The following is a 144,179-nucleotide window of genomic DNA, read 5'->3' as shown; positions in this document are numbered from 1 at the left end:
CTTCTACAAGACTTCTGTCACAGGACACTAATCTACTTTCAATCACAGACGAGCATGCACATATGCACAAACATACACAAACACATATAATCACACACGTGCACACAAGGGAAATTACGGCCAATTAAGTGCTTGACTGTGACAGTTGGATAACAGTGTTAGAGTGTTGTCATCAGTGTTTCACTTCCTGCAACCTCCTCTCCCAGTCCGGTAAGCTGTGTCAAATCAAAGGTGGATCTATGTTTTCCTGCTGGTTTTTCCTCTGAACTCTGAACTGGACGCCAACATCTAACTCAACAGAATAAGCTCACTGCTCACGCTCAGTCTAACATTCAAACAGCGGTTGGTTTGAAGCTTCGCATTTTTGGGTTGTCTTCTTCTAATTAGTGTCTGAGTGAAACAAAGCAGAGGACGAGTCATTTCTTTTGCATAGACAGGTTCTTTGCAGCAGGAAGCAGTGAAGCAGAAACTCTGAAGCACCATCTGTTTACCCACCAAGTTTGATTGTTTTAACTAAACTGTTACACAAAGTTTGATTTTAAAAAGCCACAAAAAATAAACTCAGTGTCTACAGTGTAAAATTCAAACTGAATGTCAAACATCTGCATCAGTGCTTCTGCAGCTGTTAAAGCCCAAAGTGGAGATGTTCCTGGATCTTCATTCCTCAAGCAGCTCAGATGCAGAGGAGACCAGAGACATGATAAAGTAGCAGCTGGATAACAGTTTACTTTGTAATACAATACAGATATTATTTTTTAGATAAAAAGAAACATGGCAACTGAGAGACATTTCCAGAATAAAACTGCAGTAGAATCTTTGCGGCTGTGGTGCAGAGTTAGACCAGTCAACCTCTGATCAGAAGATTGTAGGCTCGGTTCCCACATGCCTTGTCTGGACACCATCTTGTTTTCTGCAGCCAGATGCCTTTGGCCATAATTGACAATGAGATTTAGAGTTTTGTTAGGGAGTGACTGACAGGAGTGATTAACCTAAAGAAAACAGGGTTGCAGATCAGAAGGCAAAAACATCAAGACAACGAGGTGAAGAAAGTCTGGAAATCAATGCCTTATTAACAGGAGTCACAAAAAAGAGGCATGAGCTGTCTCAACAGCAGCAGAAATTCAAGTTCCTTACGGCGGTATTACAAAAGCAGCTGAAAATCTGAAACAACTAACAAAATTAAAACAAAGACAAAACAAAAACATTCATCATCTTTCCAGTTAAAAATGCGTCAAAGCTTAGACTGCCCCCCCCCCAGCATGCCTATGAAACGGGTAGCGGGCACATCTGGAAAAGAGTTTGAGAGCAGCTCGTGCTCTCCTCAAGTCTCTTTCTGGGAGGGCTTGTACCTCTCACTGAGACACATAAATCCCTTTGGACGAGTCCTCCATCTCAGGTTTTCCTGTTCAAATCTTACTGTTGGCGTTCCAGCTATCCTAATCCTGCAGCTCTGCCCAACTTCAGTCAGCTCAAAGATGGACACCAGCCTGCCTGAAACACGTCCGCTTCTAACTGGTCGTGAATGGTAGCTCAAGCTAATTGACCAGTGTTTAATGCGCAAACACAACGGTTAATGCAGTCATAGATGTTCATGCAGAGAAAAATAGAAAAGATGTGGACTTTTACACAAACCTTGGATGGAGAACCACATAATTTTCTAGACAAATCTGTAACATCTTATACAAGAAAGCAAAAGAAAAGTAAAACATATAAACTCACGTTCAGGAGCAAATGTCCAATGAATAAAAATACAACGCACTTGCAGAGTAATGCAATACAATGAGATGAGAGAAAGATGTTTTTAGAAACTGTATTAATGTTAGGGTTAAAAGTCAAGTTTTCATCAAAAAGGACTCTAAGGTTCTCACATGAGAACAGGAAACCAAATGAATGTCATCCAGAGTGATAAAACTGTTATCAAGCTAATCCCTGAAGCGCTCGGGTCCAAGAGCAACAACCTCAGTTTTATCTGAGCTCAGGGAAAGAAAAACTGATGTCATCCAAGTCTATGTCGTTCAGCTTTGATACAAAAGAAGCCTCCTTCTCATGACATTATTGTTTATTATTACAGTATCACTGTCTTTTTTTTGAAGGTCCCAATCTTCTGCTGTTGTACTTTTATTAATGCTTCAGGGACAGACTCTCCTGTCCACCACAATCTGAAGGTGATAAACGGAGAGTGATGATATGACAAAGCAGTAATAATGATAAAGATGTGATGGTCAGAAAACCAAAGGGATCTCTGAATAATTGTTCTCATCAGCACTTCAGCAGTTATCATCCGTCATCACATTCTTTAAAATCTGAGATTACATTATACTTAGCCAAGTAAAGAATAAACCAAAGATAAACATCATTCTAAGTCAAACTACGGACCTCCTACTTGTTTTCCATCTGACCTGCCTTTGTAGCGTCTCATTGGCAAAACACACCTGATGTAATTAGCAGCGTGTAGGGCAGGGTTTTTGAAAATACAGCAGGATCCTGGGCCTCCAGGCCTGAAATCCCAAACCCAGTTCTTATAGTGTGTTCTCACCAAAAGCAATTCACCTCTGTTTTGATGAACAATCAGCCTCTGTTTAGATATGACTTAACGTGTTGCTGGACGTTTGTCCAACTAGACGCTCCTACCACTTGTCGGAGGAGCTACTGTCCAAAGTTTTCAGCCTCATCGCTCCATGGAAGCATTGACTGTTTATCTGTATATACACTCAGTGCATGGAAGACATGGTTGATGTTGAGAGATCAGGTTAATGCATTGTGAAGATTTCTACAAAAGTATCAGTAATCATGTCTCCGTGTTTGGATTCATGAGATTATTCAGAGATTCTTTCAGTACGGTGAGGTTCACCATATACTGCAGGACTTGCGTCTGCATAACGGTAGATCATCAACATATCCTGGGGCCACAACTGAGTTCCTGATTGGTGAATGCCATGCAAATTCTTTGCCAAAGTTATAATATTTGTCAAAATTTTAGCGTTGATGTTCCGCCCAAACCACACTACTACACTCGAACCTCTGATTCTGTCTGAACATGGGCCTTATATTGAAACCCTGACACGCAAATCCTGTTTGGTGTGTATTCAGCTTAAAAGGTCAGCTAGTCAGGTAATCTGAAGAAAGCATGTCACTAGGTAACTCTCTGGTCCTGTCATGGCTGCCCTGTGTGGGTGGATTCTGCTCAAATGAGGTTATCAGGACTGTTTGAATCAACCTTCCTGATGGTCTTTTACAGATATTGACATATATAACTTGGTTTGGATTGACCATGTTTTCCACATCAACAGCCAGAATTAGTAGTCCTCAACCGGAACCATAGGTCCTCACCATATTTATAATCCAATGTGCCCAACAGTGCGGAAAATACTGTATCAAAAAAAGGCAACTGTCAGAGCTTGGCACTTGAGTGAACAAAACAAAATATGTTTCTGTGGTACTCTATTCAGCTCAAAGCTGAAGCAGTAGAGCTAACACTTAGTCTTTATGGGAAGGTTTGGTTCCACAGTTTGGATGAAGAGGTCACCTGTGCATGTCTCATCCTTGTTCTGACAGCAGATCCTCAAGGATCATCCTCAATCCTGCTCTGTCTGGATCTGCCTGCGGTCGGCAGTAAAACTCTTGTTGCATATGTGAGTGTGCCACTGGAACCTTACTAACATGGTTTAACGGGTTAGAAAAAAGACTGGTACCAAATGTTCTTCTAAATAAAATCGGTTTCATACCCGACCCGTGTGATTGGCTGCTTCAAAACAGCATTCATGGATCCCGTTGCAGTTAAATATAGCCTGTAAAGCTTTGTCCGTCTGCCAAGCTCCCAAACCACATGAAATCCTTTTTCCTTTTCATTCCTGCAGTCCCGTCTCAGCATCAGCATTTACTATATTAAATCTCAAAGAGCTGAAATCAAATCAGACCGACATGCAGCGACCAAAGAAAGCAGATTGTGTGGATGGAAAACAGACCAGGTGCAGACTGTGGAGTCTCTTCACGAGATGAACTTAATTGCCTGAAAGTATGCAGGCGAAGCCTCTTCTCAGCTGACATGCTGCACTCTCACACAGTCTCTCATTCTCAGAGCGTTCCCGCTGTACAACAGGCCCGAAACGCTCCGTCGCTGTCGGTTCTGCTCTATGTGTGCGATGGAAAACCACTCAACCTGAACGTTCATCTGCTGAAAGAAAAACAGTAACATAATATCTGCTACTCATCAGCTCTGCAGATGATTTTACTTTTAGCGTTGCAGATGTGACACTGCTCATTTACCGTCTCTGTCTTTATACTTTTTCCTTTAGTAGACACTTTTTATCCAAATTGACTTACAAATAGGGCTTCACAGTAGTGTAGTGGTTAGCAATCACCTCACAGCGGGAAGTCCCTGGTTCCTAGCTAGGTCTTTTCTGTGTGGAGTTTGTATGTCCCCTTCATGCATGGATGGGCCTTCTCCAGATACTTCAGCTTCCTCCCACAGTCCAACAATATGATTCATAGGTAGATTGGTGACTCTAATTTGTATGTGCGGTTGTGTGGATCTGCAACTGCCAACCTGCTCAGGGTGAACTTCACCTTCACCCAAAAGTTACCCCATGACCCCAAAATATTAGAGGATCTTTTCTGTGACAGGTATCACCTGAAAAAACTAAGTTGTAGTCTAAGGTTCTAAGCCTCTCAGATCTGAGATCCACATCAGATCTGTGAAAGGTTCTGTTGGTTCTAGGCATGGTTGGGACGTCTCATAAAAAAACACCACCCCTTCCTCACAGATAATTCATTAAAAAGAAGTCTGAAGACAACTGCTATTGAAATTAGTTTTATGACTGATTTGGTTTGCTTTTGAGTTGGTTGCTTTCATTATATGTAACGATAAAAACTAGGCAGTACTTGGACTTGATGTAAGGGATAATGGGAGACGAAGTGTGCATTATCCGATATTAACGCACGCCGTGGAAGCCTGAACTGTACGACGCAACGAGGATAAAGCACACTTCAAAGGTCACTAACCCGCTTATACCATAGTCAAAAGAAAGAAATATTCAATCAGTTTTTAGTACTTATCTCTGGTTACCGTAATTTTTTTGGTTTAGATTGTTATCTTTTTTTTCCACAAAAAGCAGATTATTTGTTACCTGGTGAGCGTAGGTTCCCCAGTCGTGGCACAACTTTTGGCATTGTAGAAACTCATATTTTGCCGCAAAAAGAAGGTGAATGTTTACGATAAACTTTATTCTGGGGCTTGTAGGAGTTTACTGTCATATTTTCATTTTTCCCCCAAACATTTTATGTTAAACAACAACAGGGGCACAGATTTTGTCAGGCCGCTGCTCCAGCCAGCCAGAATCTGTGCCCCCCAGTTGTTAGCAGTAAATCAACAACTACTTATAAATTATCCAGTGTTAAATACTTCAATAACAAAGTCCCTTTCATAAACAGTGTTTCTTATTGTATTTTAGCCAAACAAAAGCTATTTCTAGTTTTTGTTTTTTTTTTACACAAAAAGTTGTCATTATTTTACTCAGAATAAATGTAATACAATGCAAGTATGGGGCAAAGCGCTACGAAACAAATCAATTGACCAGAGACAGGGGAAACCAATTCTTTCAGGGGAAACATCTTGGCACAACACCGACTTCGACTGCAGCAGCAAAGGAAAACCATATCCACGCTGATCGTCACGATGGGTTAAATAAAGCATCAGTTCACAGAGAAAGTTCACCTCTTACCGCTTCTTTTTGTCCAGATGTTGAAGCAAAAATTTGTTTTAAAGAAGCCAGCGCAGTGATATAAAACATTTGAGCTGTGACCGGAACTACTTTTTTGGGCGTACATTATCACTGTGGATTATCACTTAATCCACACCCAGCAGCCAATCAGACGTGAGTATTCACCTGGGCCATGGTATTACGGATCTCTGGTGGTTTGTGTTTGCTGTTGCTAAAAACAGTTCTGGATTTAGTCAAAGGAACCTGTCCAGCCTGTTCTGCAGAAGAAAAGGTTTTTGAAAAATTCAGCAACAAATGAACAATATATGAGGGTAAAACCTTAAGCACTGGTCAAGGTCAAAGTTCCTTAAAGATGGTCTTGGATCATGTTATTGGTTTCTGCTGCAAAAAAGATCTCTGTGTCCCTCCATTCACAGAGGTTCACTGTGGAATTTTGTTTTCTGAATGATGATAAGCAGCTCATTGGTTTCAGCTTCCAGCGTTCTAGATATGGATCTTTAAAAAAACACTGCAAAAAAAGGAATAAACATCAATAATGAGCTTTAATAGGCTTCTTATCGGTTTTGGGCTTCGTCTGGCGGAGGCCTTTCGGCAAGTTGTTAAGGTTCGGCAGGGCTTTCTTTAAATGATCCCAGCCCACCGTGCACTTGCAAATGTCAATGTCGAGACACCTGCAGGGGCAGATGTTGCAGCAGGAGTCCAATATCGACACTGGCAGAGCTGTGTCCTTCAAGGTTTGGAGAAGGGTCTTCCTCACGCAACAGCTTGTGCTCCTGCATGTGTGCAGGAAGAGCAGATGATCATGTACGCATCTTTATGGGGTTTCACAGCAAGATGCCGCCAAATGTCAGAGGTCTTTCACTCACTAAACAGTGCCTTTGGTTTCTGCTTTCTCTTCATCCAGGCTCTCTGTTCTGGTTTACCTGCGAGTTTACTCGAAAAACAACAAATAATTTTAAACTCAGCTCCGTGTACAGACAGGCAGAAACATTGAGGGAGGATTTCTTTCCTGATTCTATCTCATACCTCTCTCTAAACTCTCCCCCCTCAGTATTTAGCAGACTGAGCTGCCCCAGCTGGAGCTTTAAGGACCAATTTTAGCAGAAGCAGCAGTAAGCGGACGAAAGCTGCTGCTGCAAACTGTGTGGGCTCCGAGGAGGAGTTTCACTAAAAGAGAGGGGAGTGTCGGTTTAACATGGACTCCATTCGTTATGGACCCCCCCCCTCAAAAAAGAAAAGGTATTACATGCAGGATAATACTTTCACTGCAAACGTAAAAAAGAGAGCAAGGAGAGGCATCTGTTTACTTTGGCAGGAACTGCTGGGAGAAGCTGAGTTCAGAGGCCGGTCACAGGAGCTTCTAGTTCAAAATTCTCCTTCTTCTCTCTACAGGACTCACTGTTCATCTCTTTTGGTTTTCTCCACTGATCAGCTGTGATAAGACTCTTACACAAACATTTGAGAGTCATACACATTCATAATGAACCCCTTTTTTCACACTGATAGGGAAGAGGTTGTCTTTAAGTTCTGCTGGGATAATTTTTCTGTCAGTCGTCTTTGGGGTTTACCGCTTAAGAATCTGGTGTAGAGGTCATGCTCGCTTCCCTATAAACTGGTATATAATGTGTACCTATGTAGTACTTCCCTACTTTGTTTTAAAGCCCAAAGTGTTTTGCAGTAAAGAGTCCCATTCACCCATACACACACAGAGTCACACAATACCACTTTATGAATTATTCTTAAAGCTCATTCTTTTGCACTATGCACAGAGACTGTAGTGTGGTTCTGTAGGCCTTTTTTCTATTCCTCAATTCCTTAATGCCCTTTCTTCACAAGAGTGTCCAAGACACACCTGTCTTTGACACATTTTGCCTGAAACAACTACAAAGTTGATCCTCTGTTGCCTGCCAAGGGTGTCCAAATGCCACATGTTTTGATGGACACCTTTGTGCTCAAACATGTTGTTTGTCATGGACAAACTTTAATGAGCACATATGTCCAACATCAAAACACTGCTCAGATCAGGGAGGTCATTCCTACCAATCATGCCTCTCCAGATGTCGTTGCCCGTGTTGGTGTAGAAGTCCCCCAGAAGGAATGGAGTCCACCGTTAGGGGGGGATGCCAGTATCCCTTTAAGAGACAGCAAGAAGGCCAGGTACTCCAAACTGCTGTTCAGGCCAAAATCAGTCAGTGACCTGTCCCCCACTCAAAGGTGAAGAGACACGACACGAAGGTGAAGAGAACTCCAACACTTGATGGCTGAGCTGGGATCTCACAACTAAGCCCACCCCAGTACCTTTCAACCTCCCGCTTAGGCTTAGGGTAAAGCTCAGGCTCCTTCCCTCCCAGAGAGGTCCCATTGCATGTTCCCAAGCCAAGTTCCATGTCCAGGGATTGGGTTTGTCCTCCGAGCCACCCGCTTTCAACTGCTACCCAAACTACATCGCATAGAGCCCTTCTGAGCTCTCTAGCAGGTGGTGAACCCGCAGGATAGTGATTCCACATTGTTTCTTTGAGCTGGACCCGACCAGTTCCTGCGGGAGCAGCCCACTGGGCGCTTGCATGCGAATCACAACCCCAGGCCAGTCTCCGGGGCAGGGTCCCGGTGATGCCAATCTGGGCAATGTAATGATGTCTAGATTATTGTGGCTCATAAAGGAGGTTGTGAACCGCTCTGGCTCTTCACCCAGGACCCATCTGCCAGGGTTTCCCATGGCAAAAGCCCCAGACAGCTTAGCCTCTGGGATAACTTGAAATCTCAAACCTCTCCACCACGATCAGGTAGCGGTTCAGTCTTTGGACACCACAACAATCAAATCATCACAACAATCAAGTTTCTCAAACTAAGATTATTTTACTATTTAAAAACTTTTTTGATATTATTATTTCTCTTGCAAGACAGAATATAAGGCAATTTTTCTTGAAACAAGGTTCTTTTTACATCCTTAACATTCAGTTGTTGTAGTGCACCTTTTACCAAGTTTAAGGTAACAAAAAAAGTTAGTTCAGTTACTCAGAGCGTTAGACCAAGAGTCTCAGAGTAAATGCTTCAGGAAGCAGTATACCTCTCACCCGATCCACACCTCCAAAAAAAGACTTAAACTGCTCAATCTGAGTCCTCTTGAAATGTTGACAAGAGTGACAATTTATATACCAGGACCAGATATGGTCACATGGTGCAGTTCAAGTCTGGTTCCATTTATATTATACAGAATTTATCGAGCAAATAATGACTTTTCACATTTGGAAAGGTTAGAGTGCTGGACTTTTTATCGTATATACTAAAAGTCCCGTCCCCACCCAGCCCCACCCATCAATAGGTGCACAGTCTCAGTTGGATGACATGTGCGGTTAAAGCAAGACATTCAATAAATATTCAACACAGCAGCAGAAGGGGCTCTACACTTTACTATATGAAGCAGTCATGAAAACACGAAACCAATGTGAGGATGGCAGCAATGATCTGCCGCAGTCTTTGGTCACCACAAAAGTTCTGATCTGTATCCTGGATATAGTAACCTTTCTTTTATTTTGTTAATTTCTTTTTGCAGCCTCATCTTTTTTTTATTTTTCAGCCATTTCCTGCATGAATTTGTTGTCTGTAAAAGCTCCACGTGATCACAGAAGATAACTCAAGGTAAAACAACCACTTTCAACGAAAAGTCAATGCAAACGTGGCACTGTGTGATTGACACATGTATTAAAATAGTTGCCCCCCATTTAATTTTATGCTAAGTTCTGAAACAATGAGTACAATTACTGTTATGCCTATCTAAACTGTCATAGTTTCCCAGCCGGCAAGGCCAAGTGGGCCCATATGGTTTAAAAGTGGACAAAAAATGTGGGCCCCGCAGTGGTTTCTCCGCAGTTTCCGTGGTTGCCCCACATGTGTTTGGCTCAAGTGGGCACTCAGCTATGCTAGTCAGCCACCCGATGGACAGTGGACCTCGCTATGTTAAATAGGATCCAAGATGAGGCATTTGCCGTCAACATGACGCAACCTGCTTTTCTTTTTTCAAACAAGCGCACATGTCGATGGTGCACAAAAACAAAATATTTTGCTCCAGTTTTAATGAGCACAGCAGTTCCAAAATGAAATGAAGCATCGCCATCATAACTTTAAGACTTGGAAACAGAAGCCTGTGCACAGAAGGAAAAAAACATGAAACCCCCCAGAAAATTAGCAGAAATGATGTAAAAATAGCAGCAATGTGGAAGCAATTCATGCTAATTAGGCCTTTATTTGTGGTCCAATAATTGGGTGCATTTGAATTGGAGATGCTTTTTCCCCCTCTGTGCTCCACATTTGCCCTCCTTTAGAGAGAAGATCAAAGAGTGTGTACTAGAACAAATGGAAATGGTGCATAGCTGTCATCTCAGTCCTGAGTGACTGAGCTCCCTCCAGTGTGAGAAAAACAGCCAGCAAGGCTGTTTGTGGACATGATTTAAGTTCATGTGCACCATTCACAACAGCTCTCCCCGTTTAACACACGTGGGGGTTGTCTTCTGGGGGTTTCCATTTCACTTCTCCTCAGCGTTTAAGACACGAAAGTTCACATTAAACTGTTCTCAGAAGAAACACGAGGAATTCAAATTAATTATAGTTGAAAAACTTGCAGCTTAACTATCTTTGCTAAGATCTTCCCCTGCTTGGAAATGCTCATAGCTCCCTAAAGTGTCTGAGAGTCAAGCCTCTCATCCAAATGTAAACTTCTGCTTCAAGTTCCTCCTGGATTGATGCACTTCCTTCTTGATGTTTAGACTCCACCCCCAATTTTATTTTATTTTTTCTGTTTTGAGTGATGGAGGGGCTAAATGGTTGAACACTACGGCGGTAGTACATATGGTAGACCAGTGGTTCACACATTTGGATGATAAAAAATATGTGGGTGTGGTACTTTTAGATTTCACAGCTGCTTTTGATGTAATCCACCATGATATTCTGTTGGCAAAGCTCAAATGTTATGGATTTTCACAGTTGTCTCTTTCACTGATAAGTGTTTGTAAATGATATGTCCCAGGAGGTGAGAAATGCAGAAGTGGTGTTATATGCAGATGACGCAACTTTATTCTGTGCATCTGCTACTGTCCCAGAGCTCAAAACAGCCCTACAGAATCCACCTTAATTTAGTTACCAATTGGGTTAAGTTGAATAAGTTCTTAATACATGTAAAACAAAATGCATCGTTTTAGGTACAAAATATTTATTGAATGCACCATGTTACCTGAATTTGAGTATTGACAATAGTTTGGTTGAACAAGTGACTAAAACCAAGCTTCTGGGCATCAAATTAGATGATCAGCTCTCTTGGACAGATCAGATAAATCATATAGTATCCAAGATGGGCAGAGGAATCGCCTTGGCTCGGAGGTGTGTGCAATGTTGGCCACCAAAATCGAGCTGCCAGGGTGGCTCTTGGTTGCTCTTTTTGGACCAATGTGAATGAGATGCACACCATTTTAGGTTGGTTGATGGTAAAAGACAAAGTACAACTCAGTCTTCAATGCTCAATTTCATTTTTAAAAAATGTACACAATATTTGGTAAATAAAGTTTTATACAGTGGGAATTGTCATCAATATCAGATTCGTCAGGTCAGCTCTGGTGATTTGATGGTTCTTTTTTCAAGATCCAACTGTATGAGACGAACAGTGCTGGTTAGATTTTCTGTTCCATAGAATCAAGTGTCTGGAAGGACAAGGCTTATTAGTAACAAATATTATTTCAAAAAGATTTAAAAACTAAGATACATGGACTACTTACAATAACTAACGATTTGCATGATTTGCTGTTATGAAATGGATTGTTGTTGATGTTGATATGTTGCTACGTGTGTCATGACGTCGTAGACGTAGCAGACCCAGATGCTGAAACCCGGAAGAAAACTCACAGCAAGGATGACTTTAAATAGATTTATTTTACCAAGGGTAAATAAGGTGAGGCGTGGACGCCGAGGACGGCGGGATCAGCTTGGTGCGAAGAGTGGATGCCGAGGACGGCGGGACTGGCGTGGAGCGGGGGAACCAGCGTGACCAAGGTAGGAACCTGAAGGTGAGCAAAAGACGTGGTAAGTATAGAGGCGAGATAAACTTAGCTGAGACTAAAAGGCCAGGCATAAGCACCGGAGTGAGTATAACAAACTGGCGCTGGATACTGGTGAGGAGCTCCCATATGAAGACCGGCAGGATGATGAGAAGATGAGCGTCAGCTGGTTCCAATCAGCCAGGTGGTGAGAGCTGTAGGAGGGGGAGGTGAACTGACAGGCACCGTGACAACGTGTTTTGATATGCTGGTACAAAAATGAATTTTTTTTTTAAAACTTATTTTAACGTGTGAAGCTTTTAAGGTAAATATGATGAATTAGTCACTGTATTTTGTGAAATCATTTTCGGTTTTTGTGAAATTGGTAAAATGTATGTATTTTTTGCGTATGGACTCCAGGAAGACTAGCAACCAATTTGTGGAAGCTAATTGGCCTCCAAATAAATAAACAAATAAACAGACAACCATGCTTGATCAAACTAATTCGCAGTTTTTACCTGTGCATGTTAGTGTGCAGTTAACTACAATCTCATCTTTATTATAACTTCATGGGAGGATTTACTAGAGGGGGGGTGTGTGTGAGTGAGACATAAAAAAAGCTGGACAAGCAAGACACAATGTAAGCACTTTGAGTGTTTTGAAAAGCGCAGATAAATCCAATCCATTATTATTATTATTTTTGTTCTCTCCTCAAACTTCAGCCAGCCATCAATATCAGGATTCAGATCCTGTGCAGAAACATATTTACTGTCATTCAAGTGTGCAAAACTACGGAGCCCGTGTCCTGACATTAAGATATAAAAATATATCTTGTTCCCACAGATTAATATCTTGTTCCCACAGGTTATTATGTCGTTTGCACGAAATACTATTCCGTTCCCACAAGATACTATTTCGTTCCCACAAGATACTATTGCGTTCCCTCAAAATACTATTCCGTTCCCTCGAAATGATTAACTCGTGCGAACGCAATAATTATGTCGTTCGAACGCAATAATTAATCCGTTCGAACGCAGTAATTATTCACGTCATAAGTCATTCACGCGGATATGCTCTCTGTACGCCGGCAAAACTAAGCCGCTTTCAGCGGTGACTTCCGTGTCTCTGTGACCCATATTCGTTCAAAAAAGGAACATGAAAAACAAAAATGATCACTTTATTACTGTCTCAATGAATATAAGAAAAATATCAAAAGATTTATGATAACTAGGCTGCTTTGTCATACGATAGCTCCTGCTATGCTACTACTAGCGCCGCCGCAGAGCTCTTTGATGTATGCCGGCATTTGGGCAACTGGCTGGTCGGTTGACAGACAGCTGATATGGTAGTTTAGGGTCGAACAGGAATAATAATATTCAGGACTTGTCTTTTATTAACTTTAGCAGTCAGTCGCTTTACATTCGAAGGCTATTATGCTACATGATAACTGACTAGCCGATCATTTCCTGTTATTAATTTACGTCATAGATTTACAGCAGATACCTTCACATTTCTGTCTGTGTGTCTCATTACATTGCATTGAAGACACGCAGGATGTTTAGAGAACAGATTTATTTGCGGCCAATCATTGGTCTTGTTGTTAGACCTTGGTCACAGGGACACGGTGATTGGCCAATGATTGGCAGCAAAGCATTCTGGGAAACGTGACGTACTGCTATTGTTGTTATGCTACAAGCTAAAGGTAAGTGCTTTAGGCGAAGTAGCCAGCTTAATATGATATTTTTCAGATTTTCATCCAGACAATCACAGATCGACCATTCTTGCTTTTATTTTTACCCCTATTGAATGCTCACAGAGACACGGAAGTAGCGGCAGGAAGCGGCTTTTGCAGCAAGATGACTGAGGGCCCCAGATCATCATCATGTGAATGAACGTGAATACGATGGATGCTTTTGTGCTTTTTGAAATAAATAAATCTGTTCTCTAAACATCCTCCGTGTCTTCAATGCAATGTAATGAGACACACACAGACAGAAATGTGAAGGTATCTGCTGTAAATCTATGACGTAAATGAATAACAGGATCAATGATCGGCTAGTCAGTTAGCATGTATCCTTATAGCCTTCAAATGTAAAGCGACTGACTGCTAAAGTTAATAAAAGACAAGTCCTGAATATTATTATTCCTGTTCGACCCTAAACTACCATATCAGCTGTCTGTCAACCGACCAGCCAGTTGCCCAAATGCCGGCATACATCAAAGAGCTCTGCGGCGGCGCTAGTAGTAGCATAGCAGGAGCTATCGTATGACAAAGCAGCCTAGTTATCATAAATCTATTGATATTTTTCTTATATTCATTGAGACAGTAATAAAGTGATCATTTTTGTTTTTCATGTTCCTTTTTTGAACAAATATGGGTCACAGAGACACGGAAGTTACCGCTGAAAGCGGCTTAGTTTTGCCGGCGTACAGAGAGAGCATATCCGCGTGAATGACTTATGACGTGAATAATTATTGCGTTCGAACGGATTAATTATTGCGTTCGAACGACATAATTATTGCGTTCGCACGAGTTAATCATTTCGAGGGAACGGAATAGTATTTTGAGGGAACGCAATAGTATCTTGTGGGAACGGAATAGTATCTTGTGGGAACGGAATAGTATTTCGTGCGAACGACATAATAACCTGTGGGAACAAGATATTAATCTGTGGGAACAAGATATATTTTTATATCTTAATGTCAGGACACGGGCTCAGTACAAAACCCAATGAAATGTCCAAGAATCTTTTCCTGGTTTCTGCATCAATTTTGTGGCAACACCTGCCTTCTTCCTGACCTTTGATTGGTGCCATCAATGACCAAACTCATGTCGAGTGACCAGTTCACTCCAACATAGTCCAGCACAGTAACTAGAGAGCTGACTATCTCATCAGCTGTTGTTGTGTCCATCAACTCAAGAAACTCTGCTATGACGGTCTCTTCAGCATTTTTCTAAGAAATATGCACAGTTGTGCAATATTTGTATCTGTACTTTCATTAATAGTGTCCAAAAATACAATAAATGACTGGATTCCTTAATATGGTGCCCAAGTCTCCTCATAGATGTTGTATCTGTAATCATAATCCTTGACAGACTCATGTTGGCAAAGGTTGACTGCTTTTTGGGAAGAAGACTTCTGTAGCCTTCAGCATTTTTCTATAGGTTCACCATCTGAAAATGGTTTGGATTTTTGCACCAACTTGTCTGCAATCAGGTGTCTGTCACTGCTCCATCACTGACGTCATGGCTGCAGCAAATGCAGACGGTTGTTTTTTCAGTCCAGCTTTTAGTTGGTAAATCCTCTCTTTTCTTAACTGCAAATGGTGAAACTTTCCTCATTGTCTCATTGTCTCATAGTGGTGCTGAATGTTATGTTCTTTGCGCACTGCCACCAGCCAACAAGCATGCAGGTTTTGCATTCAACTCGGTAAACAAATAAAACTTTGTCCATTTTCCTGGAAAGCTCAGCACTTCACTTCAACCTTTTTTTTCTTTTTGACAACATTTTGGTCATTATTGTGTCACTACTGATCATTCTTATAACAATGTAACAGCAGTGGGGCTTGTGGGGAACCAAACTACATCTTATTCAGACACAGAGCCGTTAGGTTTCACTTTTGGCAGGTGCAAAGACATGCATTTTCACCTGTTTTGCTTATCCTTTGCTCCCCGTGGCGGAATTGCGTATTTCGGTTATTTCTTTAAAAAATCATAACTCGCTACAGGAATTGACTTGAAACGTGCTTGTTTTTTTAAACATTCTTATAATTTTTACTCTTCATGACTGGGCCAGATTGAACCATCTGGCGGGCCGGATACGGCCCGCGGGCCGTATGTTTGACACCCCTGATGTAGAGAGTAGTTAGGGAATTCAGACACAACCTTAGTGTTTTTGTTTTGCGGGTGGGGGCTCAGGACTCCTGGGCGGTGCCGTGCCTCTCGTCTGAGTGCCGGCGTAGGTCTAGAGCGGTCGGGGCATTGGGTACAGGCCCGGTGCGCCTTGGGGTGGGGCGGGTCCCTGCCGGGGCTCCAGCTCTGCTTGTTCTCTGTTCCTCCTACTCCTCAGCCGGGGGGCTGCTGGGTCCTAACCTCTGTCCCCGTTTCTGTGGTGGGGGTCCGGTGCACGGGAGGGTGGTTGCTCCTGGATCTTTGTCTGACGGTGAGGCTCTTGGATGCCTGGATGGGCTGGGTTGCTGCGATGTCTGCCCCTAGTTCTGGGGTGTGGGGGGTCGGGCCTCCTGCCTCTGCTGGAGCATTCAATGTAATCAAAGTACACTCTAAGAGGCACACATTCATTCAACCCTCCTGCTTATTCACCTTTGCACAAATATGGGCATGGGTATTGTTTTTTTTTCTCTATTTCTACACCCCTCTTCATGAATATTGGTAATGCGAATACTGTGTGTACCTGTCTATGTGCAGAAATCCTGGGAGATAAATCTTTAATCATTAATGAATGGTTATACTTCTAACATTTAAATAATTGTATGCAGACTATTTTTTCTTGTTTTTGTTGCTGTGTGAACTAAATTATGTAATTTGATTTACTTACGACACTTTTATGTTTTAACTTTGTGATATCGACTACCCCCTACTCTCGACCGTTTTCCCCCCATCTCTGACATCCCACTCTGTTTCTTTCTCTCCTCTTTTGTTTCTTTTTTCCGTCCGGTCCAACAAAGAATGCATCCAAATATAATTTTCCTAAATAAAGCTTAGCCTCAAATACAAAAGGGGTTTATACAAATATACACTCAGTCTGTCTGAAGATCCATAAACCCCAATTGTAATAATAAAATCTGTCCAATAGAAGAGGCACTCAGCTCTGATCTGCTTGCTCAGCTTTTGGACAGGACAAGTAAAAAAACAAAAACAAAAAAAAGGTGTCCCATTCTCCTAGAGCACCTCACAAGATGTATAGATGGACAAAATGGAATGTTAGCCCACAATACACATGAAGGTGAAACTCCCAGAATGGCATGGGTCCATCCCATCCGGTTTTCCATAATCTGAGCTTCAACTGTTGCTTCAACCAGGCACCTTCCCCAATCTCCAGCATAGACCTCACTGGGGAGGTTGAGAGGTGGGATATTCAATTTTAAAAAAAACAAACACAGTCCATGACATCCAAAGACTTTAGACTCTCAGGACAGACCTCTTCCACCCCCCAACCCTCTCCACCCCCCAGGGGCTGCAAAATTCTGTAGAAACTTCAGGGAGCTCAGCTCAGATAAAGGCTGACCCCAGCACCAACACAATTTCATTGCAACCATGGAACTTGTGGAAGTGTGTAAGGAACAAGTAAATATGATAAGAACTTTTGGTTGTTTTGGTGCATTTGTTTTCCGGTGATCCTTCAGTGGAAAAACAAAAAATGGTTAACCATGAGGGGGGGGGGGGGGGGGGGGGGCAAACAAGGTGGAGTCTGTAGGTGGGAGGCAACTGTGCCACTGAGAGACAATTAGCATGAAAGGCAGACTTTTGGAAAGGCTGCTGAGAGCGGTTGGATAAAAAGAGAAGATTAAAACTTGAGAAAGATGGGGGGGCATGGGAAAATGCAAAGGAAAACAGCCGAGTGAAATGGCCAAAGGGCCGAGAGGGACAATCAGCATTTTCTTTGTTTAGCAGCAAACGAATGTTCTTCCATCAGCTGCCCAGTGTGTGCACATTCCTCCTCACCAACAATGTGCCACTTGCTTGATTCCTGTTTACAAAGAGCCTGTCAGGAGAGGGAAAGACGGGTGAAGTGCAAGTTCTTGAACACCATTCAACAACAAGCTCCTAACAGGTGTTAGCAAAACTGAGGATCTGTCACTGCAGCGCAGCTGAATGGCCTTCATGTGGCAGTGCTAATGTGGTAATGGTTTAATGAGCCAGGCTGTCACACGGCTGCTGCTTCCTCCCTACAACTCCAGCTTGTAAGGCTGATCCACTTCATTCGCACTGTTTATCATGAATTATCGGGCGGCACTTCATTAAAATTCTGCTAACAGCCCAGGTTAGCCCATGTTGCCTGTAGGGAACAGAATCTGCTGTGGTGGCTTAGCCACTTCCTACAGTCCCAGTTAGGGTTTTGGTGTTTGGAGTAGCAGAGCAGGGGGGTATTCCAGAAAGCAGGTTATGCTAGCTCCCACGATAAGTTTGAGGCTAAGGAAGTTGATAACCTCAGCTTTCGGTTCCAGAAATGGAGGTATGTTTCAGGGTAGGTCAAGTTACCATAGCCATTCATGCTCTGAACATAACCTGGTCTGGAGCAGGTTTAGTTGAAGATTAGTTTGTTTACAGAGAGGTGAAACAGCATGGCGTGTCCATTTGAAGATGATTTAGTGGATGAAAAAGCTCAGATAATACTTTTTCCACCATGAGAGGGTGATAAGACCACATATGGATGTTGGAAAGATAAACTTTTTTACTTTGATCTAACTTAATTATTTGCTTCAGATAAGATAAATCATTTTTTTGTTAGGTCACCTTAAAAATAACACATAGTTTTCAGACAATTATTTTCCTTTCGTTCAAATTAATTCAATTAAGTAGATGTAACTTTGGTGCTGCCGTTAGATCGGCACCGCAAGGGATTCTGGGATATCATTCCCTTTGCCTGTCTGGACGGATTTGGGTTTAAGTGTGGGTTTTTTACAAAATGTGTTTAGTTGTATAGCTGTTTTACCGTGTTTCACTGTGTTTTGCCGAGCTAGTTTGTCCTACTATGCTTAAGTTTCTGCACCATGAGTGAGAGTAAAGTAGAGGATGATGAGTTTATAAAGCACCTCTACCACCCAAACTTGTTATGACAGTGATGGAATATTCTGTGATGAATTTTTGCACTCCGTGCATTTTTTTTTCCGTTCTTTTTATTGTCATAAAAATGAGCATATCTGCCGGCTCAAACTTAGACATATGAAAGTTCAAGAAATATAAGTAATTAAGATGGAAAAAAGATTAATGAAGTAATGTGACATTTAGTTAGATAAATACGTAAATTTGAGTTGTATAAACAATTATTGAGTTTGAATAAATTTAACTAAATTATCTTTCAGCCGTGTTACTTTTTTGATGGACTTATAATTTCTATCCGCCGTCATTAAAATCTCAGACTCCGTCTCACTTCCGTCTCAAGTGTCGCGCTTTCTTTTTTTTTTTTTTCTCCACGCGTTTCCATGGTGACTCCAGAAATCGGCGATCTATTGAGAATGTCTTTATGTACCGTGCGTTAACCCAGGGTTACCAAGTCGAACGTAATTACGCCAACTCATATCCGGTCTTTTGGAACCGACATACCCAGAGTAAGCAAGTTCAGGCGGATTTCAGCCAGAGTTCAGGCTTAAAGTCAGGCTAGTTTAAACATTCTTCCTGGAATACCCCCCAGAGCCAGCAGAGGTCAGAGGGAGCTGGAGCTTAAAAGACCCAAATCTTTTTTTTCCCAACTTGTCCTGTCCAACTGCTGAGCAGACAAGAGAGCTGAAGGCATCTTGCTTCTGACAGATTTTACTGTTACAACAGGGGTTTAGAACCTTCTGACACACAAGGTGTATATTAGTATACATAAATTAAAAAAAAGTTTCATTAGACCAGTCCTTCTCGGGCGCGATGCGATGCCAGTTTGTAACAGCCTGAAACTGTTACAAACAAATGCGCACTTCCGTCTTTAAGAAGGAGCCGCGTGCGTGAAGGAACAGGGGAGGGGTAGTGGGCGCAGGCAGCGAGGTGAAGCGGCGCATTGATTAGAACACGCTGCCCGTCACATACCACACATTGCAGCGTGTGAGTATTGCTGTACTGGCTCCACGTATGCATGTGAGAAGTCTCTCTTACATCTAAAGAACATTCAGACCAACCTACGATCATGTTTAACGGATGGAAGTCTGAACGCCTGCATGAAGCTTAAACTCACCACCTATCAACCAGACTAGACCATCAGCAAAATCACCATGCAGCACCAGAAGTCACATTATTGGTAAGAAATCATTATTTATTAGCAACAGCGTAATGTAGTGTCCCTTTCCCACACTTTCCCCTGGCATGAGAAAAACTATATCATGATATCAAAAATTCCATATCGCCCAGCCAATGCTATACCACATGTAAAATGGACACTAGCAGGATGAGAAACACAGTTTACTGAGAAAGAAAGAAAGAAACTGTGTCCTGTACAGTATAAGTAAATAGTTTGAGCGCTGGTTCAAAAAACAAACAGACGAAAAGAAAAGGGCTTGGAACCTTGGTCAAACAAAATAAGTCAAGGAGACAGCTGACCTAGCCACGTTGACCGTCAGAGTCAGCAGCTCCCTGCTGAGGCTGCCTAACCAAAATCTAACTATTCAAAGAAACAAACAAAGCCTGCAAATCAGGGCTACCAAGGCCCAACCCCAAACAAAAATTACAAACCTCAACAGTATAAAACTGCTGAAGACAAAGAGGAGAAAAAAGAAAAACAGACCTCCAACTCAAGTCAAATGCTCCTTAGCCTTATGCTCTGCTCTCTCTGCCTGCCTGCCTGCCTCCTGGTGAGGCCTCCTCTGTCTTAAATAGCCGGCAGGCGCCAATCAGGAACAGTGGCCCACATCTGCCAGGTGAGCAGAATGACAGGGCAGCAACAAGAGGTAACAAATACGTCACAACCACGTGCACAACAATGGTAGGTTCCATTTTTTCTCCCAAGATGGCCACAGCAGCCTAAAGGGAACTGCAAGACACAAGACGCTTTAGCCAAAAACTCGGAGCACCGGTATGAGGTCAACCACCATGTGAGTGCACAAGGTTAACACATGAACTGGTGGTTTTCAGAAGTAAAGACACCCTCTGACACTAAGGTTTCACAGATAAAACGACTTTAATATTATCTACAGAAGAATATAGCCCCCTGTTATCTTTTGGGTTATCCACTTCTTTGTTCACAGACTCAAAATTATTTCACAGTACAGATGAGATGTTATCAAGCTCACACAGTGATCACAGAGTAAACGTGCACCTCACTCTACAGCTTCTCATAACCCATGCGTTCCTGTTACCATGCATGTGACATATTTTGAAGAAGACAACCACTCTTTTGATAAACAGTGATTTCAACAGTACTTGGGATAAATGCCTAGAAATATACTGTAAAACCATTAATAAAACACAAAAAACCTAATCTGTTCAAGCTGCAGTGTGCTGGACAACATTGTTACAGGTCTTATCGGGCCAAATGGTAGCCATCTGAAACATACTTGCCAGGTCATTTCAGGGGCATTCCATGTTGAAGCAGTTCAGAAAATGTTTGGCACTTTTATTTACACTTAGGAGATTTCTTCATGTGAAAAAAATAGTTTGTAAGCTATACATACTCAGGTCAATGTAAATGAGTTCTGTTGTAGATGTGGTCCAAACCCAGGCTCTGAAGGAGAACAAAACGGGAAGCTGCTGAGGCAGCATTGTGACAGCAGATTCAACATGCCTCTGCCTGAGCTCGGCTCCAGAAACGACTGTTTGACATCCATCATATCTGTGCACAAGCGGGTGGCATCCAGTGTCGTTCCATCTTTCCCAAAGACCAGACTGTCGTCTTCTTCTTCACATCTCTCTCTTTTTCATTTCTTCTAGTTCTCTGCTGATGCTTTCATGTTGGCTGGCAGGAGTACACACAACATCTTAAAACATTTAGTGGAAACGCAGCTTTATTGCAGATGTGAGATGAAGAGGTCCTCCAAGACAAAGTGCCTCTGAGCTTATATGATTTTAGAAGTTCAGAAGCTGTCAGAGGAAGACGCTGCGGCTCATTTGTGTGGAGCGCAGGTGAACACGAGAACATGAATGAGACCTGGTGAGATAGTGGTGAGTCGTTTTTAGGTGTGACTGAGTAGTTGGAGGTGGAGGTGGGACTGCGTGAAGAAGCTAAGCCCCTTCTCCTTTCTGAATTCTGTCTCTATTTTGTTTGTTTGCAGATGACACTGACATCTAAAGTGGGAACTAAATACAATTCCAAAGCAGTTTCTGAAAGGGTGGGCTTTGGTTAACATTGCACATTGACCGACCTGTTGCATGAAGGAACTTCTTCAAACATTTAAATTCCTGTACAGTATTTTCAACACTTGTCAGTGTTTACTTGTATTGGTGCTCGCAGCCCACCTGTCAACCAAATACCCTGGCCCTCCCAAAAATGACCTGCATATCTAACATGCAATTTAAAATATGGGGGAAATTTCAGATAGACAGGTTGCATGATGGGGTAGTGGTTAGCACTCTCGCATCACAGTGAGAATGCCATGGTTAAAATCCCAGCTGGGACGTTTCTACGTGGAGCATACCTACACTCTAGCTTCCTCCCACAGTCCAAAAGTAAGCTACATATTTAATTTGTGTCTCTAAATTGCCCCTAGAAATTCATGTGAGTTAGCATGTATTTGTGTGGCCCCGCAGCAGACCTGGTCAGGGTTTACCCCACCTTCAATCAACAGTAGCTGAGTGGGCCCCAGCAACGCTGTGACCCTGAAGGGGATTCAACGGGTTCAGAAAATGAATTAATAAATGGATAGATGGATGTATTTTGGAAAAGGCTTGATGGACAGGTGGTCCAACCCCCAAGAAAGTGTTAAGTGAGGTTCAGCTTCTAAATTTTTCAAAATTCCATGTCAGACAGATTCTAAGAATGAGTAGTAGAGGAACTGAATTGTTATTCTTTTACACGCTCATTTGGGATGAAATGTGGATCACATTGACAATTGAAAACTTCTTACGAAAGCATGACCTACTTAGACATGGTGCCATCCATCCTACTTCAGATGGTACAGTTCTCATTTCTAGAAACGTAGAACATTTTGTTAATACCGTAACCCTTGTGCTATCCTAGCCACTTTAACATTGGGAGTTGGGTCATCTAGACCCACTAGACCGTGCTCTGAACCTTTTTTCTTCAATGATTTGTGATCTTCACTGGTGTCCATGGATTACATGAAATCTTTCCACCTTTATCCACCTTTGTCATGGTAGGGAGAACACGTCAATGTAAAGGTGGGGCAAATAAACCAGGTTGGGTGGTTTTAACCCAACTTAAAAAGGGACTATTTTTTTTCTAGGTTACTTTAACTCAGGAAAAAACATAATTTGGGTTCAAATGATACAATAATAACCCAACAAATTAGTATTGCTCCAAAACGTGACACAAAAAATATCCCTACATTAATAACACAAGAATTAGATGTGTCTAAGAGTGTGTCACTTTATGTTCAAATAGGGGAAAGAAAAAAAACTCTTATCTTACTGGACTAGGCCCTGTCACTGTGGCCTCAAATGATTATGGGTGGGGGGAGGGGGGTTAGCATTTGTTGTGGCTCGATATTTGAGAAATTTAATTTAAATATGTGATTTAAGTCATAATTTCATCTGAGTCTAGGTTAGACTACCTTAGGTTTTTTTTAACATTTGTTGAGGTTTTGTGTAAAGGACGTCCTGCTTTTTTAAGAAAGAAAGACAATTAAATAAATACTTTTTAATTGTTATTGGCTTTTTATAGGTACAAAGTAGACAGCATGTTACAGTTTTATCAAAAGTGGAAAATACTAATATTACATGTAGCAAATGTAAAAATAAGTCATCCTTCTTACTTTCCTTAAAAGGAAGAACAAACATTTTATCATAAGAAAATATCCGTAAAAACATAGCATAGGTAATTAAGTTAATAAACAATACAAAAATGTAAAAATCAAACATGTCAAAATAAAGACGTTAACAGGATGAAAAAGAACTCCATGATTTCTCATGACAAAACATGTACTCAAGCTCATTGTGTTTCAGTCATCAACACTTGTAGTTGCTCCAAAGACACTTGACTGTTCAGACTGTTATCATTTTTATTTTTATTCTTACACTTTTTTTTTTACAAATAACACTCAAAAAGATTCCTTTGTTCCGCCCAAAAAACAGAAGGGCAAAGTTTTTCCCCCAATCCTCAAATGTCTGTAAGGCAGTAGACCAAATTACATCTCATTTCTGTGTATTTAGCCAGTTTTTAAGGAGAGGGCTCTCCATTGAAGACAGAAAGAGGTTTTGGATCTGTCTCCTGCCAGGTGGAGTCACATCCAGGACATGTGCAACAGTTTCAGAAAATTAAAAAAAAGACTATATGAGAATGGAAAGATTAACCGTGTTTAACCGGGACAATGTGAATGGAGCTTTGTAGTTTTGAACTGAATTTGGACTTGGCTCTGTTTCAGAGCTTCTCTGTGTCACATGATGAGACAAGTACAAATAGATGTTCAGCCTGAACCCAGAAAAGATAGCAAACTAATCTGAGGTGGAACTAAAATCTTTTCAATTTACAAAAATTGTTTTTCAGCCTTACTGCATTGAAAGTTGTCATTTTATACTGAATAATATATAAAAAAACGGATGATCTTTCAAAATGTACAACCTTCATTTTTGAATGGAGAATGTAACCTCCATGCAACATCTACATCTACTATCTACAGATAGTAATAAATAGTCTCATACATATTGCTCAGCTTCTCCTTCATTTAGAATAGTCACAGAGCCATCCCCACTGTTCATCTCAATGTCTTTTGCTGCCGCATTCTCAGGAAGCAAAGCTAAATCCTTGAACACATCTACATAGTGTTCAAAGCCGGGGCCCCAGTTTAACAGATTGTCCCAGTTGAAGCCTCCAGCTTGATGCCCCAGTTTGTGGGAAAGAGTGTAATGTTGCTCAGTAGGGGGCATTTGAACAACAGCAGGGCCTCCTTCAGCCCGTCGACTTGAATACCGCCTCTGCTTGAGTCTCCCACCATAGTCCTCATCATCAGCATCTGACTCATTGACTTGAGACAGCTTAGGGACGCGGGAGCTGTAGGAAACAGGTTTTTCCCGGTCATACTCCATCTCTGAGCAGGTGAAGGAGTCATGTGAGTCGCTCTCTGAAGACGACTCTGGGGCAGGGATGCCGTCAGCTGGGTTGCGAACCCTAGACAAAGGCCTGCGACAGTCTTCCTCAGAACTGGAGCGCCCATGGTCTGCGCTGCATATGCTGGGGTTTCTTGGTCGTGGAGTGTTCAGCCGCTCCACCTCCTCAATAGATAGTCCAACAGGTGGCCCAGTTTCCAAGGGGATCTGCTCAATTGGCTGCTTCAGACGGCTTCCAGGCCTGGACGAATGACCATGGCCACTCATGGTCTGTGGACTCTTACTGCGCCTTCCCAACCTTGTGGCATAGTTAAACATGGGGGGTGGTTGGCACATGTCATTGTGCATGTCCATTGGGCTGCCCTCACGGCGAGACAGGTTGAGTTCTCTGGTAGAAGTGTTGTGGTAGAAGGAGGAAGGCTTGGTGAAGGGGGCTGGAGAGTGTCTGGACAGATGGTTTGGGGTAGGGCAAGCTGAATGAGAGTGGCTGAGTGGAGTGGATCTCAGAGCTTGAGTAAACTGAGGCTGGTAGGTATAGCTTGTTGCTCCAAGTGGTAACGGAGACTGTCTGGCAAAGCCCAGGGGGCTGTGTCTTTGGATGGAGAACTTGGGTGTGTGGCTACGGAACTGCTTATAATGTTGGATGATGTCAGCATCTGAAGGGGCAATACTGCTGGCATTGTCTATGTCATAATGCTCAATATCTGCATCTGGGCCATTACAGGGGGCACATGGAGCACTTGGGACGGTCTCATTATTGTGAGGAATATCAGTTTCATCATAAATCAGATAAGGGTTTTCCCGTTCAATGATATCTGGCTTTGGGTTTCCTTCTGGTTGCTTTCGTACCGTCATGTCATCTCCATATGGAGGGATGTTGTCTGGATCGTCAAAGGCTACATTTTCACTACCCTTCTTCTTTTTCTTCTTCTTCTCCTTGGGTTTCTTGTCCCTGGGCTCATTTGGCACTTTTGTCTTGTTTCGGCCTTTACAGTGATTGCACAAGATCAGGCTAAGTACCACTAAGGCAAGAACAGTGGCACAGCTGCCAACAATTGCTGGCACTGCCCAGATGGGAAGGACCATTGACTCGATTGTGGGGCTTGGGCTGCAGATAAATCCACCATTGCTGCCTGTGCTGCAAATAGTACCTTGAGGACACTGCACACCCAGACAGGCCACCAATGTCTCACAGGTCTTGCCAGCATAGAACTCAGAGCAGACACAGGTAAAACCAGAGCTGGGGCCCGGCACACAGCTGCCATGATTCTGGCAGGGATTGGAGCTGCAGTCACCAGGTGGGACGCACTGGTATGTGTACCACTCATTTACACACATGAGCCCATCCCAACATGGGCTACTCTCACACAAGTTAGGGCCTCTGCAGCCAATTTTGACAGATGAACTGCTCTTGGTTGAGGTAACAAGGTTGTGCTCCCCAGTAAATGGTAGGTTCTCCCCATTGTACTTCACGTATGCCATGCAGCCGTCAAAGCCTGTAATGGAACAGTAGAAAAAGCCAGTTAACAGAGAAAGACTGTAGGAGGAGCAGCCATCCCGAATTATCTTAATATCGATGAGTCCTCCAATGCTGATGATCTTTTGCTACAACCAGTAGAATCTGGAAGTTGCAGGAATAAAATAAAAAATTAATATTTTTTTAACATGCAAAAATTGTCAAACAAAGCAAATGTTTTACTGTAAAAATGTATCAATCATTGTGCAATTTCAGAGAAAATATGACATCCTTTAGAAGAGAAACCCTTGACAAAGCCATTGTACAAGATGGATCAAATGAAAGTTTTTAACTGTTTCCGTTGCTTTGACTATTCTATTTTACAGCTAGTGCCTAAAAGCACCACACTACCCATGTCAAATTCCAGTGCACATTAATTCCTGTTATTTTTTTCTGTAAAAACAAGTTCATAAAAGTGAGTAAAACCTAAGCAAAACTCTTGAGTAAACCACTGAAGTACAGATTGGTTAGCCTGCATTGTGCTGCAGGTTTGCATACTGAGAGATGATTTGTTTCAGTGTTTGAAACGGACTAACAAATCTTCCCAACAGTCCATTTTTACCATATTAGTACATAGTAAAACCTTTTTTCTCCCTCCTTTGAAATGCTAGTTTCACTTTTTTTTGTTACCTTCTCTCTTTCAATCATCTCCAGACTTAAACTAAAGAACTTTGATGGTTCCTGGCTTGTTTGTTTTTCTAGTCTAGCTATATTTTTACTCTACAAGCCTATATGAAAATTGATTTTCCTAATCCAAACATGAATTTTCTGTTAGCCCATAAAGTGCATACCCCAACTCAAACACAATCACATTGCAGAGGATGCAAGTTTGGAATCTTTTTACAGAAATAAATGTAGGACACAAACAACACCAGTGTTTCCAAACCCTGGTTCTAAGAGCACGTCTTCTATCAGATTGACATGCCTGACTTTAATTACTGTCAGTCTAAAGTCTGCAAAAGTTAGTGATGAGCTGAATCAGGTGTATTTAAGCGGAGAATCATTTAAAACTTACAGGAATATGTGTTCTAAGTACCATGATTGGAAATCACTTTTATGAACACGAGGACAACCAAACTACGGCCTTCATGAGCACACCACCCATCTACAGCCAAGATAAATATCTGGTGACAACTGATGTGTCATCTATATTGAGTCTGGTTCTGATGGCAGTTTCTTTTTATTCTTAAATTTAAAAGGAGTTTTTTCTCCACTGTTGTTGATGGTCCGATGATTCGTCCAGGGTGCAACTCGCATTCACCCAACAGTATACTACTACTGATTATACTGAATAACCCTTTGGTGTCTACAAAGGATTTTCCCCCACCCCAATCCCACCCTATATGTTTTTCTCTGGGAGCCAGGAGGTTATAATGATCTACAATGTTGGAAAATTGAGTAGACTATAACAGTGGAGGATAGTTTAGATCAGTTTGATGATTCTGACCTATTGGATCTTGCTTTTAGACAACGGCAGATCAGAGTTTTCAGAAAAAAACTTAACTTACTTGAATTTGCAAAATGTTATTTTCGATGCATTGGAGACAGCACTGACAAAATGTGAATATAACAAATATATATATATATATATATATATATATATATATATATATATATATATATATATATATATATATATATATATATATATATATATATATATATATATATACATATATCTGAGGAAACTGTTAATAAAAGTTGGATTAAGTCTTCCCTTTTAACCCTTGTGCTATCCTAGGCACTTTAACATTGGGAGTTGGGTCATCTAGACCCACTAGACAGTGCTCTGAATCTTTTTTCTTCAATGATTTGTGATCTTCACTGGTGTCCATGGATTACATGAAATCTTTCCACCTTTATCCACCTTAGTCATGGTAGGGAGAACATGCCAATGCAAGGGTGGGGGTCATCTAAGATAGCACAAGGGTTAACGTGGTGAAGGGAGTAAGAAAAGCTTCATTTCCAAATGCTGCTTGAATCTTGCTGCCTTTCATGATCCCAATCTTCAGATACTAACAGTATAATTCATTCAGGTGACCTGTTCTGACTCGTGTCCTGAACAAAGACTCATTTCTGTCAGGATTCGGCTGAATTAGTCTGAAAGGGAAGCATGCACTGAAGATAATGAAATGGACAGAAAAAAAAGAAATAAAACATGGAGGAAGAGTGTCTCACCTGCTCCTGTTTTCTGAGGAAGTGCTCCTGGTGGAATCCCCCCCAACGAAATGGTCAGAACGTTGAGACCTCCAAAGTCTTGAGTGGGGTGCTGGATGACTCTTGAAAGGCTGCTGTCCACCAGGATCTCAGTGGATGAGCCATTCTTCACCAGCCGGAGTGTGTGCCACTGACCGTCTGAGAGCGCCATATCACTCACGGTGCGCTCTACCTTCCCACCAACGCCAGCATCTGAGATGTAGAGGATGCTACCGCTCTTCAGCTGAGAAAAACAATAACAAAAAAGAGCTTTGAGAAGAGTTGTGGCTTTGTTGGCTAACTGTAAGGATGAAGAAAAGGACCCGAGTTATTCAGGGTCAGAGCATTTGTGCTTAACACATTGCATGTCATCTTAACTAAACCAAATACAGGCAAATTACATTTCAGGAGCTCCTGCTCATCTCAGTCCAAAGCTATGAGAATGTAATTGAGGAAACATTACCATCTCTAACATTAATCCACAGAGCGCCACCCTTCTAACACTGCAGCCATAACACTTCTGCAGTGGTTTGGCAGAACCTTCAGACCACAGCCGGACTCTGACTGTACCTGAACCTGTATCTGTGACCTGATGGTTGTAGGTCTCACACTGCACTAGCCTCTGCTGGCTTAACAAACTAAAGTGCCTAAATTCTCAAATGTTTGTCCTTTTAAGTGACGTGCATGAAGCATTTTCCATCTTTTGGTTGTGTGAAGGAGAAACATCAGACTCTCAGATTATACCAGGTGCAAAAAAAAGAGGTGCCCATTTTTGTTTTCGAACAAAAGCCTTTCTTTTGGTCAAAAACATTTTGTCAGTGATTAAATGCTGACACATTTTTTTGTTGACTGCCAAGAGAGTAGAATAATCTGTCTGGCAACTCATTTCTCTACTGGCTCCACCTCCTCTGGCTGCCAGTCATGTCTTTGTTTCAGCAGCTGAGCCAGTGCTGGTGTGCAGTTTTCCATGCTTTGATGGCAGCTCGCTGATTCTAAGCGTGTCGCCGTCTGCAGGAGCACAGAAAAACTACAAAAGGGGAATTTAAGAAAGTTCCATCCAGAATGTGAACAACATCAAAACACCTGCATTGAAAAATGCAAATAACGCAGATAATTAGCTTTGACAGGAAGGGTTGGATTCCTTTTGTCTTTAGTAAAGCTTCTGAATTTATTTAAGTTTGTGAGGCACTTTGTATTAGAGAAGTGATGACCCCAAAGCACAACATTTCTTTAAAGAAATCATAGCGAGGCTCCTTCTTTCTGAGTGTATGGTAATGTCATAATCTCCCTATTTTGATGGAAAACTAATCGTGTTCCTAAACTTTTTAAAGACTCCAGAGCAATGAGAAGTAGCTTCCGGATGCTTTAAATTGGAAAAGCAGAAAGCGTCCACGGCCAAAGAAGACGGAGGACTCCAAGGATGGAAAAACAATTATGGCTTTATCGGTTCCACATCCTGCTTTCTTTCTAAAGTTTATATAGTTCCTCCAACATGGACACATGTTGGAGGAACTATAGCATTTCTGCATTGCTCCTGTCAGACTTTCTACACCCTTTAAGAAGTTGTGATGATGATGATTTGATGAGGACCAGAAGCTGCTCAGAGCCAGAAAAGAAAATCCTGTAAGGAAGGTTGTTGCTGCAGCGAGACGGCTTCACTGGAGTGAAAAGGAGGGAGGGAGGGGGGTGTCTGACAGGAAAATTGAAGAGGATGAATGAAAGTTTGGGCCTCTTTGGGTAACTGCCCAGCGTCAGTCAGAGGAAGAGGGCTCTGAGGCTAAAGAGGGGCGGAGTCTTAGAAAGAGTTTTCTTGCTGTTTAAAGCGTGTAGTGATGACTGGCGTGCACGAGGTCAGGAACATGCACACGCAGGTGCCGGGAATCCAAGTTTGAAAGGATTATGGACACTTTTTGATTACAAAATACATGCTGTGCAGTAAAAGTGCAGCATCACCAGGCAGCCATGTTGGAGGTTTGATGGTGATTAGAAGCGGCTTCTTCTGATCCATGTCAGCACCCACCCATCTGGAGGGAGCTGTTAAAATCGGTGCAGTAAACCTTAACCCCCCCCCCCCCCCCTGCAGAGGGAGCCTAATTATTATCCAGCTGACATAACCTCCACTGGGTCCAAACGCAACTTTAGGGTCTGCACTGTGAGCTTCATTTAAAGGCTGCAGGAGATGCCAAAGACTGTGATGTCATGGTGCTTCGTGCCTCTAAACAATTCACTGGACCACAGACTTTCTGATCCAGGATGCAAAAAACAAAAAAACTCAACATTATTGTGGAATGGCTAAACTAAAAAGCACAAAATAATCCGCCAGGATTAAGGTTGGTATGATTTTCTCCCACAGTTTCCCAACCAGTCGTGCCATTTATGTTGGTTAATGTTAATGCAGAATAAATGAAAATAGGCTGGAGGAAGCAAAAAACATTTAACATATATGTGTCAGTCTTTGTTCACTCCACACACCATTATTACTAGCATCCATCCGTCTGTCCATCCATAAATCCATCCATTTATCCATTCATCCATCCATGCATCCATCCATCCATCCGTGCATCCATCCATGCATCCATCATCCATCCATGCATCCATCATCCATCCATGCATCCATCATCCATGCATCCATGCATCCATCCATCCATCCATGCATCCATGCATCCATCCATCCATCCATCCATCCATCCATCCATCCATCCATCCATCCATCCATCCATCCATCCATCCATTCATCCATCCATGCATCCATCCATCCATCCGTGCATCCATCCATGCATCCATCATCCATCCATGCATCCATCATCCATCCATGCATCCATCCATCCATCCGTGCATCCATCCATGCATCCATCATCCATCCATGCATCCATCATCCATCCATGCATCCATCCATCCATCCGTGCATCCATCCATGCATCCATCATCCATCCATGCATCCATCATCCATCCATGCATCCATCATCCATGCATCCATGCATCCATCCATCCATCCATGCATCCATGCATCCATCCATCCATCCATCCATCCATCCATCCATCCATCCATTCATCCATCCATGCATCCATCCATCCATCCATCCATCCATCCATCCATTGATAGAATCCACTATATTCCTTTACAACCAACAATAATTACCATCAGGGTCCAAAACTTCCTTTTGGCCTCAATAGCTAGATAAAATAACTTCTACCTATATTTTGGATCTTAACATTGTGCTTAAAAAGAGGGTTTGGGGGGGGGGGGGGGTCCTCGGCTCTAGAACAGATTGACTGAGTGTTCTCCAATGGTCAGCTGCCTCTTTGTTCATGTTCAGAGACACCTGGCTTGGTGATGTCACAACCAGTCAAAATGCTCCAGAGCAGCAATTTGCTGCAGGTTCAGTCATGCTGCATTTCATGTAAACCCCTTTTCAGGATATTACTTTAACCAGAATATTACCTCATATTACCCAGCTTTGCTGGGCTTAACATATTTACAAAAGTGTATTTCTTCTTCATATTCTGTTCTGTTCATGTAGTACAATGTCTACTTGGTCGAGGGGATGACATTACTTTATAGTTGAGATTTGGTTCAATCGTATCTCAGCTGTCTTGTGTTGTGAGGTTCTATGAAATCTGTTCAGACCTTCAGAATCCACAGAGCAGGCTGCAGTGGGCTGTAAGCAGCAGAGACAGAGAGCTGCAATCACCAATCACATCTGGAGTCTGTGACACCAAGGCCAGCTAGAAGGCCTTACGCCATGTCTGTGCTTTACACTGACGGGACATGTATGCGTCCTGGGATTGGATGATAAGTCATGACAGAGACAGAATGCAACTAACCTGATCAATGTTCTTCAGAGCAGAAATCTGACTGATGTCTATATCTTTGTTCAGAATATAATATTATCCAAGATGCAATCTAATCCACAAAGGTACATATCCTAAACATGACCTCAGTCAGAATGTTACACTATTCAGCATAAAACTTCAGAACTTCTGCCTCACTGAACCTTTTTTTCCAAGCCATAGCAGACACCTGAAGCCCTCACCTTCACAGTGGTGTAGTTGCTGTTCTCGCGGACGTGCAGCACAACGCCGGTTTTGCTACGGGTTCTGAACTTGACCTCCAAGCTGCTGGGCTGGGAGTTGTCAGGGGCCACGCCCCTGTGCGTCTGCCTTAGCAGGGCGTCACGTTTGGGGCCCTGCTTTAGTGAGTAATCCAGGCGACCGGTACCGTCCAGAGTCAAGGCGGTGTCTGCCGACATGTCTGGATCAGAGACAGGAAAAGATCACAAGAGTTGTGTTAAAAATTTCTGCCTCCACTTCAATTCATACTGTTCAAGTCTAAAGTTTCATGTCCAACAACACAGCAGGTAAACATAACCCAACCGTTAACCCAGAAAGCCACCATGACACCGAAATTTGACAACGTTTTTGATCTTATCATGTGATGTGTGACAGCCAGAATCTGACATCATAGTAATAATGCTGTTTGTGTAAATATACTGTCCCAGGATCCAGAAGAAAAGCTCCTTCAGTCCAGACGTGTTGGCACATTTATGAATCTGTGCTCTGTTATTTCACCAAACAAACCAGAGGATTGTTTTGATATGTCATTTTCTGAATAACACACACTTCCCAGATTTTGATTAAGTCTCACATGTTAATTTTGTTTTTGGCACTGGACTGTTGTAAAGTCTCAGTAAGTAGAAGCTGCTGCTTATCTATTTTAAGTAAAAGGAAGTCAACCCTGAGGATTTATGAAATAAGGAGCTTTTAAAATAAAGCTGTCAGGCACAAATGCACTTCATTCTGAGCCTCATGCTACAGTTTAGTGACTCCTGAGGATCAATGATAAATATTTATTATTTCCTGTGTGCAGCAGAGTCAACATAAAAGGCCATTCAGAGGCAAACACTCACATTTCTCACAGAAGCTGCCGGTGAAACCCTCCGTGCACTGACACTGCTGCCAGGACCAGCGGTCCACGCAGGTGCCTCCATGTCTGCAGGGGCTGCCTGTGCAGGCTCCTTCCAGTCTCGGACATCTGCAGACACAATGGTCCAAAACTGACAGTCAGAGTGACCGTGTGACAAGCGAGCACAGCAGTGTGCTGCCCCAAAAAGAAACTCCAAATGATGAGCAGAGCTGCGGTTCCTCTCCCAGGGCGATAAACAAAAACCTACAAAGAAGCCTCCAACATTAGCATCTTAAAAGATCTGCTTTTGCTTCACGTTTCACAAAGAAACAGAAAGGAAGAAATTCTCTGGGATTCACTCTTTCCCATCAAAAATCCACTATCTGTGTCTAAAAAAATCCTTCCATGGACAGTCTCAGATCTCCACACAGAGAGTCAAGGAGGTTGGAAATGAGAAGGGGGGGTTGGGTGCAAACCTTTCAGTGATGCCACGGGACGCCAGCGCCTGACTGGGCTCCAGCGGCCGGCCGTTCACCGCCAGCTCCATGATGCAGCCCACAAAGTCGTGGGTGCCGACCTGTCCACGCCGATGAAGCAGTGGCTCAATGGAGCCAACGCCTCCAACCGAGAGCCTGTTGGGCTGCACATCAAGAATCCTGCAGGAGCACAAACACACCTGAGTGCACTTGAACACACAAGGACTCATTCAAACACACATGCAAAACATGACAACACAAGACATGGAGAGGGTCCAACTTCTCCAGCAACTGTTACTGAGGAGTAGAGAAAGTCTGTTCTTCCACGCTGACTAAATTGTGTTATTATTTCATGTTTCCTCTTTTCAGCTCTGTCTTCTATAAGGGAAGGTTGGGGACTAAGATGTGAATTAGATTAAAGTTTTAATGGTTTCTGTGTCTTTTGTCAGATGTGAGAGGATCAAACACATTCTGCCTGAAGTCACATTAAATTACTCTTTGATTTTCTCACCAGTCAGTGTGAACCGCCACGTTGCTCACAGCACAGTAACCGGGCTCCTGGTCATCGCCACACAGGTCCACCGTCAGAGACGCAGCCTTCACAGAACACACGCAATGCACACACATGATTACGTCATGTGACCTCCTTTACTCAGCAAACGGTTTATCAGAAAATTAGCATCTTAGAATCCTCAAACCAGGGCCTTCAGAATGCACTGGAGCGTCTGGAAGGAGAATTAGCACCCACAAGTCGGAGGCCATCATTCTCAACTGGAAAAAGGTGGATTTCCCTCACAGGGCAGGTGGGGAGCTTCTGCCCCAAGAGGAGCAGTTTACAGACTAATTTTGCTGAAAATGCTGCTTTTGGTGTTTTTTACTTGTTATTTTCTGAGCTGGAATCTGGCTCACAACTTTACAGCAGGTGCAACACAACTTTGTTGCACCAGTAATGTTAGGTTGGGGTTGTGAGGGGCTGTAAGCTAGTGGGAAAGCACGTAAGCAGATGGATGATGGGAAGTGGGCAGGTTTACTTCACAGCAACAGTCCCACCCACAACCTCAAAGGTGAATTTCTAATGAATTCCTGCTGCTCTGAAGAAACTTTGTCCTAGAAAAAAACACCGGTTTTTGATTTTGACTAATAATCCTAATTAAAACACCACTGGGAACACTTTGAAAATCGATCAAAAGATGGACGGAATGGGTCTTTAGGTATCTAGTTTATGAGTGAGGGGAGGATGGAGTGAGATTGACAGCTGCATTAATGCAGTCGCTGCACTGATCTCCTAAAGTAAAGAAGTATCTGAGTCAAAAGGCAAAGCTCAGGATTTCCTGGTTAATCTGTGTTCCTGCCCTCATCTGTGTTCATGAGCTTTGGGTCATGACCAAAAGGAGAAGATCCCAGATCCAAGCAGCTGAAATGAGTGCTCCTTGGAGGACTCAGCCACCTTGACAATGAAACCACATGATTTCAGACTACAGAAACTTTTTCAGTCTGTCTGTCGTGTGCAGCCCTGCTGTGTCCACAGTTATGCTGTCGAGTTTCTGTGCCAGCTGAGGTTTCTTAGACCAGTTTTATGGATTTTGCTGAGGAACTTTGATGTGACTTATGAAGAAGGTATTTCAATTGTTTTGTGTACTTTTCATTTTTTTTCTTTTTTAAAGTTTAAAGTTAAAATTGTTTAAAAAAATGACTTGTATTTATTTAAAAAAATGTGAGAAAAGCATTTGAGAAAATATTCTCCTGCATTGCTGTAAGAAGTCCGATTCCAGGCATCCGAGTTAGAAGCTGTTCAAAATAAAAGGGCAGACTTCGTCTTTACCTCTACAGTTCAGACCCTTGTAGTATTATTATCTGATCGGGACAGCCGTTTCTCCTTCTTTCTCCATGTTCAACAGAGGAGTGATGCTGCAGGGAGCAGACAAATGTTCTGAGGAGGAAACCGTCCGGAAAAGTGTGTGAAAGTGTTGAAAAGCCCTGACAGCCACGTTCCACCTCAGCTGGGACTCAAGTCAACCAGAACCACAACGGTCCGAGTCCCCCAGGACAGTATGACCCTGCTGAACCATAATATATGCAGGCGAGTACTGGTGTGTTCAGTTTCTCTGCTTTCGTACTTTGTTTTTGTCAACAGCTATGAAAGTTAAACAGCTGAACTTCAGATTTTTGTCAAACCTGTTCCTGAATGTCTGAAGCTGCACAATGTGATTCTTTTCCAGAATTCTCATTCAGAAGTTTGCCGCTCTGAAATTACAGATTTATCAGCTGTGATGTTATCGGACTGTACGGAACGATACCACCTAACCATGGAAACAGAGAACATGAGCACTCTGATGAGGCTCCAAAAAAAGGGCGGGGGGTCCTGTCTTACAATAAATCTGTGAGTATTTTCCACTATGGAATGGTCATGGAACAAAGCCAAAGAATAAATCACATCCCTGGGGAAAGGGAGGTCAAGGACTGACCGGAGCCCCAGCCTGAAATCTTAGATTATACTGGCAGCTCTACCATTCAGGCGAAGAGCCTCATCGGCCTTGAGCATGCACACACACACACACACACACACACACACACACACCCACACACACACACACAGCAGACATCGGGAAAAAGGAAAATTAACACAACTTTCTCAAAAACCACAATTTCACAACAGATTTACACCACTCTGGAAGACCTTTGGTCTTTTCTGGATGACCCAGAAAACCTTTCCCCCTTATAACACAGGCTAAGAAATGCCCCAGGGGGAGCAATCATCTGGACCTCAGCCTTTCCCTGCGGGTGATTTTACTGTTAAATGTGAACCCAGACTATATGCTTTGCTAAATACATGGTTTCTGAGAAACAACTGCAAACCTCTGGATAAACAGCTGACTGTCGGAGACATTGCCGATGGACTTTACCAAGCAACAGTCAGAGGTCTGGAGAAGGATTTCACTGATCTTCTGGAGACGCTTCACTCCCTAAAAGCTGACGGGTCCATCAGTGGCCCTCCTCCAGCACCGAAACCCCGAAAGGGATACAGCGGGTTAAAATATGGAGGGATGGACAATTTTTGATTGTTTTATGTTTTACTGAGACTGGGGGCATTTTTTCAGGTCAGATAGAGATCAGCAGTACATCTCCAACCTTCCTTGTCTTCCATGTACTAAGGACATGAGATAAGAAAAAGGCAAACTTCTTCAAAAACCAGGTCAAGATGAGGAGAACAACACTCCCTTCTGAAACTAACCAAACAGGCACTCCAGCACTGGAGACTGCTCGTTCTCCTCTTTCTGGATTAGTTCCTCTCTTAGCTCAGGCCTTTTAAAAGTCGTGCTCATAAACCACTCAGAAAGCCAATACTTGTTATGTCTCCTAGATGTTCACAAAGCCTCTGAGATCTGCTAACCCTCAGGTCAGAACCAAGCAGGATGAGGCTGTCTTTAGAAGGAGCTGAAATAAATACTAATTCAAATTCAAACCTCAAACTTTGTTCCTCCCTTTGACGTGGTGCACCTCTGTTTTACGGCTGTCAGACACTTTCAGTTAATAATGCTGTCAACTCTCTGTGCATCTCTGTTAAGCACACATGCATGCCTACATACATGCGTGTGTATGTTCTGTTAGCCACATTGGAGTCAGCAGATGTCGGGTAAAACTCAAAAATTAGAACCCATTAATTTATCCATTTGTACCTTTTCAAGTAAATAATTTTTTTAAACTGAGTTGACGATCACAGGATTTTTGCTCCTCAGAGAAACTGCATTTCAGAGGTTGATCTAGAACCGAATGGGTAACTCAATCATGGCATTAACTAACTAGTCGCCTGAGGAAGTAACTCTTCTGCTATGCCAAAAGATCTTACCATGCCGGCCCTCCTGGCGATGACGGTGTGGAACTGTCCGTCTGAAACCTTGATGGTGGTCATCAGTTTGTAGGTTCCACTGCCTAAGTTGAAGGAGAACCGCATCTGGCCTTCAAAGATCTCCAAAGCCAAGAACTCAGCTTTGTCTCCAGTCTGGTTGTCGTGGTTGTACATTAGCAGCGCGTTGCTCTTCAAGGTTGCAAACTTGATGTATATGTAGTTGTTGTTGGGATCCAGCGATGGAAACTCCATGTATGAGAGCTCCTCAAAACCGTAGCTGTTCAGTTCACAGTGTTTGCCGAAAACCCCTGAAGAAAAGACCACAGAGGCGTCACATTCAGGCTCTGCTGTAAAAAACGCTTTCACAAACAGTTTCAGATGGATTTCTTCCTAATTTGCTTTTGATTTCCAGCCAAAAACCTTCTTTCATCACAAATTAAAAATCACAAAAAATGGAGAGAAATGTTGACATTTATTAAAATCAGAGAACTAATTATTCTTTCTCGCAGTATATTGATTGTGTACATTTTTTAAGGGAATTTGCTTCTTTAACGCTGTAGGCGCCACTTGTTTTTACTTACCAAATGGACAGTGGCAATAATATCCGTCGACCCGATTTCGACAGGAGCCGCCATTAAAACAAGGGTTACACTCACAGTGGTTGACGATGGAGTCACAAGATTTTCCTGGATTCACAGGACAAGACAAATGAAAGATGGCAGACAAACACAGAACATCCTGCATGACTGTCATGACAGCTGAGAAACACATCAAAAAGACTGAAAGCATTACTCTGACAGCATGCTTCACATGTCCATGCAACCATGATGAATACAACATAAAAAGGCGTAAGGGTAACATTATGTGTTTTAGTTCAATGTTTTTATATGAAGAACAATATTTTGCAATGAACAACACTTTCCCAAAATTACATCATTTTATTCACATGACTTCTTGAAACTTAATGATCTAATTTAATACTTCTCACTAGGAACAATCAGGTTTCCTAATGACTGCAAAATCAAATCCCATTTGAGTTTTTCTTGTGGAAGCAAACAGCTGAAATGTATGTGAACAGCTGCCACACATGCAGACAATTGTAATGAGCGGAGAGGTTAAACATCATGGTCAGGAATGTGGCACTGACAGTAAAAATAACATGCATCAATAATAGGTGACACATGGTGCAACAGCAAGAGCCTGACAGTGAACTCTGAAAACATATTTGATGCTATAAATCCCTAGAACAATTTACTGATGGAGATGGAATCTGCTGCCAAAAATCAGCCAGGGAAAACAGGAAGAGGTTCAGAGTTCACACCGAGGGCGCACAAACTACTGTAAGTCAATAAGTGCATTTGGAGCGGGAGGATCATCCATCTTTGCAAAACTCAAAGATCTGCGGCCATTTTTTATCCTCATAATAAAAAAGGACAGTAATGAGGCTAATTGCTTTCTACAGCTCACTTTGAAAATGTCTTTCAGATGCTGCAGTCAGAACCTGGACATTATACAGAATCCAATTTACTGTGCAGTGTTTTCCACTTAAAATGCACTCTTTTACCACGGCCAATGATGGAGTGCATTCATTACAGTTCCAAATGAAAATACCTTATTGGACATTTCGTGATGCTGGTCATTTGTCAAACAGTAAGCTAGATCTGAAGTGCTTGATTAAGAAATCTGTGAGTGCAGTCTGTGTGTGGTCAATGCTGCACGTGCACCGAGGCACAAAATGAAATGTGAAACCCACGAACTCTGTCTGGAGCCCAGACTCAACACTGGACTACACCGTGCTGTGAGTTGTCCTTTTTGTCAAAACAAGCATGACAAGCTGATACGCATTAAGCTTATAAGAAAAAAGCCAAACTGTTTTCACAGCCTTGCCATAATGCTGCAAATGTGACACCTTTGGAAACGTTCAAAGCAAATATTTCTTTTGGACCAAAGACAGTGTGCGACTGCTGTACATTACTGCCTGCATGTGAGCGGCTGCTGCAGGCATTACCAGAAAACCAAAAATAAAATGCTACTCGTGCGAGTGTGTGTATATGTATGGGTGTGTGCATGTGCGCGTATGTCTGTGAATGTACATGTGCCTGTGTACGTTACCTCTAAATCCGGATTTGCAGACACAGTTGAAGCTGCCGGGGAAGTTCTGGCACAGTGCCCCATTCTTACAGGGATTGGAAAGGCATTCATTGACGTCCCTCTCACAGGCCATTCCAGTGAAACCCTCTGGACAGGTGCAGGAGAATCCCCCCACCAGATTGTGGCAAGTGCCACCATTGTGGCAAGGCAATGGCTTGCACTCATCGATGTCTGTCTCACAGTGAGCTCCTGCATATCCTGGCCTACAACTGCAGGCGTAGGGCTCCAGAGGGAAGTTGGAAACAAGGATAACAGGGACACTTTCTTCTGTCTTCATTTCAGCTCCAACACTAAGGCGCCTCTTGCAGCTGCCTCCATTCTGGCATGGGTTACTTGTGCATGGATCATGGTCCACTGCATCTATTTGGACCCCACTGTGTCTGTTTAAAATGTCTTTGATACTCTGAAAGAATGTGGCTACACCACTGGGGTTCACATACTGACCATGGCCCCTTTTCACAGCAGCCATTAGGAAGGTCTGATTATTGAGCTCATAGGCTCCATAGAGTAGTACTCCTGTCCCTAGTCCTGCTAGCTGGGAGTTGGCAACGCGAACGAAGCTGAGGTAGTGGTTGGTAAGAAAGCTTTTGACTCCTTCAGAGCGAAGCTTGATGAGAATACTGTTGTCCACTGTGGCATTGTTGAAGCCCATAAAAACAACTGTGGCTGTATTACTGACTGAACCATGGACACCATCACTGCTGTGAATGTTCAGTTCAAAGGTTCCATCTGTTGAGCGCGCTTTCGAGTTAAGGTCACATGTTCCTGGGGGAATGCTGAAGAGGCTGGACGATGGGGGGGAAAGGGAACAGTGGAACTTGTCTTGAATATCAGGGTCTTGTGGTTTGACACTTCCTAAAAAGCCTCCAGGAAACAAGCTCCCAAAGTAGTGGACAAAAATTTCCAAAGAACGTGGCTCTGAAGGGTTGTCATTCTGATCGTTTACTTTGACATGAACAGTTCCTGTAGAAGACATTTGAGGCACCCCAGAGTCTTTGATCATAACATGGAGGTAGAAGTCACTAATCTGCTCCCTGTCTATTTCCTGACTAGTGGTCAGCACCCCAGTGGAGCTGAGGCTAAAACAGTTGTTTGCAGGGCCAGAGTTCATCAGGCTGTACAGGAATGGACCTTGGTTGGGTGGTAGATCTGGGTCAGAAGCAGTTAGTGTTGCTACTGCAGTGCCAGCTCTCTGGTTCTCCATTACTTCTGCGTAAGTGGTTGTCAAGGTTGGACCATTGTCATTAATATCTTCCAGATTCACTATAACTGTAGCAATGCCTGTGGCAGGAGGTGTACCAGTGTCCACAGCAAGGACTGTGAGATTATACACAGGGGTGGTTTCTCTGTCCAGCTCTGCAGCTACAGACACCTGGCCAGTTTTGGGGTTGATAGTAAACATGTTTTTAGTAAGTTCAGGGTCAATAAAGTAAGAAAACCTGCTCCAGCTTGGTACAGAGTCTGAGTCATCCGCCTTCACAAAAGTAACAAGATCACCAGGTGATAGACCTTCACTAACTTGGACATCATACAAATCTTGGGTGAAGACAGGCGGATCGTTGGCATCAAGGATAGTAATATTCACAAACACTTCATCAATATCTGCCCCACGAATGCTTCCTGCATTTTTTGCCAACACTTTTAGTGAAATCTTTTCTTCTTTCTCACGGTCGAGCATACCTGTGACATAAATCTGTCCAGTTTTCTTGTTGATGCTAAAGCCCTTATTTCTGCTCTTTCCAAAAATAAGGTAGTAAACCACTCCATCCTCCCCCTGGTCTCGATCACTGGCAAAAACCTCTCCAACCACAGTGCCTTTTGGAGCAGCTTCAGAGACTTCAAAGTAGTACTGTTTGGAAACAAAGCGGGGAACATATTCATTGGCTCCCTTAAGCTGAATGTTGACATTGGCAAAACTGCAACGGTCTTCGTCGGGGATGTTAAAGGCCTTTACTGTTAGATGGTAGACCTGCTTAGCTTCATAATCTAAGAATCCCTGGGTGGTGATGATGCCGGTGTTTGGGTCAATTACAAAGAGGTCACTGTCTGATGACTGTATCACATATGCCATGACAGCATTTGGCCCTGAATCCCGATCAGTGGCATTCATTCTGACCACCGTAGTGCCACTGGGAACATTTTCCTGAACAGTGGGAAAGTACTCGTCTGGATCAAATATGGGAGGGTTATCATTCACATCAGTCACTTGTATTGTAACAGAGACGTAGCTTGTTTTTGCAATCCAACCGCCATCTATGGCTGAAACTCTAAGCTCATGCTGTTGCTTCTCTTCAAAGTCCAAAGGGTTAGCTAAGGAAAGCACTCCAGTTTTACTATTAAGCATAAACACACCATTATCGTTGCCTGAAGTAATATTATACGTGATAAGGCCATTCATTTCTTTGTCTTTGTCTTTGGCAGACACGGTCCTTATTGCAGTTCCCACAGCAAGACTTTCAGGCACAGTAGCGGAAATTTGGCTTTGAGAGAACTCTGGGGTGTGGTGGTTTTCTTCTGTGACTGCAATTCTCACTGCCGTATTAGCAGACAAAGGGGGATTTCCTTTGTCTTTTGCAGTGACGTTCATGAGGAAAATTTTATTCACTTCAGATACAAGAGAAGAAAAAACAGTGATCCATCCACTTGTTTTATCTAGCACAAATTTACTAGAGCTATTCCCGCCTGTTATTAGGTACTCAATCTCAGAATTAAGACCAAAGTCTTTTTCGTCATGGGCTACAACTCTCATCAGTCTGGTGCCCACCTTAACACTTTTAGTGACAGGAGTGAAATAGCTCAGTGACTCAAACACGGGAGGATTATCGTTGCTGTCTACAATGTTTAGAATCACGGTGGTCTCACTTATCAAAGGCTTGACCGCTCGGTCAGAGGCTGTCACAATGAAGCTGTGACGATTTATATTCAAACTACTGGCACCTGTGGAGTTCTGGTATTTTAGCTGCTGTTTCACAAAAACCTCCCCTGTGCTGGCATTGATTCTGAAATACTCTGACTGGGATCGAATGAAGTAGAAAATCTTGCCGTTAAAACCCTCGTCAGGATCAACAGCAGAAACTTGTGTGACCAGGGAGCCTATCTCTGTCAGCTCAGGGTACTCCAAGTAGTAAGAAGGCCGGGTAAATCTGGGTACATTGTCATTGACGTCTGTTATAAATATGGTGACATCTGTGCTGACTGTCCAGCCAGAGTCGTGTGCAGACACTTTAACAATGTAGTGATCAGTTTCTTCTCTGTTCAGAGGTCTGTTGATTGTTATGTCTCCTGTGTTTGGATTAATGCTAAATGGAAGACCACTATCTGTAAGTGAGTATCTGCTAATGGCATTTGAACCAGCATCCTCATCTGTGGTGGTGACTCTGGTGACGGTGTAACCCACAGGTGCATTCTCTGCCACAGTAGCACTAAAAATTTTGGAAAACCGGGGAGCGTTATCGTTCACATCCAACACCCTCACCAGCACTTTGACAGACGTGCTTTTGGGTGGAGAACCTCGATCTGTGGCTTTCACTTTTAAACTGTATAGTGCCACCTTCTCCCGGTCTAGAGGCCTGTTGGTTCGTATTTCACCAGTAGCTCGATGAATACTAAAAATGTTATCTTTGTTACCATCTATAATGGCATATTCCAGCTGTCCATTGGATCCTTTGTCGAGATCAACAGCAGAGACCAGCAGCACTTGCTGAGGTGGAAGGTTTTCAAGTATTTCCGCATTGAAGGGATCTTTATCAAACACCGGCAGATTGTCGTTCACATCTAAGACCGTTATTTCCACTTTTTCATAGGAGGAGTAGGGCGGGAAGCCTTGATCTCGGGCCTCAATCCACAGGACGTATTTCTGAATGCACTCATAGTCCAGAGGGTGTCTGATTGACAATTCTCCTGAGAGCTGGTCTATATGAAAGGCGTTGTCCAGGTTGCCACTAGCAATGTAAAAGGAAAGAGGTCCGCCCCTCAAAGATGACCCAGTAACAGTTGTAACAACATGATTGTTTGGCTGATTCTCAGGGAAAGAAAAAAGTCGCTCCTTCACCTTGATGATGGGAAAGTTTCCTCCAGGAACAAAGCGCACTGTTACAGTGGTTGAATCTGTTCTAGGATTAGTTCCGCCATCTTTCACCCGAACTGCTAAAGTAACCTCTGAACTTCCAGTCAGCCTTTCACTGGCAGTGATGGCACCTCTTACTGGGTCGATCTTGAATTTCTCAGCATTCCTCCCCATCAGTGAATACTGCAGCTGGGCATTGGAACCAGCATCCTCATCAGTGACAGTGACAGCAAAAACCAAGGCCCCTGAAGAAATATCAAGAAAAGAGCTTTTATTGGTTCAATTGCTTAATTTGACCTGGTAGTAATTATTCAAATAAACATTTCCCTGGAACTGCCAGAAGGTTAAAGTTCAAGAGACCAGAAGCAGGTTGGTGGAAATGTACATTCTTGAATGACTGAAAAGGGTGAACTAAGAAGAAAAACTAAAACTGAGAAATAGATGACAGCGTGACGCATGATGAGCATCTCAAGGCAGGGTCATCGAACAATGATAAACACTGAAAAAAAGCTTTTCTTTTCTAACTTTTCTGATTGAAGTACAAATAAGAAAACACTACTATCTTTTCAGCACAGTAAAATCCTGCATGCTTATCATTAAGACAGTCCAACCTGCTGCAGTGGAGGCAGGGATGTGGGTCACGTAAGGGTGGTGATGGAAGCGTGGAGGATTGTCATTGATGTCAGCCACCGTCACGGACACAGTGGCGGAGCTGGACAAGCCCTTGGGCTGCCCTCCATCTGTCGCCACAACCAGCAGCTGGTAATTGGCTCGTTCTTCTCGGTCCAGCAGGGCGCTGCTGATAATCTGTCCTGTGGCAGGGTTTATGGAAAACTGGCCATGTCCTCCACTTAGTCGGTAGCTTGTGAAAAAATTAAAGGACATTTTTTAGAGAAGGACATAAGGCTTTACATATAAACAAACTCAATAGCTTTGTTTTTAGAACTGTGTTTCGAATAAGTTTATAGCAACAAAAAGACCCTCAAACCTACGTAGCTTTTGCCTTAACTTTTGCAACAGTCATTTCAAACTAGATCTAGGTGGGAGATTTGAAATCAGACATCCTGCTGCAATGGTGTACTATCCATCCATCCATCATAAGGAACCAGCTGAATTCATTTCAGGGTAACGTGGCTGCTGGAGCCTATGGAGTCCTATACTGTTCATAATTAAATAAATAAATATTTAATTCAATAAATAAATATGACGTCATGCAAATACACAATCAACCAATAAATCTCTCATAAATATATAAAAAGATCATGAAATTGTGAAAAACCAGCACACTGATTTTAAATTAGCCATTGTATTATTCAATATATTTCATTTTGCTTTAAAAACATGTTCATTATTTTAAAACAGCATTTTAAAATATTCATTTTTAATCATGTTGAATTTTACTATAATTCTGTCTTTTTTCAGAAGCTCCGATTTCAAAATCGAATATTTTCCAAAGTAGCTTTGTTTTTATTTCATGTTGCTGTTTTTCACAATGGCGTATTTATTTCATGAAGAGCTTTTTCAGCAGAATGGGTCTTTCTGTCAATCAGTGAAAGTGGGCGGGATCTAAACGCTCATTGGCTGATCCACGGAAATCGACTCATATTCCTGGATACCCGTTCAGCGGTGTGCCAGTCAGAGAGATTACATGTTTCAGCGATATCTGCGCGGCTTTGCTGACATTAGAGATCAAATAGAGACAAACTATCTGTCTGCTGCAGAAGATGCAAACATCCACAACTCTGTTTTTGTAGTTTGAGGGTTTGTGTGGACCAAACCACAAAGGAGCTCCGGTCGTCAACATCTTTCACACTCCTCATTCTTACGCCATTCACTCACAGCTCACATCGTGACATATGTCGGCTCGCAGGAGGATCGACAGAGTGAGACCAGGCAGCTGTGCAAAGCGGGACAAGCCTGCTCGGGCCTCCTGAACCTTATGATATTTTTCTATTTTCAATGAGACAATGATTATAATCAGGTCCTCTGGTTTTATTTTTCCCTCTCAAGAAAAATGTTGAACCTTTCCTGCGATGACGTTTCTGACATCTTAACACTCTCCATGTACATTGTGCATCCATGCATTGTTACTGAGATAAGCACAAGCAACCGCTCCATGTGGCTATAAGGCTAAAAACATTAGCTTGTTGCCCCTCCCACACGCGGCATGGTGCGTTCATGAAAACTCCAGTTCATAGAAGCTTAGTGGAACTCCAACAACCACCCAGCCTAACTTAGACCACTACTATACGTTCATGAGAAAATGAAAATTGCCAAACCGACCACAAAATCACCTGAATTATGCACACTCGCCCAAAGCCACTTTTATCTGCAAATTTAGAACCAAAACTGCCCAATTTCTTGTAACACTGTGGATGTGTTGAGGTGCATACTCCCCCTAGTGTTGAGGGGTGTGCATTGCGCCGTCATGTTTGCTGAAGCATCTTCGATCGATATAGTCAGGGGAGTCAGGGTGCTGCTGCTCATGTCTGGGTAAAGGAATAGCCAATCACAAAAGTGTCTCCGCCTTGTCTAGTTTGATTGACAGACAGACCCATTCTCCTGAAAAAGCTCTTCATGAAATAAATCAGCCATTGTCAAAAAACAGCAACATTAAATAAAAACAAAGCTACTTTGGAAAATATTGATTTTGAAATCCGAGGTTCTGAAAAAAGACGTAAAATTATAATATATTCCACATGATTAAAATGAATATTTTTAAAATGCTGTTTTAAAATAATGAACATGTTTTTAAAGCAAAATGAAATATATTGAATAATACAATGGCTAATTTAAAATCAGTGTGCTGGTTTTTCACAATTTCATGATCTTTTTATATATTTATGAGAGATTTATTGGTTGATTGTGTATTTGCATGACGTCATATTTATTTATTGAATTAAATATTTATTTATTTAATTATGAACAGTATAGGACTCCATAGGAGCCAACCCAGACACGGTAGGACGAAGGCAGGATACACCCAGAATAGGTCACCAGTCTAGGTGGTGTAGAGTAAACCCTTGTTTTTCGTGGGGGTTACGTTCCAAAAAGAACCCGTGATAGGAAAAATCTGTGAAGTAGAAACCTTTTTTTTTTAACAATTATTATACAATCAAAAACTCTATTTTACATTGAAAAGAAAGAACAAACCATTTTACAGGCTCAGGCATTTGTTTCACAAATAAAAGTACTTTAGAAACGTCTTTTTCAACAAATAACTTCTGTATTGTCAAATAATAATTTTAATCATCGATGTGAACAGAAGTCTTCAAATTGCGGAGATTAGCCCCGCCCACCACGACCCCAGTATTTGGATTAAATGGGAGAAAATTTTAATTCATTATGAAAAAAATACAAAGTACAGTGGGACAAATAGGGCGTCAGGTGTATTTCACTGCTTTTCAGACTGAGCCGCTGCATCCTGACTCCGCTCTGCAGTGTTTTCTTCTTTTGAAGCCGCGGTGCAGCTGTGTTTGTTCTGGAGAAGAACATAGTGATAGGCAGTTGTTGCTCTTTTTCTATGGGTTTTAGAGAAACTCGAAATTGCAAGAGAATTTGCACGTACGTGTTGTAAATTTGGAAAGCTGTTTTACGTACGTGTACACCTTAAACTGCAACGTTAGTGACGCACAGGTAGAGAAGAAGCGGAGGGACTTTTTAGCCAATCAGAATGCTAAACACATTGCACGATGCAAATCCGTGAAGTAGCGAAACCGTGAAAAGTAAACCGCGTTATAGCGAGGGATCACTGTACTGTTTATTCAGACTAAACATGACATAAAAATGAAAACTGAATTTCCAGTCCAATCCTGGTGTCCTGTAGTGGCACAAGTACAACTTCAAAGGAGGAGCGTTCAAAAAAGTCAGTTCACACAAATTCACACAAAAATAAATGCTGCTCTAAATGAATGAAAGATTGTGTACTGCACAAGGATTTCATGTGTAAAGTTTTTGTAAATGACTGTCACTGTCTGCAGGGGGCGCTGTTTTAGCTGTGTAAAAGAGAAAATAATGTTGACAATGCTTTACTGGTGGAACATTAATTCAGTGAGTTCTGTGTTTTATCAAACGCCTCATACTTACTGGAGGCTGCCAACTGCAGGAGTTGGAGGATTAAAATAAGTTTTACGCTGTTTCTGATAAAATAATGGCATATTTTTGAAACATGATTTATGCTTCACTTTGTGAATGTTAAAGAGAACTGGAGAACCCTCTTCTTTGAGTCTTCAGCAGGATAAGACATGAATGTGATGTAGCTCATACATCCACAAGGCTTTGTGTAGATTTTTCAGGATTCCTGAATGCCATTCAAGAAATGGGAAGACAAACCACAGAACGCTGAAAACACTTCGACTGGTTTGGCGGATACACAGATGGCTGCACTCAGAACAGAGTCCAGATACGAGTAGACATGCAGCTGATGGGATGTGAGACTAAAAACAAAAACTGAGGACCAGCAGTTCTGGTTCCACGAAGAGCCCGAAACCCCTGGTGGGCACATGTTGTCATGGACAATTAACATCTTCATTATTGTGTTTTGGGAAACTGGAGCACACTGCGTTTACAATCAGCGGGGTCACTAAGAAAAGGGGGGCTTTACTTGGGGTAACCATCTACCAGAGAGAAACCATCCAGAAGAGGGAGTGACAGAAATTTGCTGTTCGTGGACTCCAACTCTAAACGCTTGTTTTTGTCAGCAGACATCCACAAAGCAAAGTAGAGTTCAGTAGAACTAACGTTTAAATGACTCCTTGAACAGTTAATCAGAAAGGTGACAGGAATGTACCTGACAGCGCCGTTGATGCCCACGTCTGCATCTGAGCTGTTGACCAGCAGCACATCTGTGCCAGTTGGAGCGTCCTCTGCGATGGTGGTGTGAAAGGTGGAGGAGCTGAAAACCGGGACGTTATCGTTGACGTCGTCCACAAGAACTGTGACCGTCCCTGTTCCACTCAGAGCCGGGGAGCCTGTGGGGGCAACAAAAACAGGAGGAGAAGTTAGGTTATGTCAATCCCAAAGACAGAAGCAGTTCTTCCCACGAATGCCAGCATTTAACCGTATGATCCTGGTTATGGGAATAAATATGAAGACCATCAAACACATCTTTGCATTAGTGTTGATGTGTTGAGCATAAACTCACTGACTGCAGCCAGCACTGGGGTTTTTACTGCACACGTCAGCACTGATGGACTCAATTTCTATGAAACCAAATCTCTTAGACGTACTTCCTGGGTTTAACCTCCACAATGAAATATCTATTTTAAGGTATACTCTACTGAGCCGGCTGGTCTGTGGAACCTGAGTGAGGAGAAGTGCTATTTTCAGCAAAAATCTGACCGTTTTTTTCTCCGGCTGACGAAACAGGCCTGGTGGGGCCTGCTGGGGTTGGGTTTTAATCAATAGCAGATGAACGTGAGCTGCAATGCAGAAAAACCAGAGGGGAAAAAAGGGACGTCACACGTGATCGGGCTGCCCTTTGTAATCCTTCCTTAAATGGTTAGCGGCCTTACCCACATTTCAAACATAAGCACATTTAGCTTGGTTGCTAAAAGCCACTCTGGGCTTCGACGGCACCTTTGAAGGCTTCCAGGTATTTAGAGTACTTCATGATGCTGGTATGTTTCACACAGAAAGTACCACATCTATGCAGAGCAGCTGAAGAGAGACCAGTCCGTATGAGGCCACTCCACCTCCCATAATCCTGCAGCTCTCCTCAGGAATCTGTGTTAGTATATCAATTATCATACCCTCATAAAAACAGCCCTGAACGTGTGTCCCTAGCCAGTGTGGACACAGCTGCTGAAAACGACAGACCCTTGAAACCACTAGGGGCTTCGGATTAAAAAGTGATGATAAAAATCATTTGGATGGTGGGCACTAAGATGACGGGGAGTCCTGCAAAACGAATGTAAGAAAAAATAGTGCGGGGGGCAATAGGGTCAGAGAGAAAGCTCTGTGTTGTTATTACTCAGCCAGCATGGATTACCTCATAAATATGAGAAACTCTGTCAATAGTCTTATTATGCTGCACACTAATTCTTCTCATTTTGGAGTTGGATAATGAATCATCCTCATATGTTGATGCAATGATTCCTGCTGGACCCTGTAGGGTATGAAAAGGAAGATTTACCAAACTCTTTGTAACCTGGAAGTACACAAGCACAATGCAGATCCTGTGTTTGGTGGACAGTGAAGTGAAATGCCAACTCCAGATTCATTGGAATGTCCAATGTAATGTTAGGAATGGGACGTTCATGACCACAGCTCACTCACTTCCCCATCTTAGCTACAGCTAAAAAGACAGTGTAACAGGACAAGACCCCAATCCTTAAGACCCACCAACGTGGATAAAATGGGCTAAATGGTCAGGACAAGGTAAAGTGAAAGTCCACCCACCTGCCAATCAAAAAAGGTGCTCCTAAAAATGAAAAACGTTGAGCTTAATAACTTTAAACAACTGACTCCTTAAATAATTCTTTTTTTTGGTGTAAAACATAAGTCTAAGGCAACTGCTCTCTGGAAAAAAAACCTGCAGTGGTCATTTGATGAAATGCATCATGGAACATTCGTCTGGTTTGAGTTTCTCTTTAGCGTTTCACATCCTCCATCTGTTTGGGTTATTGATTTTTGTCTCAGAGTTTGTTTTGGTGACTTTTAAACTCATCCATCCACTGGCTGTTTCATCTGTCTGTTTGTCCTTCCATCCATCCATCCATCCATCCATCCATCCATCCATCCATCCATCCATCCATCCATAAATCCATCCATCCATCCATCCATCATCCATCCATCCATCCATCCATCATCCATCCATCCATCCATCCATCCATCCATCCATCATCCATCCATCCATCCATCCATCCATCCATCCATCCATAAATCCATCCATCCATCCATAAATCCATCCATCCATCCATCCATCATCCATCCATCCATCCATCCATCATCCATCCATCCATCCATCCATCCATCCATCCATCCATCCATCATCCATCCATCCATCCATCCATCCATCCATCCATCCATAAATCCATCCATCCATCCATCATCCATCCATCCATCATCCATCCATCCATCCATCCATCCATCATCCATCCATCCATCCATCCATCCATAAATCCATCCATCCATCCATCCATCATCCATCCATCCATCCATCCATCCATCCATCATCCATCCATCCATCCATCCATCCATCCATAAATCCATCCATCATCCATCCATCCATCATCCATCCATCCATCCATCCATCCATCCATCCATCCATCATCCATCCATCCATCCATCATCCATCCATCCATCATCCATCCATCCATCATCCATCCATCCATCCATCCATCCATCATCCATCCATCCATCCATCCATCATCCATCCATCCATCATCCATCCATCCATCCATCCATCCATCATCCATCCATCCATCCATCCATCATCCATCCATCCATCCATCCATCAATCCATCATCCATCCATCCATCCATCCATCCATCCATCCATCCATCCATCATCCATCCATCCATCCATCATCCATCCATCCATCCATCCATCCATAAATCCATCCATCCATCCATCATCCATCCATCCATCCATCATCCATCCATCCATCCATCCATCCATCCATCCATCATCCATCCATCCATCATCCATCCATCCATCCATCCATCCATCATCCATCCATCCATCCATCCATCATCCATCCATCCATCCATCCATCAATCCATCCATCCATCCATCCATCCATCCATCCATCCATAAATCCATCCATCATCCATCCATCCATCCATCCATCCATCCATCCATCCATCCATCCATCCATCCATCAATCCATCCATCCATCCATCCATCCATCCATAAATCCATCCATCATCCATCCATCCATCCATCCATCCATCCATCCATCCATCCATCCATAAATCCATCCATCCATCCATCCATAAATCCATCCATCCATCCATCCATCCATCCATCCATCCATCCATCCATCCATCCATCCATCATCCATCATCCATCCATCCATCCAATTGCATACGCTATCTTAGATTACTTCCATTTTGTTTGTTTTTTTCTGATACTGAAGGACGTTTTACTTTGGAAAACTACCAGATTCTGTTCACCAGATCTGTCTGTTTTGACACGTCACTTGCTTAAAAACTAAAAAAAAAAAAAAAGAAATGACTTGGAAAGTTTTTGTGGAGAAAAGAGCCAGGGAGGAAACCAAAGAACAGCCTTCAACTTCAAAGAAAAATAAAAGCTGCTATTTGCAGACAAAACCAGGAGATTTATCGAGACAGTTGTACCAGCTTTCCTAATATGTGGCGACTGACTTTTAAAAGTTTCGCACACAAAGATAATAAGGTTACAGACACCGTGGATTCATTTTTATGATTATATTTAAAAAATACCAGTTTAACAGCGGTTTTGTCATTTTATTTTGCTTTATTTATCCATCATTAAAACTTGGACACGGCTAACGTTAGCATCTGGTTTTTATCATCCAAAGGGAAAATCTTCATCACAAAGTTCAAGTTTAAACCAGCTGCAAACATTTTACACAGAATAAAGACTCAATCAAATAAAGTTGTTGCTGATTGGTGTAAACTAGTAAAAAGGACATTTAAGAATCTTCCAACAGCAACAGTGAATTAGGCCGGCATCTGTTAAGAAATACAGCACACAAAATGTTCCTCTGCATTAAAAAATAAATGTATTTTTGCCCTGAAAGATGATCTGAGACGATGACAAGAAACTGTAATGTTGATTTTTTTTTTAATAAGAAACAACTTCTAAAAATCAACAACTTTGTTTTATTCAATCTTCGTTATCTGAAAAAAAAATCAACAAATGTTTTCAGATTTTTTTTAAACAAAATTTCTTGTAGTAGAATTTTAATGTAAAAATGTTCTTTTCAGGACCTCAAAAATATTGAACGTAATCTTCAGCCCTGTTCAGACTGGTCCGTGGAAATATTGTCTGACATTAAGGAGGTCCGTGGCCTAAAAAACACCACTGCTTTCATAATAGATGAAGTACATATTGAATAGATCCCGAGCCAATCCCAGTCCCCGTAAACAGAAACTTGGAACAGGCTGCCAGTCTCTGGCTCATAAATGCACCAACAGCCACACTGAAGGGCAATTCAGATGTGTTTCCTTACAAAACATGTTCTTAGACTGTGGGAAGATTAAAGATTGGACACAAAATTATGTATTGATTTTTGTATTAAATAACAATTCTTTTATGAATGAACTCAACTGAAATTGAAAGATAAAAACATTAAAATGAGTGAAAAGGTTACATCTTTCAAATGCTCACTTCTGGAGGGGGCAAAAACACACCAGAAACTACACAGGGGAAAAATCCATTCCTTAGAACGACATGGTTCAAATAAGTCAGCACTCCTTCCTATTAAAAGGGGTGAAGGCTTCAGAGCTCAAACAAAACCCCAAACTCCTGCAACTGTCAGGCTGCTGTCGCTGACCTGCTGCTGGGAGCTCTCAGGGGCTGCAGGCAGCAGCTTCTGTGGGGGCCACAGTTTACAGGAACATCACAGCTGCGCTCAGAGAAAACAAACAGAAATTTGACTTGAAGGTTGAATCGCACGCCGCGTTTCTGGTCAGAGCAGAAGTGTCTGATGTGCACGCTCGGTGTAAACACGGCTGACGTTCAGAAGCAGGACAAATGAACAAACGAGAGGCTTCATCGAAGCGCACAAACACAAACTACGATCTGCCGGTGACTCTGACCAATTTTAGTCCGGAGGCTCCTGTGTTTATAAGCTCGTGCAGTCAGTGTTGAAACTGAGACGATTATGTAGTTCCATTTTTAAAAATATTTGTGATTCAGAAGATCCTGCTCATAAACAGTCTGTCCTGAAACCACAGAGACTTCTGCAGAAACTCTTCAGAACAGGAGGTGTGTGTATGTGTGTCTGTGTGTGTGTGGGGGGGGGGGGTGAACCGGAAGAAAAATGAATCCAACTCACAGACAGACATCAGCAGACTTTCATTAAGAAGAACACCTTTATGAATGTAATACTGTGAGGATGAGCAGATGAAGGGGACCCCCCCACATGTAGGCACACACAGAACTCAGCACACTACGCTGTGTGTCGGGGGGGGGGGGGGGGGGGGGGGGGTTATTATTTGCAGGGAAGCATTTGGTCAGAGAAGGGGCGCTGTGGCTGCCCTCCTATTGTTTGCACACTCAAAGCAGACCCCCCCCCCCTCCGCTCTATGTTTGACGCCACTTTCAGGCATTTTACTGCTGTACAGGATGTGACATCAGAACCTGTTTACGACCATGAGAGTTTGCCCCCACCTCCTCACACACTGAATTCGGAACAATTGGTTTCCACCACTGCCGCTGAACACATCAGGGCCACAGCACGGCCCCCCCAGGGCCCTGAAGATGCCTGCCTGCTGCTGAAACAGAGCAGATACACCCCCGCCCTGCGCAGCCACAGGACGTGCCCCCCCCCCCATGCCTCCTGCACGGCTGGGATCACGTATCGGCAGCAGCTGCAGAGCTGAAACACTTCAGATGGATCTGTTACCGTTTCTATGTGCAAGAATGTAAATTTATGAAAACCACGCTGGGGTTTTATGATAGCGTCACACGCCTAAATATACCCCCCACTGTTTTTTTTATGTTAGGGGTGACTCAGAGTTCTTCGGAGAGAGGCTTGAGGATGAGGGATGGCTGTCTCAGGGAAATACGCCATTTGTCCACGCTGCGGTACATGAGATGACTTACCGCGTGTCCTTTGCACTGCAGACTCGGATTCTGATGTAAAAAAAAAAAGCTTTTTCCCTAATCCCAACAGAATGACCCCTCCAGCCCCCCCCCCCCCCCCCCCAGTTGCTGTGAAATAATGTGCTTGGTTTGGTCGCTGGTCATGTGGCTTATTGTGACAGACCAGCTAGAAAATCAGACAAAAGTAAATGTTAGTTAATAAAGCAAGATTTCTTTTCCTTTTTTCAAAGAAAATGAAAAGTGACAAACAAGGAAGCACAGTAATAGAATACTATAAGGACCACATAAAAAGTTTATGAAGCTGTTATTCCTGATCACAGATGTTAACGCCTACAATGACTCGGAAGAGTCTGACAAGATTACTTACTAGACCTACTGACCACCATGGAGTCTGAGCGCCACCATAATCTGAGCAGAGTTCACACTGGGGTCAGCAGACCCTGCTGTCCTGATCATCCTGGAGGATTTCTTTCCAGAAATAATTTGGATCCATCTATTATTTTCACCCGTCTCATCCTGAATGAGGTCACAGTTGGAGCTGCAGCCTCAATGAGACGCTAATGCTGCTCACGTGAATGAGCCTCAGTGCTCATACTGTCTGATGAGGTCACAGCAGAATCCACAGAGCCTCAGAAAAGTTCTGGACCTTTAATGAATTTGCTTCCTGTTTTTCTTTTTGGGAGGAGCCAGATATAATCCAGCAGTTAATCTGTGAGGTCTTTGTTTGGGACCAGATCCACTTTAAATGTTAGAAGAAGAACCAAGAAACCTCTGACCTGAGATGAAGGCCGACCATCTGCTGCCTCATCTTCTTCTCTGTAGGCCAATCAGGAGGCAGTCCCCAGCACAGACATATGGCTGAGTCTGAGCACCTTATGAGTGTCCGTTACCATCCCTCAATCACATTAACCTCTCCTAAGGTGATGAAGCCATGCTCTCTGAGCCGCAGGGGGTGCACGAGTGTGTGTGTCCTGACAGCGGGCGTGCACGTCGCTGTGAGCACCCACAGGGGGTTGATCCACAGCAAACAGCACAGCCCCCACCTGCTGGGAAAAGCTGTGAGTCTGTGCTAAGAAGCATGTTTGAGTGTCTGCAGATAAGCTTCAACACTTCCAGGTTTGCTGCTTCATTAAGTGCAGCCGTGCACGACAGACGTGCACGTTAGAGACAGCCCAGCTTAATTACTCTTTATGGACTGCAGCTCCAAGAGAACGGAGAAAATAAAACACAGCATCACGGGGGGGGGGCTTGAGTGCCAACAGGCAGAATTGACATTTTCTGCCTCTGAGAACCTGTTGCTCTGCAACAAAGCTGCTTTTAATGCGTCCCGTCCGGCCGAGTGCAGCCAGGTTCAGTGACCGTCCCACTGCAGCCTGCCAAACATGGAGAGCAAACAGGGGGGAGGGGGCAACATAAATATAAAGATGTGCAAATCTATCAATCCACAGTGACATTGGAGACATTTCTGGATGTTTACGCACTGTTTCTTCTGTGTGTGCGGCAGAAAGACCAAGCTCTGCCTCACAGGAATTTCTCAAATATGAATCTTTGGAAATTCACAGCAGCTTTAGGAGGACAGCAAAAGCAGCGTGACAGGTGAGGAGTCCATACTGCTTCATCGTTTTTCCTCTATTATTTCTGTCTATTTTTTTTTATTAATCCATCAAAGGAAGATCTAAAGGGCTTTGGCAATGGAGGGAAGTCTTTACGAGAAGACAGAGTTCTTAATGAGAGAACTGGAGGCCTCTATCAATGGAAAGAGGCCTTGTTAAGGGGGGGGAGGTCTTCATTGATGGAGGGAGGTCTTTATCGATGACTAGGGAGGAAAAATGTCATGAAGCCTATATTTGCAGTTAGCGCAGACGCTGGAGCTGCTGAAGGAGGACACATGCAGGTTTCAGGAGCAGATCTGGATCCTACTCGCTCTGAAAGCTCAACCTAAAGTCTGATCAGGTTTGCATCTGTTGAACTGTCAATCGCTGTCTCCAAATTTGAAGACATCCTTTTCAGGAATGCTTTTGGTTGGTGTATGCCGGCTTCAGAGTACAACGTATAGCAGGCGCCCTGCTAATGGCGAGGTGGGGGGTGGGCGTGGGGGGTGTTGAGGGACAGCTAGGAGACGGAGAGATTGTTAATCCGCTCATCAAGTCACCGGGACAAACTAAAGCTTTCCACGGCAGGATCATGGGAGCCAGCGAGGAAAAGAAAAGATCCCGCTTTGAAAACCGGACGGTCATTAAACTTCTTTATCTAGCCTCCCCACCTCCCACCCTCCCCCACCACCCAAAGAGCCATATACTGTGAGGAGGGGGGGGGGCGTGCTGGAAAGAAGTGAAAGACACGGATTTCTATGCAAGCAAATCAACCATAAAAGGCATGGAGCAGATTTACTGTTTCTCTCACAAGCACACTCATGAGCGCGCACAAAAACGCATCTGTAAGAGTGGGACAGCATGACCCCCCCTCACAAAAATCACAGATGTGTCATCAGTTGACACTTGTCTGAATCCTTCCGTAAAGCTCTCTGTGGCAAACCTTGTAGCTTCATGTCTTCATGCAGACTTTGGCTCAGATGTTTACAGATTCCTGCTGGTAAAAAATGAGTAGAAGGTTTTCTGGGTCTTCATTCAAGCTTCTTTCATAAGTAAAACATGTCAATCCTCCTGAATAAAACTGCAGAAGACATGAAAGTAGATCCGGCATCTTCCTAAACCTCACGAGACAAAGGCTGGTGTCTGTTGATGGTGAGGCCTTCTTCAGGGCTGAATGAAAACATGTTTCCTTCAGCTGCTTGAAGCCAAACTGATGAAAACATTTCATGACTCTGCTGGAGATCCAACGCTTTTACATTCCAGCAGACCGGAGCGGCACATTACTCAGCAGTGACTCAAAGCTGTTTTCTGCAGCTGATTCCAGATGTTGGCTGAAGTCTGTCAGAGTTCTTCTCATCCAGATGTGCTGTAAACCTTCACTGCTGTGCAGATGCCACTCTGGGGGGGCTGAAATTACAAACTCATGACAGTTTTTGCTGCTAAGATTCAGAGCGTGCTCATAAATCACTGCATGATTCTTGGTCAGAAAGGCTTCAGTCTGAGTCTTTTCCTTTTCTTTTTTGTGGCTGCAGAGGCAGAACGCAGCCCACTGCAACCCTCGGACTGAGGACCTGGTCTTTGTGGATGATGGCCTCTGCTCTATCCAGCACGGTGGTTCAGAAAGAGCAGATCAAGTATTACTGGAAGAACACGAGAAGATGAATGTCTGCGGTTCAGATCAGGTCACATGCACCTCTGTCCAACTTCAACGTTTCCTGCCTGAAACTCGCATTTCCTTTTCACCGCCGAGGCCACAAAAATGTCAGAAAAATGCTACTGGGTGACTTGGCCGGTTCTGTGATTTTGTTTGTTTTTTTGATATTTTGATATTGGAGACTGAAACCCTGCGAATGCCCCAACACTAAAATACCCCGTCGAACTGTTTTGGAAGTCCTGTCGGGACTCTAAAAGCAGATTTCTTGAGGAGTGCATAAAAGGGATCGAACCCTAATTGGTACGTTCGTTTGTCAGAAAGCTTCAGCTCATGTGGGAGCGTGCACGAGGAACAGAGCCGAAAAATGCATGTGAACGTTTGTGGCCGGATGAGTTCATTTTTAATCTTTGGGAAAGTTTGCTCTCTGATTATTGGAGACTTCCAGAAGCTGAGTGATGGTCACAGACTTGGAACAGCTTCATCACTAGAGTCTTCCTCAACACTTCTGCATGCAGTCGCCGGTTCTCACAGAGCGCTGCACTCAGTCAAAAATACACAGGGTTGAGCACGCTCACATACTCAGTCCAGCAGTGAAACAGAAGCAGCCTCAGACAAACATATACTTAACCGTGAAACATGTGATTTGGATGCAGCACGCTCCTTCAACTGCACATTAACTGGCCTCCACGCAATAACAAGTTAACCTTTTATCTGCTATAACCAGCTCTACCACCAAATCCAAATAAACACAAGATGCTGCAGGACAAAACCCACCGAGGAGAAAAAAGCCACACTGCCTGCGTTTCTGCAGCACACTGAAGACTATGTACCACAGTGACAGAAGTGCACAAACGCTACAAACAGCTTTCGTTTGTGTTGTTAGGAAGTTTTTCTCTTCTTGTCTTTCGTTTGTGGACAACTCACTTTCACCACTCATACCTGAGTCTGTGGCCGTGATCAGCAGAGTGTATTCCGCTCCAAACTCCCGGTCCAGAGTCTTCGTCACGCTTAGCTGACCAGCAGACGACAGCGTGAAAGCCCCCTCTTCATCCCCCCCACTCAGCATGTAGCTCAGCTGACTGTTGGCTCCTTGGTCGTCATCTCTCGCAACAACCTGAAAAACAGAGGAGATTGAAATGAAGAGCTCTTGATTTCAGAGAAGAAGGGAAGGTCAGAAGAATCTTTCAATGCCACATTTTAAAACCTGAACTGGACTACACCTTTTCCTTTCTTTCTGCTCTTTTCTTTTGTGTTGTAATATCAGATTTTCGTAAAGTTTTCCATTCTTGCTGACCTTTTATGTAGATTTTTATGAATTTACGACTCAGTCAAGTGTCTCTGCGTCTTAGTTTACATCACCCCATTCATCTACTGTGACACGGCAGTGAGCTGAGTGTGAGAAGATGTTACACTGACCAGTAAATGACTTGTGGGTTTGCAGCTGCATCACAAACTTATGAAGAGAAGAAGGATGTGTCTGTCTTTTTTAATCAGACTTTTCTAGGAAATCTACATAAAATATATTCAGCTAGCTGCTGACATTCATGACTTGTGGACTTCTCTGCTGGAATCCTCAGAAACGTCTCATCCTAGATGTTTTCTTTTCCATTTTAGTAAAGTATTTGACAAGTTTGAGAGAACATCAAAGAGACACTTAGACTACAGTCAAGTCTCAGTCTATTGAATGAGTATCACTACAGTTCACGAAGTACAATGTTTCAAGGAGTGTAAGAAGAACAAAACCCCAGTACTGACCTGGAGAATGTCTTTGGGAAGGTTCTCAAGGTTTTCCTGAACATTGATGGTGTACGGAGAGAGCTCAAATAAAGGGGAACAGTCATTAACGTCCAGCAAGACAATGTTGACAGTTGCATGGTCTACTCTGGGGCTGCTGCCGCGGTCTGCGGCTTGGACCACCAGCGAATAAGCTGATCGAGTCTCACGGTCGAGCCGCTTGGCCACCGAGATCACCCCTGTGACCGAATCTATCCGGAAATCAGAGTTGGTGTTACCGCTAGAGATGGAAAACCTTATCTGCCCGTTGCTTCCGTCATCAGCATCGCTGGCAAACACCTGGATGACATCAGTACCAGTCAGGATGTTCTCCTCAACTTCAATGTCATAGATGTTCTGTGAGAAGCTTGGCGTGTTGTCGTTGACATCCAGAACTATCATGGTCACATCCATGGAGGAAGACAGAGGTGGGACCCCTTTGTCTGTAGCCACAACTGTAACTGTGTAGTTGGAAAGTTCCTCTCTGTCAAGTTCCCCAATCAACCTGACATCTCCATCAACTGTACCAATGATGAACTTGTTCTGGTGCTGCCCTCTGAGGGAGTACTCCACATAGCTGTTGGGCCCGCTGTCAGCATCTGTGGCTTGGGCAGTGAACACCACCGTGTCCACCGGCGTGTTCTCCTGGATGTAAGTGGTCTTTTGAGAGGTGAAGATGGGGGGGCAGTCATTGACATCCAGCAGAATGATTGACACCTGGGCTGTGCTGGTGAAGCGGGCTGCAGGAGGCGGGGCCAGATCATTGACAGTGATGACAAGGTTATAGAAGGACTGGCTTTCCCGATCCAACGCCTTCTGAGTTTGGAGGACCCCCTCCTTGGTGATAACAAAGTGGCCTTGGGGATCCCCAGAGGCGATTTTGTACAACAGCTGGGCATTGGCACCTGAGAGAAACAGCAGCAAAAAGGGACACGCTAAGTCTTCTGATTACAGAAACATCAGCAGAAGTTTCATTGAAAGTGACCTTGAACCAGGAAAAGGAAAATCATAATTATAACAATAATAATAATCAACATCGGTTATTTCTAAAATCGATTTCCTCATTTAGTGAGCAGCAGCAGTGGACACCCCCCTCCTTCCATCTCTCAAAAATGAAAATCATCACAAAAAAAACTCTAGGAATCAGAACACTAAGTAAATGTGAATGTGTCCAAGTAAAAGGAACAAAGAAAGTCTGTGTTCAAGGTCTGAAACACTAAAAATCTTTAAAACAATAATCTAAAATAAGATAACATCTCATTCTAAGAGCAGATGTTGAATTCTGCTCAAAACGTCTTTCCAAGGTTCACTTCATAAAAACATACGGGGGTCTCAAATGTTTTTTGACTGGTGAATAATGATATTTTTTTAATAAGGAAGGAGAGCTAAGTTTAGGTTGACTCATACTTTTCCAGCAGATTGACTGAAACATCAAATATTCGTTCTGTCTTGTTGGAATCAGCTGGTATGCTGATGATGGTGTACGTGACCAGAGCGTTGGGACCCTGAGATGAAAGGTTAAAAATAAAACAAGAATAAAGACTTCAGACCAGAACATTAACACGCTGCGTCTAATCTCAGTAAAGGCTGAGTTGTTTGACCTGCAGAGCTGGGCTTATGGGGGAGCAGCGGTCTAACCAGTTTTTCCTCGTTCAAATCCAGAAACCTCCAGTATGTATGAGCCACAAAGCTGAATAACACTGTCAAGTGAACTTTTTGGGGTTAGACAGGTTCCTCAGTCACCTACCATCATCTCCATCGCTGGCCTCAACAGTGACAATACTGGAACCAGGAGGAAGACTCTCAGACACAGAGGTGCTGTACGCACTGCTGCTGAAGACGGGAGGGTTGTCATTAATATCCAGCACATTGAAGTAAACTCGCACTGTGCTGGCCAAGCCGCCGCCATCATGAGCCTTTGCTGTTAAGATGTAGTATCGCTGAGTCTCATAGTCCAGGGCCCGTGTCACGTTGAAGACTCCAGTAACAGGGTTCAAGAGGAAAGTCCCATCTTCATCGTCTTCCTCCAGTGAGTAGTTGACTTCTCCATTAAGCTCTGAGTCAGAGTCGCTGGCCAGGATCACCTCCACAATGGAGCCTGTAGGGTGTGACAGACATGTGATCCAAAGTTTTACTACTTCATGCTCTACAGAGTAAAACAACTCGCAGTTGAGCCAACCGCAGACTTCTTTCTTTCAGGTTCCCTTCCTGTTTGGAGTCAAAGCGTGGATTTGCACTTAATGCTTAATCCACCAGATGTTGATACTCCAAGAGAGCTAATAGCAAAGGGTTTGATCAGACGTTTAGTCCTGATTGCATTATGAGTACACATTATGATGACATGGTGGAGCAACGTCAGCAAGTTGTCTGTTGCAAGTCCATGTATTTGTTCATACGTCTAATCTAATTGGTTGAATGCTATAACGCATATAAAGCATGCTATAAAGCATTCATCCCATTGTTTTCCTGTTTCTTTTTATTTCTTTATTATAGTATCTTCCGCCATTTTTTTACCGTTTAACTCCTTCTAAACATAAAAAACTATTAAAATGTTCAGCTGTTTCAGCTTTTTCCTGTTATGACTTTTGGTTTCTTCAAATGCTTGAACTTTTCAAGATATTCCAAGATTTCCAGGATTTGTGCCTCCATTGAAAAAAATGGGGAAACCTTGAAAACCTTTGCTTCTTTCTGTGGTGCAGAAGCTCGCTGGTTCGATACCCAGCGCTGGCATTTTTCACAAAAATATATTTTTTGTTATTGTGCTGTTTTTCATTTATGGTCAACTTTGATCATTTCTTTTTAAAAATTTTTTAGTGCCAATTATTACCCTCATTTTGATTCAGCAATACAGCATTCAACCCTGCATTTTCTACTGGAAATGCAGCTCCTTCTAGTATTAATTTGGATTTTCTTGTCCGTAGGAAAAGGCAAAGGGAGCTGCAAAGCAAAACTAAAAGCTTTAAACCTGTTTTCTGTTTGATTTAAGGCTGTGCTTTCCATTCTGAAGATGACTTATTTTCCTCCCTTAACTCATCCAAGGCATCAGCTCTGCAGAGACACGATAAGGAAGCTGTTCACCAGGTTGGTAAGGGGAAATGAATAAAGCTTGCAAGGTAGATGCAACTATGGAGTAAAGTCAGAAACGCTGGTCTAACAAGATGTGTCTCTTAAGTTTGCCTTTTGTTTGGTTCTCAGTGAACTCACCTGGTGTTACGTCCTCGGGGATGTCAAATGAGTATGTTGGACGGGAGAACTTGGGTGTGTGGTCATTGACGTCTTTGACGGTGATGTTTAGCCTCATGTCAGATGACTGTTTTCCATCATCTGCTCGAACCAAAAGGGAATACTTTGATCTTCGCTCTCTGTCCAGCTTCTTGGTTGCGATCAGATCTCCAGACTCTGGGTCGATGCGAAAGCTGTCATCTGCACCGCTGATGATGGTGTACGTGACCAGAGCGTTGGGACCCTGAGATGAAAGGTTCAAAATAAAACAAGAAAAAAGACTTTAATTTACAAAATAAACATTTCCTAGAGATGTGTTCCTATCTTAATAGGGAATCCATCAAAATGAGGTTTGAACCTCAGAGAAACCCCCAAACCACACTTGGAACAGCTGAATGAACACGTGCAAAAACAGCAGGTGAGCTGAACAGGAAGTCTCCAGACAGCTCGACTCTTTTCAGGCTGAGAGTAGAAATGAGGAAGGGTAACATGAATGTGTAGAGCCACCGTTTCAACAGTCTCATTATTATTTGACTGTTTCCAAAGATGATTTGTGGAGTTTTCTGGGATGAATAAGACAAGAATGTGGGTAAGACCACTTCTTTCACATATGGCGATTTCTAAAACGTGCCACACAAGTCAGGCAGATATGGGGTTTAAAGGAGTTTAGTTATTTTCAACAGCAGTGGTCCCCAATCCAATGCAGTGGGTACCTGGGACAGTTGGTTCTGGTACTCTGGGAAAAAAAAACATGACCCATTTTATCAATAATCTGATTCTGAAGGAAGTTTTCTTTTGAAAAACTATGCAATTCTCCCAACATCCGACTCATTCTTGATGCATGTCAAGTCACTTGGTCACGTGTCAAAGATCTATCTTCTCAAAGTCGATGCTCTGACCGCTAAATTGAAACCTCAAGCTAGCAAAGTTAGCAAAAAACAAACGTCTTTGGAAAGTTTGTTTTAGTAAAAACGATCCAGTGAGGAAACGGAAAAAGAGCCTTCAACTTCAAAATAAAAGAAATTTACATTAAGAAGAAAAAAACCAGAAGTCTTTACTCCAAATGTGGATTTTTTTGCTACAGTCGTTCCCACATCCCATAATAATAATGCAGAATATTTAGTTACCACCTGTATAATGTTTCAGGGATGCTGCTAATAAAGTTCTTCAAACGGTGGTTCACTTCTATGATTGTACTTAGAATATACCAGTTTTAGTGACCTTTTTTTGTTTGTTTGTGAGTGTTTATCAGACATTGGCGGCTGATTTTTTTTAGCTTCCACATTGACCCCAGAAAACCAAAACCACAACTCTCTATTCCAACTTTGAACTTTCATTTCTTGAGCTTGGCTGGAGTCTTGTGTTGTGCCCTTTTCAAAATACAATACAAAGTAGAAAACCGTTTTTGAAAATGATTAAGCAGCCTTCTTCACTGAGGTTATGCTGAAGTCTGACTCTCTTCTTATTGCTGGTGATTTTAAAATTCATGATGGTTACACAGACAAACCTCTGTCTAATGAAATGTTTAAACCTTAGCTTAGTGCAGTCCAAGGGTAGACACACTTTGGATTTGGTTTTATCCTATTTGGTCATGCAGACCATATGTAGGTGAAGTTTTGCTCTATAAAGTTGTCAAAGGTTCTGATCAACCCTCTCATGTGGGGCCTGAACCAAGTGATCCAATCATCTGTTTCCTCTGTGTAACTGATCCCAAACGCTGCAGCACAGCATGTGCGTTCATGCTGAACCAGTTTTCCACTTTGGTCAAGTCAGTTACTGTATAAGTGGCATTTAACATTCTGACTGAGGCCTGCAGAGTCTGAGATGCAGCTCCCAGGCTCTCTGAAGGTCTGACCTTGTGATGAACTTTCTGATACACTCGCTCCTGCAGAGCCTGATTGTCATTTAGCTTTCTTCATAGGAATTACCTTTAGTTTAATGATTCTTTCCAAAACTGATGTGCAGCCAGCTACTTCTTTTCAATCACTGCTGACGTCTTTGTGTTCTGTCCTGTTAGAAAACCTGAATGCTGTAGAAATCAGAGACTCTGTTTCTGTTGATGATCGGTTAGTGAAGTGGTCCTTTCATCAGAAACGTTTACCATTCTGTGAGCAGAATGAATAACTTGTTTTTCACAAGTTATTTTTGATTTGTTTTTTTCCTAATTTATAGTAAACAAATTCTGACACACTAAAATAATTCATTCATTCTTTTGGAGAGGAATTTGTCCTATTGGATTTAACGATTCATGAAAAATAATTCAATTAATCATATTCATAGTTTGTGGTAGCCAATAGTAAATTTTGGTTAATTTTGAACGATCTGATCTTTATCCTAAACTTCCACTAGTGTGACTCACAGAGAAATAGCTGCTTCCTAACAGTGAAGTTTTCCAGATTCTTGGATTTCTTCCAGATCATCAAGTGGAAATGAAATATGTGCCCAAACAAACAAGTAAACTTGAATGAATGTCAAATCCATTCACATTCTAGTTTCCTAAAGTTCACCACTGTTGTTTTTCTACATCCAAAGAATCCAAAGAGAACATTCTAAGAATATTCTAGACACTGGACGGTCACACTACTTTGCCAAATTCATAGTGTGTGTTATCTGCTGTGATGTACTTGGTCATTTTACATTATAGTAAAATAAAAACCTAATGTACATCAATCCAAATGGTATTTTCCAATATCAATTATTGATTTATTTCATTTTTAAACGATTTTATAACGGTATTGATCGAATTGGTTGGATAAATCAATTAATTGATTAATTGATTAATTGTTATACCCCTATTTTGTAAAGATTAAAGTATCATTTTAGGCATCAAGGCTCTACTAAAGGAGTAACCTTTTTTTCTCAAGACAGCACTCTCAGAAAACACAAAGACAAAGAGTCTCATGATCACAAACATCAAAGAAACTCAAGCAGAAAATTTGATTGTCCACTTCATGTCAGCCTATCTTGTTTCCAGATCAACCAACCAACTTGTTTCACATGAACAAAACCTCTTCCAGTCCATCAGGGGAAAATGTGTGACACAAAGTGCAGGAAAACATGAAGCTGATCACAGCTGAGGACAGCAAAACAAAAAATGACAAGAGGCTAATTTCAATTAATCCGACTGTCACAAAGAGCAGACAGGAGGCTGCTCCTGTCCAATTAGACTCTTTAGTAAATACTGAAAGTCTTAAGAACAAAAACTAAAATGTTTAAGTGAAGAGGATTTTTTTTTAAACTTGCTTATTTTCAGTAAACAAAACCAAAAAGTTTAATAAAAAAGACCCAAGAAAGTTATGGAAAGAAAACAACTGTATGTTTAAAGGCCTGTATCATACAAAATCAAATTTTTGAGCTTTTAAGTGTTATATAATGTTCATTCCTCATTCCGTTCACGCATTTCTGAGTATTCCTCTAAACCTGCTCTTTGACAACCAGCCCCTCCAATCCATGAAAAAGAGTGGGTCCTCACATTGTGACATCACAAAGTGGAGGAACAGCCCCTTCCAATAAGAGTCTGTGCTGCAAGCACCGCCCCCAAGTTAACACACCCACTTTCTCTGAGGAGCTAGCAGTGATCGGCAAAAACTCTTTTTTATTTTATATGGACAATATGGAAGTCCATCTTTGAATAAGTTTGGATGTTGTTTGTTTTCGTGGGTGAAACACAGACACGCTGCCGAGGTCGGCTCTAGGAGGACGTCATGGAATGGGCGGCGCCCACAAGGAGCAAAGGCAGAGCCTCAGAGATCAAGTCGTCTTAATTCCCGGTTGCAAAAGAACTCAGGAAAATAACTCAGATTGAATTAAAAATCATTCTTTAGTGTGCCAAAGATAATATATTATAATATATTTGGATATGGTTTACGAGGCTTATGAATAGCATGGTATACGCCCTTTAAAGGGTGTAAATGTCATGGTTTGGGTTTGTTTTGTCTTGGTTTTTGATTTATTTCTTGTTCTGTTATGTTTGGTTCTGTTTCCTGTTTTATTTTGTAAGGTGTTCTGTTTGGTCATGTTCCTGAGTTTTACTTCCTGGTCCCTATCTGTCCTGATCATGTTCACTTGTGTCTTGTCTGCCCTGCCTGTATTTAAGTCTCGTCTCTCCCTTCCTCTTGTGCTGGTCCATTAACGTCTTTAACGTCTCTAACGTCCTAGTGTCTTATGTATTTCACGTCTCTTCGTCCCTACTGCCATGTCCATGTTTCTTGCCACGCCACAGTAAGTTTAGTTTTGTTTAGTTATCCTGCTCTGCAGCGCCTTTTGTTTGCAATTAAACCCTTTTGCCTTGGAACCGTGTGCCTCCTGCCTCTGCGTCTGGGTCCTACCTGTTCTCCAGCCCCCCTCACCCTGACAGTAAAAGGAGATTGCTTTAGTGAAAGGGCAGTAAGATATTTGTGTGTAACTTCTACCAAAGAAAATAAGCGTTCAACTTACCTGGTTCCTCTTTTTTGTAACTCATACTTATGTGAGTCACTACTGAGAGACTGATCTGTCTCTTTTTTGTCCTGTCAGACACCAATTGGTCACAGTAGATGTTTGTCTCTACTGACCCTGCTTCTGCTGGACATTTCTTCCTAATAATTACACTCACAGAGAGTATTCTGCTCCACTGTCACAGTTTGTTTGCTCAATACTTTTGATATACTCTGCTTGCCACTTACAGACCACTATTACTCAGTGACAATAATCTGGCCTTAAAAGAGGATCTGAGCTCATTTGTAACCTAACATTTTAATTGTGTTTAAAGTGTACTGCTTTAAGACAAACTGGGGATTTTTAAATAAACTGTTTCACCGTTTTTCAGATCTGAAAAACTCCACTGTGAGACTCCACTGTAGTCTGGTTTCCAGGTCAGTGCAAACAGCGGTCTTTTTCTCCTTGTTTCATAGTTTTGTTAAATTCTGTTTTTTATTTTTATTTTTTTCATTTTTTTAAATGTTTTGAGCCCAATGCTGTAGTGATTCACAACAGTCATTTATGGTTTAACTTCAAAGTCCCACTCAGATCAACTTTTTCAACGTGTTCCCCCTGGTCTTTTATTTATGATGATGCCGTTTTTAGCTAAAATCCAAAAAACGGTGTCGTTTTCTAGCACGTGGTTTCTGCAGAGCAGCAGGAGTTCATTAGAAATTCACCTCTGAGTTGCGAGCAGGTAAATGGCACCGAGTAAGCCTGCCCTCATTTCCCATCATCCCTTTGCTTACGCTCCAGCTTACAGACCAGGAAAACAAAGACGTTCATGGAACAAGTTGTCTGCAAGTGGATGAATTAGAACGGAGCAGAGCAGAGAGATTGTGGCCCACCAATTGTATTTTGTATGTAACAACTACAAGGTTTTTTACAACATTCTGTCATCTGCTGATTTACAACTATTTTTATCAAGAAATACTCAGAAATTAAGTTCTAATCTTATTTTTCCTCATATATGTTCTCCATCATAAGAAAAATGCCAGAAGAACATGATAAAAACTCCCCAAAACAACATTTTCATTGGAGTAGTTCTTTCATTAAAAAAAAAAAAACTGGATTAGATAGCAATGCAGTCACAGACTAGAGGATCTTCTGTTGCTCTGGGCTGAAGCAGCTTTGGGGGATTGAATGTGATTTGATAGTGAAAAGTTTGATGGGTTTTTTTGTTCTGGGGGACAATGAGGGATCAGACAAGCACTCCTCTGTGGTTTGGGTCAAAAAGCTAAAGCAACTTCAAAAAGGTTTTTGTATCCAGTGGGATATAGTAAAGGCTCAAATTCAACTGAAAGAGACAACCTAAGCCCCGCCCACTTCTCTGATCCATACCATCAGCAGATAAAGAGATAGCACATGTACCACATGTGTACTGGGCATCTTTCAGTGCTCGACACAGAATCTGCATCTTTGATGCTTTTGCTGTGTCTCTGCTTCCTGAAGGTCCTCTGAGGCGGCACAGAGCAAAAGAGGAAAGCATCACAGCCAAACTACTGAATCCTTTCGATTTCACCTCAGAAGTTCTTTTTATGTACCATTCAAACTAATATTTATTCATACTGTCACATTTTCACTGTAATAACAGTTTACGTCATTTTACAGAACTTTTCCCTTTAAAAGAAAAAAGGTGGTTGTTTCCTTTCAGAATGAAATTATAAATTCATATACTACGTCTTTTTTTAAAGAACTACTTGAAAAGGGGGAGAATTGATTCATCAATTCATATTTTTCATTTTCTAAGTAGAGTTATTCTGTCCTGCAGAATAACTTCATTCACAGTGTCACAGTGACATAACTGCATTCACAGTGAAAATACATCTTGTGAATATTAAACCACCCCCCCCCCCACTCCCCCCCAAAAAAACAAAAGATTACATCACGGCGGGAGAAACTATCATAAAATGAATAGGGACAAAATCTCAAAAAACATACTTTAAAGTCCATTATTTATCTTCACCTTTTCACTTGTGGGTGAATGCAGGGGACATCCTGGACAAGTCGCCAGTCTGTTGCAGGGCCACAATCACAATTTAGAATAACCAATTAACCTATGAAGCATGTTTTGGATGGTGGGAGGGGACCAGAGTCTCTTTGAGAACATGCTAACCCCACACAGAGGGGTCCCCCGTTGATGTTCTGTTCCAGGGCCCACAGATGGGACTTGAACCAGGGGCTTTCCTGCAGTGAGTCAAGAGCGCTAACCACTGCTCCACCGTGCAGCCCACAGAATCCATTGACGAAACCAAAACAGACAGGTGTCAGGGATATCAAACTGGTTTTGAAGTTATTATGGGATGACCACAGGACCTATGACTTGGTGGCCATTCTGTGGCAAAGCGTGAAACTTTGAATTTTTTACGTTTTACAACAATATGGAAATAGATAACTTTAGTTCAAGCGATCTTCATGAAATTTAACTCGTGCCACCAGTTTAAGGCTGTGTCCGGATTCCCGCCCTAATCCCTGACTACTAAAAAAACCATATAGTGCGAGACTATGAAGTTCCCTAAATTTTGAAAGGAATTCAGACACCATACACCACAATACTTTTTTTCTTTTAACGGCGAATGTGACGTCATCGATTTCATGAAGTTAAAATCTTATTGATATGAGCGTTTTGTGACGATCATTTATGAGTCCGCTGTCTAATGAGGATAAAAACCTTGATGGTTTATTAAAAAATATACATTTACATTTCTTTTGTGGCAACATTTGTTTAGACGCAAGGCATTGTGGTATTTTGATGCACACTGGTTTTCACAGAGATTTCTGGGAAATTTTGATTCGATTTTGGAATAGATAGATAGTAGAGTCGTACAGCACTACAAAAGGGCGAACCCACTATATTGTGTGTAGTGAAGGAATTCGGACATAACCATGTCTACAACCCCAACTGAAGTTTTGTTGACCTTTGACCTTTGGAAGAGGCAGTCACTTTCACAAATCCTCTTTAGGATTTGGGATTGTGATCTATCTCCTCGAGCATCAAGCTACTTGAAAAGAACGTGTTGAATTTAGAAGTTGTAGATTTTGAACTGCACTACTGTGGCAAGCTCACAAAAGTAGCATTCCCTTTCCTGCTTGCACTTTTTTTACTGCAATATTGAGAAATTTTAATACACAATTCGTTGACTCAACCTGAACTCAATGATGTGACAAACTAGTATTTACATACTAGGAATATGGATGTGTTTAACAAACAAAACTGTGCTTCCAAGGAAATCCAAAACATAGCTTTGGTAGATTCTTCTTAAAATCACATAGATCTGACTGTCATCAGCAAAATATAAAATGGTTGCATGGAGATAAAACCAACAGAAAAGCCGCCATTTTGGGGAAAAATTTTTTTTTTTACATGGATTTGTCATTTACAGCTCTGACCTGGGAGGCAGAGGCAAAAGGGGAAGAGCAATGGGCATGAAGCAGCTACTCAGCCAGTGATGCCAGGTCAAAATGGGTTAAAAGGGGGGCGAGGAGGGCAGGTAACGCCTGCAGGCCATCCAATGCCGCTCTTTTTTATATGCCAGCTTAAAGAATGAAGCAAGCAGGCCAGGAGTTATAAAAGAGGGAGAAAAATGAAGCATTCTCCTTTCAGATTTAAGTTTTTTTCTGCTTGCGTTCAGACTCATCATTCACAGGCTCATAGCTGTTAGCCCCCTACGATGCATAACCTTACATCTCCAACATCAGTCCAGAGACCAGCATGAACATGATGGACATGAATGAGAACCTGCTTACAACTCTACAACCTGGGAGGAGCTGAGGAAAATGTGCAACAGTCCACAGGGATCCAGGGATCCAAGGAAAACCAGCAGCGACAACTCCTGCAGAAGTTGACTCATTTATTTGCAGATTTTTTCTCATTAAAGCCGAATTTTCCCACACAAATAGCTGCTTTGTCTTTCAGTCGAGACAGAAAAAGACTTATTTGGGAGTCTGCTTTAAGTACTTTTCTTTTTTTTTGGCCCATCTGGAGTTTCTTTCTTTTGGAGTGGAAATGGGCGTAGGGAAGAACGGATGCGTAGAACCACCATTTTAATGGTCTTCACATGTTAAACTGGATCAGATGGTTCTGATGTCTGAATTCAGTCGTCAGCTGGTCAACAGCTTGCTCTCTTGGCTGCTCTGCACAGGCTCACACATGCTTTTCTCAACAAGTTCCGTACATTCAGTGTCAGTGCGGCTTTATTTTCCTGCATAAGGAAGTGGGCAACGGCTTGGCTGGCCTCATATCTGCAGCTCCAGTTTTTAGTTAGCCACCTTTTTTGGCAGCACTGAAGTTTTGGTAAACAAAATCAAAGTCTGTCGCTGTGAAAGGTTCCTCCATGCTTCTCTTTTAATGTTTCTGTTTAAATTTCACTGATTCAACAAATTAAAAAATCCTGTGAGTTTAACTAAAGTTTTTCATCGTCCACAAAGAAACTTCAGCTTCTTGACTTTAACTTAACTCCAATTGACCTCATTTATGAAACATTTACTGATAAAAAATAAAAAAACAATCCAATAAATCTCCATTCTAAGGAGAGGGACCTGCTTCCAGACCCAGATTTACAGTCCATGCAGTATCCCAAAAGGGAGAAATGGCCAAGACTCTGAATTTTGTACAACTTTTCTCTCATTCAGAGCGAGATGAAAAAGGTAAAGCAACAGCTGTGCAATAAAAATGTGTGGTCTTATAGGTTACTACTAAATCTGAGTGAATTTACTTTATTTATTTGATCTCTTTGGCCAGATTTTTGTGTCCTTTGGCTTGTCTGAGGCTCATCAACCTTTTAGAGAGGTTGGCAGTACTTGCATTTTTGTGAATGCAGGATTTAACCCCCATGAAACAACTTGAACGCCGTCTGTGGCCGAGTACGCCGCTGCAGATTTTCTGGGAACTGTGGCCTCCTAAGAGCACCTTTGAAGCACCCAGGGAGTGACCACGCAACAAGAATAAGGGGACCGCTGAGGGACCTCAGAGGAACTCCACAAAAACCACAGAGTGACTTCAGAGCAACCAGAGCAGCTCAAAGTGGCAACAGAGCAACCACACATTTCTTTTGATTTGACATTTTTATGCAGCACATTAAACAAACAAAACAAAACATTTAGCTCTCCACAAGTAACATTTCTTTAAATTTGTCCCCACAAACTGTCTGTCGAATAATAAAGATTAGAAATAAAATCCTAATTAAAAACAAATACAACTACAGAACAAACATAAACTTGTTATTAAAACTGTGTTTTATGTTCATGGGCAGCATTAATGTAAAAGCTAGTCAAAGTTAATGCCTCGACTTCTCTGAATATTAAAAATTCTGCTGTCCTTACAGTAGGCTAAAGGAGGGGTCACATGTGCAGTCTGTGATGATGCTCCTGAACCTTTCCCCTGAAGGCAGGGGAGATAACAGCCTGTTCACATCATACCTTCACTAACCACAGAAAGACCACATCAATCCACCTGAAAGAGACCAGGGAGCAACCAGAGCAACCAGAGAGCACCTGCTGGCAAGCCAAAGTGACCACAGAGCAACCAGACAGACCAAAGAACCAGTGGGGTCTTAGTGTGGGCGGAGGTCCACCACAGAGAGCCAGAGGACCTTCAAGCCCCACATGCGTGGTCAAAACAACCAGCTCTACCTTAATGCAAACAAAGAACAATCACACAGTGACTACATGAAGAATACAAAGAAAATAAGGATCAATGGTCCTCAGGGCCCAGAGCCACCACAGAGTTCATCCTCTCCATGTTTGGGTTTAAACTCAGTTGGTCATTGAATTGTGGCATATGCTGACTCATTGTGGTCATAAATTAACTCGTCATTGGGTGCATCACAATATTTTCTTCCAATGTTCTTACTTTCTGACTGAGGTTTCTTTGATGTGCTCTGACACATTCAGTTTCTGCACACAGCAAACCATCTGTGACCCAACATGCAGAAAGAGAAAGTGCATTTCATCAACCGTGGTTTGTCTGAGAAGACGAACCCACAGCTGGCTCTGGGGGTTAGACACTAGACCAGGGGTGCTCATTCGTCAAAGGGCATGTGGGTAGATCAGGGGCATTCAGAGATAAATAACCAAAAAAATATATATATATATGAAAATTAGTCAGCGCATCATCATCCTCGCCGAGAAGTACATGATCTGATTAACATGCAAAACGGCCAATCGAACATCCCCTGATCTACACGCTGATGCACATGCGTGTTTAAAAACACTGAGCGCAAATTCTTTCTATCGGAAAGCCACTACTGGACCCGCTGCGTGCCAGAAGTGTTTATTGATACCTCATGATATGATATCTTATCTGTTCTGATTATGTATTACTACAAATATAGCATTCAGACACACAACAAAGCTATCTCCTCGCAAAGATTTGTGTACTCTTACTTCATAGTTTTTGAATTACTAGTGCATAAACAAAGTATTGTGTACTCAAATTGGCTTCTTGGAACCAGCGGGTACCTTCTTATTTGGAACGCCAGGGGCAAAGCATCATTCAGTCCAGTACAGTCAATGCCTATGACGAAATCACACCATTTACTAGCCTACTTTAAAATACAGATGCAAAACTTCAAGCTCCGTATAGAACTACAGTATGTATAAACCTTTTGTTTTTTTAATGGGTTTTAAAAGACAAAATGTAAAAACACAAGTCACTGATTGTGGAAAAACCTTTTACATTTAGATCTTGGTAGACCGGACATATTATTTACCGTCTGTTTTTGGTCCCCATTTTAGCCCAGAAATGTTCCATCTCACTGTAGTCTCCCAGGTCAAGAGTCATGGATCTAAAGCCTCAGTTTGAGTGGTCTCTGCATATGTCACTGTGTTTCTTCCAAATTTGCAAACTAATGATGCTCGATGCTCTCAAGGCTGTGTGATTGAACGCAACACATTGATTTAATCCGTACTCACAACAGCGGAGGACTTATCATTAGTAAAAGCAGTGGCGGGCCGTCAGGGCCTTCAAGGCCTTCTCTGAAGGCCTAAAAAATATCTGAATTATGTGTTAATGATATTTTGTCCATGCATACTCATACCCTCATAAGTTGTGAAGGCCTCCTAATGCAAAATCAAAGTCTGTCATTCATTTCTTTCAACCAATCAGATTTTGAGTTGGTGTCAGCAGGTTCTTCTAGCAGGCTTAGGCAACATCACAGTATTCAGACCTTCTGATTGGACAGAAGTTTCAGGAAGTCACATGCAGCCTTGTCCAGTTTGACACAGAGCCACAGAGAACTTTTTGATCTGTCTCAGTTAAAAACAGAGATGACTGTAATGTACTCCAAGGACGATTTAGCAGGAAAATCTCCCTCTGATCTTCTTGACTTCCTTCATCAGATAAATCTGAGTGAATCATGAAGCAGCCGTACAGATTTGTGTGTTTGGTGCTGACCTTCCCCATGTCCACTGCGTCTGTTCAGCGGACATTTTTTTTTTTGGAAAACTTTATTAATCCCAACAAGGAGAAACTCAGTTCCAGTACATCTCGATGAAACATCTTGATGGAATAGAAAAGGACTTCTTGATGGAACTGAAGACGATGATCTACATGACAGGGTGATGGACTGTTTTTGAGGAAAGAGAGGAGGATGGATTTTGTCTTCAAATAATCAATTTTTTGATTAGTGAAATGATAAATGTCATACTAAATAATATTCCTAATTTATGTGGTAGTTTTCAACTTTTTGTGCTGGCTTTAGTTGCATAATGAGATTTGTTTACTGTTTTGTTTATTCAATTTGTTTAGAGGCATAAAAATGGTTAATGAGGGGTTGAGTGATTCAGACGTAGCACTGCTGAAGGCCCAGGTGTGTCATGCACGGTCCGCCACTACCACAAAAGGTAGATGATTTCTGAACAACTAAGAACAAAACCCCATCCCAAGTCACTGAAATGGCAAAAGACTGATCGTGCATTTTCCTCCCTTAGCAGCAATGGAATATTCCAACCAACAGCAAGTTGACTTGCAATCATTGACTGTATGTGAGTACTGGATTGAGTGGAGGATCAACTCCTCCCCCCTCACATTCCAAACAGGGACTACCTGCTGGTTCCAAAAAAACAAAATCCCAGACTTATGGAGAAATAAACAGCTATTACTCAGAAAATTGGTCAGAAAAACCATTATTAACCATTAAGAACCATCAGTAACCATTCTTACTCTGCTTCATCTTTTTAAAAAACGTAAAAGATTTTCTATGAAGGTTTGAACGTTGAAAGTTTTAACAAGAGGAAAGCGCGACATGTTCATGTCTGTCTGAGAAAAGTGTTTGAGCAAAGAATTAATTCAACTTCACAGATCTGTAAAGAGAAAAAGCATCATTATGAAACTCCTCACCTCGTCAGCGTCTTTGGCTGTTAGCTGCATGATCTTGAAGCCATCTATGATGTTCTCCTCAATGGTCACATCAAGAACATCATTAGCAAAAACAGGAGGGTTGTCGTTGATGTCCTGGAGCGTGATCTCCACCTGCAGAGTAAGAACAGTTCACATTAGAGCACCACCCAGTGTTCACACAGAGTTAGAGTCTTCTGTAGTGTCCTACACTTCAACTAAATTGTTGTTCAGTTTTAGGAGTTAACGAGAGTCCCAGCATGAGCCAGGTCTCAGCTAACCAGAGGTCTTCTGTGCTGAAACTCAGATCTGAGTTCAGACCTTAAATCTGAAGCATATTAAAAACAGCAGCAGATCGGGCAGCCGTGATTTAATATAAAAAGATGAGGCCGAGGCGTTTAGCTTTTCTTCTTAATGCTAACTTTTAATTAGCTGCTTACTAGGTGATGTCATCTTCTGTTGGTTTAAGTTGCGCGTTCCTGCAATGTGTTTGTTGCAACAGTGGTGTTGCAGCAACAGTGGTGGCATGTCAGAGTGGCATGGCTGAAGTGTGGCACACTGCAGCACATTGAGGAAGGGGTTTGGTAAAGCCGCACATGAAGAGGTGCGTGCAGCAGCAGCAGCAGCAGCGTGTTGCAGCGGCGCCGTGTTGTAGGATTATGCACTGACAGATGGACAGCCTGACACAAACCCATCACTGCAGCTCGTTTTTCCACAGAGACTACAGCAAGTGAAACAGTAGAGCAAACCAACTGCTGCTCAGGGAGATTCCCTTTCAGCTCCTGGAAACCAAAATAAACATGCATTACAGCAGACCACAGAGCCCCCCCCCCACACACCCCCACACCCCATGTGATAAACTCTGGCCTGCTTTGATAAGTCAGATTTATTACAGATGGAGGAGTGAAGACCCTTGAGGTCCATTGTTTGTAAAAAGCTTGTGATGTTCAGTAGATCAATATGAGACATTATTTTTCAAACGAGACATGACATGAATATCCCAGAGAGTCTGAGCACGTGGACGATCGTCAGCCTGGAGAATAGTTTAGCTCCACAGCCTCACTTCCACAGCGCTTTGCTAAAACTGCCCTCGTGGGCGTGGCTACAGAAGGATTTACAGGGCTGCATGGAAAAACTGGACTTCCTGCATCACATTTGGATCCAGCCATGAGCTGTGGAGCTGCTGTGCCGTTTTTAAATTACCGCTGAGGAACTGCAAAAGACATGAGAAGAACATGCTGCACACACAGACGTCTGAAGCTGAGCAGTCAGAAAGTCATTACACAAAGTGAGCTGAGCTGTCCGGTGTGGAAAAGCAGAAACCCCAGGGACACATTTCTGCTCCCACTTCAGAGTAACGTGAGATTTTGGATTCCTGTTCGTCTGCCTCGGCCTGAACTGCTGCTTGTGAACTCAAACCAAACTGGTGAGCAAACGCTTGCTCCAAAGTCCACCTTCCATCTTCTGACAAGAAAGATTTGCTGAAAGATGGAAACTGCATGGAATGGGTGGGGTGGGGGTGTCCCACAATGCTTTTAACAGGGTAGTCTCAGCATCGGCTTCTGTTAACTTATTTTGCAAAATGACCCAGAACCAAAGGGGGGGTTGGAGACGCCACAAGTTCTGGCCCCATTTTTATACAACTCCAAACTGAAAACACACCCTGTGACCCGGCTGGGCCCGGGTCCGGAAGCTCCACCGGGACAGCTGGCTCCTCCCCCTCAAGAAAAGGAATACGACATGTCCCAGAAAGCAGAAGTCAGAACTAAATTGATGGTGAAGCTGAGAGATCGGGCACAGCCAACAACAATGAATATTCATCTCCCCCCCCCCCCCCCCCCCCCATGTGTAAATAATGCAGGCCCACTTCTGAGGAGTCGACTAATTAGTGCAGAAATGCAGTTTTTAGAAATAATTATGCTTCTAGTTTACCCACCCTCTCACGGGACACAAACCTTTCAAAGAGCCTCGCAGACGAAGTCACTGGAGGCACAGGAAGTGAGGTCAATGTGTGTGGGGCGTGGGGGTGGGGGGTTCCTCTGTCTGTCCTCGGCTGAAAGCAGCAGACCCCAGAACCGGAGGAACGGCAGGTGAAAGGCTTTAGTTTACGAGCTCAAAGATCACGTTTCTGCTTCAGACTGCAGGAGCTGCCAGCGGGCTGCCGGGGTTTCATTATTCATGGGGGGGATGAATCATTCACACAGGTCAGTTATGAGACGGGAGGTCGGGGGGGTTACTCTGTGACACCGCAGCTCATCCTCTTTTAGAGCTGACACTCGCAGGTGGAACAACAGTTTGGATTATTGACATGCCTGAAGTTTTTTCCGATTAGGAAAAGGCTCACCTCTGCAAACTACGGCAACCAGCAGAGTCCATGCAGAAGCTGAGGACATTTCTGCTCTGTCACTTTATAACAAGAGTAAATAGAAATCACAAATCGTGGTGTAAAATGGCTGAAAGACATCCTCCAACTCAAGAATTTTTGGGTCAGAAAATCCATTCAGAAAAACTCTTTCCATCACAACAGCAAAATAAAAGCAGCCCTGTTTTTGCACCGCTTCTGCATTACCTGACTAACAACAGGCTGCATCAGTCAGTCAAACATTCAGATCCTGACGATCTCAAAGAGGGAACGGGGAGCGATGGGTGAGGAAAACGACGCCCCTGAAGCAGGAGTCGGCCGAACCTTGGCACAGTCAAAGTGAACACTCCTCCCTCCCTCCCTCCCTAAGAGATCCTCCTCGTCTGAGGAGTCTGCTCACCTCTGTCAAGCAGAGTCTGAGCATGCTCTGAAGGGGTTTCTGTAATGACCTGCTGGGTCCCGGTTTGGTTCTGAGCCCATTTGGCAGAACCTGACTGAGGTCAAGCTGAGGTTCTTCTTCTCTCTCCGGTCTGCTGCGGTTCTGAGCTCAGATTTGTAGGTAATTGGACCTTGTTCCAGATCAGAGACACATAATGGAGGAAAGATTTAGCTCCTTGAAGCTGAAGCACAATTCAAAGCCATCTTCTAAATGAGCACAAATGAGCAGCAATGAAAGGCCGATGAAGCTGCGTCTGCCTTCATCCACTGAAGGTTAGCAGAACATCAAAACAAGCTTTTCTCCTCCTTGGGAGATGAAAGCTAAAAACAAAATAATTAGCCCTTATTGTGAAAGCTGTGCTTTGAAGATGTGAGGAAAGAAACATATTTTGTCTTTATCAGCGCGAGTCTGCCGCCTCCCCAGTGTTGGAGCCGCTGACGGCCTTATCACCTCAGTCCACCATTACCTGCAATTACAGCATCAAACCTGCGGAGTGCAGAGAAACGTGCAGCAGCTGCTGCTCAGGCAGGCTGAACGTTGCTCCTCTGCGGCTCTTTGCATCTTTGTGGAGCCGTCTTCCCAAAGCCCCCTCCTCAATTTTCTCAGCTGTTTCATTCCACAGCAGTCAGTCCAGAGCCATAAACAGAAAACTCCTACAGTCGTGGGCTCATGTGATCTTACATGATTGGCAGACAGACTGCACAACAGAACGCCCCCCACACACACACCCTTCACCCCCCCAGTCTGAACATCCGTGCTCAACTGTTCAGCTGTTGACCCCTGACTCAGTCTGCTGCCTTTTTCTGGATTCACTGCAGCCCCGGTTTGATCTGCCATCCCGCTAAAGGTGAAGAAAGTTTGTTCACCAATGTCAGCACCAACCCCCCCCCCCCCCAGCCTGTAAGAAGTTCTGGTTCACGTTGAAGAAAGTCTGGATGAGCACATCTGCTACGATCATTCAGCCCCAACAGGAAACTGTTCGCCCAGAAACCCTGAGCTGGACATGTTCGGGGGGCCGAGAGAGAGAAAGTGGATGAAAAATGTTGATGAATTTAACATGAGGTGGCATTACGTTTAGCCCCCACCCACACCCCACCCCCAGCCCTGGGGCTGTTAATGGAAATAGACAGGAAAAGAGTTTGGGACAGTTTTCTCTCCACATGGAGGAAACGTAACCATGCAGCGCCCGACAACATGGCCGTTCTCACGCGTGTGACTCTGAAGCCCCTCCACCTTCGGGGGGGTGGCCTCACATTCTGACGCCGTCTTTTTTATCATGAAGATGAGGCTTTTGGAGGAACCATCCGTCTTCATTAAGCAGCCATTTGTATGCACATCACCAACATGGGAATGAGTTCTGCTGCCAAAGACGGGTTCTGGAATGCCGGGGCCATCAGTGGAAGTACAAGAAAAACAGGACCGCTCTTCCCATGATGCCTCAGCCGGCGGTGGGCCTTCCAGCTTCATCCACTGCCGTGTGCAGATGTGAGCCAAAAGCGTGTTCACACAGCCAGAGGCCGGCCTGTGATTCTTGTAAAGTTCAGCATAATTTGAGGCACCCCCTCCCTGATTTACTGCTGGAACGTCAATGCCTCACTGTGTGCATGAGAAGCCTCTGATTCAGAGCACGCCACTCCGCGCCTCCTAAAACGACCAAATGTCATTCTTGCAGACATGAACAAACGAGCGGCAGCCTCGCTGTGACCCGGTTTCCCTCAGTAGTCCTGAGACAGACACAATAAGCAGAGCTGCTGAAAGACGGCCCCCCCCTAAGGGCGGGGCAAAAGTCAGCGGCGAGCGCATCTCTAAGGCGCTGCCGAGGAGTGACCTTTTAGATGAGAAAAAAAAAGTGTCTGAACAGCATTATGGGTAACTCGACTATGTGGTTCTCCTTCACCTTCTCTTTGTCTATTTTACACACAGACACATTCTCCTATATATCATTTTTTTCTTTTTCAGCTTTGTCCTCCATGCATGGTTTTCCTTCTTTTCATCTTCCTTTAATCATGTGTATTATACGTCTTATTGTTCTTCTTCTCTTACTTTCCTTTCTTTTGTTGTTCCTCTGCCTCCTCTTCATCAGTTTGATCTTTTTTTTTTCTGCCGTCCCTTTTTGTTGGGCAGCCAAGAGTTCAGACACATTTAGTCTCAGCTCTCTCAGAAAACCCACCGGGACTGTTAATTGTCACCTCATGAAGGACACACAGACACCCCCCCAAAAGAGGAAGCACACCCCCCCCCCCCCCTGTAGCTGCCATCATCCATAACGTCTTTGCTTTTCTCCAGGGTTTAGAGGGCCAGTAAGCAGGGTCAGGAGGTGAGGATTTATTCCTTGGAGCAGTTGCATTGTTGGGGCTCTTTGGTTACAATGGGGTCACCACCACATTTTAGTACAGGGGGGTCATTTGTTTGCTGACCTTTCCTGCTGCTTTGACATGTATATTGTGGACTGGTGGAAAAAAAAGGAGAAACGCGAGTTCTGGTCTTCATTTTTATCACTTGCTGCTTTCAATAAATCCTGAACACAAGACAGACGGCAGACAGCAGGGGGGGTTTGAGGGTTAAAAAATATTCTTCCCTCAGACTTTTGCTGAGGGAAGCTTCAGGCTCCAATCAAAAGTGACACCAGAGACCAGGAGCACCAGGAGAACTCAAGCATAGCGTGAGCATTTGGAGCCTCAGACCTTCACTGGACCCAGACCTTCAGAACCACCACAACACACCTGAGAATGGAAATATAGCTGAAGGCAAGAAATCAAATTACTGCTATATACGATCGTGGGGGGGGGGGGGGGGGGGGGGGTTAAAGCTGGAGGACGTCTGGCCTTTCTGTCAGTCAGTGACGGGAAGAGGATTTAAGGACTGAGCCGCACAAAAGGGCTTAACGTGTCACATATGATCTAGTCACCGACAGGAACATTCACCACCTTCACCTCCACCTGCCCCCCCCCTGCTGAAGGAAGCAGGCACTATGAAGCAGAGACTGCGAGAGGAAAAAAGATGAGGAGGGTGACAGTTCGGAGAACAGAGAAGAACAGTCTGGACCTTTTCCTGAACTGAGGCACATAAGAGCAATGGATGAAGAAAAGTCGATGGTTTGTTCCAGAGGTCAGAGTTTTCCTGACCAGGTACTGCAACTCCATCTGTTCACATTTTGTTCAAAAGCAATTGAGAATTTCTATTAATCCAACACATAAAAACAATTTAATCCAGATGATTCTCCAGAAAACAGCAGCCTTGTGAAGTTGCGAAGTGTTCCCTGACAGAGTTCACTGATGGTCTTCACATCCCAGTTTTAGAAACATTGACTCTTCGACATTTTTGAACACTTTTAGGGGAATATTGCTAAAGTACAATAATGAAGATAAGCTACGCTGAACGTCTCCGAAACTCTCTTTGTCAGATTTTTTTCTTTTTTTGGGGGGGGGTCTTCTAAGCGCTGTTCCTAACACGCTAATGTGTGAACAATCATTTGTTGTTGTTTGTTATAAAAAACTGGAGAAAAAATCGCGTCACCATGACTTGATTGTGTTGACAGCTCAACACAGAGCTGCTTGTCCAGCTTACAGCCAGCAGGTTCCCATTGAATCTGATCAAAGACCATCAATGGGACAGTTGCTGGAAACTCGTTCCATAAGGAAACTATGGAAAACTTCTGGATAAGTAAGGAGCAGAAACACAACACGCTGCTGCGCCTCACTCATTTTGCATGAATTCTATTTTATTTATTCTGAACCACATCAAACGTCCCCATTGGATGTCTGTGTTTACTATCAGACAAAATACAGCACGATGACAGCATAGATATGCATAAATGGTCATCTCTTGGGCCAGAGCATGGGCGGGGAACCTGCTGTCATGCTCATGTACTTTCCTTCCTTCTTTTTGTTCTGGAGCGCTGAAGTTTGGATCCTCGTTTTCCGGATGAAGAGCTACACTTTCAGTTGTGCTAACAAGCTAGTCGCTGTGTCTGAGCTCTTTGGCTGAAGGGAGATTTAGCAAGCCCCCCTCCCCGTCCTGAAAAAAATCTCCCAGTGCCGGACGGCCCCACAGCCAAACTTGGATTCCCACGAAGAGAACATTGAGGTTGAAGCGCTGTAATGCCACGATTCAAACTCACTGGGCTGCGTGATGTTTCATTGAACAGCGAGCTGTTAATGCAGGAAAAAAAATAAACTAATCCAGATTAGGGCCTGCCAGACGGACAAAGGGATTTGGGGACGCGCGGCCTGGCCTGCTGGGCACCTTTAGAGAGCGGCCTCATTACCCCACAGCCAAACACGCTCACGTGAAACAAACACCAAATGGACTGCAGAGCTTTTGTTGCTGCGTGAGAAGATCCTGACATAATCTCACACCGGTGACTGTTGGGGGGGGGGCAGACTGAGACCAGAGTGAGCGGCTGCTCCATTGAAGCTCTGCTGTTGCTTTGAGAGAGCAGTGATATCATGAGCAGAGGCTGACGTGACGCACACTAGCTTCACAGGATCCACGGCTGTGGATCCTGTGAAGCTAGTGTGCGTCACGTCAGCTTTGGGTCTTCGATCTGTGTCTCCCATCCTCTGAAGGAGGAGCAAGGAGGACAGACTCCAGGATCCTCAGGATCACGGCCTTGAAACTGCCAGCAGGGATCCTTCAAAAGATCACTGAACAGCACCCTCCTCACAGGAAGAAAGCTTTTCGGTTCTTTCCAGTCTGACAGAGAATCGGCGCCCCGGCCAAGTCTGATCTGGAAGGCGAACGCCTCCCCTGTCCTCGCTGTCATGTTTATTCATAAACACATTTATGTAAACACAAACTGCGCTACATCTGCTGACCCTGCAGGTCAGGGAGCATGGTGATGGGTTGAAGAAAGAAATCATCCTAGCATCTGTGAACAGGCTGCAGACCACAGAAAAACATCTGTCCTTTTTCAGCCCCCCCCCCAAACAATAACAGCCTTCATGATGTCAGAAGTTTACAGAAAACTCAAACTCCATCTGCTCGACTTAAATGAGTGAGAGAAAAAAAAGAAAAAGGATATTCATCAAAATCCAAGAAATAAAATTTCAGAAACGTTGTCTGACTTCAGATTTTGACTTTAACTTTGTTTTCCTAAAGATGTTTGAGCTGCTATTCCCAACTCTACTGCCATTCTTCTTCAGGAGAGAGACAATCCCATTCTATATACTGAGAAAAAGAAGAAGAATACGTAGCTCCTTCACATTGCGGCTATTTAAAGTCCCACTCCGATCATCTTTTGAACTATTTTCAAATTGTTCCAATTATAATTATCCAGTTTTTAGCCGAAAGCAAAAAACCTGTGTTACAAAAAAAAACACGAGTTGTGGGAGGCACTGTTGGCATGGTGGAAGCCTGCCCACACTTTCCATCATTCTTTCGTATACACTCTCTCCCACTAGCTTCCAGCCCCTCAAAACCCCAACGCAACTTTACCGGTGCAACTAAATTATTGAGCAATATCAGATCTATCCAGCTGTCCAGTTTAGATCCAGATTCCAGCTCAGATGAGGAAAACAAAGACGTTCATGGATTTCTTTGTCTACCAGTGGATGCATCAGAATGGAGCAGAGCTGGAAGCACCTATGTTTTGTCTGCTCCTGATTCCCAACTAGACCTTGAACCAGCCACAGCTCACTGTAGACGTTTGGAGCCCTGAAGCTCCAAAACCAAATCCTCTGCAAACACAGAAAGCCTCGTAAAAGCAGACTCCAGCCTTGGGCCCGTCAGCATGGGAGCGCCAAGGCTGGATGATTTACGGTTCAGGAAGACAAAATGGTGCTCCACAGGCCGACAGGGATAATGCATCCCACACTGTATCCCATCCGGATCCTCGCAGTGATTTCAGGTGGGGCGACACACTAACATTTATCTATGACACCTCCTTTTTTTTCCACAGAGGGAAAAGTGACCCAAACTAGCCCAGACAGCTGTGTTTGTGAAAGGAAAGCATTTATCAAAAACATGGAGAGACATGCGATGCATAACTCTGCATGCACGCTGTCACGCCTGATCATCTGCTGGAAGACATCCACGAGACGCATCTGCAGCCCCGTCCACAGCTGGAGACACAGCTAACGTGTTTGCTTCATCCCCTTTGTTTGGAAGAGCTGAGCCGCTCGGACAAACTAATGAAAGCTGTCTGTCAGCGAGGCCGCAGAGCCTGCAGGGAAACGGCTGGAAGCAAAAGCACTCCAACTGGGAAGAGAAGAAAAATGACGTCACGCAAAATGTGGAGAGCTGTTTGGAAAATCTTATTAAGACGTGTCATTTCTGCAGATGTTCATTATGCTTTGGCCAGGGTTAAGAAAACAGCGGCTCACAGTTTCATCATTTGTCTTTGGAAGCTAGAAAAGCGTGTGAAGAATCAGACGAAAGCGCGAGGCGGGAAGAGGGGGCGCTCCTAGTGTGGTCATGGGGTCAGCCGCTGTTGCTCTGATCTCTGCAGAAATGTCAGCCCGGTTTGAAGCCCTGCAGGCCGCAGGGAGCTCTGGGTGGGAGGGTGGAAACTCTGCACCTTATCTTAAAGACTGCAGATAAAGCTGAAATGAATCATTCAGCGTGCTCATCTAAACTCCTGCTGCATTATCTCACCTAAGCGGACGTGCACGCAGGCGAGCGCACAAAAACAAACAGTCAGTCTGATGAATCAAATCCAGACTTCTCCAGAAAAACAAACCCACCTTCATGACAACAAGAGGAGAGAGGAAAACACTTCCTGCTCCCGTGCCTTCATGTTTGGAGTTTGTTTTTGTACTCCTCTGGTCTCTCTCACTGCTCTTGTTTGTTCTTCTGGGGGAAACGTTTCTCTGGACAGAAGCTGGACCTTCAGTCCTCAGCAGCTTTCGTTCTATAGCTTCCAGACTCTGGTTCTGATCAGAGCAAAGAAGACTCGGTTCTGTGATCATCAGAGGAAGACAGGTGAACTCACCTGCTGCAGAAACAAATGCAGTCTCACTTCCCAGCATGTGTTTCAAATGAATGACACCACCGCCACCCAATCAGCTTGAAGCAGCTGCTTTAGGCCCCACCCCTTTTAACAAATCTCTGAAACAGAAGGACATGAAGACGAGGAAGATGAAGATGTCTCCTTGAACATTCATGATCATTATTGTATCAGAACAAACAGAAACAGAGTTTCCATGATGGATGTAGTAATCCTGTCAACCTATAGTTTTTTCTATCTGCTCTGAACAAAAGACGTAGGCGCTTTGGTAATTGATCCAATGAGCGTTTGGTTCAATTCAGTTTTATTTTTATAGCCTGTTTAGAGAACACAGATGTCTTAACAGGCTTCAGTAATTGTAATCTGTTATAAAGTACAATAGCTGATTGTTAAACCAAACAGACTAAACTAAACTGGGCATCCCTTCCCTTAGACCATCATTCGCGGTAAGGAGAAGGTTCTGTGAGTCTTCAGTCGGCTGTGGTCAAGAACTGTCCTCACCCTCTGAGTCTGAGCAAATACTTGTCTGACAGTTTTGATGACTTGAAGAAGACTTTGAGATGAAGAATTGAATAGCACTTCCCCACAAAGCGCAAAGTGACTGTGGCCAACGGCAACTTCTGCTCCGCTCTTCATCATGAAGGACAAGCAGCTTCGCACTGAAACAATGGCCAGTGCCACGGCTCCCTGTTGACCCACTTCAGGCCACATCTGACCTGGGGTTGGAGGCGGGGGCTGAAGGTTAGAAAGTCGAGTCAGCACAGACGGGAAGGAACCGAACACAACGAGGGATTGTTGCAGCCCAGCCAGCAGAGCTTCCTGTTATTGCTCGGTAGTAAATACAGAGTCTCAGGGGAGCAGACTTCAGTCCCGCTGTGTCCCCCTGTGGCCCCCCTGTGGCCCCCCTGTTACTGAGCACCTTGACACATGAAGACTGGACACTTGAAGCAGAGCACGTGCGCGCTCCTGACAAACGTGCACATTCTAGTGGTCACATGATGAAAATGAGGATGATCTGACATTACAATGAATATTTGAGGTTTTTGTTGAGTGGGGGTGTTCAGGAAGGCTGTACCCCCCACCCCCTAAATCTATGACGAAGAGGAGGAACTGAAGAGTGAGATTTAACAAAATTGGAGGCCTTCACAGGAAAACAGAGGACATATTGCTCAGCTGCTGAAGGCCGGGGCTCTGCATCTATTTTCAAACATCACCATTTGGTTCCCTATTCACTTATGTTGAATGTTCATTAGTTCTGAAAACACATTAAAACCTTCTGAAATACAGTGCTATAACAACAATCTTGTTTAGTGGTGTCCATGACGACGACCTCCTATTGTGTGCTCTGACTTTGGCTCACGTTGAAGTTCTGTGGCGTTTATTTTTCTAGCATGTTGGTTGTTTCTTCTACGTGAGGCTGAAAATAGATTTGATACGCTTCAGATCCCTTTGAGTGAGTGAAGGAAAATTGTCCTCCACAAAAACACACTGTAATCACGCAGTCATTACGGCATTAAATGACCTTCAAAATTGGAGCAGCCAGACGTTTTAGCGTCTGCATCAGTTACTCTGGAGTCACCGTGGAGCGCCCGCCTGGAAGGGACGCGTGATGGAAACCTCCCCTCCCGACCCCAGACTCTGGATCGCACTCAGATTCTGAAGCAGATTCTGACACACATTTCTGGATCTGACCAAAACGAAGCAGCAGATCTGGACTCGTCTTTGCAGTCGCACTTCAAAAGCTGAGTCCTGCTTCGGGCCATAAACACTACTGAAGGACAAAGTTTCTGTGTGTCCTTCTGCCCTTCTTCAGTCAATCCTTCCTATCATCCTGAACTACAGGGCTTGTAGTGCAGGTTCAAAACTCAGAGTTTCCAGCCTTCTCATGAGAAGGAGGCCTTTCAGAGGAGATGAAAAAGTCAAAGTGTAAACAGACTTCCATTAGAGAGCTGGAGAACAACCAGCCCTCACCTTAAAGTGCTCTGTGTTATCTGTATGGGTTCTGGGTCTCAGCCTGCGGGTCACTGCAGGGACGCGTCGGTGCAGAAGCAGTCTAAACCCCTGTCAGCCTCGTCATATTGTTCTGCCTGAGCGTGAGAACTTTGGAGCAAACAGATCCATGACCGGTTCTGTCTTCCAAAGCCGAGCCATGTCTGGATTAATGTGAGTTCCTTATAAACAGCTGCTGACACTTGTTCATTCAGAGAACTTATCACACTCGTCACACAATGTATTCATAGAGGAATCAGTGAAGAAAAGTTTCACAAATGATCACTTCCTGTGATTAGGAACTGACACCATCCATCAATAGAAGTGGAGCATTTTCCAGTTCTAGAAAGATCGGATTTACTTGGGTAACATCACTGATAACAGCAATAAAACCAGGTTTCAACTTCTGAGAAACCTTCTATATTAAAGACAGTCTGATGTTATGAGAGAACAATTTGTTTGAGTAAACTACATCTGGGAGGATCTGTGGGGAAAGAACAGAGAGAAAACAGAATCACTGACATCTGCATCCCTGTTTCATCACAGCGTCTCAGCAGCCATGACCGCTGAAGATGCATTCTTACTCGCTGAGGCATCGTATCAGCTGGGTTTTTAAGTCCAGCATAAATCCTGGGGATTTAATGACTTCCAAAAACGTTCTGAGAGTATAGAAGGATGGATGCACAAAGTGAGGGGTGGTGGGGAGGGGTGTCCGACAGGATGAAAAGAGGTTGGGAGCCCATAGAAATGCTAAGGAATTGGTTTCCTTTTTTACCCAAGTTGCTCAGGGGTAGGAAGTTCCCAGCTTTGCCACTTCATTAATTCATGCTATTTAACAAGTGGGATTGTGGTGGGGCTTCTTCGGCCCCCTTCCCTCTGGATCCAACAACAGCACCATCAGTAACTGACAACCCCCTGGGTTGAGGGGCTATGGCCTCCAGGGTCCACGCTGCAAACAGAGCCACGGGAAACAGAACCTTGCCATTCAAGAGTTCAGCTTTTATTAGTCATCTCCAGTTTCTGCCCGCCCCCCCCTCATCGTGGGCCTCCAGGGGCGGGCCACAAATTGCATGATGAATCTCCCCTTTTTTTAAGGACAGAGGAAAAGGAGAAAAGAGTCCTCACCAGAGGAATCAGTATGCTCATCCATAACTTCTGGACCCTTCTGAGCACACAGGCTCAAAGCAGAAAAACACAAAGTGATGCGCTTCACTGCAGGTGGATCCAGGTCCACCACAGAGGTTCACACAGCTTCTATCCTGCTCCTCTCTGAGCTACAGTCAAAATAAACTACAACTGAATTACTGGGATTGCTATTTCCTCCATCTGATTGACAACACAGCTGATAAGGCCAAAGTAACCTTGATGGAACCATGGTACCGGCAGCCCTGTGACCCCAAAAGAGCCCAACCGGGTTTAGAAGATGAATGAATGAATGAATGAATGAATGAATGAATGAATGAATGAATGAATGAATGAATGAATGAATGAATGAATGAATGAATGGATGAATGAATGGATGTACCATGGTAAAAAAAAAACTGATAATGGACACCTAAAGTTCTGGTCACATAACCTGAATGTTCTTTACTTTGGCCTAAACACCAGTTGATAACCAGAACAACAGAACTTGGAACATTCGTTATTGAAGTTGATCACAACAGCAAGTCAGTAGAAAAGATCTCTGTCCTTCAAATGTCTGACAGACATGACAGGATCTCTCAAATTCCACCATCAACGGTAATGGTGCCTTTGATTTGAAATAGTTAGTTTCCAGTATTTCTGTCTTGTTCTCCCCATTGCTGGATCTAGAGTGAATACATCTATATATTATTAAAAATGTTAAAATTACTTTAAATATTTTCTTAGTCAACGTACAGACTGCAGCTGAGTGCCTCTTGAGATGGACATGTTTTGCTTTTACCATGGGGGTGTTTAAAACTCCTTTGAGTGTGTTTACATAAACCCCTCTTGTAACCGAACTTTATTTATTGAGTTTTAGCCACTCAGACAGGATGATATGGGGGGGCAGAAAGAGAGAGGGGGGGGGGGGGGGTCATGATAATACAAAGCCATGATATGAGATGAATGCCATAAGTAAATTGTATAGATTGCTGCTCATGCACACACCAACAAACAGTCTTCACACAGTTGCTTTATAATTACTACATTACAAATCATTTCTTACTTACATTTGAAAAGAAGTAGTTTCTTGAAACACGTTTATTAAGCAGAGTTAATGGTGAATATTTCTTCAATCAAAGAAATCTAGGAAATTACTTCTGAACTTTGGTTTCTTTGAAACAACCTTTTTTTCATCATATGGACAAAAACAAGCAGTAAAAGATGAACTTTAATTCTGAAATGACGCTTTGGACACTTCTCAACATGTTCAGCTGATATACCACTTTCCTTCACTGCAGGGCAAGAGGCATGCTTATTACCATGACAACGTGTTGCATAGTGTATCAAATAATTTAAACCTTTAAAAATGATGCTATTAAAATACTTATCATTTATTTAGTATTTATTTCTTTTGTAAGTGACCGAACAACTATCCTCCCCTTTCGGTTCACGCCTCCACCTTGTCCAATCATGTCTAAAGGCATTATCCCTTAATTTAGATGCTTTCATCATCATCAGCCTCACAGCTTCATCGTGGTCAGAGTCTTCATCACGGCGTCTGGGAGGGAAACATCCTCACTTTCTGTCAGTATACAACAATCCTGAAAGCTGGAGTCCAGTGTGGACAAACCATTTCTACTGAAATGATACAGATGGGAAAACCGGGCAGTGAATCAATTTAAAGATTTAATTGATTGAAATATGTGGTAGAATATTTCTTTAGGGATTTGTGAAGCAGGTTTGAGTCAATGCAAACAAGTTAAGATGGTTTTATGGAGGGGGTCGTGAAGAGAATATTACAGCCATGACGAGACATCTGTAATTCATCCAGAAGAAAAGCGTCCTGTGATTATGGAATAAAAACCTGGCTTATCCTCTTGTTGAATTACACCATATTACATTGCATTGATGGTTGTCTGGAGGAATGCAACCCAGAATCCTCCAGAGATCACGCCCAGGCACCACATCACTCATCGACCCTAAAGGTGCTGGAATCCAGGCCAAAATTCCCACATCTTAAGGCTCGAGCTCTGCGTTTGGGTTTCTGTCAGCTGTTCCAGGCTCTGCTTAGTCTTTATCTTCTCAACTGCTGAGAGACTGTGACTGAAAATAAACAGAGAGCACGCCGCTGTTTCATGAAATGTCATTATCTTCAGCTCTGTTATCTGTTCTGGTGAGACGGTAAGGAACGGGGTCAAAAATTATGAGCACGATATCTTCTTACAGCTCTCTGAGAAGAGCTTTAATGGGGGGGCAGATATGTCTTCTGATGGACGCAGTCCTAATTGGTCATGCAGTATAAATGGAAAGGAGAGAAGGTCAAGTTGGAGCTGTGATGCTTCCCCCTCAGGGTCGCGGAACTCCTCTGAGTTTCCAGAAGGCTTTTTCCACCTCATGCATGGAATAATACCAGTGCACATATGCTTTACCTGTGAGCATGACAGGAACTCATGAAACATGCGCTCAAAGTCAATGAATAGCAGGCTTCTCTCTCCTCATCGCAGAGCTACATCTATTGATTAATGGGTAAAGCCTTAAGAGTTACCATGACGACCCCCGTCCTCCAACAGCAGTTCAATATAAACACTGGACATGCGGAAATTATGCATGTAAAATACAAAGAGATGTTACAGTTACCATGGATCTTATGGCAGAGAGCTGTCATACATCTGACAGGAGACGAACACATCAATCATAACTGCACTGATCTTTGAAGAAGACTATAATAATGGCACATTTGCTCATGAGAGGCTGGAACCAGGCCCTGACGACATTGTTTAAAACAAGTCCCCTCTTGGTGTAAATACAATGTCCATTACTGTCATTCTATCAGTACCATCAGCACGTGACAACATCCCAGAAAAAGTCCTCTGATTATCTTGGCTACACTACAATTAGATATTCAAGAATTTATATAATGTTAGATGTGAGCAAGCTCACTGACAGTGAGACATCACTCATCTGTGACTGACCTCTGAAACTGTGTGACGCCTAAGTCAGATGTGGGGTTGACCCGTACGGGCGCTGCAGGGTTTTGGGTCACCCGGGCCCATGGAGAATCTAGAGTAGCTGGATCTTGAGGGTAGTATCTTGCAATTCCCTGGAGGCTCGAGGGACGTCATGAAAATGGATCATACCATGATAACTGAAGCACGTGTGTGAAGTGCATTGTGAAGTATTCATAAGTTACACATTCTAATGACATATAAGTGATACTGACATCACACTAGTCATTAGTGAGGTGTGACTACTGGCCCATTATTGACTGCACGCAAATGCTGCATGCACAGGGCAGGGCGTGCAGGTGAAATGTAAACTACACAAACTACACTCTGATTATCAAACTTAGTCATTTCTAGCAGTCAGGCTGCGTGCACGTATGACATGAACAACTAACGGGCTCCCTTGCACAGGATTTGGGGGGGTTGAGAAAATGAAAAATCCATCCAACGTGCCTGTGTCTCATTTATTTCACCCCTTTTTGCCATTAAGTGATGTAGTGATGTTCTCTACAGCCTGCCTGTAGAAAAAACGTGCATGAACGTTTTCTCTCTACAGCCTCACTGAGCGGACCAGAACTTTGATATTATGTGCGGGCCAGCTGCGTGGCTTGTCCAGGTTGACCCGTCTCACGCTAGTAGACGGCGCGTATCAACCCATAAGGGCAGCTGTGACTAAGACCTATGATTATGTCACTCTGCTGAACTAAAGAAACATTTCTGAGTTCATAAAAAATTGGAGGAAGGGGCTCCAAACACGCTTTTTCCAAATGAAACACAGAATGGCTTTAAATAGGATTGCTGCAACAGGCATTGTTCAGCTGTAATGAGTGGGATTAATGTCGTCACGTTTCTAGGAAATGCCAAAGTGAAAGCCGCAGTCATGCAACAACAATTTCAGGGATGGTGTCATGAAACCGGCTGCAAAGTGTAAAACAAAGAAGTTCTGCCACATCCGATCAGTCACAGTTTAGTCCTGCTGCTCTGTCCTCCATCATGGCGTTTGCTTCAGACGGATTTCTAACGGTGGAAACACTGACCAGGCGTCTCTTTGAGGACAACCAAACACCCCCCCCCCTCCCCTTCCTCCAGCCCTCCCCCGGCTTGCGACTTCTCCGGCTGGTAATAATCTCAGCAGTCCCAGGCTGTGCCACTGTTGCTTGGCAGCATCAGAGCTCAGCTAAATCTGTCTGAATTTCACCAAACTCCAGGAGGAAAAACTGGGCTCAACCCCGTCTGGAGGAGGAAAGCAGTTGGCTCTCCGTTTGCTCCAGGCCCCCGAGGAGACAAGCCAGCTACAACAACTGTCTGCCCGTGCCTTAAAGCTTGAGAAGGGGGGAGGCGGGCTTGAAGCACGGTCAGCTTAATGGAGGATGATAAGGAAAACCGTCCAAACCAAAACATGTCAGACTCACAATGGAAAGGTTCGCTTTCCCAGCATTATTTCAAGCTCTTTTAGGGCGGGGGCTTTGGCAGCAGCCGGTGAAATGTATCCTTGACCTCGGTTTCTGCAAAGTTTCACTTCCTCTGGAGTCAGACAGCAGAGATCTGAATTTTTGGATATATTTCCCACCTCACTTGTGACCCATTTTACCTCCATTCACTCTGACTCCTTTTGTGCTTTAAACACCCCTCCCCGCCTCCACTCTGAGGGTTTAACCTTGGGTCACCACCAACTTCTTAATCAGTTTAGCACATGACCGCTTCAATCCACACATACCAGGAGAGAAGCACCACCTGATACAGTAAATTATTATAAAGAGCTCAAATGGAGTGACCACATCCCCGTACCAAAGCTGGGGGTCTTCAAACATCTACGGAAAGATTTGGCCACTGGGTTATGGGCGGGGTTTGAGCACTTCTAAAGGAAGTAGCTTTAGTATATGCAATGGGGCAGAGTCTATAATGCTGATCGTCACATAGAGAGAAAGAATGTGACGTTCTTGAAAACCTAGTTGTAGATCTGAGATGTGTGTTTGAGCACCCAGCTGATGTTTGCAACCACCAACTTCTCCGCCTCGGTTCCACCGTTGGAGCCTCCATTGTGCTCTAATTGTGGCTGCTTGACCAAGCGTCAGAGAAATGCTTCAGATTTGCTGTCAAAGTGAACAGCGGCAATTTCCTGGGTTAGCTGAAAGGTTACCGGGGTCAACAAGTGCTCAAAGGGCTGGAAGTCAAGTCAGGGGGTCGGGGGCTCATCCCAGAACGTTCACGTTCTCTATTTGCTCAACCCAGCTCTTTCAAATAGTCAGTATTGTTGAATGAATGGACGTTATTAATGCTTTCTCCATCTGCTTTGCTTTTGCGTCATTGTTTACCGCTGCTTCCAGCACTGCAGAGTTCTTCTGCTTTACGGATGAATTTGATTATTTGCACACAAGAAGCTGCAGGACAGTTTGGTTTTACTAAGTTTGTGCTGTGAGTGTTTTCACAACGACCCCACCGTTACTGCAAAGCCAGGCTGGCAGCGAAGGAGCCTTAAGGACGATCAGCAGAAAGTGTTTCCAGGAGCTTCACAAGCGTGAGGAGTTTGCAGCACTGCGCTTTTGAGCATCAACTCAGTTCACAGTTGTTTATGGCAAAATGTGCTGATATTTTATTTGGTGTTTTGGAACACAATGAAACAAAAACATCCTTTGCATGTCTGGACGTCTGCCCAGACTGAACCCACATTCAGCATTTATCAGGAGAAAAACGGAGCCAGAGCTCACTTCAAAGAGAAGCCTCGATAAGAGCGACCCGATAACCCCGAACCTCCACCAGCAGGCTGCACTCTCGGAGCCCGCGGCTGACTCCTTAAAATAAGAGTAAGTGCTTGAGCGCAGGGTTCGTGTTCAAAGGAGCCGTGTGACACATTAACACAGGAAAAGGTGATGCACGGGGGGGGTCCACCCACTTCAGAAGTGTTGTCCACGACCGGAGGACTCTCCAGCAAATGAAGACGGCAAACAGAGAGGCGCAGGGACTCAGCTGAGAGGGGGTCACCGAGTGAAACGGCAACACCTCTGCTGCCTCTTGACAGCAGGAAGAAAGAGTGGGAGAAGAGGGTTGTTTGGGAGAAGGTGGGAGCAGCACTTGAGGCCAGAATGGAGGACACAAGCCTCCCAGCAGCGGCAGTCAGAAGCAGGAGGACACAGGAGCTACTGTTCCCATTGAGGTCTTTGTCTCCGAGGCACTCTCTTGTTTTTCCTCAGCAAACCGTGGGTACAATGAAGGCGGCATGCTCCCCTCCCCTCGCCCAAAGAGGCTGTCAATACTGGACCTATCAGAGCCTGAATGGCCGAATAAGCCTTCCCATGAAAATCAAGTCAGCGACCTGCTTCCCCCTGGCTCCCCTTCTTGAGAAGTGGCTGACAGCTATAATTTCAATAAGTAACAGAGAAAGTAAGAAGTGTTCTCACGTCGGACTCTTAAAAAAAATGCATTCATTCCCCTTTTCTGTGAGCTCATCATAAAGGCCTGGACCTGGGCCGATTGGACATAGTTACCCCAGCGGCATTTCAATAAATAAATACGTGGAAACAGAAAGAAAAAAACACGTGACAATTCGGAGCAAACATTTTAACTGCAGCCTTCTGACCCAATCAAGTGGAAGAGTAGAGGGCTTTGTCTATGTTGGCCCATCCAAGAAAGGGAGGGGGAGGGAGGGGGGAGGGGGCAAAGAAATGTAAAGATTAGCCAAGTTTTTTTTTTTCACACCTTCAATGCTCGCCTAGGGAGTTGGCATTGGGCGTCATGATAAATATACCCAGAACAGCACACACATGCATATATATATATATATATATATATATATATATATATATATATATATATATATATATATATATATATATATATATATATATATATATATATATATATATATATATATATATATATATATATATATATATATATATATATATATATATATATATGTGGGTGGGTGTGTGCGTGTGTCTGTGTGTGTCTGTGCGTTTGAAGCCAACTTGTGAGAGTCAGAATTACACGGCCACTTTTAAAGGATTTGCATTTAAAAGATTGCATCCAAGGCTGAATGTGGGCCATTTCCCTGTGACCATAGAAACAATTGAAATGGGGGAAAATTCAGTCGGCTGAACTTTAAACAACTTTATTAAAGTGTCACTAATCAGACGTGAAAGACACAAGGTTTTAGTGTTTGGGCAAACTTACAGAAAAGTACCAAAAGCTTAATGAGCTGTTAAGAGCATTAGTTTGAAAAGCCTGGCTGATGTCCCGTTTCATAACAAAGACCTGACCATAACATACAAGAAAAAGGAGAAAACCCATTTCCAGAATTTTATAAGAATTTCGCTGACAGCTTGAGTGGAGGAGTTCTCCTTCCTGGAGCTGTAGGTAGATCATGGCCGTTCAAAGTTTGGGAAAAGCAGCTCATCTGTGCCCATCCATGGAAACTGTTTTCCCCATCAAACATGCTTCATTTCAAAACCCTTTGGCATGTATTTTTTTCTTCTAAACAAAAAGAAGAAACAAAAAACAAATTCCTAACCAGAAAATTGCTACCATTAGGGTGTAATGGGATAACAACCCGAGGACTAATCCCCGCGTAACAATGGCGAGGGGCTCTAAAAGACTCCAGTGAGCATGCTCAGTGTCTGCCAGCAGACACAACCAGCCATGTAATCTCTGCTGCAGAAATGGCCTCCATCAGGTCTTCTACGCCCTCCATCCACCCACCAACCCCACCCCATAAAGGATCTATTAATTTATCCATCTTATTCCTAAAGGAACGGACAGACGTCTTTTCCATCCACACAATATCTGCAGGGGGGGTTAGGACCTCATGACTGAAAGGACTGAAGCGCCGACACAAGGAGAAATTATTGTCAAAAGGATGGGTGTCAGGGTGTGGTGGTGTGGTGTGGTGGTGGGGGGCTCAGTAAATAAATTACAAATGGTGCTGCAGAATAAAAGGGGCCTGTGATCTTTTTTGGCTGCTCCTAATCATATACGGCCTAAATTAATCATCCCGGGACTTCTTCCAAGTTCCCTACTTCCCCCAATTCCAGCAGAAGGATTAATTAAAGGCGAGTGAACTGATGGAAGTGGAGCAGAGGAAAAACAACAGTGTAAACAACACCAACAATGAGGGGGGGGGGGGGGGGGGGGTTATCACTACCCCGAGCTAATTTGTGTCTTAATGATATGAGTTAACTGTGTGAGAAGAGCAGAGTTAATGAGGGAAACAGCATTTAGGACTTTCAGGGTGTGCAAGAGAAGCCGCTTCTCGTTTCATTCTTCCAGCATTAATCCAGAGTAATGCTCCCAAGAATGCGGAAAAACTTCACAAGTTATGGCTGTAAACTAATTCTGATTGAAAGTTTGAAAGAATATACCCATCCTTCAGTCTCTTTAGTCTAAAAATGTCGTTCGTCTTTGTTGTGCGTTCAGTGACACTGTTTTCGTTGCTCCTCGTATGATTTTATTAAAGAGTTATTAATTCTGCTTTGAATGCAACAACTTTCCAAAAACAAACAAATATTAGTTTATGCTTGAAAATTTGCCTCAAGTGTTGGGATAGCCATTAATAAATGTCTGCATTGATAGCAAGTGGCTCAAGCAGCCTCCAAATGGGGGCGTGTGCTGGGGGCAGGTGGGGCATTTGTCAGTGTGGAAGTCAAACTGGTTCCACATGAGCACATCTGGATTTAATCCAGGCCCGCAGCAGTTCCAGCTTGCTGAAGCCGGTGCAGACTCAGCAGCAGGATCTCCTGCACAAAGCTCGCACCGTGATCCTGATTTTCAGACAAATTGAAATCTGATGCAGAAGCTGCGTAACTGATTAATGTCCGTGTGGAGGGAAGAACTTTCAAAAGAGCCAACCGAGGATTCAAAAGTGAAGAGAAGCAATCTGACTCCCTCCAATCTGAAAGAAAACTATCTGAGGACATTTCTACTAACACTTCTTTCATCATTCTCATGACACACATGAATGTTTTAATCACCCAATTGATTATAGAAGCAAATCTGTCTCATAATTCAAAATAAAATTCTTTACGTGAAAAGCTTTTTTATTTTCAAAATGAAGCTGCATTTGTTGACTCAAAAATAAAATGAAAAAAGCAATCCACCAAAATGCTTTTTCATTTTCTACTTCAACACTTTTTATTCTGTCACTTAATTAAAATAATAAAGAAAATGATATTTGATATTTCATTTTCAACAAGTTCTCTGGTAAATGTGTAGCAAAATTCATTTAGAAATGTCTAATTTGAAAATTAAAATGGATTAACAGGAATGTTTTTTCATTTTCAAAATGTAACTGCATCAAATGATAAAAAAACAAAATTAAACCTCAATCTTCCAAAACGCTTTTTCATTTTCTACTTCAACATCGCTCATTCTGTGACATAACTAAAGCAATAAAGCAAAGAGGGGATTGCATTTTCGTTTTCACATCCGCCGTGCAAAAGTGTTGCATTAATCATTTTTCAGCCAGAGAACTTTTACTAGAGAATATCTTGAAAATGAAATGTCAAAAACCATTTTCTTTAACATTTTGCTGAAGTGACAGAATGAGCGGTGTTGAAGAAGAAAAAGAAAACGCCGTTTGGCAGATTCCTTTTTCATTTTATTTTTGAGTCAACGAACACATTTTGAGAATGAAAAAGTATTTCTGGTATAGACTTATGAATTATGAGACAGATATGCTTCCATAATTAAAGACCCAAAGTGTTTCTAATGTTCTTATGGCCTTTTCTGATGATGGAGGACATTCATGAAGAAAATTTAGCCAAAAATTGCATCCACTTGTAGACAAATAGTAAGTAAGTAAAATGTATGAGCCCTTTTCTCAGAGAATGACTAACAAAGTGCTTCACAATATTAAAACAATATAAAATCAGAGAAAGAACACAGAATGGCACAGGGAGTCTTAAGGAGGTCTAAAACACACTTAGGCATTTAAGAAAACAAACAAAAGTGAACATAAATAAAAGGCTCTCCTCACTAAGAACGTCTTTGCCTTTGTTTTAAAACGCTCGACTGAGTCAATCTGGCGCAGAGACAGAGAGAGGTCATTCCAAATTCAGGGAGCAACTGCCTGAAAGACGAGGTCTCCCATAGTGTTAAAACGAGTTTTTGGAACACATCAAAGATTCTTGTCAGTGGACGTCTTCCATGTACCGGTACGTCTTTGTTTTCCTGGTCTGAGCTGGGATCTAAATCCAAACTGTACGGCTGGATAGATCTGATATTGCTCGCCATTTTTGTTGCACCAGTAATGTTATGGGGTGTAAGGGGCTGTAAGCTAGCGGGAGAGAGAGTAAACAGATGGATGATGGGAAATGACTCACAACTCAGAGGTAAATTTCTAATGAACTCCTGCTGCTCTGCAGAAACGATGGCCTAGAAAACAGTTTCTTGATTTAGCCTAAAAACAGCATAATCAGGAATGTTAAGGGATCTTTAGCTCTCAGTTCTAACCCTTTATAATGAAAGTCAACAAGGGAGGCACTTTCTTAGAATTATTGCTTTGACCCAAATGTAGATTTGAAACCGCAATCTCCTGGGCTCTCAGCATACACTCTACCCCTGGGTCATTAGGCCCTAACACAAGTATTTATTTCATTTTGTGGCCTTGCACACATGCTACTTTGCTTTAATATTGCTGTGGTTTGTTTGTTCCTGTGACCAATGCAATAAAAAGTCCTCAAAACTTCCATTATTTTTTATTTTAAGATTTCCCCAAACCCTACAGGTAGACCTGTTGAATCCCATCTTCTTTACAGAGGAGTTGCTGCTTTTCAGAGAAACAATGAAATCTGCATCAAGCTCCGATGAAAAAACTCTTTTCTGTTTCAAATGAAACCCAATCCCTGAAAGAGAGTTCACCATTGATGAACCAGAACCCTGAGCAGCACACACATCTGTTCGGTCCAACAACAGTTAACAGTGTGTTTCCAGCAGCACAAAGACGGAAAAACTCAGAATTTTAACTTTGGAAAAAACAAAAGACAATGATATCAGACACATGATTGTTTCACAGAAAAAAGCTCCACAGCGGAGCGCAGTTTTACTGCCCAGCCTGCAGTGAGGCATGATGGGAAGTAATAACCACATCATTACCAACAGCGCCTCAGCCTTGTCAGACGTCAGAGAAATAAAGAGAGCGCACCGAGTTCACGCTTGGGCTTCCAGTCCAGCTAGCCACAGGAATCTGTCACATATGAACAAACTCGCACAAACATTTATCCGCCTGATGAAACACAATCACACTTTCCAGAATGGCAAACCCCCTCACACACACAACTGCCTGTTTGGCTGCCAACACAAGAGGCTGCGCTTCCGCTCAACTTCTGCCAAGTCGGGTCAGAGGTGACATGATTGAGTTAGAGAGGGCCTGAGAGCTTTGCAGCAGATCACTCACTGACAGACAACTATCTGCTTCCAGTGACACAAAACACTTTACTGGGTCGCGAGTCAACCTGAAGATGAAAAAGATTAACAGTGAAGCAGATGGCACGGCTGGCATCTGCAGGGATTCTGGGTAAAATCAATAAAACAATACACCAAGAAAAGATAGGCTAAACAAATTAAGAAACAAAAACAGGAAGCTACCACGTGAAACATTGTTCATCATCAAGCACCTTATTGCATCATATACACTCACCAGAAACTTTATTAGGAAACCCCTTGCTAGTACCGGGTTGGACCCCCTTTTGCCTTCAAAACTGCCTTAATCCTTGGTGGCACAGATTCAACAAGGTACTGGAAACATTCCTCAGAGTTTGGTCCATATGTACATGACAGCATCACACAGTTGCTGCAGATTTGTCGGCTGCACATCCATGATGTCAATCTCCTGTTCTACCACAACCCAATGGTTCTCTATTGGGTTGAGATCTGGTGACTGTGGAGGTCATTTGAGTTCAGTGAACTCATTGTTATGTTCAATTCTGAGATGATTCCAGCTTTAGGACACGGTGCCTTATGCTGCTGGAAGTAGCCATCAGAAGACGGTACACTGTGGTCAGAAAGGGATGGACATGGTCAGCAACAATACTCAGGTAGGCTGTGGCATTGGGACCATGCTCAACTGGTACTAAGGGGTCCAAAGTGTGCCAAGAAAATATCCCCCACACCATTACACCAATACCACCAGATTGAACCGTTGATAAAAGCCACTACCATCCAAATATGGCAGCAGAAGTGGAGACTCATCAGACCAGACAACATTTTTTTATCTTCTTTTTACCAGTTTTGGTGATTCTGAGTGAATTGTAGCCTCAGTTTCCTGTTCTTAGCTGACAGGAGTGAGACCTGGTGTGGTCTTCTGCATCAAGATTGGACATGTTGTGCGTTCAGAGATGCTCTTCTGCAGACCTCTGTTGGAACCAGTGGTTCTTTGAGTTCCTGTTGTCTTTCTATCAGCTGGAACCAGTCTGGCTGTTCTCCTCTGACCTCTGACATCAAAAAGACATTTCTGCCCCCAGAACTGCTGCTCACTGGATATTTTCTCTTTTTTGAACCATTCTTTGTAAATTCTAGTGATGGTTGTGGGTGAAAATCCCAGTAGATCAGCAGGTTCTGAAATCCTCAGACCAGCCCGTCTGGCACCAACAACCATGGCACGATTAAAGTCACTTCAATCACCTTTCTTCCTCATTCTGATGCTCGCTTTGAACTGCAGCAAATCGTCTAGACCATGTCTACAAGTCTAAATGTATTCATTTGCTGCCATGTGATTGGATGATTAGAAATTTGTGTCAACAAGCAGTTGGACAGGTGTGCTGGCTGGTGAGTGTATATTAACATGAGGGTTGTTGTCTGGACAAATATGGACAGTGATGTTCAAGCTGTTGAGAAGAAAATGGTGAGTAATGTTTTTTTCCCTTTCAAAAATTCACTGATTGGTTTTTTACAGCAGAGGCTCTGTCTTAATCCTAAATCAGAGATTCTAAAATTATCCCAGGAGCTACATTTCTTTAAAGCCAATGCAAGTGCATTGATATGGAGTCCTATACTGTTCATAATTAAATAAATAAATATTTAATTCAATAAATAAATATGACGTCATGCAAATACACAATCAACCAATAAATCTCTCATAAATATATAAAAAGATCATGAAATTGTGAAAAACCTGCACACTGATTTTAAATTAGCCATTATATTATTCAATATATTTCATTTTGCTTTAAAAACATGTTCATTATTTTAAAACAGCATTTTAAAAATATTCATTTTAATCATGTGGAATATATTATAATTTTACGTCTTTTTTCAGAACCTCGGTTTTAAAAATCAATATTTTCCAAAGTAGCTTTGTTTTTATTTAATGTTGCTGTTTTTCACAATGGCTGATTTATTTCATGAAGAGCTTTTTCAGGAGAATGGGTCTGTCTGTCAATCAAACAGACAAGGCGGAGACACTTTTGTGATTGGCTATTCCTTTACCCAGACATGAGCAGCAGCACCCTAACTCCCCTGACTATATCGATCGAAGATGCTTCAGCAAACGTGACGGCGCAATGCACACCCCTCAACACTAGGGGGAGTATGCACCTCAACACATCCACAGTGTTACAAGAAATTGGGCAGTTTTGGTTCTAAATTTGCGGATAAAAGTGGCTTTGGGCGAGTGTTCATAATTCAGGTGATTTTGTGGTCGGTTTGGCAATTTTCATTTTCTCATGAACGTATAGTAGTGGTCTAAGTTAGGCTGGGTGGTTGTTGGAGTTCCACTAAGCTTCTATGAACTGGAGTTTCCATGAACGCACCATGCCGCGTGTGGGAGGGGCAACAAGCTAATGTTTTTAGCCTTATAGCCACATGGAGCGGTTGCTTGTGCTTATCTCAGTAACAATGCATGGATGCACAATGTACATGGAGAGTGTTAAGATGTCAGAAACGTCATCGCAGGAAAGGTTCAACATTTTTCTTGAGAGGGAAAAATAAAACCAGAGGACCTGATTATAATCATTGTCTCATTGAAAATAGAAAAATATCATAAGGTTCAGGAGGCCCGAGCAGGCTTGTCCCGCTTTGCACAGCTGCCTGGTCTCACTCTGTCGATCCTCCTGCGAGCCGACATATGTCACGATGTGAGCTGTGAGTGAATGGCGTAAGAATGAGGAGTGTGAAAGATGTTGACGACCGGAGCTCCTTTGTGGTTTGGTCCACACAAACCCTCAAACTACAAAAACAGAGTTGTGGATGTTTGCATCTTCTGCAGCAGACAGATAGTTTGTCTCTATTTGATCTCTAATGTCAGCAAAGCCTCGCGGATATCGCTGAAATATGTCATCTCTGACTGGCACACCGCTGAGCGGGTATCCAGGAATATGAGTCGATTTCCATGGATCAGCCAATGAACGTTTAGATCCCGCCCACTTTCACTGATTGACAGAAAGACCCATTCTGCTGAAAAAGCTCTTCATGAAATAAATCAGCCATTGTGAAAAACAGCAACATGAAATAAAAACAAAGCTACTTTGGAAAATATTGATTTTGAAATCGGAGCTTCTGAAAAAAGACAGAATTATAGTAAAATTCAACATGATTAAAAATGAATATTTTAAAATGCTGTTTTAAAATAATGAACATGTTTTTAAAGCAAAATGAAATATATTGAATAATACAATGGCTAATTTAAAATCAGTGTGCAGGTTTTTCACAATTTCATGATCTTTTTATATATTTATGAGAGATTTATTGGTTGATTGTGTATTTGCATGAGGCCATATTTATTTATTGAATTAAATATTTTTTTATTTAATTATGAACAGTATAGGACTCCATACATTGATGCAGTCAGAAGTCAGACATTTGTGTGGCAGAGCAGCAGGAGAGGACACTGCGTCTGATCCACTCATGGATGGTGTTCTGGAGTTAAAAAGGAACACACCACAAAAAGCATGCTTGCTTTTAAGACAACTTCACTGCCCAGATTTCACAAAGGTGCATCGTTGTTGTAGATAACTGACAGAACTCAGCATTGAAGCAGCAATTAAACTGCCATGTAAACAGAAGATAATCTCTGCAAATGAAGGAAAGGAACGACTTAAAGTCTGAGTCTAATTGTGTACAGAGAGCCTAAAAACTGTATGAAAAGTAAACATGATGTATAATCTATGACTAGCAGTATGACCGAGTGAATCACCTGCATTTTAAACTGGGGTAGATTAAAGTCCCACTCTGATCATCTTTTAATCTATTGTAAAAGTGTTCCCAGTGGTCTTTTACTTACGAATATGCTATGTTTAGGAAAAATCCAAACAGCGGTGTTGTTTTCTAGGACATAGTTTCTATAGAGTGGCGGGAGTTCTATAGAAATTCACTTCTGAGCAACCCCACCTCCTCCTCCCCTCCCTGTTGCTGGGAGCTTGCATGCAGGGCGCTTGTGGCCCACCCAGCACATTTTCTATGTAGAAGATGTGATCTTTTTCAAATGGCAGTTTTCTTCTTTTCCTGATTCACAATGATTCAAACAAAGAAATACTCAGAAAAAGGATTTTGAGCTTAATGTTGTGTTTGTATGTACTGTTGTTGTTTCCCTTTCGGCTTTTCCCATCAGGGGTCGCCACAGTGAACGAGTTGCATGGTAAACTTGGCAATGTTTTACGCCAGATGCCCTTCCTGACACAACCCTCTCAAAGCAACCGGGCTTGGGACCGGTACAGAAGTAGAGAAGGGAACAGGGAGCAGCCTGGAGTCGAACCCTGGTTCCACGGACGGAAGGCGCCGCAAACCAGCACGAGCTAAACCGGCTCCTTGTGTTTGTATGTACTACACCATCAAGAAAATGTTAAAAACACCAAAAACACAATTTTCCTCGGAGTAGATCTCATTCTGAGAGGCTTTCAGTGTTTGTAAAAACATCGGTAAATCCTGAAGGTAAATGATAAGAAAGCTGACTCTGCTTTCACTGAGAGAGTCTGAGATTTGATGGCACAGAAAGTGTTTCTTCTGTTTGCGCTCATGAAGAAACTCCTGGATGACCAGGCGATGTCATGAGCACCACCAAAGAGCTACGACTGAAAGATGTGTGGGTTCAGGAGAGGCTGCAGCAGAACATCATGTCTGAGCGGCATGCCCTTCTACCTGATGCTGTTCTCTGAGTGACTGAAGGATCAGACCGAGAACAACCGCTTTTAAAGCTCACACAACAAACTCTGGATCGGCTTCAGACACACAAAATACCGGTACATACAACAGAAACACAGCAGAAAACAGGCACAACTAAAAATAACAAGCACACAAACATATGCAACACAAAGACACAAACAAAAAAAAACTAAAAACAATCACACAGTGGAGGAGCTAGAACGTTTTATATGGGGGGCAAAAGAATCTGGAAGGGTGGTAAATGAGAGCAGCAGGGTGTAAGACCGTTACAAAGAGAGGAGTAAAAATACGATTTTAAATGGATGAGATGCTGTTAATGGATATATATATATATATATATATATATATATATATATATATATATATATATATATATATATATATATATATATATATATATATATATATATATATATACACACAATAACTATATTAATAATGACTTAAAATATCAGTGTGTGTGTGTGTGTGGTGGGGGGAGGGGGGCAAAACTTTTCCTGGGGGAGCAGATGCCCTCCTTGCCCCCCTGTACCTCAGCCCCTGGAACACAAAAAACCTCTGCCACACAATAAAAACACACAAAAAATACGAACAATAAAACTCAAAAACAAACTCACAGAAAATTACACAGTTATACTGCAAAACACTAAAAGTACAAACATCAAAAACACAAAAACAAACACGCACAACCAAACAAACACAAAAAAACTAAAAAGTTAAAAAGAAACACACAAAACACAAATATCCACAACTAGAACAAACACACAAAACACATTCAAGAGACGCAAAACCCCAAAAAAGTCAAACATAAACTTAACCAACCACGCACGCACATAACACATTCAACACATACATGTCAAACTCAAAAAAATGAAAAAACTCAAAAATGAAGAAACTGAAAGCTAAAAAAAAAAAAAAAAAAAAAACACACATATGACAAAAACAAATGCAATCACTCAAAAACACAAAGAAACCTGAAAAGACAAACGCACAAACAAAGACTGTGTGATTTACGCTGGTAAATCCTCATGAGGAGCATGCGCTGACTGCAGCTGTTTCCACTAAATTTAATCAAAACTGGAGTTTTGTCAGACAACAGCGCTGAGGGCGGGGCAGCTCAGGTACCCTGATCACAAACAACAATCTGAGTCACGCTGCCTCAAACCCCCAGCAGCTGCTTTGAATTAGTCTGGCTAACTGCTGGGGGGGGGGCACCATCTAGAGCGGTTGGCTGCTTCCAGCCAGAAGTCCTCCATGTCTGACAGAAGCCCCGTTCTGGAGAATCTGAGTAAACAGGCTGTTTTGTTGGTTGTTGAAGGACAGCTCGCAGTAATGCAGTGAACTGCACGTGCACACGCTCAAGGTCAGAGTTTTTTCTCTGTGACTGCTGTGGATGTCAAAGACAGAGCAGCAGTTCCAGCACAGCACCAGGCCCGGTCCAAGAACCTCCCTGAAAGTCACCAGAAACTATTCTTCTATTGTCTGTGTGACCACTGGCTCCTTTCCTGAGACGCTCCTCTGAGACGCTCAGGATCCCACAGCTTTTCTGCAAAGCGGTGATTTCTGCAGCTTTTTATTTTACCTGGACAGAAGGCTGCTTCCATTTCTGTTTCTGAAACTCGACCTCTTTGTTTAGCAAAAGCTACAGTTTTCAACTTGAAACCCTGAATCCTCGCGTTCATATAGACGTCAGTTTGTAACACCACACCTCTTGTAGACCAAACAGCGTTTCCCGACGGCATCCTTCCCTCCCGTGGAAAAGCCTCCGGCCAAAACCAAAACAAGAGTTCGAGGAACAAAACAGGAACTCTGATGATTTCATCTACGCACCAAACTCCCCCAACTTTGAACATCTGCTCCAATCGAAGTTTTTCCTTTTGTTTTATTCACCATCTTTGATTTGAACACATGTGGACATGATTCCCCACATCAAGCATCTGAATGATGGGTTAGCGTCATCGAATCAGACAAGACAGTAAAACAATGTGTCTGATTTTAATTCAGTTCTTTTAAAGTCTTAACTTTCTTTTCCCTGAGTTTTCAACAAAGAAACCTGTCTTAAGAATCCCCTGTCATCTCCTCACATACTTCATAATTCATGCTGATAAGTAAGGTTAAAGAGAATTTCCTGCAGAACTTGGTGAGTCACTTCCCCGCATGTAAAGGTGGTGGCAAGGTCAGCTGCTGACCAGGTCTTCAGGAACTGGAAATGAAAACACAATGGCACCAAACTTGCAGAACAATCCCAGAAATTTTGATTCTTTTCAAAAGTACATTTACCAGGTTCCTGTTAGCTAAAGAAACAAACGCAAGCGGGTCAGAGCTGGAAAAAAAAAAACATTTCGGCCCAAGCGCCTGCTCTGATGGGGGCGGTCAGATGATAATTCCTATCTATGGATTAGTAAGTAATATTCCATACGAATATTGGGGAAAATTTTTCATCAAAAAACAATTCAGCTTAGTCATTTTTGGAAGAAAGTGTTACAAAATGTACAATTTTGCATTTTTTACTGCCAGTGTAGAGTCTATTCATCTTCTGCCACTTGCGGGCGAAGGCAGGGGGCATCCTGGACAGGTCGCCAGTCCCCCAGGCAGGGGACCTGAACCTCAAAAATACTCAGACAAGCACAAAATGGGGATAAAACAGATTCCTAACCTGACCCATCTAACCCTTCATAGAAAGGCTTTAAGAAACAAATAAGCGCATTCAATAAATTCAAGATTTTTTACCAAGAAAAAAATCATCTACATAAAAGGCATTTCCTTTACAATGAAATGTGATTTCACGTTTTAGATGCTTATCAAAACATTTGGATTATTGACATTGATTCTGTCTAAAAGTGCACTATGAAGAAGTTATTGGACGGATGTTTTATCCTAGGCAAGGATTTAAAAAAAAGGATTAATTTAACTCCTGCAGAGGGCCCCATGTTATTGAACGCCTGGGGTCCCCAAACTGCTGAGTCCACCACTGAGTGTTGTCCTTTATTTGTGAACACAGTTGTGATTTGTAAACAAGCCGTGAAGCATGTGCATGCTCATCTCTCTGTATGTTTTCATACTGATTTCATTGCTTGAGGTTTCCTTAGTCTTTTCTATAGGTGGCAGTTATTCTTATAGTCCCAAAGCTGAGTTTTCTCCTGCATCTTGGCTGGCTGGATGACAGGGTTGAACTTGGGGAAATGATTCAAAGGTTTTCCTAAAATAATTAAGACAGCACTGAACAGAAGCAGGTAAAGGTACCTGGTTTGGGTTAGTAAGAGATTTAATCCATAACGCAGTCCAGTATTTCTTTTACCAGTGGTAATATATTTTTGTTCAAACTTCCCATTAAAATATTTTAGGGTTACCTCCCCAGAACCAGCAGAGGAAGAGAACCCTAAAGGCTCCAGAGTGACAAATACTGTGAGCAAAAAAACAAACTCCATTAAAGAACATAAACCATGAAATACTAAAATACCTAAATATTGACAACATTATTCTATTCAAATGAGACCAATTCATCAACATGTGCTTAAATAATGGTTCAAAGAAAGGAAAAAACAGTTTAAATGAGCCTCTGGGGTGAAAGACATGAACACCTTTATTCATGTTAGTTTTCACTCCAGCAGCCCCATCACACTGTCAGAAACTACAGAAACAGTTTTTCCTCTTATCTTAGAAAAGAGGATATGAGACGACGGAAAACAATCGATCAGTGCAGAGCTGCATCAGCATGTCAAAGCCTCTTGAACTGACCAATCAGAGCTGGTTTCTGAGTGCAGGTGAGATCCAGGGCAGAGGATTGGATGAAAAAAAAAACATACCGGTAATAGTGAGAGTGAGGGACGAAAACCTGGCAGTGGGATACCAGCGTGACTTTCACACTCCATTTAGAACACTGACTGATGTGGTCAGCAACAGAGCAGGACCAGGAAGTAGAACTCAGAAATATTCCAAGAAAAAAATACACTATCAAAATAAAACCGGATTTCTAACTAAAACAAAAAAGAAAATTAAACATTTGGACCTGAAAAGAGAATTTGAAAACCACAAACTTAAACAGAACACTGTGTTATCAGGAAGCAGGATTTTAAAGAGCAGAGCGGCAAAAGAAATGAAGGGAGAAGACTCCAGAGTCTTGTCAGAAAGACTTACAGCCAGCATTGCATGATCTTTCAAATCTCCCCTCTTCCCCTGAAGTTAAGCGAGGACGTTCTGAGAGCTGCAGCATTCAGAGGGCAGATTGAAAGCAGCTGCAGATAAGCTGCGGCTTGGCTCTTTCTAGAGCAGAACTGCACTGCAGGCCAAGCAAGAAAAAGCCTGAAAAGATTCTGCAAACCTGAAAAGTGGTTTAACTGCTGCGGCACAGCAAGAACTCAGAGCTGAAGTTTTGCACAAACTAAAAAAAAACCAAAGTGCTGCATAACGGGAGCAGGATGGGAAACTCCTACAGAAATAACACGGGTTCTGGCATTCTGGTGCCACTTTATCACTGCCGCTCTCCTACCTCTGACACTAAACTCAGCTCCAAACCTCCCCCCTTTTTCTCCTGAGCCTCCCCCCCTTTTCTCTCTCCTCTCCGTTCTTGTTCTTAAATTATCTGTCCGAGCTGCTAGAGATCCCGCTTCCTGCCTGTGGGGGCTCGTCTCACCGCAGGAGGGGCAGATGAGGTGTGTGCGTGCACATCAGCCTGCGCGTAAAACGTCTCTCCTTCTGGGTCAATGTCCCTGGAGGTTGTGTGAAAGACCACTGTGACTGCAGCGGTGGGTTTGATGGGGGTCCGAGGGGGTTGATGAAGTAGCTCGGCAAGGCAAAGCGGTGGAGTCTAAGCTCGGAAAACAAAGGAACTTTGCAGCAACTATTTCTGCACGTGGATAAGTTTGAGTGTTTGTTGATGCTAGAGAGAACAGTGAGTCACGTGGAAAACAAATCTTTCTGTAGCTGGGATCCATTATTACCACAGAGACCCTGTGCCAAAATCAACCCGCAGCTCTGCCTCTGCCTCTCCAGCCCCATTCGTTTTACAAGAGAAAGTAACGGAACATTTTTTGAGCTGGAGAGACTGGGGCAGACTTTATAGTCCCTTCACAGTCGGACCGGAGCACAAAAAGGATCAAGAAATCCATGGGATGTAGAGTCACTCCCAGCCTTGGATTTATTTCACAGCGAGGAACCTTCATGACCCAGTTTTCAGACCAAATCATCGCTGGACTCGATCACTTCCAACGGCCTCCCAATCAGACTAAGTTTGGCCGATGGACAACAACACTCGGAAACTTTGCATCACAGCTTCTGCAGCAGCTTTGTGATTGAACAAACCCTGGGCCCTTCTGAACACAGCAGAGAAGTATGCAGGGGTCACCATGTGCAGGTCAGAAGAAGGACTCCTCTCAAAAAAGGCAATCAGTCAAACAACTGGAGAAATGTATCTCTGAAGTGAAAATAAACCAAATGATGCAAAAGTCCACTGAGCATGCACAACTGCAACCACAGCCATTTATTATTCTAAGCAGAGGTCCAGCTCTGACTCTGGATGAGGCAGAGAGAAAACAAGCGGCAGACAGTCGACCGCAGAGCTGACAGACTTTTCTTTTAATGCACATGTTGATCCTCCGTGAACATCATTCAGCTGCGACCCGTGTTTGAAAATAGACTGAACAAATGTGTGTTTGAACCTGTTTAGAGTAGAGCGGGCCAGGGAACCGCAGCAGGACAATTCAGTTCGCCACAGATGACAATGCAAAGTTCAGACAATGGGATGGCATGTCAAGGGTAACTTTGTGTACTCGGACTTTAGTTTACTTTTACTGAAGCTAACCGAATATCGGTCAAAGAGCATGCGGAGCTGTCGGCAAGGCAATGTGACCTTTTACAGCAGTTTGGAATAAATGGCCAGTGGAGAACATCTCTGGTGCTCAGGTCTGACCATCATGGACTCCAGAGCAGAGGAACGGTATTGCTCTTTACTCCTCAGGTGGAAAAATCCTCTTTGATTCTGTGCAAATATAATGAGATGGTACCTACGCTTGATCTGTGCAATGACCACTGTTCCACAGCCCAGCAAACAGAACAATAAGAAGAACTGCGTGGGTAAGGATTTCCTTCTTTTGTGAAGACTTTTCCCTCCATCACAGCCTCTCCTTCAGGAAAAAGCCGGGTTAACGTTTCTGAATGTTCTATGAATGTTTGGTTCTGACAAAGCTGAAGGTTCAGCCTTCTGGAAGATGAAATACAAAAAGTAAAGATCATGTTTCTGTGCCCCTTAAAAAAAGTAGTCTTTTAAAGTTTACTACAAGTATACTTATTATTATTATGCTTGAAGTTTACTTTTTTTTTTACTACATTGTAAACTTAAAATGTTCCAATTTAGTCAGAAGAAGTATTCAATTAGTATATTTTCTGCATTACGCGGATATGGTCTATATTAGACTTGCTATACTTATACTAAAGTAGACTCTGTAAAATATACTTCAAGTGTTTTACATTTTGCCATGGGGGGTTGCTCTAAACTGCCCAATAACAGAAACTTCATAGTAGGACAAAAGAATAGAAACCTGTGATAGATCTGCTGCATTTTTGGATGAAATGTCCAGTTGAGCCTCACAGAGTGCCTGCTGGGAGATCAGTCCTACAGCTTTGTGCTGCCTACACAATGTGAAGCTGAATGTGACACTGAGGCAGGATGTCTGTAATCTGAGTTTATGATGTCACAGTTCTCTACAAATCTAAAGCGGTCAGTGAAGGATGACATTTCAGGCAGACCTGCTCCATGCAGTCTTCGGTTCTGTCCAGCTTTGAGGCCAAAGCCCCACAAACACAGACATAGTAACTGTGATCTTTATCAGAGACGGTCAGACAAGCAGCAGAAACACTTTTCTTCGCAGTCACAGAAAACAGAAACAAACATTTCTGAGCAAATAAATAAGGAATAATCCAGAAGCTTCTTGAGGATTAGGCTGAACACATGACCAGAACGGCCTTGGAGCAGAGTTTTTCTGACTGCTCTGAAGTCTGTTGGTCTCCATGACAGAGGGTTACACGGAGTACAGTACTCACTTCTCTGCACGGCTGATTGTTTATTCAACTTTTATGACAATGGAGTCTTGTAAAACGCTTTAGAAGGCAGTCATGCTCAGAACCAGTTTACCCGCCGGTTCTCTCAACTCACAGGGACCATCTACGGGGAGGGGGGTGAGCAGATCCTCTAACAGCATCCCCGGCCAGATGACTGTGTGAATTATAACCTAAATTATTATTTGGCTGGAACATCTCAAACTCTGCTCGAGCACACGAACCGTGAGTTGCAGTCTTGAAGGAAGGAGCTGGTTTGAGCTATTTCTCCTTCGCTTGGTGGCAAACGTGTCCTCTGGAGAATGCGGCCTGTGAGCGTGAACCCACTGCGGTAGAAGTCAGACCTGGTTAAAGCAGAGAACTGCAGATTTTAGGGAGTTATCTGTGACAGAGAAGACCGGAGTGATCCCCACATCTACAGCCATGAGCGTGCACACTGACATGCGCGGCGTGGTGCAGCTGGATGTGACCCTCCTCCCGGCACGATGACCTGACAGGCCGAATAGGTTTTAGGTTTCAGGATTTTTGTGCACTCTGCAGGCTCAGCTCCAAACCACAGCCTTTTCTGAGCTCACGTTAGAAAAGAGTCAAACTCACCAGAACAGAGACAAAGAGGAGACAGAAGTCAGAGTTCTGCTGCAGAAGTTTCTGATTTTGGAAACAAAAACACACAGGAGGGAGTGCAGCTGCTCCTGAAGAGTTGCAGAAACAGCAGGAGCTCGCTCCAGAAGGAGACGTTCACACCAACAGCAGAGCTTTGCTGATGGAAAAAAAAAACACCTTCTACTTCATTATAACTTAAAAAACAAAGGCTGGCACGTGCAGACTCCTCCCTAAGAGTCCTTCTTTCTGCAGGCAGAAACATTTCAGAAGCATGTTCCTCATTTGAGGAGAAACCGCCCGTCAGGGTCATCCAGACCCCTCCAAAATCTGCCAAGCCAAGAGCTAGCTCAGAAAAATAAATACAAATCAACACTTTATCTTCAGAGGCAGAAGAGAGGAAGGGCTGTGGAAACGCTGCTGTTTGTTTTTGAAGGGGAACAATGCCTTTACAGGAGGGGGCAAAGGCTGATGGGGCACCAGAGGACTTTCAGAGAAAACAGCTCTTCACTGAGATCCACTTCAAGTTTAAGAGCAACTGCTGCAATCGGATCCAGGGAAACTGCAGAGGGGGGTAGATTAAGGGAAACAGCGCAGAAAAGAATCCGAGAGCAAAATTTATTAGTATTTTCAAGCTTCCCTTTGCTGGAAGGTTCAAAGTCTAAAACCAGCGTTTGGTTATGGGAACAAGGATTTTAAGGTGCACATGCAAAGAATTTGAAGAACCTTGAAAAAACCAAAGTCCTGCAGTCCCAGTGGACAGGAACAGTAATGAAAAGTTGTGATGGTTGTGTCTCACCTGTAACAGGGCAAAACCAGTACTGAACTTCACAAGTGCTTTTAACACTTGCATTAGAACACCAATTTTACCCATATGAGAACTGGACAGAATGATCCTTCCCCCTGGTCTTCCAAACAGGAAGTACCTGCTGTGCCCAAGAAGCCAAAATCCCATAGACTTCTATAGAGAAATAAACAGCTGTTACTCAGTCACTCTATTGGTCAGAATAACCGTTCTGAATCTGATACCATTTTTAAATGTTAATCCTCTTGGTTTAATGGTATTTTTTGTAGTGAAAGTTATTCAAGTTATAAACTCACTAATCAGATGCCTCAATAAAAGTAGGTGGTCTCATATCCAATGTTTAAAACATTTGACAGATTTAGGCTACGTTCACATCGCAGGCTGAAACGACCCAATTCCGATTTTTTTGCCCCTTTGCGACCTGTATCTTTTCATGACAGTCTGGACGACACAGATCCGATCTTATCAAATGTGACCCAGGCCACTGGGTATGTGGTCCTGAATCTGATACGTATCCGATCTTTTGAAATGGGACCGCCGTCTGAACGGCCAGGCCGCATGAATCCGACCCGTACGTCATGGAGACGCTACAAACGACATAATTCTGCGTTGAAGTAGGCGGGAACGAGAACATAAACAACAACCATGGCGGACGATGCTGCTGTGACCAGTCAGTGGAAGGGAAGCGAGGTCACCGATTTGATTAATATTTAGGGTGACAGCTCTATTCAGGCCAAACTCGAGGGCTCTTATCGCAACCGCGCGATTAAAAAAAAAATTCCAGCAAAATGGCCGAGCGTGGTGTTGAACCTTCCCCGCGATTACTTTTTTTTCCTCCCTTTCCGACCGTGATCAGAAGCGCGGGGGACAGAAGGCGGATCCTCCTCCAGGGTTCACTTCCCCGTTCGGACCCTCAGATTCTCCAGGATTCTCCAGAACAGGTTAATAAACAGTCAATAGCATTTATTCTGGTGGAAGCCTTCTTTTATTATCATTCTCCTTTCTCTTTAACACACAACACTAATGCGCGCCCCCACTGCCCCTCTCACTGCCCTTCAGAGAGGAGAAAGCGCGTGCAGCGCAGTAGGGAATACGGCGCTGCACGGGCTCTCTCCACTCTTACACACACGCGCGGCCCCAGCACATCCACATCCTCATTCCACAACAGTGGTTCCAGACGATCCTGGCTCCAATGCCTTCTTAAAATGAGAAGATTGTAATTGTGCTGCTCCTTTGTGAAAATAAATGTAATAATGAAAAAAGAGCTCCGCTGTTGACAACACTGTTGTTGACATCCATTGTTAACGTTAGCCACTTCCGCAAACAACGAGTGACGTCGTTCACCGTTGAGTACTCTTCTGCGCATGCAGGTCACTTCTGGGTCATTTCACGGTCACACAGGAGATCACAAAAATTCGTATTTAATTGGAAATGTGAAAGGCCTTGCAAAAAAATGGATTTTTTCAAAAAATCTGAATTTAGCATGAAGCCCTGCAGTGTGCCTTTGTGTAGCCTGCTTTCAAGTGGAAGCAGGCTCCCACCTGAAAGCAGTGTTAGCCAACATGTTCACTACTGATATGTGATAATGGTTGCCATAGAAACATTGACTCAGACAACTTAGAACCAATCACTGCTTCCTGACATCATCTGTGTCCAACATGGCGAAGTCCATTTTGCGAAAGAAAATGGCATCTGGATAGACTTCAGGTTTGATGTTCTCTCCAGGAACACATCATACAAGCAGCAAACCTTTGACTTCCAGGCTGAAGCATATAAAAAAAAGAAAAATTTAACTGGAGCCAGGTCAGTGACAATGAGGTTACTCTACAGTAAAATTGTTTAACACAAAAACACAGTCTGGTTGCCAAATACTCCTCTTCTCTGTGGTTAGATTTATTCTTCATGACAAACAAACCAGGAAAAATATTTATGAACATCAGTCATTTCTTTATGTTTGAGCAGTTCATGATATGTTGATTGACAGATTAGCATTAGACCCTCAGCTATCAAACCCTGTAATGGGCATGCTCAAAGAACCGTCAATCTCATATGCCACGCCTACCTTCTCATTTCAGATAATGCAGAGCAAAACAGGCCTCAGAGGCACCAGGGGGTCATGTGACCACATTTTCGTTGACATCTACTTGTAGACTAATGAAATAACTGAAATTTTACTGCTGGCTTTATGATCCCTATCCTATCAGCAGCAGTGGCTCCACAGCTCATCCATCACAGCATCTGTGCGCTGAGCAGAATCGTGACCTCACAAGTGTTTATTTACTGGCTGTTGTGCTTCATATTCCAGTGACATTCAGGAAACTAAACAAAAACTGGCCATGTTTGTTTTTGGCAACAACTCAGAGCTAAGCCAGGCCGGAACTAAAACCGCCTGGGTTCTGGCTGAACCTCACACAAACAGTGGAGGGACAACGGGAGCTTGATAAATTTCTTTAACCTAAATTTGAAAATATATTATACCATGGTCCGGGTGAATACTCGATTCTGATTGGCTGCTGGGTGTGCATTAAAAAGTGATTTACCACAGGATAACCACACGGTGAAAAAAGAAGTTCCGGTCAGCTAGCTTAAATGTTTTGTATCACTGCGCCGGCTTCTTTAAAGCAACCTTTAGCTTCATCATCTGGACAAAAACAAGCGGTAAGAGATGAACTTTCTCTCTGAACTGATGCTTTATTCAACCCATCGTTGCTTTTGTAAGTGACCATGGTATAAGCGGGTTAATGGCCTTCGAAGTGTGCATTATCACTTTTAACGCTTCGGTTCAGGCTTCCACGGCGTGCGTTAAAAAGTGATAATGCATACTTCGTCTGACATTTACCCTTACATAATATTATTCATTCTTTGCTTCAGTTTCCTTTTTACACCAGTAGATTTCCTTTGTCTTTCGTCTTTTTTAAGTTACTATCAGTAGCGTCTACCACCGTCACCATCAAAGTATTTAAAGTAAAGACATTTACTTTAGATACAAAAATGTTTGTTTTCTTCCTGATCTGACACACATCTATCTGGTTAGAAATAAATTATCATTTGCTTATAAAGCTGTATGACAAACACGGCTAAAGTTTGTCATTTTTCCTGTTTTGGCCATCAGAAAACTGTCTGAAAGCAGCAGCTGAAGAGAATCCATCTGTGTAGCAGAGCTGAATATCTGCAGACCTTAGTCCCATTCTCACGCATGTGACCTGACCAACTCCAGATGGCAGGAAGCCAACAGGTGAAACATGGACTGCATAGTGACCAGTTCAAACACAAGATTTTGTGTCAGGAGCTACATGAATCATCTCAACAAAAGTCCAGACACCACAGAAAAAAGTTAAAGGGTGATGAAATGTGGAGAACGATGGCATTTGGAACTATTTACTGTTTACTCCAGGTGTTTATATGACAGAAGTGATGAAGACATACAAATCACTGGATGGGTTCAATCTTTTTCATCAGTGGCAAAGCAATGCCAATTCAAACCTCCAGTACAGAGGTCGGTGGGGAGAACCGCTTTCTTTCCACAGTGCGGCAGTCACAGACTGGCCAGAGACAACAGAGCAACCACTCATTGTAAATGCATGTCAGCAATTCTTGCGTGACTTTTTTTTTAAATAAACTTGAGCAGTGTGTCGTTTTCATGTTGTCTCTTTTCCACAGCGAGGCTGGATTGTGCGGCATGTTTGTTTAAAAGCAATCTGCCACTTTCCCAACAGTCGGGATCCTTCACCAACCTAAAAAATGAGCGTGTTTCAGTTCATTCTAGTGATGAAACTGACAACCCTGAGAAAAGCAGATCCAGTTACTGAAAGCTGGATAGTTGCTACAACACGCAGAAATGAAGCTTTAGCCTAAATTGTGAACGAGCACATGTGATGACCCTCGTGTGAAGGTGGCAGAGAGCACTTCAGCAATACTGAACATCTCACTCTATAGGAGACATGTCACTCAGCTGGGAACAATCCTTCAGCTGAGCATAAACGTCACTCAGATGTAACTATCGTGAGCTGAGGGCTTCTCAGACATCAGGGGATGTGATGAATCAAAATGTTGGAATGAAATAAGAAGAATCCTACTCAGCTCAATGAATTCTTTTACAACAATAGAGCAAACGGTTGCCAAGATACTTTTTTTCTCCACACTTTACCCAAACTAGGAGGAGGAAGAACCACCAAGATTTCTGGGTAGTGAAGTTTATAAAAAGCCTTCAAAGACCTTCGAGGAGCAGCATCCAAATCTTGTTATCTACCTTTGTCCAGTTTTCAGCAAAGCTTGGGTAAATGAAAGTCCCTCTGGATATCCCAGCACATGACCCAGATGAGATCCAGAAGGCACAAAGAGTCTTGTTTGGACAGAGGTAACCAGCAAACACTGACAAATGTCTCTGGCTGTTTAAGATCGTGGCCACCGATAAAACATTTCCAGCTGAATTCTCTTTGTTTGAGCGTTTCCAAAACATCACACATGCTGCATTGCACAGGGAAACATGCCAGCTTTCCCTCATGCATCCAATCAATGAGGAAAATGGGTAAACTGAGAATGTGAAAGGGTCACAACCCCAGGGGTGGAAATTATCCCCTAGTTGCTACTGGATATCCGCTGTATAAACAGCGCTCTGGAAAAACGTTAGTTTAAGAATGTAGGTTTACACGGTAACACAACAGCAAGGAAATGACCCGCTCACTTTGTCTTTTACAAATGGAGCATCTTTTCTGCTCTGCTGCATGAAATTCACCTCCTTTCATGGACGTTCACCTGAATCCCATCAAGCTGTTGCCCTTTTCATTTTATAGAGACTAACTGCTCAGTCCCAAAGAATGTTAGTCATCTCTCCATGGGAGGGCAAAGTTCAGGCTTAGCATGAAGCCAATCTGGAGTTGAAAGTTGGGGAATAAAGCAGTGAAGCACTCTTTCTCTCATTAGTTCAGCTGCTAAGTCTGCAGGAAAGCAGATTGTCATCTTTGCTGCAGGCAAAGCGAGAAAGCATTGATATTCCCATTTGGCCTCTCAGTCAACCTCTAAATTAACCTAGCTAACACGATTTTTGCCAAATAATCCAGGATTTCTTTAACATGTCAGTTTGTCTCCAAAAACTGATCCCAGTGTTGGATTTCAGGTTAAATACTTGCAGCAGCTGAAAGGCATCAATAACAACTGTCAGACGTTTCCTTCTAACGTTCAATTTCAGGATCATATCACATCAATTTTTCTTTTATAATTAAGTAACACAGAGCATTTTCCTGAAGAAAGGCAGCTACCACTTCCCAGTGTTTTAATGTAAACTCAGTAGAATCTTTGAACCATGGGAAGAACCACGCACACAGCATCACATTTGGTTTCCATTTTAGCCTACTGAGTCCTTTCGACCCCCAAACTGGACTTAGGCTTCCAACATTACCTTTCAAAGAATGTAACCCTGAAAAGATGCATTACCTAATGCTAATTAGAAGGGTCGCCCGGTTTTCTTTCTCTTTGGCAACAGCATCTTTTCATGAAGGGTCTGTTAGGAGGTCACCCAATTTTAATGCTCAATTATTTCTTGCACAGCAGGCCTGGGTGGTATGGGACACCCCGAGACCACCCAGAGCTGACATGGCCTCTCAGAAACAGACACTGATGAGGGGAAATGACTGAAAAGGAGCATGGAAATGTCTCTACAGCTATAAGCCGGTAATGTCCATAATGAGGATTTTTAAAATTTCTGTCCACACAAAGGCCCAGATAAGAATAACTCAACTCAATAGAGGAAGAATTCTCCAATGTTCTAAACCTTTTTTCTTAGCCAAATACAGAAGTGCTTTTAAAAACAGCTGTTGGGGTACAACATGTTACACAGTTCTGAGTTAAATTGGATTTGATTTATCAGCAGATATTTGTAAATTTTGGTTGTTTTATTTGTGACCAGTAATTCTCAGTCCACTTCAGCTAAAAAAAAGTCTAAAGATCTCAGTGATATAGTCTAACCCTTTTACAAAGCAGAACAACTGATGGTTTTTGTGTTCCAGCAGAGAAGAAGAAAAGCAACAAGCCAGCCACTCACCTCAGTACGCTGCGTCCTGGGCTGGTTGGCGTCCGTCTCAATGGCGTACACATCCAGAACATACAGGTCGGATCCCTGTTCTCTGTCCAGCTCTGCTGCCGTCTGTATCACTCCTGAGTGGCGGCCGATGCTAAAAAGGCGTCCCATGGCTTTTCCACCACTTTCGCCGCTGCGCACCGCCACTATAAAGTACTCAACTTTCCCTTTGGGCCCTCTTGGGCTCACTGCATTGAGAGAGATGACATTGGTGCCCGGAGGCTGGCCCTCCTTCAAGACAGTAATGTATTTGGGCTGGGAGAAAATTGGCCCATCCGCCCCTTCAAGGATGATGGTCAGCTCTGTTTTGGAGGTCTTGCGGTCAATGCCGTGGTCAGTGGCTGACACCGTGAGGGTGTACATAAGTCGGGAAGGCACCAGTTGAGAGGCTAGGCGGATGTCTCCGCTGTACCTGTCCATGATGAAAGTGTCAGAGTCTCCTTCCACCAGCTCATACTCCACCTCCCCATTTGCTTCATCATCTGGGTCAAAGGCCACAAGTGTTGTAAGGATAGAGCCAATGACTATGTTGGGCTCAGCCACAAGAGCATTCTGAGACACAAATGTGGGAAAGTTGTCATTCAGGTCTGTGACCCATATTGTGACATTTTTCAGGGCAAACCTCCGGAATTCCACTGGAACAGCCTGATCCGTGGCTTTGACTGTGAGCTCAAACAGGTTGGAAAACTCTCTGTCAATTTCCTTGCTGGTATATATAAGTCCAGAGCTTGGGTCAATGCCAAAGTAGTTTCCTCGAGGGACCTGCTGCACAATGGAGTACTCTAACTGCCCGTTTATGTCTGCATCAGTATCATGCGCTGTAATAGTCAAGACTGAGGCTGAGACAGGTAGATTTTCAGGTATGGACTTGAAAATGTCTCCAGGTGCAAAAACGGGGGGATTGTCATTAAAATCCCGGACGTATACAACCACAGGAATGGATGAAGAGCGGGCCGGCCTGCCATTGTCCTTCGCAGTGATGTTGAGTTTGTAAAACGATTGAGTTTCATAGTCCAGTTTTTTGACCAGAAAGATGCTGCCAGTGTTGGGGCTGATGCTAAAGGTGCCGTGATTGTTTATGGCAGTGATGCTGTATGTTATGTCTGCATTCTGGCCAGAATCTGCATCAGTAGCAGTAACAGAAACTACGAGGTCCCCAATTCTCATGTTTTCCAGAACATCCACGGATAATGAAGATTTTGGGAAGGAGGGACTGTTGTCATTTTCATCTAAGATGCTAATACTCAGCATACAGGAGGAGGAAAGAGGGACATCTCCAGCATCATCAGCTATGATTTTCAACAAATAGGAGGATGAAGATTCATAATCAAGTTTCCCGACTAAGGTCACCTGTCCGGAACTGCTATCGATAGTGAACTGGGCTTCCTCGTTGCCTTCAGCGATGTGATAATGCACCACCCCATTTTTGCTCTCATCTACATCTGAGGCAGAGACCCGCAGGAGTTGAGTCATGTTTGGAGCTGACTCAGAAATGGAAGCCTGGTAAATGTCTTTGGTGAATTTAGGGGGGTTGTCGTTGATGTCTTGAATATAAACTTGTACTTTAGCTTGGTCCCTGAGGGGCCTGGGGAGGCCCTGGTCTGATGAGACAACCACAAAGCTTAACACAGCGGTGCCTCTTTGTCTCATGAGTGACTCGCGGTCCAGCTTCAATGTGCTGGTCAACTCCCCAGTGATGGTGTTCAGCTCAAAGTTGTGCTGTGGAGTCTCAAAGGAGTATCTAATCTCACTATTTGGGCCAAAGTCTTTATCCTCTGCAAAAACCTGCCCCACCAATGACCCCCTCTGCTGCTCCTCCTTAAAATGAAACACATAATTAGTGCTGTTAAAAAGAGGACGATTATCATTTACATCGTCTAGGATCACAGTGACATTGACGGAGGCGCTCAGCGGCTCCACAGCTCTGTCTTTAGCCACAACCACTAAGTTATATCTGTCCTGAACCTCTCTGTCCAGCTCAGCTTTGATGTATAGCTGCCCGTCTGGAAAAATGCCAAACATATCCCCCGTGTTGCCACCAGCGATGTCATACATAATCTCTCCATTAAGACCAGAGTCTTTGTCAGTGGCCTCCACTTTAAAAAAACGGCTGTTGACAGGTTCAGACTCCAGGATAATGACCTCATAAGAGAGCTGGTCAAACATGGGGGAATTGTCATTGACATCATAAACGCTGATGATGAGGCTGAGGCTTGAGGTGCGCTGAGGAACCCCCATGTCAGATGCAGTAACTTCAACCTCATAGGAGTTTGTCGAGGCCTTCAGCGACCCAGTCAGTGTGATAAGGCCGTGCTTCTCATGAATGTGAAAGAGGCCTTTGGGGTTTTCTTTGAGGCTGTAGACCACCACGCCATTTAAACCTTCATCTGGATCTGAGGCTTTGGCCTGGAATATAATGTGTCCAGTGCTCCAGTTTTCCACTGCACTCACATGCTCCGCAGCATGTAGAAAACGAGGAGCATTGTCGTTCAAATCCCTCACAGTTATGTTGACAAAGGCCTCTCCTGTGATCTCCCCGGCCCTGGCTACAACCTTCAGCTGATAAAATCCTTTCTCCTCTCTGTCTATCAGGCTGGATGCTGTTATCTGGCCTGCTCCGTTCACAGCAAAGAGGCCCCTCTGATCTCCTGAGGTGATCAGATATGAAATGTTTGAGTTCAGATCAACTGTGGTAGCTGACACTGTCCCTATGACAGTCCCAGGAGACACATTTTCAAACATGACGAAGCTGTAATTTTCCTGGCTGAAGACTGGTGGGTTATCCTGTGTGTCTGTGACAGTTACTGTCACAAAGGCATGTGTGTGTGAGCTCAGGCCTCCTCCGTCTGTGGCTCTCACCTGCAGCTGGTAAGCAGTTTTCTCCTCTCTATCCAGGGCCACCAGTGTGGTAATTTTCCCTGTGTTGCTGTGAATGTGGAATTTAGTGGTGTCTCCGGATGAAATGACATATTTAACTGTGCCATTTCGCCCCAGGTCGCGGTCTGATGCTAAAACTGTGGTTACATATGAGCCTGGGGGCTCGTTCTCTTTAACACTAGCAAAATACTGAACTGGGTAAAAAACTGGCCTGTTATCATTGATGTCCCACAGAGTGATGTTGACTCTTCCTACAGAGTGCAGAGGAGGGCTACCTGCGTCAGCTGCCCTGATGTGGAGTAAGTATGAGGCCTGATCCTCCCTGTCCAGCTCCACGGCTGTGCTCAGGCGGCCAGACACAGCATCCAGACGAAACAGCTCCCGCAGGCTGGCTGGAGTCTCAGCATCGAACGAGAAGCGGATCGTTCCATTGGGGCCGAGGTCACTGTCGGAGGCCGACAGCACCAGCAGCTCGGTGCCAGCAGGAGCGTGCTCCAGCAGCGAAACGTGGTAAGTGCTCTGAGTGAACGTGGGCACTTGGTCGTTCACATCTGTGATACTGACTATAAGCTTTGTGTAGGAAATTTTGGGCTGGAGCCCCTGGTCTTTGGCACTAATGTTTAGCACGATTTCAGAAGCAACTTCCCTGTCCAGCAGAGCAGCACTGGTTACCAGGCCACTGTTGTCACTGATGGAGAACCAACCCAAAGAGTTTCCTGACACCAGGGAGTAGCGCAGGTTGGCATTCTGCCCAGAATCTCCATCTGTTGCAGAGACCCCTTTAATATAGCTGCCTTTTGGGATGTCTTCACTGATATCTACTCTGTAAAGCTCTTCCTGAAATATAGGGGGGTGATCATTGATATCATTCACAAAAATAACCAGACTGGCAAAGGAGGACCTGGCCATCGGCCTGCCATTATCTGACACAGACACTGTCAGGTTGTAAGAGGAAATTCTCTCTCTGTCCAACAAGCTGGCCACTTTGATCAGACTTAAATTAGGCACAGTAGACTTATGTACTTCAAAATGTCTCTGCTCATTGCCTCCTAAGATGGAAACGGATATGTTGCCATTAGCAGACGGGGAGTCTGAGTCTGAAACGGTGAGCAAGGCCACCACTGTGCCAATCTGTGCATTCTCATCCACAGACGCAAACTTGGAGGTTGTTGGAAAATACCTGAACTTTACGACTGGGTCGTTGTCGTTCACATCTAAAAGTTTGATGGTGGTTTCTGTCCGGCCTGACAGAGAGGGCACTCCTTTGTCCGCTGCGTGAATGGTCAGCGAGTACTCCTTTTTGCTCTCAAAGTCCAAACTTTCCTTGATTACAATGGTGCCGGTTTTGGGGTCGATTTGGAAAGGTGTTCCTTCATCTAAGATGTACCTGATTTCAGCGTTGGCGCCCTCATCCTGATCGGAGGCTGTGATCTGCAGGATGCTGGAGCCTACAGCAGCATCCTCAAACACGCTGCTGTGATACTGGTCCTGCTCAAAAACTGGGGGGTTGTCGTTGATGTCCTGGATGGTGACGTTCACCTGCAGGTAACCAAACTTTTTGGGAACTCCTTTGTCCTCCACTTCAATCAGGAGCTGGTAGAAAGGAGTGAGCTCCCGGTCCAGGCCTCCTGTGGAGACCAGATGCAGAAACGCCCCCTCCCCGCTGGGATTGACGGTGATATCCAGGCGAAATTTCCTCTGTTCGTTTCCTTCCACTATTCTGTAGGTGGTGTGGTCAACTCCGTTACTGCCGATGTCTGCGTCGGTGGCGGTGTCCAGGATGACCTGCCTGCCTCTGCTCGCATCCTCTTTGAAGGACACCACGATGGACGCGTCTGGAAACACCGGCGAGTTGTCATTCATGTCCAGAACTACGATCCGGACCTCGGTGGGATAGGTGGGCTGGCTGGACAGCACCACCACGTTAATGACGTCACTCGGGAGGAGCTCCCTGTCAATCAGCGCTGCGGTGCAGATGACCCCCGTGGAGCCGTTGATGGCGAAAAGTTTGTGGTTTTCGCTGAAGCGGTACGTGAAGCTGGCCTTCGTCTCTATGGTGCCCACGTAGGTTCCGATGGGCTGCTCCTCCAGGACCTGAAACTCCTGACGGACTTGGCTGGATGCGGAGCTTCGCGACAGAGTCCAAAGCATCAACAAAACCAGATGAAACCGACTCAAACCTCTACCTGCACGCGCCATGGTCCAGTACCGGGTCCGCCTTTCTCCGCCGCAGCGCAGGCTGATGATGCATCCACTATCTGGACCTTAGCGGCTCACTTACTGCAGCCCCGAACTCCAGGAGTCCCGAAAACTTAACGAGGGGCGCAGCAGCGGCTCTTTCGCATGACCAAACTTTTCACAAGTCTCTTCTCCTTTGTGAAGAATCCACGCACGCGCGTAAAAGTCCTCAGAGTGAAAGAATAAAACTCCTGCAGGTCAGAAAAGCTACGTTTCAGTCCATCTGTGGCCCCCCCCTACGAACCTCCAGGAACAAAGAAGCAGAGAGTTGATGCTTCCCTCACAGTTGCTCCAGAGTCGGGGCGCATCCACGGCTCTCACGCACCGTCACGCGAATAACGGTGCCGCGCGTCAGCCGTCTCTGCTCCGGAGTCCCTCTAAGTTGGGACAATGCTGAAGTTACAAACTCCCTCCCATCACACATCCTATTGGACAGCGCCGCTGCTCCCCCCCCCCCCCCCCACCACACACACACACACTCACACTCTCTCCTTCAGCGCTCCTAAAGCGCGTGGCAGCGTTTCATCACGCACGCAGAATAATCATGCAGGTCAGAGCGTCAGTCTTGTTACAGAAGAAGACAATTAACAGTTACAATTTGGGGACAAATAATGAGCAAATAAAGAACAGCCCGTCCCGAAAGATTTGGCGTTAGAACTGGAGTTTAACTGTCAGAGGGTCTGAACCCGTTCGATGAAGGAGCAGAAAACACTGCATCTGTTGGTTTGTAATTGTTCCAGCGCAGGTAGAGCTCCAAACACAGGTTTCAGTGATCGCTGAAGTGAAGTTGCTTTCATCAGTGTGTTCGCACTGAAGCTGAAGCTGAAACACCGCCCGTCTTCCCTTCTCCCTCCCAGCACCTCCGCTTCCCCAGGGCCGACACTGCTGGAAAACTTCACTGCGTCAGAACTATATGCGTTTAGCGTCATCTAGCGGTCAAGCACAGTAGTTCTGTTGGACCGGAGCCTTCAAATGAGCAAATGTTTGTGTTCAGATCTGAGGTTTGTCTCAAGAAGCGCGATGAGTGGAAACGGACTAAACTGAACCTGAACTGAGGAGGAATCAGAAGAGACTGCAGGTCATGTTTAGCCCAGGTTGCTTGTCCTAACGTATTCTGTAAACCTGAGCAGGTTTCCTCTCCCTGGGACATCTGATTTTGAGTTTCTCTGTCTTTATTATGCAGATGTCACAATGCAGTCCCTATATTTTTCGGAGAATAAGTTGTGCTGTTTTTTTGGAGGGGGTTATATATATATATATATATATATATATATATATATATATATATATATATATATATATATATATATATATATATATATATATATATATATATATATATATATATATATTTATATATATATATATATATATATATATATATTTATATATATATATATTAAAGAAAAACGCTCCTCTCACCCTGGTGGTTTATGCTCCAAGCTCGGGTCCTCTACCAGAGGCCTGGGAACTTGAGGGTCCTGCGCAGTATCTTAGCTGTTCCTAGCACTGCGCTTTTCAGGACTGAGAGGTCTGAGGTCTTTCCAGGTATCTGTTGTAGCCACTCCTCCAGCTTGGGGGTTACTGTCCCGAGTGCTCCAATTACCACAGGCACCACTGTCACCTTCACTTTCCATGCTTTCTCCAGTTCTTCTCTGAGTCCCTGGTATTTCTCCAGTTTCTCATGTTCCTTCTTCCTGATGTTTCCATCGCTTGGCACTGCCACATCCACCACAACGGCTTTCCTCTGTTCTTTGTCCACCACTACAATGTCTGGTTGGTTCGCCATTACCATCCTATCAGTCTGGACCTGGAAGTCCCACAGGATCTTTGCTCTCTCATTCTCTACCACCTTCGGAGGTGTTTCCCATTTTGACCTTGGGGTTTCCAGTTCATATTCTGCACAAATGTTCCTGTATACTATTCCAGCCACTTGATTGTGGCGCTCCATGTATGCTTTACCTGCCAGCATCTTACACCCTGCAGTTATGTGCTGGATTGTTTCAGGCGCCTCTTTGCACAGCCTACACCTTGGGTCTTGTCTGGTGTGGTAGATCTGAGCCTCTATTGCTCTGGTGCTCAGGGCTTGTTCCTGAGCTGCCAGGATGAGTGCTTCAGTGCTGTCCTGTAGGCCAGCCCTTTCTAGCCATTGGTAGGACTTCTTGATATCAGCCACTTCAGTTATGGTCCGGTGGTACATCCCATGCAGGGGTTTGTCCTCCCATGAGCATCTGTCCTCCAGCACTGTATCCTCTGCTCTCCATTGCCTGAGACATTCACTGAGCACACTGTCAGTTGGGGCCTTGAGCTTGATGTACTCATGGATCTTGGATGTTTCATTCTGGATAGTGGCTTCTACGCTCACTAGTCCTCGGCCTCCTTCCTTGCGGCTAGCATACAGTCTCATGGTGCTGGATTTGGGATGGAACCCTCCATGCATGGTAAGGAGCTTTCGTGTCTTAACATCCGTGGTCTGTATCTCTTCCTTTGGCCATCTTATTATTCCTGCAGGGTATCTGATAACTGGCAGTGCGTAGCTGTTTATTGCCCGGGTCTTATTTTTGCCATTGAGCTGGCTTCTCAGGACTTGCCTTACCCGTTGGAGGTATTTAGCTGTTGCAGCTTTCCTTGTTCCCTGCTCCAGGTTGCCATTTGCCCGTGGAATTCCAAGGTACTTGTAACTGTCCTCGATGTCTGCTATTGTTCCTTCTGGGAGTGAGACCCCTCCTGTGTGGACTACCTTGCCTCTCTTTGTCACCATCCGGCTGCATTTCTTGAGCCCGAATGACATCCCAATGTCAGTGTGGGATTGGGGATATATATATATATATATATATATATATATATATATATATATATATATATATATATATATATATATATATATATATATATATATATATATATATATATATATATATATATATATATATATATATATATATATTTGCACAGTTTGGCTCATAGTGTAACTTCTACACAGGTGTAACTTGTATGTGATTTAAAAAAATAAAATAAAAAGAAATAGCAACAATCAATAGAGAGCACTGTAGGTGTGTGCATCAGTATTTGCTACTGACTGCAAGGCTTTAGCAGAAGCATGGTCCAGAATCAGATGGATGGAGTAGTAGGTAGTGGGAGTAACCATCGACAACAGACTGAGCTGGAAGAGCAACAGCACTGCTGCGTATAAGAAGGCCAGCAGCAGACTCTATTTCCTGATGAGACTAAGATCCTTCAACGTGTGCAGCAGGATGCTCGAGATTTGCTACCAGTCTGTTGTGGCCAGCACTCTGTTCTTCTGGGTGGTCTGCTGGGGGGGGGGGGGGGGGGGGTGGGGGGGGCATATCTGCCAGGGACACTAATAAACAGAACAAACTGATCAAAAGAGCTGGCTCCATAATCGGTTGTAAAATGGACACATTTGAAGCTGTGATGGAGAGGAGGACTTTAAATAAGCTCTTATTCATCATGGATAATCCTGAGCATCCTCTCCATCCTGTTATTGACGGTCAGCGGAGCGCCTTCTCCAATAGGCTAAGGCAGTTTCGCTGTCACACCAACAGCTACAGGAGATCTTTCATTCCTCACTCCATTGGACTCTATAACTTGTCATGCATTTGCAATAGATAAACTCATTTATGGTCTGTCTGTTTTTCTCCAGAGCTGTCATGCAATACAGTTTTTTTTCACTGATGTTTCCTTCTGATTGATTGTTCTGTTCTCTGTTCTCAGCCATTGTTTGTATCTTGAGCCTAACGCCGACGCTGTTACAACCCAATTTCCCAAGCTGGGATCAATAAAGTATCTTTATCTTATCTTATCTTATCTTATCTTCAATAAAAAAGACAAATACATTTTATGTTCGTTATATTACTTTATTTTCGAATATTTAACAACAGTACGTTTTTCATCTGTCCTGTCCATCAAACAGGAAAGAGCCACTTGTGTTTAACAGATGTTATCATTACAATAAGGGGATGGCAGCTTTGAACACACAAGATAAGACAAAACTTTATGGATCCCAGGACAAGGAAACTGCTTTGTAACCACGGTTAAAAAAAAACAGACAATCATAAAATGTCTACAGAGAGTTTTGGGATGTCTTTTTACTTTAGATTTCCTGTTGGAACATTTTAATGTGAAAATTACACTTTTCCCCTTAAGATTTTCCTTAACCATCAAAATTGAAGCAGAAAAATCCAATGCCAACTTCAGCCTCATACAAGCCAGTCTATATATTACTGCTTTGTTTTTTTTTATCAGGTGAAAATGCATCTCCTGCCTGATAATTAAATGTTACACTGATTGACCTTTGGCTATTGTAGAGCTCTATAGTGGAGGATGTGCAGGGTCTTTATCGCATAAATAACTTATTTATTGGTATTTAATAGCACAAAACCTGTTAAAAAAAATATTGTAGGCCCAAAATGTATGTGGAGCCAAGATGCACATTGCAACATTACTCGCACGTACTATAATGCGCCCAAGGCTGAATGTTATTGTTGGCCGCATGAGTTCAAAGTTAAAGTTAATGTCCAATTAATTGTCTCCCACTAAGGTGTGTGAAACGTGATCTGCACATTTGATTCTTTCCCCTTGGGGAGCAGTGAGCTGCAGACACAGCCGCACTCAGTAACCATTTGGTGGTTTGACTAACCGTAACCGTAATTCCAACCTTAACCCTTCCTCTGGGTCTGTGCGGCTAAGAAAAAAGTTCAGCACTGGCTGCATGTATTTAGAAAATTACATGTAAATAGTCACCTTCTTTTACTAAACTCAAAAAACCAGACAAATAGTAATATAACTCAATACAGGATTCTGCTGTTTGATCATATCAGCTTGGAAGAAATGTCAGCCATAAGTTCAAGTATCTCGGAAAGAATACAGTCTCTTTGGCAGTAGCGGTTTTAAGTACGGGTAGTACGGGCGACTGCCTGGGGCAGCAGTTCCAAGGGGGCGCCAGCTCAGTGCTTAGAGAAAAAGAAATCTTGCACCGATGCTTTTCCATTATCAGTTATATCAGGGTGTTTGAAACGGCCCCTACACAACAAACTGACGCTCCCTGCAGCTGCATACGCTCCTGTCTATATATGTTTTGAAGATTTTCACATTATTCCCAGTTCACATCTGTAAATATGCTTAGTGAAATAATAAACCAATGAGACTGGTAACACAATACAGTGTTACATAATTTCTCAAACGAAGAAGCTCCAACAAAAATGAGCAGATCATTATGTTCTGCCTCTCCTGGGAGCGTTTCAGTTTGGCCACTAGGTGAAGCTCATGATTTAGCATTAAACTTTATTACAGAAGATTTGGGCACAAATCTGTGCTTTAGACCACAAATGGTTTCCATGAAAGAGTTTGGAAAATTCGTGCCAGTGAGTATAAAGTTGTTCTCATTTAGTCAGCAGTGTATGTTTAAGTTAAACGAGTGTTAGCATTAGGCGTCTTACGGGAAATTCCATTATACATCAAGCTAGCTGACTTAGGACATACTGCTGGTCATTTTAGTATTTTACTATTGAACTCTTTGTATTCATGATCCTTTTGAGTTCATGTTTCACTTCGAAGCCCATCGAGACGACTGTTGTTGTGATTTTGGGCTATACAAATAAAATTGAATTGAATTGAATTAAATACACACACACACACACACACACACACAACAGTTTGCATAAATAGTTTGTGTGACTGAATGAAATGGTGTGATGGTTTTTATGCATAAGTTTGTGTGTGTGAACTGTAGTTGTATTGTGTACATATTGACATGTTCATATGTGAAGATTTTTGGAGCCAACAGTTATGTTTGTAACATTTCATTGTGTGGAAAAGCCCCGCCAATTTTAGAGTAACATTTACAACTGACAGTAATAATAATAAACTTCCAGCAACTTGTTGCTTTATGAGTCTACCCCCCCCCCCCCATCCCATTACTTCTGTAATAATCCTACAATTTCCTTAACTTTCCTTTCTTTTGTGCCCTTACCCCCCTCCCCCTTCCCCCCATATTACATCCCTCTCTTCTTCCCTTTTCTCATTTCTGTCCGGTCCAAAAAAAAAAATGATGCAAATACAATAAATGTAAATAAAGTTTTGCCTAAATTACAAAAGGGGTTTATTTAATTATACACATTGTGTGTCAGAAGATTGATAACCCGCTATTGTAACAGTAAAACCTGTATAATACAAGAGGCCTTATGCTCTGCTGTTAGCTCAAGTTTTGGACAGGACAACATCAGCACGTCAAGGAAAAGGTAAGTGATCCATAAGTGACAGAGAATACAAGCAAAAAATGTAAACATGCTGCATGCCTGGTAGAGGCAAGAGATGTTCACATTTCAGTTCCAAACAAACTAGAAGAACTTCATGGTTTTTCAGGACTTTCAGTTGATGTCCACTGAACTATGAACTTTGTAGTCCTTCTAAAACCAAAACCATATTCATCGACCTGAATATGATCTCACATGGACTTTTATTTTTTATGGTCTGTAGATATGCTTCTCTTCATTTTATGCCTTATCTGTGTGCATGCGCTGTCCTAGAAGTCCGACCTCCTCCTGTCAGTCTTTGTTTTACGCCTTTTTTTTAATATCTTTAGTTATTTTTCTGTTCTTGTGTTGGAAAAACGTTTCAGACGTTGTTCCTTCTGAAGTGATCACTTCCTCAGTAAGTAATATCCGTGTTTCTTCTGGTTAAGTCTTATCTTTGATTTCAGGGTTTGCCATTTTTCCATTTGTTTATCCAATTGCATGAACAGGATAGTTGGTTTAAATTCACTTAGTTTTGCCTTTTTTTGGTCATTTTGATGTTGGTTGTTAAAACTGCAGAACATCAGTGTATTAAATCATTTCAGCCCAGAATAAAATCTGTTTTCTCATCTGTTCTCTAATTCAGACTTAATAATCATTATGGTTCAAAAACCTGAGCTGCTTTCAGATAAAGGCTTAAAAACTATGAGTAGACCAGAAATTATTTTGTTTAGAGCACTGAAGTTTAAATGATTATGAAGAAAAAAAATAAAAAACATTATTTCTTGATAAAAACTTAATGAAATTTGTGTTTGATAGATTTTTTCTTTGCCTTAACAACAATTGTTATAGTAGCTATCATAAAAAAAAGTAAATAAAACACATGCGTCACTTAATTTTTTCATTATGGTGTGAGGTAAAAATAGGCCTTGCACACACACACAGATATATATATATATATCTATATATCTATATATAGATATATCTATATATCTATATATATCTATGTATATATATATATATATATGTAGATATAGATATATATATAATTATATTATACATTTTTTTATGGAGAAAGCATGGAAAGTGCAGGTGGTAATTGGAGCACTCGGGGCAGTAACCCCCAAGCTGGAGGAGTGGCTACAACAGATACCTGGAAAGACTTTAAAATGTTGAAATTTATGAGAATAAAGTTGTAAAAATATGAGAAAACAGTGAACACTTATGGAGAATGAAGTTATAATTCAATGAGTAACAAGTAGAAAATGTACAGGTTGAAGTCACAAATGTATGAGACTAAAGGCTGTTTACAAAGAAAAATAGCAACAACAAGAAAAAAGGACGAATATGGAATTTCAGTATGAGAGATTTAAAATTCATTGTAAGCGGTTACTTCAGCTTTGGTTTTACAACTAAGGAAATACTAAGCAATGAGTGAGTCGACATAGTTTATTATAAGTAAAAGGATATTGAAAATAACATTCAGGAAATTGCACCACTTCATAAAAAAAAATTCACACAGATTTAAGCCGGCCGCGGATATCGCTGGTTTTCCATAAGACTGGTGATAAGGATACTTCACCCACAAGGACAGGATTTCTGTCAGGCATGCCGTTTATGCCATCTGCAGTATAGCTGCAGATATGGCTGCACTGATGGATTAAGTTGGCAAATGTGGATGGAGGCTAACACAACCAACTTTATTTTTTTAAATCGCATGGCTTTTTCCTTGTTATATGACAACGTTTTAGGTTGTTTTTCTTTTTTTTGTAGAATCATAATTTTTTTCTCTTAGTTTTACGATTTTCTTATCGTTATTTTTTTTACTTATCTCATATTTTTACAACTTCAGTCCCATATTTTTTTTTATGGTGGTCATTGCAAAAAATACTTCTTGCTAAATACTTACTGATCTACTTTGAGAAAACATTATTTACGTATGTCCTTTAAACAAAATTACGACGGAGTTTTAGGCCCACCCAAAAAATAAATAAATAAATAAATGAATTTACGACTTAAAATCTCGTAAATTTACGAGTTTTTCTCTCCTAAATTTACGACTTAAAATCTCGTAATTTTGCGAGAAAAAAGTCATAGATTAACAAGGAGAAAACACCGAAGTTGTCTGTCGAAGCCTATCTTGAAGATGAAATATGTGGAGCCTTTTGTGAAGCTTTATTTCTGGATTATTATAGGTTTAAAACAAAGAGATTCTGAACCTTTTGGCAACTCACAATCAGATTATTGTCAGTGGAGCCTGCTTTCCGGGGTTCGGTGTCGGTAAAGCGGAGTTTCATATGTAAAATAAGGAGCTCAGAGACACATTTGGGTGTAGAGGATCGCTGCAGCTTTTATTCTCCTTTTTTTTCATACTTTATTGACAAACAACACAATACGATAACAATGTGAATGTCTCAGGGGAAATTGCAATGTGTACATATTACAGAAAATATAAGAAATAAAACAAAAAGTATATAAGTATATACACATACATATATATATATATATATATATATATATAAGACAAAAAGAATCATTACTTCAAAAATCTTTGGGGTTTAATAAATTTTCAATTTTTCAAAAATTAAATTAGTTCGAAGTGCTTTTTGGTTTTGCAGATGTTTAACAATGGTACAATACTGATTTATTTCACTCAAAAAATGCTGGAATTTAGGTTTGGAGTTTGACCATTTGGCTTTATGGATAAGAAATTTTGCCAATAATAATGAAGATGTAATGATGTAATGAAGATACAGTCTTTGTCTACTTTGATATTAAGGTAACCCAGAATAATGTCTTTATCTAAAAATGTGACAGTTTGTTTAGTTATATTTCCAATATAGTTCCCCACTTCAATCCAAAACATATTTGTATGTCAGCAGTCCACAAACAGATGATAAATAGTTTCCTCCTGAGTTCCACAGAATGAACAAGACAGGTCCATATCCACAACAAATCTACTCAAAGTTTTTTTGGTAGGATATATACAATGCAATATTTTGAAGGACACCTCTTTTATTTTGTTATTTAAACAGTATTTATCACTAATAGTCCAAGCATATGTCCAGTTTATGTCCACAAATTTGGACTCCCAATAAAACCTCCCAGCAGGTAAGGTTGTGGTATGTAAAAGATTTCTTCTTTGCTTATTGGAAACTGAATTAACACAAATATCCACATTGTCCAAAAAAATTGTCTGGGTTCTTAATTGACTTGTGTTATAAATCCCTTTAAACAGTTGAAGTAGACTGGTTGGAATGGCATCTAACACTATGGCATATTCTCTGGGTGAAACAGGAATACCGAATTTTAAAAGAAATTCTTCATACGTCAGGAGATGTCCATGAGAATTGAAAAGTTGTCTGATTAAAACAATATCATTATCTTGTATTGTACATTACTGTTATTCCAAATAAAACAAGTTGTTGGAGAAAAATTATGCTTATAAACGAGTTTCCAGGCCAGCAGGGCTTGTTTGTAAAAGTTTGAAAGTTTTGTGGGTAATTTTTCAATTTTATAATTACATTTTAGCAAGAATTTAATGCCTCCCATTGTGTCAAATATATATTTGGGAAGTGCATTCCAGAGCTTTTATTCTCCTTTTCATTCACAAACCCTGAAGTTCTTCCGTCACATTACGTCATGAACCTGTCATCCGAACACCAATGCGGAAGTAAACAGTGTTACCTACGCCCACTCCTGCCGATGGAACCTCGGTTTCAGCATAAAACAATAAAGAAGAATGACAATAGTCTGTTATATTATCATTAGAACGTTGAAAAAGGCAAAAGTGCTCCTCCTGGACGGAAGCGTCACACAAACGTAGAGATCTTGTCTTTGGTGGAGGAAGAAAGGATTCAAGTGGACAGCTGCAGGGACACTGATGTCTTCATGATTGGGCTGCAGAGATCCTGCAAACCAACCATCAATAAATAAAACTTTAATAACTTGTGAATCAAACAAATGAGCTTTAAACATTTGGAACATTACCAATAAACATTCAGCTCACCTGATCAACTGAGTTTAGTCGGTCTGTTCTGCTGCTGCGCGGCGTTCACCTGCTGCTCTGTATGCTCACTTCCACTTTAATCGTAAATTTATGAGCTTTTATCTCCTAAATTTACGAGATTTCGTAATTTTATTTTTTTTTTTTTTTTGTGGTGGCCCCAATACTACGTTGTACAAAATAGATGTTGCAAATAGGTTTTTTTACTATTTAAATGACCACAGAGCTAAGATGACATTTTTCAGAAGTTACTGCAGCAAAGAACATGTTTCAGTGCACTGACATGTCAGACTGCTTGGTCTTTCCACCACTGCCACAGCAGATCTTTATTTAGCTGCATGTTTGCATTCGGTGGACGATGCTTTGTACTCTATGAGCAGTCGGCTCGATAAATATTACAAGTTCATCTAAAAAAATTTGACTGAGTGAAAAAGTTGCAACTGATGTGCCTCAGAAAATCAAAATGTGAAAAATGTTAATGTTGTGTAACAAACCCTTTCTGTTTGCTCCCTTTGTTAAACAATCTGTTTGTTTTCTTCTGCAGTATAAGCATTGCTTTCATGCTTTTCCCATAGCCCTCCTGGATCTTTAGCACTGAGGTTTTTCCTCCGCTCGTTTCCCTTGCCTTTCAGCTGTGGGGCTTGTCACTTGCTGTGCTTAGCAGTATAGGCGTTTTCCCACACTGCTTGGTCCTGCTGCATGCTGCTGCAGGAGGGAAGGCTCCAGCCATGCTGCTAGTTTTCCCTCTGGGTGACAGAATCCTCGGTGAATCTCCTCTGCCCCTTCAACTGGGAAAACAAGCATCCCACCTGGGATTTTCTGCCATGTTCTATTATTTCTATTTTAGAGGATTGTGGGTGCATGTGTGTTTGTAATTTTTTTGTTTGTTTGAGTTTTATTTTTGTATGTTGTACTCTTGTTGGTCGGATGTGTCCTTCACTCCTGCATGAACCTTTGTGCGTTTATGTGAGGAGGTGTGTATCAACCCTTATGCTGTCCTAGGCACTTTAACTTTGGGAGTTGGGTCATCTAGACCCACTAGACAATGTGCTGAACCAAGTGGGGGTTTGTTATAAGGTTAACCTTATTCCCTTCTATTTTTAACTCTTTTTTGTATGAAAGTGTCGGTTTTGTTGTTTATATCGACTGTTTTTGTGCCTGGTGTAAGCCTGCATGAATCTGATGCTACTTTCACAACCATGGTCTTCACACTGATCACTATCTGATGCTGGCGTGTGTCCACCAGAAGAAATGTCAGAGCGGAGCAAATCTGGTGAATCTTGCTCCAGGCTTTGTCCCTCACAGTTCTATTCCCATATAGAAAGACTCTATGTCATAGAATTCCAGCGGGGCACCAATTGCGATGATTACTTACTCCTCCATGATCACTTTTCAAACGGTTGGCACTTCCGTGAACTAAAAGCACGCCACCCATATGTCACTATAAATCAGCGTCCCTTACCGGACTTTTCATTGGAAGTGGCCACTTGAACACAGGTTAACTAGGGCGGTGTGAACATAGCTTTAGTATTGAAGTGCTTATTACGTTTAATGTTTCCTCACAAAAAATGTTGTCTGTTTTATATTTCTTATATGTTGAAGTTTGAAAAAATCTCGTTGTTTGTAAAGACTTCATGTTTTTTTTTAACATGTCCCTGATTGATTTTTGCAGAATATCAAGTATCATCCTTCTTTGAGGAGACGTGCCTTAGACCCGACAATGAAAAAATATATAGCACGCAACACTGTTATTCTCATACTGGTCATGTTATGTTGCTCATTGCTCTACAATCTTTGGCCTCACAACAGAGCTGCGCTTCAGTCAGTGTTTTACAAAGGTAAACAAGCTCTGTGTCGTAACATGAGTCAAAATGTTCTGGTTTTTTGAATGCCTGATCATTTTTAATTGTCATTGCAGAAGTAGTGCGGACTAAATATATTTACACCCGGCCTCCTCCCTGGTCCAGCGGCCTCCCCGTTATCTTTGCCATTACTCCCACTTACAGTCGGCCGGTGCAGAAGGCAGAGCTGACACGTCTGGCCAATACTTTCCTCCATGTTCCCAACCTGCACTGGATTGTGGTGGAGGACTCTAAAAATACATCGACTCTGGTTAGCCACCTCCTCCAGAGCACAGGACTCAACTACACCCACCTTCATGTGGAGACCCCTTTGAAATTTAAAGTCACTGGTGGAAAAAAACGGATCCCACCTCGGGGCACTTTGCAGAGGAACCTGGCTCTGCAATGGCTACGACAGACCTTCAGTGTAAATGACAGCCACCCTGGGGTTGTTTACTTTGCAGATGATGACAACACCTACAGTCTGCAACTTTTTGAGGAGGTGAGTGGGTTTATTAGAATCCAAACTCCTTTTCCCCTTATTGTTCATTAATTCCTGATTGTTGGTTTAAGCTAAATTCAGACTTTTAACGTATTTACCTCTATTTCTGACAGATGCGTTTTACAACAAAAGTGTCTGTGTGGCCCGTAGCATTTGTGGGTGGATTACCATATGAATCACCTAAAGTAAACTCCTCAGGAAAGGTATATGGTTGGAGAGTCATCTTTGACCCCCATCGACCTTTTGCCATTGACATGGCTGGGTTTGCAGTGAACCTCAAGCTTATTCTGACCAAACCTCAGGCTAGATTCAAACTAACAGGTGTGAAGGCAGGATATCAAGAGAGCAGCTTACTAACAGACCTGGTGTCTCTTAGTGATTTAGAGCCAAAAGCTTCAAATTGCACTAAGGTGAGAGCGTCTTTCATGGTGTGAAACGTCCTCACTTTGTCACTAAGTCTGACGGTGGCCGTCTTCCTTTTTCCACGCAGGTTTTAGTGTGGCACACACGAACGCAGACTCCCATTTTGAGAAAAAACATCACAGGATTAGCGGATCTCATTGGAGAAATATAAAACAGGTGAGAGTGGAGAAATAAAATGGCTTTTTATTTTATTTTATGTATTTAACCTTTATTTAACCAGGAAAGTCCCGTTGAGATTAAAAACCTCTTTTTCAAGGGAGTCCTGGCCAAGCGCAGCAGTGACTAAAATACAGTTACATAATTACAAAGAGAAAAATAACAGGAAATAACAAACCGATCATGAAAAACAAGTGCATGTTAAGGAGTCAGCCTTGAGACCTCTCAGTTTAAATGTAAAAGCATTCAAAGAAATCAAATCTTTCAAGTTCCAGTCCTTCTGCAACATGTTCCATGCATAAGGTGCAGAGTGGACAAAAGCCTTTTTGCCCAGTTTGGTGCAAGCAAATGGAGCAAAGAGCAACACATGATCACGTGAACGAAGAGAATAAGAATCAGCCCTTATCTGTGACAGTAAGGAACAGATGTAGGTCGGCAATAGTCCAAGCAGTGCCTTATAAATGAAAGTGTACCAATGAATCCTCCTTTGTATGGCCAACCCACATGAGAATACAACTCACAGTGATGTGTCATTGTTTTACAGTTAGTAATAAACCTCAAAGAAGAATGATAAACCGTGTCACTCATTAGAAGACATTGAGCTGAAGCATTCATGTAAAACAGGTCTCCATAATCCAACACAGAGAGGAAAGTCGCAGCTACAAGTCGCTTCTTTACTTCACACGAAAAACACAGCTTATTTCGAAAATAAAAACCCAATTTTAGTCTCAGTTTCTTGACAAGATTCTCCACATGAGGTTTGAAATTGAGGGAGTCATCAATCAATACACCAAGTTACTTATACTCATGAACCACCTCTATGTTGTCACCTTCAAGAGTGGACACTGTGGGAATTGTATGAGGCATCTTCTTAAAATTAGAAAACAACATAAGCTTGGTTTTATCAGCATTGAGAACTAATTTGAGTTGAAGTAAGGATTGCTGGACAGCACCAAAGGCTTTCTGCAGGGATTCAATGGCCTGATCAAGAGTTGATCCACAGCAATAAATAACTGTATCATCAGTATAAAAATGCATATTAGCATCAGATACATTTGGTCCCAAATTATTTATATAAATAAGTAATAGGAGGGGACCTAATATTGACAATCCTGACGAAGAAGTCTTCTCTTTAAAACACCATGATCGACAATATCAAATGCTTTTGACAGATCAATAAATAGCGATGCACAATATTGCTTCTTGTCAAGAGCAACAGTAATATCATTGATCCCCTTCATTGCAGCTGTAACAGTGCTATGTTTTTTTCTAAAGCCTGACTGATATTTTGACAAGATTGAATTGGAAAATAAAAAGTATTTTAATTGCTCACTTACAAGAGATTCAAGAATTTTGCACAATACTGATAGATTAGATATAGGTCTGTAATTAGCTAAAATTGCTGGGTCACTTCCTTTTAATAAAGGGAGAACAAAAGCTGATTTCCAAACAGAGGGAATTTCTTTGGTTTCGACTTTGAGGTTAAAAAAAGAATTGTCAGAGGTTCTGCCACAAAATCAGCTGCTAGTTTCAAAAAGTAAGGGTCTATTAAGTCAGGTCCAAAAGATTTTTTATGATCTAGAGCAGGGGTCGGGAACCTTTTTGGCCAAGAGAGCCATAAAACGCCACATATTTTTAAATGTAATTTAAAAAGAGCCATACAATAATGTAGCGTCCCTTTCCCACACTGAGGCATGGAGACTTAACCTCTTTTAGGGTTCTTTATTCTGGTTACTGTAGACCACAACAAACGCCGTAAAATTAATTCAGCAACTCCTGAATCTCTCCCGCCGAGACGAGACGAGAGCGCGTCTCCCAACTTTATATTCCCCTGCTCCCGCTCCAGCCCTCCCATTTCCCTTATTCGGCCCATAGCTGAACCCCATTGGTCCAAACTACCTAACAACAGGCTGAGCGACAGAACTGAGGGCCAATCAGATCTCTGCTTGATGCGTTTCATGAACTCCAGAACTTATAACGCGGCCCAACAGCCACCCAGTTAAACTCAGACCGCAACGATATGTTTGAAACTAAATATACAAGTGAATGTGTGCATTTGATGTAATTTCAACACTTTTAAAGTACAATAAGTCTGTGGATTATTTTTAATAACATTGTTATGCTGTTGCTAATAAATGATGAGTATTTCTCGTGGTGGTTTTGCTGATGGTGGTCTAGTCTGGTTGATACGTGGTGAGTTTCTGCTTCATGCAGGCGTTGAGACTTTAAACGTGATCGTAGGTCTGAATGTTCTTTAGATGTGAGGCAGACGCTCACATGCAGACGTGGAGACAAACACACACTCACACACTGCAGTGAGTGACGGGCAGCGGGTTTTACGTTTTTACAATCCCTGCGTGATTCACCTGCTGCCTGTCCCCACAACACCTCAGCCCCACCCTCTGCTTTCTCCCTCACACATCCCGTCCCCGCTACTGCGCGCTCCCGTCTCTGAGAAAGAGCGCGCAGTTTTAGGCACGGCAATTCACAGGTTTCCAGCTGGTACAAACTCTGTGAAATTATAGATAATAGTAAACTGATGGTGCTGGCGCAGATTTTTCTCTCCAAGCACCGCTACTACTGCGCGCCTCTGGCATCGCATCGCGCCCGAGAAGGACTGGACTAATGATAAAAAAAAGCATAATTAAAGATTTGTCTGCGAGCCACATGTGACCATCAAAAGAGCCATATATGGCTCGCGAGCCATAGGTTCCCGACCCCTGATCTAGAGCTTTCAGGGCTTTGTGCACTTCCTGAATGGTGACTGGTATAAAATTAAAAGGGTGTCCAGTGTACTCTGGGGGGTCAGTGCAGGGTTTCACAAAGTCTGCTCCTTCAGAGTCAAACAAGGAACTAGAAGATATAAAATGTTTGTTAAAAACAGGGCCAGACTCATTTGAAATATATCTTGGTAGAGCCTGTGAGCTTTTACTCACAGAAATGGACTTAATAAATTTCCAGAATTTCTGTGGATTATTTTAATTTTCTGTGGTGACAGATTAATAATATTCTGATTTGGCCTTTTTAATAAGGGAAGAGCATTTGTTTCTTACTTGTCTAAAAGCAGACCAATCATTTGTAGCGCCAGTTTTCCTTTCACAGGCCCAAGCCATGTTACGCTCATGCATAGTATCTATGTCATATGCATAATATCTATAGTATACCCTGTGCCTTCTTAAAGGAGCATGCTTATTTACAAGTTGTATAAAACTTGTCTCAAAAAAAGTCCAAGCTAATTCTACATCTGGCAAGAGATCTATGTTCCCCCTTGTTAACTGCAGACAAATCATGGTGATATGCTTGTTGATTAAAAAGTTTGAGATTTCTCTTATAAACAATGCATGGTTTATATTTGGGGATTTTGGTGTTCCTAACAGCAGCCACCACACAGTGGTCACTCAAATCATTGCAGAAAACACCTAAAGATGAGAATTTATGTGGTATACTTGTTAAGATTAAATCAGTTAAGGTGGATTTATCAAGACACTTAAGATTAGGCCGAGTGCGCAAATTGACCAACTGGGTAAGATTAACAGAATCACAAAAGGACTTAAACTCATCAGAAACTGGATTACGCCAGTCCCAGTTCAAATCTCCTGCCAAAACAAGCTCACTGTAAATTATTTTGGCCAAAAGATGCTTTAGGGATTGTAATGCATACTTGGAGGCAGATGGAGGCCTATAACACCCAACAACAGTTATGCAAAGGCCCTTTGCTGTTTCCACATTCAATGCCAAAAATTCCATTTGTTTACAGATGGATTCTGACAGAACTATTGATACATCAAATCTTGATTTAACATAAACAGCAACACCACCACCTTTTTTAGGCCTGTCAGTACGAAAAACATTGTAACCATGTATATTAATAACCTCATTAGCTATAGGTTTAGACAGCCATGTTTCCGAGATTATTACAATATCAGCGTCTGTTGATTTAACCCAAATCCTGACCATGTCCATTTTAGATAACAAGCTGCGCACATTAAGATGGACAAATTGGAGCCCTGACATGGCTTTAAAGTCGGATGGTGTCTGTGTACACTGTGGCTCAGGACCAGGGTTAGGTTGCACATTGCCAGACAGAAGTAAAAGCAATACAATAAACAATCTCTGCCTCATTGCCTTACATTTTGAGTCTGTCTTGAGGGAGGATGATACCAAACAAAATCTCTTGTTAAAAAGATGCAAAGCTAGAACACTTTGAAGTTTAGGTAAATCTCTGGGCAGAGCAGATGATAAGTTCATGTCCTGAGTCCTGTGCCAGAAGAATTGGTAGTTGCGCAGGTTGAACAGCAGGATTAGTTTGAGTGCACCCAGGGATGATAACTCACCCCCAGGTCCCACACAACCAGGAAACAAAATAAAGTTGTAACTAATGCCATTGTCCACAACTTAATGGACTTGTCTACTTGCAGTGATTGGATATTAGAAGCTGCACAGACCTCAGAGTAGTACAGAAGGCTCCAGTTGGCAACACAGGTCCCAGAGTGATGTAGCAGGCTCAAGCCAGATTAGTTCAGGCCCCAGAGTGATGTAGCAAGCTCCAGCCGGGTGACGCAGGTCCCAGAGTGATGTACAAGTTCGAGCCGGGTGGCACAGGCCCCAGAGTTAGGTAGCAGGCTCAAGCCGGTTAGCACCAGACGCAGAGTGATGTAGCAGGCTCAGGCTGGGTGGTACAGGCCCCAGAGCGAGTAGGGCAATTCAAAATCACAGGGCAGCTCACAAAAACAGGGTAAAAGTATAGATCCATAGTCCACAAATATATAAGATGATAAAACAGAATTTACACGTTTTCAAAAATAAAAATGCTCTAAAATCCATTAAAACTGGAAAAATCAGACAGACATAAAACAGACCTATGACTTGCTGCTGCCATCTTGGATGATGAACTGAAATCGCTTGCATTTCAACTTTTCCCCTTTTTCCCTCATCTCAAAGTTGTACCTTGAACCTTTTTCTTGTGTGCAGTCAGCTCTTCCCCATTTCTCCTGTGCTCTTCTTCTTTTCCAGGCAGCTGCTGCTTTGCTTTGGAGCAGCTTACACTGAGGGACCTCACTACCACAAACACCCACCTTTGATGCCACCACAGTTCCAATAGTTTCACATATTTAGAGCTTGCAATATTTTAACTGAGATCATAAACGTTTTTTACTGGCAAAGATGAACAAATTCCAGATGCCATCCATTTTCCAAACCTAATTAATTATTTTGGGAGTCTATGGTTGCTGGAGCCTATCCCAGCTACTGTTGGGCAAAGGCGAAAACCTGGAGAAAACTCACACATCCACAGGAAGAACATGCAAACTCCACACAGAAAAGTCCCAGCTGGTATTTGAACGTGCAAGACCTTATTGTTTGAAGGCAAGAGTGTTGCCCTCTATCCCACCGTGAAGCCTGATTCAGAACACAATCACCTGTTTTTGATAATGTTATTGATATTGATGGCCATTTATTTAAATAGAGTTTTGTAAAATAAAACACTTTAACCCCGTGATGCCTGAATTTATTTTCTGTTATAAAAACGTTTTCCCATGTGTTTTTTTATATGTAAATGCTAAATTGAAATCATTTTGTATGGTGTCAATTCAGCGCCTAAAGTATTGCGCATCAAAACCATAAAACCACGAAGAACAAAACCAAATCCGCGAATCAAAATGCATAAATTAAGGAACCAAAAGCCATAATTTGCAACCAAAAGATATAACCCAAAGCACAATCCTATTTCTCAGCCGCAGATTTGTTTTCTCACCATTCTGAAGTCATCATTTTGAGTTGCGCTTTTATTCTGAAATTGTCTTTTTGAGTCGCGCTTTTATTTTTTACGGTTTTGATTCTAAAACCTCTTGACATGTAAAATCAGTGTCACGTCAGTCGGGGGGGTGGAGGCGGGACATCTCCAACATCCAGAAGCTCATAGGCTACCGAAACTCTGAACATACCAGTTTCAAAGGGTGAGTTTTTCATGTTTTTCAAATATTTTACTATATTCAACGATCAAGCGTGTACTTTATGTAACCGAGGGACGCCAGCACAGACAGATGAGCTCCACCAGTAGCTGCTAGTGAAAAAAATATGTTAGAAAGTAAGATGTATGTAAAAGTCGTGAAAAGAGCCGGAAACCCCGCTAGCATTGAGCTAACTAGCATGGCTAACACAGGAGAACAATGTTTTTAATGAATGGTGATAGTGTTTCACGCAACGTCTTACTTTCTAACATCTTTTTTCACTAGCAGCTACTGGTGAAGCTTATCTGACTGTGCTGGTGACGGCGTCCTCTGGTTACATAAAGTACACGTTTGATCATTTAATATTGTAAAAGATTCGAAAAACATGAAAAACTCACCTTCTAAACTGGTATGTTGACGTAAGATTCAGAGTTATTCGGTAGCCAATGAGCTACTGGATATCGGAGATGTCCCGCCTCCCCTCCCCTTGACTGACGTGACGCTGATTTCACGTGTCGTGTATTAGAATCAGGCCAAGGCCGACACTGCTGGAAAACTTCACTGCGTCAGAACTATATGTGTTTAGCGCCATCTAGCGCTCAAGCACAGTAGTTCTGTTGGACCGGAGCCTTCAAATGAGCAAATGTTTGTGTTCAGATCTGAGGTTTGTCTCAAGAAGCGCGATGAGTTGAAACGGACTAAACTGAACCTGAACCGAGGAGGAATCAGAAGAGACTGCAGGTCATGTTTAGCCCAGGTTGCTTATCCTAAAATAAAGTTGTAGTCGTTGCTAATATCTCAACATTGTGTTTTTTTGTCTTGCAACAGAGGTTTTAATGGTTTTCTTCTTAATTGCTTTTTTTGCCTCTGCAAAAACAAACATG

At 42.8% G+C, this 144,179-nt stretch overlaps 2 protein-coding genes and 2 long non-coding RNA genes across 5 annotated transcripts; 2 read left to right on the top strand and 2 right to left on the bottom strand.

Moving 5' to 3' along the window:
• Positions 1-11,222: 11,222 nt before the first annotated feature.
• LOC144994971 (uncharacterized) lies at positions 11,223-12,006 on the bottom strand. Its single transcript, XR_013658708.1, has 2 exons — positions 11,486-12,006; positions 11,223-11,410 (listed from the first exon to the last, which is right to left on the bottom strand). It is a non-coding gene; the product is annotated as an uncharacterized LOC144994971 (long non-coding RNA).
• An 11,193-nt stretch (positions 12,007-23,199) lies between these two features.
• On the bottom strand, positions 23,200-124,262 carry fat4 (FAT atypical cadherin 4). Of its 2 annotated transcripts, XM_023959527.2 has the most exons (17): positions 119,015-124,262; positions 75,568-75,699; positions 62,754-63,015; positions 61,297-61,647; positions 59,532-60,454; positions 58,716-58,890; positions 48,565-48,745; positions 44,387-44,637; positions 39,671-44,020; positions 38,140-38,244; positions 37,559-37,866; positions 34,223-34,308; positions 33,712-33,891; positions 33,240-33,364; positions 32,367-32,584; positions 28,315-28,576; positions 23,200-26,116 (listed from the first exon to the last, which is right to left on the bottom strand). In XM_023959527.2, the coding sequence occupies exons 1-17, from the start codon at positions 124,124-124,126 to the stop codon at positions 24,210-24,212; spliced, it is 14,928 nt and encodes a 4,975-aa protein (XP_023815295.1). In that variant the 5' UTR covers positions 124,127-124,262; the 3' UTR covers positions 23,200-24,209. The 2 variants fall into 2 exon arrangements, with proteins under 2 accessions (XP_023815295.1, XP_023815296.1); XM_023959528.2 differs by lacking the exon at positions 38,140-38,244.
• On the top strand, positions 66,880-70,977 carry LOC144994835 (uncharacterized). The gene is made up of 4 exons (XR_013658482.1): positions 66,880-66,992; positions 67,579-67,624; positions 70,613-70,720; positions 70,862-70,977. It is a non-coding gene; the product is annotated as an uncharacterized LOC144994835 (long non-coding RNA).
• A 6,441-nt stretch (positions 124,263-130,703) lies between the features above and the next one.
• LOC101158332 (galactosylgalactosylxylosylprotein 3-beta-glucuronosyltransferase 1-like) lies at positions 130,704-142,841 on the top strand. Its single transcript, XM_023959525.2, has 6 exons — positions 130,704-130,837; positions 136,098-136,263; positions 136,344-136,768; positions 136,882-137,178; positions 137,259-137,347; positions 142,361-142,841. Exons 2-5 carry the CDS (start codon positions 136,146-136,148, stop codon positions 137,340-137,342), a joined length of 924 nt encoding a protein of 307 aa, XP_023815293.1. The 5' UTR covers positions 130,704-130,837; positions 136,098-136,145; the 3' UTR covers positions 137,343-137,347; positions 142,361-142,841.
• Positions 142,842-144,179: the final 1,338 nt, after the last annotated feature.

Source organism: Oryzias latipes, chromosome 10 (assembly GCF_053564925.1).
Source record: "Oryzias latipes strain Hd-rR chromosome 10, Olatipes_Hd-rR_3.1".
Classification (NCBI taxonomy): Eukaryota; Metazoa; Chordata; class Actinopteri; order Beloniformes; family Adrianichthyidae; genus Oryzias; species Oryzias latipes.
The sequence above is the reverse complement of the archived record's forward strand: the minus strand, read 5'-3'. Positions and strand labels throughout refer to the sequence as shown.

Excerpts from the sequence above, each read along its gene's own strand:
- fat4 (XM_023959527.2), bottom strand. The coding sequence starts at position 124,126 with ATGGCGCGTGCAGGTAGAGGTTTGAGTCGGTTTCATCTGGTTTTGTTG. Across the intron at positions 37,867-38,139 it reads TTATTGCCACTGTCCATTTG|GGGTTTTCGGCAAACACTGT; the intron begins GTAAGTAAAAAC and ends TCTTTTCTTCAG. Across the intron at positions 32,585-33,239 it reads CGGCAGCTTCTGTGAGAAAT|ACATGTCGGCAGACACCGCC; the intron begins GTGAGTGTTTGC and ends TCTCTGATCCAG.
- LOC101158332 (XM_023959525.2), top strand. The coding sequence starts at position 136,146 with ATGAAAAAATATATAGCACGCAACACTGTTATTCTCATACTGGTCATG. Across the intron at positions 136,264-136,343 it reads TCAGTCAGTGTTTTACAAAG|AAGTAGTGCGGACTAAATAT; the intron begins GTAAACAAGCTC and ends TTGTCATTGCAG. Across the intron at positions 137,179-137,258 it reads AAGCTTCAAATTGCACTAAG|GTTTTAGTGTGGCACACACG; the intron begins GTGAGAGCGTCT and ends TTTTCCACGCAG.